This window comes from Pholis gunnellus (assembly GCF_910591455.1).
Source record: "Pholis gunnellus genome assembly, chromosome: 16".
Classification (NCBI taxonomy): domain Eukaryota; kingdom Metazoa; phylum Chordata; class Actinopteri; order Perciformes; family Pholidae; genus Pholis; species Pholis gunnellus.
The window spans coordinates 11,110,836-11,214,891 of NC_136543.1; the positions used below are offsets into that span (position 1 = coordinate 11,110,836).

General features: G+C 42.4%; 3 protein-coding genes across 3 annotated transcripts; 1 reads left to right on the forward strand and 2 right to left on the reverse strand.

Annotated features, from left to right (window-relative positions):
* Positions 1-17,561: 17,561 nt before the first annotated feature.
* Positions 17,562-71,661, forward strand: runx1t1 (RUNX1 partner transcriptional co-repressor 1; the record flags this gene model as incomplete). Its single annotated transcript, XM_079176559.1, has 11 exons — positions 17,562-17,589; positions 51,833-51,970; positions 54,101-54,342; positions 56,709-56,798; positions 60,603-60,784; positions 64,160-64,422; positions 65,188-65,276; positions 65,993-66,188; positions 67,641-67,709; positions 70,138-70,328; positions 71,338-71,661. The coding sequence occupies 11 exons, from the start codon at positions 17,562-17,564 to the stop codon at positions 71,659-71,661; spliced, it is 1,812 nt and encodes a 603-aa protein (XP_079032685.1).
* A 25,051-nt stretch (positions 71,662-96,712) lies between these two features.
* Positions 96,713-97,554, reverse strand: lrrc69 (leucine rich repeat containing 69; the record flags this gene model as incomplete). Its single annotated transcript, XM_079176267.1, is given in 5 exon segments — positions 96,713-96,760; positions 96,764-96,863; positions 96,981-97,122; positions 97,230-97,347; positions 97,435-97,554. Coding segments are annotated over 5 exon segments (528 nt in total).
* A 2,147-nt stretch (positions 97,555-99,701) lies between these two features.
* Positions 99,702-102,997, reverse strand: otud6b (OTU deubiquitinase 6B). The gene is made up of 8 exons (XM_079176563.1): positions 102,765-102,997; positions 102,132-102,280; positions 101,829-101,927; positions 101,350-101,550; positions 101,026-101,146; positions 100,840-100,901; positions 100,641-100,747; positions 99,702-100,334 (listed from the first exon to the last, which is right to left on the reverse strand). Exons 1-8 carry the CDS (start codon positions 102,835-102,837, stop codon positions 100,250-100,252), a joined length of 897 nt encoding a protein of 298 aa, XP_079032689.1. The 5' UTR covers positions 102,838-102,997; the 3' UTR covers positions 99,702-100,249.
* Between the last annotated feature and the right edge of the window lie 1,059 nt (positions 102,998-104,056).

Genomic DNA, 104,056 nt, shown 5'->3' on the forward strand with positions numbered 1-104,056 from the left:
TGTGTGTGTGTGTGTGTGTGTGTGTGTGTGTGTGTGTGTGTGTGTGTGTGTGTGTGTGTGTGTGTGTGTGTGTGTGTGTGTGTGTGTGTGTGTGTGTGTGTGTGTGTGTGTGTGTCTGTGTGTGTCTGTGTGTGTCTCTGTCTGTCCCCTGGGCCTGTTGCTCATTATTCTTCTTTGTGTCCTCCCGGCCAATGCTTATTGATCGGGCCATGTTAAGTATGGAGAGGGCACCTTATGGTGACAGCTTGACTGGTGCTGCAGTGCCTTGATCTTCTCTGAAGGGAGACAGAGGAATGAAGGGAGAGATACGTTGTGGTGTGAAGCTGCATGTGAACTAGGAGGAAGAGGTTAGAAGTGCAAAGAGCTGCTTCTACATGAGGAGGTTATACGGAGCGGAATCCTTTTAACCCACACATACGTTCTGTAGGTTTCCCAAGTGGATTTATTTAGGTATAGACATTTACCGATTCATTCATATAATTACATATCTTATCTTGAATTGTCTTTGGTTTCACTATTATTATTATTATTATCATTGTTGTTGTTACATGTGCAGCAGTTACCAGTCTTGCTCTTTGTCCCAAGCTGGGGCCCTTTGAAAGGACCCCATCTCTGGAGTCCAATGACACATTTAGATTTAAAGCAGAAGCATGCAACTACTTATAGCTGTAACGGAAACGCTGCAATTTCTTTCTTTTTTCCTGTAAATGTCTTTTCCACGTAATCATTGCTGCTTGCAAACCTATGAGTCAGATCTCCGTTGAATTGTTTTGTTTTTAAGAAATAGCTGAATCTTACATCTATTGAATCCATTTATTTCTCTCATTGTTGTTGGACTGCCACAGATAACACGCCACTATTCATTCTGTTGGTGCTGGATTTGGAGTGCCGTCTGTTGGCTTGCATCAGTGCCCTGTTGTTTGTTTTCTCTACAAGAGTAGATGAGTCAACTGATTGGCAGTCAAGACTGTTTGCTAGACGATAGCGCTAAACCTTGGCCCGGGCTGGCTGTTCAATTATTCACAAAAAGAGCAAGAAAGAGAAAGAATGAAAAGGGGGAGTGTGGTCGTCTGTGTGTGTGGGGGAGAGAAGAAGGAGGAAGAGAGAGCGAGAGAGAAATACAGGAAGATGAAAGAGGCTAATTCAAATGCTAAACATCACCTAATATTACCAATTAGAAAAGATCTGCTTCTTATTATGACCCACCTTCATTGGTGCAAGCACCTTCATCTTGCTGCTGGCCACTGCCACCCACCACAGTGTGAGACACAATAAAGCAGCACACAGCCCTGCCTACACTACACACACACACATGCACCGACACACACTCCAAGCACTCCAGCATATGGGTCAGATCTAATCGCAATAATTTCATTTCCCCCCTCATCAGCTCCTAGCCAGATAGACTAAGTCCCATTTGTAACCACTGCAGCGCTACTGGAAGGAAATATGACAGATAAGAGGACTCTTGTAATAAGCCGGCTGTGTGGATCTGATAAATGAAGAGCGCTTTTGCCAGTTATAGCTGGAGAAATATATTGTGCAACAGCAGAAACCCAAGTGTGGTAGCTTGAGGATCCATAAAAAATAAACGGGGAAACAAATTAACTTTGTTGATTACCGGTAAGATGGAGGAAGGCGCTTGGAAATGACTTGACACCGCTTGGGAAATCTTGGGAGCGCGAGGCGGCGTTGTGATATCAAGGAGAAAGAAAGAAAAAAAACAGAGATGTGTAAGATACAGTAAATCCTTGCAGGCATCTTTTCATCGACAGAGTCACTCCTCTCTCTTTCAATAACTAATCTCTTTATCTCTCTCTCTCTCTCTCACACACACACATATGCACAAACACACTTTCTGCTCAAAAAAATCCACCCTTTTCAGCTGTTGCTAGTTAAAAGACAGATGTGCAGCGCTGCTCGTGACGCAAAGTGTAATATCTGTTTAGAGCCTGGGCCTGCATCATGCCCATATGGTTTTCAGTGGGAGAGGTGGAGTTGCTCAAGCGGAATTTGAAGCGTAAATAGAAGAAAGGGTTGTGGGAGGTGGTTAATTTCAGCTGTTTCCATGGCAGGTAAGCTCCGTTGGCAAGGCTGTGATGTTTATTTGTGTGTCGTTAATTCTCTACGCAGCATGTCAAATTATGTTTGACATGCTTTGCACAGTTAAAAAATATGCATGAAAAGGGTTTTAAATAAATAAATAGAGGCAAAGTTGCGCTGTGAGAAAATTACAGTTTCACAGCGAGATTTTTATAGCAGGACTGTTTAAAGGGAAAGAGTACGGTTGAAACGTTGCGCTGTTTGAATATTATTTTACAGTTCTGAACACGCTGACTGGGAGTTCCGAGATATTTTCTTCTAAGCATATTCCAATGAAAACAGGTCAAAGGGAAAGTCGAGGAAGTTTTCCCCGTGCCGCGCTCTCTCTAGAGGAAACGCTTCAGTGCATCTCAGAGAATCAACCATGTGAGACCCAACACATAAACAGTCACCTTGTCAGTCACCTTGTCAATCAGCAAGCCAGTCCAGTGAGCGGGTAGAACAGTCCACCATCCAGCCTACGACCTTGTCGTACCGATACAGCTGATCGTTCTCTTCCCTTCTCATGCACTCCCATCTCCAAACTCTCCCTCACTTACTGATGCTGCAGAGCTGCAAGCCAGGACCTACTTCCCTCCCCCTACACATCCAGACATGGTGCTCTGCATTGTTTGGTGAAATTACATATGTTATGTTATTTCTCTTTGTGGAATCATTTTTTTGTTCTGATGTAGTGCCAGTAATCTTTTTCTTCTCCAACCTGTACACTCGGATTAAAATAGGAAATAGCAAGGTGTTGCTATTTACGATAAGATATTTACGAACCACGACAGCGATGCTGGTATTGTTTTTCACCTTGTGAGTCTGTGTGTGTGTGTGTGTGTGTGTGTGTGGGTGGGTGTGTGCCATCATGATACACCTACTGTTGCGGGAACTACCACAGAGGCGGTTCTGAGTACTTTTTCAGATGTTTGTATTTCTATCTGTTTGTGGATAGATTTTGTGGCTTTGATTACCATGCAAGATGAAGCTTTACAGCTGTGTGGTTGAGATTAAAATGAAAGTTGAGTTCAAAGGTGGGTGTGGTCCGAGCAAGAACATTTGAAGCCCTGATTTAGCTTGATGTGAACATTTAACTTGGAAATTATAAAATGGCTCTTAAAATAATTATGTTATCCAACTTAATGATTCAAAGGCTTTCCCGTTCAAAGACATTATTTATTCCATGGCTGACATTGGCATATTGTCACACTTGTCAACGGCACATGCATAATTCCTGTTACTTAAAGCACCTTATTCAATAGAAAAGCTATATTCACTCACAGTACCCTATCAGCATCAGTGTAACAGCAGACACGTTCATATTTTTTGTACAATAAAATACACATGGTTTTTGCATTGTTTAAGCCACTTCCTCTAACTGCATATCGATTCAGAATCAAATAAAGAAAAAAGAGAAATTGTTTCTGTCTCTTTTTTGTGTTTTGAAAAAAAATGAGTGTGCTAGCGAGGCCACTGGATTGGCATAATTACATGGGTTTAAATGCAAATTTACAATGTGCTTATTAATTCTATTCTGCACATTTCAAATGACTGACTGCACTTAATTAAATCAGATTGATTAGACCTTTTCTAGACTTTCCCTTTACAACCACATAATTATGACAAATAGAGCCACTTGACACCAAATCTGCAGCAGAGGACTGAGCTTTCTTTTCTCTGCCATTCAGGTTCTTTCAAGTCCTGCATGGGGATCAGGCGGGTCACAATACTGTCCAAACGGACCGCCACATTATCCTGAAGGAATACTGTTTATTTCTAGAGGGCTTTTAGGCCTGACCTGTTGTTCATATTTACCTAACCATACATGAAAACATTACATCAGCCACCTCCTCCACCCACACAAAGTATTTTCACTCAAAGACGCCCATTAGAGATTCAAACCTCTGGACAGATTGTGCTTGTTCCATTTCATGATGTTCCTCATCAGCGCACCCACGTGTTCTGGAGAAATTGGTGAGCACACAGGTTAATGTGTATCAGTTATATGATGTTGAGTCTTGCTGAGCTCCTAAATTGGAGCTAAGATGTGTAAAATGATATAGATAGTGGCCCAGTATCAGAAACTAAGCAGTTTCTTTAAAGGTTCAAGATCAGAGAGTGGCAGCATTTCCATTACCTTAACGGCTCTTAACTTGTCGACAACGAGCCTGTGGCCCACCGGTGCTAACAGTGCTAACAGTGCAAACTCCGGGCTAAAGTGCTAACAGAGCTAACAGTGTTCACATGACGAGGAACCATAGGGTGGGTGCTGTGCTGTCTGTCGGGACAATGTTATCAGCTGTAACCACCATATGAGAGCAGTGCCATCAGCTAACCTGTCGGGCACGCTCACATGCGCTCACATTCACTAAATGCCTGCGCGGCTGGCACACACAGAGGGAGAGTGACTTCATTCTCTGCTCAGGTACATTACTCCACTATATCTTTACATTGATAATAGTGGTTTGCTGCTAATGCTCATAATGTTGAATACATCTCCTTTAATTGGATATGATCTCTTGCTGTCGCATGCCACAGTGGTGACTCTTTAAGGTGTGTCCTTAATGACAATGGTTGTCTGTGCTGTTTGTGCTTGGTCCCATTAGTATTTCCTACATTCTAAAGATATACATCGTTTGTTGGTAACCAGATGAAGACGACCAAACCAGCAGCTTTCTTGTGAATGCGGTCCTTTGTCTGATGCCGTAGCGAGGTCATGCAAGTATATCAGTGCAAAGGGTTTGAAGAAAAAAAGAGTGATTAAGTGCATAAACTTATTAATATTCTTTTGTCAATGCAGTTACTTAGCTTGAATATTAATAAATCCCAAACGGTGCTAATGGTGAGTTGAAGACAAAGAGAAATAGGAAAAATAATTAAGAGAAAAAAAAAAAAACAATATGCAGAAAACACATTCAAAGAAATGTAATATTTAAAAAAGCAGCACCCCAGGACCTGGCGAGTTAATGGCTGAAAGGGCTCCTGCTTTTCAAGTGTTTTTCTGAGCTTTGATTGCAATTTGGAGAAGGAATTATCTCATCGGGGTGCGTGGGTGGAGGGAGGTCGGCTCTGACTGTGAAGTGCTTGTCATTACCAAGATCTCTCTCCTTCTCTTTCCCCCCGTTCCCTTTGTCTTACTCTTTCCCCCTCTCCCCTTTGTCTGACTGCTAGTTGTGGTTGTTCTGTGACTGCAGCTTGACAGTGTCAAAATATAAGTGAGAGCCATAACCCCACAATATACGGCCCTTTGTGTTTATGCATTATATGGCATGCTAGAATACGTATTCCGAACCAAACTTCTGATGTAATCTATGCAGTGTCTGATTATTGGATTAAAAATGGTATGAAAAATACAAGTAAGAACACAAATCCACGTATACCTGCAGTCCATTAACTGTCACGTTCACACACATACACGCATGTACGCGCATACTTAATCTGTCTCTTCCATCACGATGCACCCCATCAAGACAGGTTCATTTTCCACATTCCTTCCCCCTCCCTCTCCTCCATTGAATTGACAACCAGTGTGGAATCTCGGACTTAAATGACTCTTTCTTCAAAATGCCGTGGGCACTAGGGTCATGATATTTCCCCTTAATTACTGTGCCACATTATCACCATAAAGCACTTTCCACCTCTCCCGCACTTCTAATTACATTGTTCCGATTGCCCTGACACATCCTTTCATTCGCTGATGCACTCTGCAAGCAAATGTGTGCGTGAGCAAGAAAGGAGAGAAGGAGCAGAAGAGAGAAAGAGGGGAGAAGGCAGCACCACAACGCAAGCAACATGTCTTCATTAATGAAATGCTCTAAAAATCATGTCCACACTCAGTGAACACTTGTGATTTGTACAGCCGTCACGGTTGCAACAAAATAGAGGATATTTAACTGAATCATCTGAGCTGAACACAGTTGAGGAATGTGTGTGCTGTAAAGATGCTTTTGTTACGATACATTTTTGGTATCAGGTGCCAAAAACTATAGTTCCTCAAATGGCCACTTGAGGCTGTTTACAAAAGTGAGTCAATCTCCATAGAGTCCCACTTTAAAATACGCAACAGCGATCGTCCTCTTTGGCCATTTGCCGGGAGAGTGACGTCATGGAGACTATTATTTTATACAGTCTAAAGGTTTGGGTTAAAATAAGTACGCAAGTTACTTAATAAAATGCACGGTAAACCCACAAACTATTTGTCCCATTCATCGCCCCAAGTTCCAACACTAGTTTATACCACTTAAAATAACAGATGCTGGATCATTCATTACTTTTAGCGATCCACTTTGACTTCACTTGCTAACTAGTTTTTGCTTGCTCTCAATCACAGCATGTGGTGTTCAGGTGTTACAGCTGGGAGGCATGTCCTGTGCAATGAACTTTTCATACTTGGTAATTAAGTGATCATTGTGATGACAGATATACTAAAGAGCATCTTCACACTCATTTTTAAGCCCATGTGTGTGTTCATTTTCCTTCTAACCACAAATATGTGGATATTTTTTTTTAATTAGAAGAGCTACTTTACAATCTTTCCTGGCACCCCCTGCCAACAGTAGGAGTACAGCCCCCTCGGGTTGCATGTACCCCATGGGAATCACTGATTTAAACTGTATCCGCCATGTGCAAGGTATAGTTCTCTTAATTTTTGTCATAACAATAAAAATCATGTTTTAGTTACTAGCAACAAATATTGTAGAAATAAGCTAATTAAAAGACAAAAAAAGTGGCTTTATCAAATGAAATTAGTTGTATCTAAATAGCATTCAATCATTGAAAGAAGCTTCAGGGTTTGCCTCTTGATGACATGACTACACTCTGCCTATAGCTTAAGGTGAGATGTACAAATTCATAAAATGACACTGAGCTTTACATACAATAGAAATAACTACATGGATTGAATGTTGGGCTACAGGCTTTCCCATTTTAAACACCCCAACTGCCAACACCACCTCGCTTTACTTGTCACAGTGTTAACAAACCATTAGGAGGTCTTTCCACTGGTTTCAGTGTGGGATGGAGGGAAGGGCTCGGGGGCCGCGGTTCAACCAGGTGAGCTCTTACGCTAAATGGCCATTGCTCGCTTAATGTGGCCATTAAGGGCAGTAAAGTGTTGAAAACCTGTTCCTGTGTGAACACTGTATGCATTTCCATTGGTGGTCTACATCTCTTTAACTCTCTGTAGCCATGTTTCCATTCTCATATTTGTATGCGCACTTTGAAGTATTGCATTAGAAAAGCTGAACGGAAACGACAAAATACCGACATCCGAGAAGGCCACGTTTTTTTATTTCCAGTTCACAACCTCCACTTCTTCTACTGTTTATTGGCAGATTACAGCTTTGCATCGCCTATAGCTCCAGCTTCTGACCAAACTACGCAAACCGGTTGATGAAAAGGCGCCTTTTTTTCGCATATCCTTTTTTGCGACATTTCAAAAGTTTGTTTAAAATTTGCTTTTTGAATTGAATTGAATCACACCTTCTGTCTGTCTGTCTACGTCCCTCTTTAAACCAAAGCTTTTACACACAGTGAGAGTGGTGTTATGTGGTACATAACTCTTCAACACTTTACATTTCCCCTGTGTGTCTGAAGGCCAGTACAGGGCAACATGTGTTTGGTTTATCTAGATGGGGGCAGAGGAGATGGAAACATTTAAGATCTAGATAATGTAACATATACTACAGTACATACATATGGTGGAGAAAAAACTTAAATAGAGGTTTGAGTGTGAAATCAGGAGGAACAGAAAATCATTTGTGTCAGTATATCAGTATTTTGCATGTGTAAAACCGAAGGTCAATGCCTCCATTTAATATGTAAGCTTAATGCAAAATAATGCATCTCATGTAAAAGTAATACTCTGTTGCATGAAACAAAACTTGTCTCTATGAGGTCCTACTTCTATTTCAACAAGTAAATAGTCAAAATACAGTAGCCTGTTATGCTTTATGTCTCCTCAGTGAAAGATGGTCTAGGACTAGTTATTAGTTTTCCAATCGTTTATCTAAAGTATTTGCATGTGCATGTTTAGGATTTCATTAAAAACATCCAATGTCTTTAAATCTCACAATTTTGAATGGAAATCCTCCCCTTCACAGAAATAACGCTTTCAAATTGCACATTGTATGCTCATTAGGTTTTGTGAGTGAACATATGGGCTAATATATAGTTATATAGCTGGTATGACACTGGATCTATACTAGGTATTTCATCTGTAGCAAGAGGCCCTATGTGGGACGATGCAGCTTTAGGACTGGTATTGCCTGTAATATACGTCCATGCCACATGAAAGTAAAATGAGACAGTCATCTGTTTTGGTTAATGTACCTCAGGTCAAGTATCATTAACCTAAATATGAAGTCACTGTAGTGCGTAATTTGGTCAATCATTCTTGACCCCAAAATAAACAGATGAAATACTTCAGAAATAGTTAATTATCTCTGCTTTTACAACCATTAAACAGTTTAATTAGATTAATAAAAAAAAATATATCAACATCTTCCAACATTTAAAAAAAAAAAAAACTATTTGTACTCACCCTACTGCTCCCGTAGTGTGTGTCAAGCGGTAAGAACAAGCATTTAGATATACAACAGATAGCCTTTACTCATAGATCTGAGTGCAGTGTATCCTACATCCTCAGCATGCTGGATCAACATTCATGCATTGCCATTACTGACATGCTTTTGCCATATGCTATTGTTCCCCTTTGACATACAAAATATAGGTATATGGCTCTTCCATGTGTTACTATAGCTACCATATTGCAGCTAACCATCAGAACTAACATGATGTATGCATCAGTATGCCATAGGTCTCATCCAAGGTCACATATGTGAACAATACGCTCCTAATACAAGACGTCACTTATCATGATGACTTTTCAATGCCTGCGACGGTGTGGAGGGAGATGGATTGCCTGAAAGGGATGAGAAATAGATGGGTGTGGGGTGAGGTGTCAGGGTGTGTCCATTTGTCAGTGTGTGATTGCATCAGTATGTGTGAATACGGCCCATTGGAAGCAGCAAAGAGAGGTGAAAATGAACAGAGGTGTGTGTTTCTGCGCCCACCTATGAATGTGACTTGGTCGTGCGTCGCTCTCAGCCTTCGATGACCTTTTGCGTGTTGCTGCTGTGAGCAGAGTGACCCGGCTGTACTCATTAAAACCAATGGAACGGATCATTCCCCGCTAATTGTTTTCCACTGACAAATGGCCCCACTGACTCCCAAAGACTGCTGCAGGGGCCCTGCCTGCCTAGAGCACACGACTTCACTAATGAGAACTGCTAGTCTGTGAGTGTGTGTGTGTGTGTGTGTGTGTGTCTGTGAGAAACAGTGTAAATGTATGTCTGTGAATGTGTTAGAGTGTGTATTTGTGTATTTGTGCTGCCAGCCTCCCTCGCTGTGCACTGGCATGTGTAAGTCGGAAACACTGCTACATTAGGCTCAACATAAGTCATTAAGGCATTTTCATCTTGTCAATCACCCTAACACCGAGATATTGTTAACACTTAAAGTATTGTATCTAACTGCTTAAAATCTCATTATTTACAGCCGAGCACATTTCATGCGATGTGGTGACGGCAATCATTTTAGTCGGCTGAATGTAATTTTTTCCCTCTTTTGCACTGTAGCTATAATATTTCTACTGCGTCAGCCATAACGTGGTTGTCATCGTTAGTAATTTAGATGAAAAAAAAATCGGTGACACCAGCTTCTCCTAAAGCACCCGTCTTCTCTGTCCTCCCATTGTGTCTGCTTTCACTGGCAATCGTTTTGTTTCAGTCACGCAAACATGTACAGGGAAATCTTTTTGTCCAACATATCCTCCAAGCATACAAGCATCTCCCTGTCGGATGCCCCTATTGACAGGACTACATAGTTTGTGAGAGCCCTTAAAAAAACAACTATAAATCTACTGTTGTAGAAATAAAACCAGTTGCTGTCTTGACAGCACTACAGTCAAAGTGTGGTTTGGTTAAGGCTAGGGAACAATCATTATCATGATTAGAAGAAAAACAGCATGGACAGTCTCCCATGTCAAAGTGATATGGTGACAACACCGTGCATGGTCAAGGTTTGGTTAGAAGTTGGCACAAATGTCATTGTTCTCGAGTGGATAGTTTCCTTCTGTCTAGTTTGTTCTCTTCTGTCCACAGCTTTTGGTGTATTTCAATGGTCCTTCCACCCATTTTCTCCTCTTTACATTGCTACAGCCTCTCCATCTCTTTCTCTCACACACACCTCTTTTTCTCCCCGTTGTCCCTCTCTCTCCTTCCACCTGTTCCATGGTCCACTGGATGACTGTGAATCCTATTAGGGGACACCCCTCAGCACCGCCACCCCCTCCCCAGCCACACTACCTGGCACTAATCCATCAGAGGGGCAGTCAGGCTGTGCACCACCCCGCCATCACCCAATCCCCAATACCCGCCAGTGCCCAGTGCTGCAGCAGAGGCCCCAGCTGGGGGACCGCCAAAGCTTGGTCGTTATCAGATGACGGATAGCTTCATATCAGGTGTATAAAGCGGGCGAGCGTTGGCGAGGGCCATCTGGCCAATGATTTGGGGGAAGTTGGAAAGTCGGGTCCGCAAGCGAGGTGTAGCAAGGTGGGTGATGATGATGGATGGGGCCAGGAGCATTGCTGCCAATCACAGCAACCTTCGGCAGCCATTATGCATACATTTGTGGTTGAACTGTTTCACATAAGTATGCAGGCATGGTTAGACACGAGCTGCTCACACAATCTCTCTAACTTCCCCTTTCTCTCAATCTGTCATCGCTCTCTTTTTTCTCCTCAAAGATCCTTGCTCTTTCTACATTATATCTTTCCGATTGCATCACCCTCCTTGTACTGTCTATATACAGTTCCCAAATTTCTTCCTAACATGCGGTAATGTCATTGTAAATTCAGTACCTGAGGCGTGAGTATTCCCTCTGTACCTTTACCTGAAGGATTTGATTAGACTGTGTGGTGATAGCAACAATCAGGACACACTGCCTTTTTAGCCATTAGCCGATAAAGAAGACTCCTCAACAAAGTGAGTCACTGTCATTTTAATTTGACCATATTCAATTCAATATGTTCAAACTTTTGGAGCTGTGGTAGTATCTCAATCTGCTATAATCTATAGTAGAATCATATAATGGAGTTATCATTGTATCACCAAACACAAATAGGTAAAATGAATCCACCATGAAAGGAAACATTTTGGCGACATTGCTACGACGATTTTGTGAAATGTTAATGAATGCGACGTTTTCCTTTATATTTCTCATTCATCTAAATGTGTCCTTGTGAGAATAAACAGTGGAAGTGTGATCTTGAGTCGGTGGAAACAGTGAGCACACACACTTTCTGTTTCTCAAGACAAAAGCATAATGTTAGGTGGTTAATTACTTTCTGAGCTGACGAGTACTTTCATCAATTGAATTCCATTATACATGTGTTTCACCAACATCAAGAGGCTCAGAAGATGATTCATCCATCGAGTGACATTATAACAAAGGTGTTACCACGGCTGTCGAAACAGAAGCTTTGAGGGTAGGAATCACAAAGGGCAAAACAGAACACAGTAAAGGAAATGCCTATATAGTGTGTTTAAAATCTCCAGGATATGTAAAGTATACCAGGTTTCCAAATTGTCCCGAGATGCGTTTTAAAGGTCTCATTGATTAAGTACAATTCCAGTTGTTAAAACGTGGTCCTGTCTTGGCAAAGGAATTCACTCCATCATCCCCGGTGTAAAATCTGGTGTCAACTTTCAGAGGCTCTGCTGACTTTGAGTTAAACATTTCTCAAATCTTGTCTGTCAAGTTTTTTTTCTTTTCACAACCAGAAGGAACATGCTAGTGACGGCGGCAAACCGGCAGGGAGTTTCTCACGTGTTCACATCAAATGCTCATGGAAAACTACAGCCCCTCAAAGCATTGTGGGATACCCTCCAAGCCCCATGAGAAAAGCAAAGGCAGACACAGGCCTATATACTGTATCTGCCATTTGGGGATTTGATATACGCAAAGACAATACAGTGGGGATATCCCTGTTTTTGTCTTTATTCTCTACTTTCACAAAGGAAACATCCCCTGCATCACATTTAAATGTGACATATTCGTTAAGATGACAACTCATCTGTTTGCTCATTAGACATGGATTTTGTCCTGTGATATACTATGACATAACAAGACAGCATTGTCAATGGTGGGATTTGAAAGTTATTGTCTTACATGTTTGCATGCTGTCAAGACATTTAGCCAGTCTTCTCTGAAAGTTGGAAAGATAATTTACATTCTCATGGAAGACAGCAAGGTTGTCAGTTTTCGCCCACTTAGTTCTTCTCCTCTGCTACGAGCCAGACGGTGGGTTGAATTCCATAATACCCCAGTGTGTGAGTAAGATCCCTCTCCAGACACTGTACCTGCATAAGATGCTGCACTGCAGCTGCTATCCCATCATGCAGCTCTTTCTCTATTCCTCCCTCCCACAATCCCTTTCCATCTCTATCAAAGGAGGGTTAGAGATTGTGTTTGAGCTGTTCATTTTAACGTATTGCTTTTCATACTTTCTCCATGAGTTGTCGAATAATCTGTGTGGCATGTCATATTTAAATATCTAGTTATTTAGTGAAAAAATGATTGCGTTTGACTCAATTCAGTGACTCAATTCAGTATTGCATGTGTGTGTTTAATTGGCATGTTGATGATGGAATGTCATGTGGCAGAAATACCTCCAGTTAAAGCAATAACCCCGAAATATTTCCTCAAATATCAACTGTGAGCCAGTTAACACGAAATTCATGACTCTTTCTAGTATATGCACTTTTTAATCAGTTAAACTTGGGAAGCTAATTATTAAAAGTCCCTTGACAGACTGGCACTCCCTGTCTCCATCAATGCTACTTATTCTTTTTCCATAGAAGATCAATCAGTTATTCAATCTTTGCTGAATTACATGAGCGCAACTTCAAGTTACTGTTACCTTGGACAAGCTTCTTTATTGGCCCCTGTTAGTGTTTTACAATTCAATCACCGGATTATCATCACTTGTACATTGATATGTAAGCAGCATTTTACTTTTGTAATTGGTGAAAATATGTCTAATTTCAACTATTTTGTATACAGTTGGTTTGCTCCCACTGTTCCTGTAATACTCACATATGTACTCTTGCAAAAACATCTCTGCCCATTTTGGAGACCAAAGCGCGAGAGATACTTTAAAACAAAAGAGATCATTACAGTATATCTACACACCGATGACCCAAAAATAGAACTATGACGACTAACTATTAGGACACAAACGCTCGACAAAAGCGAATGAGCCAGAGTAGATCAGCAAAATTTAACAAATGCTCTTGTCACAGTGAAAGCACATATATGGCTGTATTATTATTATGCTTTAATACCTTTAAAGCACCCCACTTTACAGCCCCACTGACGTGTTGTCACCAAAACAACTAACAAAAATCGCAATTTTCTTTTGTACTCGTCAAATGACCACGGAAAACAGTTCAATGCCCGTCCCTATTCTATTTTGCTGTGTGCCAAGCGTGTGGAAGAACTACGGTGAGAAAACGTGAAAGCGCCAATGGCGTCATGTAGAGCCAGTGTTTGGTTCGTCCATTCTGGGCCACTGTAAAGAGCTGTCTCGGTAAAGAGGACCCATAGATATAAAGGGCTCATTCTAAGGTAACAAAAAGACAATGATTGCTATTTCCAGGTGATGAAACACTAAAGGAAACATACTTCTTGATTTTAGATTAAATGCTAAAATGCTACACACTGTTCCTGCAATGAAAATCCAGCCCGAAGTAAGCTCCTTTACATTAGTTGTCTCTCTGCTTATCCTGTTGCTGGTGATGTGGGTGATGTTGATGTAAGGCTGTTTGCCCTCAGGCTATGTTGACCCAATGCCAGATAATAACGGGTGTTCGAATGGCACTTGTTTACTGTCAACTCCCAACTTATATTGGTCTTTTCTTGCTTTGTCTCCACAAATGTAGTGTGTGTGCGTGTGTGTGTGTGTGTGTGTGTGTGTAGGTGTGCGTGCGCATGTGTGTGTTACAGGTGGCCGCCCAGTAGGTGGGAAAATGCAGGAAGTCTGCTTGTCTGTATCCACATGTATCAGACGCAGCATGTTTTTCCCTTTCAGAGGCGAGGTATCCTGTGTGTGTATATGTGTGTGCGTCCTCACATGTGCGTGTGTGTGTGTGTGTGTGTGTGTGTGTGTGTGCTTGTCGCCGATCACACTGGGCGGCTGACTTCCAGGAACCCTTGCAGCAAAAACAGGCACTGTGTGTTTCCTGCTCTCACGCACCGTTATCACAGGACACACCACACACACACACACACACACAGATCACTGCCCTATTCTCTTTTCCCTTGCAGGTTTCCTCAACGCCTATCCTTGTGCCTCCGGCCGTCAAGATGTTTCGCTGTGATTGCCATGAGAGAACTTGCTCTCCGGGAACAAACCAGAGGACACAAATAGGCGAGGAGTGACGGCATCCTCACAGCCCCGCTGTTTCTTTCTGACCCCGTTAGGTTGCTCAGTTTGTGCGGGCACGTTACCTCTGCACCTTTTCTCATGCCAGACTCGGGGGCCACTTCTTTTCTCGAAGATGTATTCACCGCAGCCTTCCCTTCGCCCTTCGTTTCATTATGAACCACGTCTCATTTTCGTTTCCTCTCCTCTTATCGTTCAATATTCCCTCCCTCCCTTTCCATGCCTCACCTTCACCCCCATATCTATTCACACATCCTGCATAGCCCACTGCCATTGTCAGAAATTGACAAAAGGACCCAGACTGGAAAATGGAAGCAGAGCAAAGAGTCCTTGCTCTGTGCTGGTGAGAGTGCTAGAGACAGTATCTATCTATATTCCCTTTGAGAACACAATAAAACTCATTGCGGGAGCAGTGAGACAAGGGAGAGATGAGAGAGAGAGAGAGAGAAAGATGAAGTGAAAAAAAGAGAAATGCACAATGGCACTGTTGCAAACAATTGCCATTAATGGCATCATCTTTTCCCCACAGAGATTGCGTTGAGGGAACATAAACTCTGTGTCGATGGTGTGCTAATAATCCACTGACTGTTTTACATCTTACAAAAGTGGAAGAAGTTACTTTTGTGATCACGATGCTCTATACACGGGACGAAGTGCATGACAGTTAAATATGTTGGTATGGTAAATACACACACAATTAGTTTTTTTTCAAGAGTATCCTTTGTATTTCCCAGGAATAGAGACCATGTAACCAGAAGTAGAAGTCTGACAACAGACCAGAGGAAAATGAATATTTATTAAGAATGTCTCGCAATTAAGCCAACTTCAGTCGTTGTTGCTAACGCCACCTTACTGTTTATTTGTTTCAGGCCAAAAATACCTACAAACATATGAGCATTGCGAAATAGAATACAGTAGAATCTTTTAATTTATGAGACGATATGAACGGGCTTCGGTGCATGACTTGTTCAACCATGCAGTTCAAGTGGACCGGTTGTTATCACCGAGTTGTAAACGTAGCTTCTGCTCTGTGCTTTCACTGGCTCTGCGGGCGAGATGACTTCCAGATGGTCTGGGGAAAGTGTTTGCCTTAGGTTACTGCAGGCCAGCCTGCCTGTGCCTTTTTTCAGCTGAGGGAAAGTTAGAGATATATATGTGTGTGTGAGTGCAGACATGCATCACACAGTGCTCGTTTCCTTTGCACACACACACACAACAACCAACCAGCTCTAGCACTGAGCTGGCTGGTTCTTATCCATCACACTACACGGCTATGCATGTGGTTCTCAAAGCGGGGTCCAAGGATCGCTAGGGGCCCCTGAGGACAACCTGAGGGTCCCAAGCAAAACTAAATAAATAACCTAGTTCATACTATTTTTGAGAATTAACGTGTGCTGATCTAATAACTACTCCCCACCTAAAGCAAAGGCTTAAAGGATAGGTTCCCTTTGTTTCCATGTCTTAAAACAATGTGTGCATTGAAAGAGTTATTGGTCGCTGTATGTGTGGCTCCTGTCCGTAGGACCCCTCAAAAAGTCATTTCATTGATTAGGCACAGATATTACATTTCTGTGCTAGAATGTCCCATTGTGTGCTCAGGAATGAGGAGCAAATACAACTTCATGAAGAGAATCTAAAGTCCTTAAAAAACATTTGTTTAGCTAAATCGAATATGAGGCTTCATTTGTCCGAGTTAGATTACTCCAGTGGCTATCTTCCAAAGTTGCAGTCTTTTTTATACAAAATTCCCTCTTCAGACAGTAGACAAGTTTATACCCCCAATTTAGTGCAAATTCTAACTAGATTTCCAAGAAATTTCCAGAAAATTCTAATTCATGCACTTTCCAACCACTGCATGCACTGTCTGATCCGTATGCTAGGCTGAGATTTATTTGGAGATGACAGTCTGACGCTGCTATTACATTACTGTTTTTCTCTCCACACATGTCTTTCCCAAGAAGGGAGCGATGCTTTAGTGATGACACAATGTCGGTCTAATGTATTGCATATTTTTGTTTTTTAGTCAAGTGTAAAAACTTTTTTTGTGTTTTTGAGTTTTTTTCCATTTTTGGACAGAATGAGAAATGATGTCCACCAACTCTTACATTGGAATTTCTTTGGGAAGGGATTTGATTTCATCACAGCCGGTATGGACAGAGGAGACAATTACCAGGCATGCAGACAGATATGAAAAAAAAAACTGTGAACCTGTCCTTTAGTTCTCGACTAACTTCCTGCGTCCTTGTGTAAAAACCTTAGGGGTGATCTCCCTGGGTGCCCTTGACGTGAAGAAGCTTCGGTAGCCGCTGGTACAGTAGAAAACACTTCGACTTGACCTGACCCCGCTTTTTCCAACCTGTTTTAGGACACACAGATGCTGCTGCCCAGTCGCCGCCTCCCCCTCCTAGGCAGTGTTTCGGTACCGCCCACCGCCACCTGGCTCTGCTGCGCACCGCCGACTGGAGGCAGAGTGCCGCTACTCCTCTTCCCCACGCCAACGAAGAAGCAGAAAAACAAGAAGCCCTTTGACCGAGGGTGTGTGCATGCATTTTTCTCATACGTAAACACCGATTTCTACGATCTAGACCGACTCGACGTTTAAAGGATTTTGAAAGGAAAGTGCGAAAGACGGATAGGAAGCCAGACGGGTGCCCTGCGCACTACTGCATCCTCCCTCTCCATCTCTGTTTCATCTCTCCTCCATCTCTGCGCTTTTACAAGACTCCCGGCTTCTTCCATCCTGAAATATCCCCAGTGACTGATCACTTATTGCAAAGCCGTGAGCTGCCCTTCTTCTTTTGTCGGAGTTTGAACCACATTCGGAGCTGCTGGAAGTCTACCGGCTGAGCCCCTGAGAGCTGGCTGGACTCTGTAGCTTTCGTCTTCCCCGATACAAGCGGATCATCGAGGGGAGCTTGCGCGGAGTCAAAAGGACTGGAAATAATTTAGCCCTCTCACATCAACGTACCGCATGGTGGGAATTTCTGCCTCTTTTCAGTGTAAGTGGCCTCTCTCTTGCTATTGTGATTTTTATTTTTTTTTAATTACGCATGTTGAGCCCTCATTTAGACGCGTGTGCACCAAATTAAGAACATTAAAACACGAAATAGCTGCTGACCCACTAAAGAATTTGACATTGATGATTTGTTTCAATTTTAAATAGGCACAAGCTGTTGTGCTCCAGGATGATAGACGTGGACTGATTTGTTTAAAAACACAAAACACGCAGGCCTGTAAAGCCAACAATTACATTATAGCTTTTTGTATTTATTTGTATTTTGTGTTCGTTGTCTGAGGTGAACTGCTATAACAAATACATTGCAGGAGCGAACAAAGCGTGTCTGTGCTGTGGGAGAAATAGGCTTAGCACTGATTTTTATTTTGTTGATAAATTGAAGTTTAAGATCGCATCATCCTAACGTTACACAAGTATGACCTCCCATTTAAATATATACTTTATGAAACCAGTTCATTTTTGTGTTTCTTAGAAGAACAACTATAGCTTTCCTGTATCTGAATTATTGCCTCAGTTTGTTGAAATTGTGACACCAACTCACAGTTGCCCCTGCATGTCTCCATACAAATCTGTTATCAATGCATGAGCTTGGACATATGGCGAGTTGTTCGGGCATCAGGCAACTTAAATTCACAGATCACGTTTGGTGACTCCCTTTCGATCAGTCAAGACGCATGTCTCGAAGTGAATACCAGTTGATAATGCTCAGAAAGCATGGGCACCGAGACGCATGTTTTATAGCGAGGCGTGCATCGCCACTCCTCAGTACGGGATAGACAATAATGTACCAGTGTGCTGAGAGCATGCAGGGTTTTGAATAAAAAAATAACTAAAACACAAGTTGAAATTCACAGATTTGATTGACTAAATAGAATATTCCTCGCTATTATTCCGAATAAGACGAATTGACATTATGACATGATTCTGTTCAAAGACATTGTGGAAACTTGGATGCAGCGACTTTGCTAATCTCAGTGAGGAGCCTCCTCTCCCTCTGCTCTCAGAGGGAGACTTTGCATTTCAGAGTTTTGCATTTGAAAAACATCCTCCGGAGCTCCGTCACAACTGTCAAACGCATCTTCTCAAATCCATATGAAGTTTCCATCTCCACCCGCTGCGACTTTGTCATCACCACATAATCGAAAAGCGCAAAGAAAAATAAAGGTTCTTTTTTTTTTTTTTTATGGAGTGGCGCAGGGTTGGAATTAAAGGGTTTGAGTTATATTTTACCCCAGTGGGAATGTTTCCCCCGACTGGGACGAGAGCAGACATGCGGGTTGGGGAAGGAGACGGCTGGGGCTCAACCTGCTGTCGATGCCCGCCTGTTCTCACGGCTCGGATTAGAGAGGGAGGAAAATATCTCCTGGAAACCCACAGGGCTTTGGACATTTCTTTACGCATCCCGAACAGTCCCATGCAAAACTTTGCAGGCATCCGACAGAGTGATTGTTAACTCCTCTTAAAAGCGTGACCCACTGATGTAGTCTTCGCCTAGTTAAATATAATGAAAAAAGGAGAAGTGTTTATGAGCAGTTGCATTGAGGTAGTCAGACAATTTTCTCATGTCTTTTGTGAATCCAACACACTATAATTATATTGGGTTGTCATGCTGATGTAGTCTTAGTGTTGGTAGCCTATTTAAGTGATCCAACTGGAGATTCAATATTAGGATTTCTTTTTTATTATCAGTCGAGTTATCATTGTTATTTACTGCAGTGCTCTTTCTATTTGAATTGGTTACCCATGGCCGTCATTTATTGTGTCATCCGTTGTTGTTGTTTTTTATTCTGGGACCACTGGGGACTTCCATTAAAGTGGTGACTTGACTGAAAAGACCATTACCTGGAGTGTGTGTGTTTACAGAGATAAAGAGAGAGGGAGACAGAGGGACAGAAGGAGTAAATGAAAGGTAAACAGAGCTGGTGATGAGGGGAGAGTAAATGATAAGTGCTGTTTGCAGGTTATCACTGTGTTTGTGTGTGCATTTGGTTGCACACGTGTGTGTGTGTGTTGCTGCATCGTCCGTGCTAGCTGTATAAACAGACTGGTATTAACGTTAGCTGCTAACTCTCAGTGGTCCAGGCTCTGCAGCATCAGCTAGCACTTCCAGGGGCCATCTGTCCAGCCACCAGCCTGCCTCACACCTGTTCCCCCCCCCCCCCCCCCCCCCCCCCCTCTTCCTCCCAGCTCTCAGGCTGTAGGGTCAAATGCATCAGGCCGCCGCTCACAGACACAGACGTGGCCTTGCAAAAATGATGGCAGCCATTTTATTATCGCCTTCATACACACACTCACACGCGCATTCAAGCACAGAAACACGTATCTAACCCTGGTTGGCAAGTTGAAAAAACAATGTTGTCTTTTTTTTTCCTTCAGTGCATTTTGATGCAAAGAGCTAATAGCTTGTACTATATGATGCATTCAATCACAGCTTTTTAGATCACAGCCTCAAACAATAAATGACTATTATTTTTGAGGGAAAACACTGATTTCTCCTTTGGCACAGAGTCACATCGAGGCTCCAGCGCTGTGATGTGATTACAAAGCACTTCTTTTAAGTGTGACACACAGACGTTTGGATGCGGTCCAGGTTTGTGGTGAATAAGTGATGATGACTCAACATAGTTAATATGCCGGCTACATCATGAAGCCCCCTCGTGTTTTTTCTGCATCAGCAGTAGGGCTCAATTTTCTCAAAGCTGCACGTTGATGCAAATAATCAACCACCAAAAGGCAAAGGCTCGGTATTGGACGATGCCCAGAAAACTTGCATCACCTGTATAGTTCAAGGTGGTTGAGTCGCAAAATAATCAGCTGAGCACATCTCTTGGCACGTTGATTTGGTCTAGCATGCACAGAAGCAAGCACAAGCTTGGAACAAGTGAGCTTTTCTGGTGCTTCAGTTGGCTAATAGGAATCTCATGTCACTGCAATGTCCTGGAGTTCAATCTGGAAGGTGTGTTTGACATGTCACTCAAGGGAAAACTTACAACATTCATCTTTCCTTCCTTCTATTATTGCACGGTGTATAAAGATGAAGATGGTTGAGCTTTTTTGAAATAGGCACATGGTTGCATTTGAAGCAGCCATGCAGTCAGGGGACAAATGTCAGCAGTCGAATTGGATACTAAAACCACTGTTCCACGCACTCCTTCAAGATGTATAGATCTGCTCTGATTATTCAGAGCCATCTCTTACCAAGTCCCAGAGTGAATTATGGAGGGACTTGGTGTGTATGTGCATGCCCCTGCTCACACGCCCTTGTAGATCAATAGGCCCATTGATGGTTATCAGCGAGAGGGCAGTTCTCTTCACTGCTTATTGAATTTCATCACCCATGAAAGAGCAGCAGTGGTATAAACTGACCCGCATATGTGTGTGGGTCTGTGTATGGATTTGTGTAAAGGTGTGTTGTATGTGTGGTGTGTGTGTGTGTGTGTGTGTGTGTGTGTGTGTGTGTGTGTGTGTGTGCGTGCTCGCTCTCTGGCATTCACAAAAGCAAGAGGTCTTTGTTTTATTGTAGTTGTGAGTTGGCCTTTACAGCGGCTTATTTAATGTCAAAGTCAACAGTGAGCACTACAAACTGATTTTATTGGCCTTGTTCGTGTTTTTACTCCAGATAACGCAAGACTTATAGAGCAACTGAAGAAGACGCCAATAGGGCAGAGTCTGACGGTCCATCAAGTTTCATGGACGCAGTTAATTCTTCATTGGTTTTTACACTTCAAGCCATTGAGGAAAGAACGGGAAATCATATTTATAATACATCAGTTCCTGAATGTGACCAAATGAAACTTCTTCCTTTCCTTAACCGTCGTGAAAACAGTAAGATACAGTTGCTGCACTAGCAGTGTTTTTCAATAAGACGGCTGGCAGGATCTAAATTATAGTTCAGGGTTCTTGGACTGAAACACACTGATAGACATGTGCAGGACAACACAAACACACACATACTGCTCTCTCAGTCCTCTCTATATAGACCGGGATTGAGTTGCTAATTAACTTCACTTTCTCAAACTGTATCGCACACAGGCAGACTGCCGCACACACACACACACACACACACACACACACACACACACACACGCACAGAATCTCTCTCTTAGGCTCCTTCTCATGATGTCTTTCCCCTCACGCTCTCTCTCTCTCCCACTGTTTATTTTCCTGCCTCCATCTGGAGTCGGCTGATATTGTAATCGCCCTAATGCACATTGCCTTCCCCTCACACACACACACACACACGCACACACACACATACACACACGCACACACACAGACGCACACATACATACAATGTGCCATCCTGACAAGCCCCCTTTTCTTATTCCAAAAGATAAGCCACTGGTTGGGATTCTGTGACTGTGTGTGTGAGCGTAAGTGCACATGCAGGTGTCTATGTGCGTCTAATGAATACAAAGGGACACACAAAAGTGCGTTTCTCTCTGCACTCTGGCAAAGGTAACGATATTGAATGGGCACTTCTCAGTGATGCGAAGTGGCGATAATGTGGCTGAGTGAAGATGTTACCCATTACCGCTCACCTCTTCAATACTCACCTGTCACACAATTTACATTTAAAATTTAGACAGTGGAAGGGAAATCAGAGGTGGTAGTGGAAGTGTGTGTGTCTGTGTGGTTGTGTATGTTTGTGTGTTCTTGCATGTCTTTTGTGACCGTTGTATGAAAAGGCATAGTGTGTACGTGTGTGGGCACATGTGGAAAGAGATTACCGCGCCGCCATCTCTAATAGCTTTTGTTTTGTGATTCAGGAGAGGTTTGGGATGTCGGGTGGTGGGAGCGTGCACGCACACACTCGCTCACACAAATGCCGAGGACACACAGACAGGTTTGATTGATGGCGAGTATGAGCTGTGAAACTGTGCGATTAGGAGCCTTTTTTTTTTCTCCCTAGTTCATGAGAGGACAATTGTTGAAGAATGGACCGGCTTGCTTTGCCGTCAGTCCATAAAACCTGACCATAAAAGTCGTTTCTGTCCTTGTGTGTGTGTGTGTGTGTGTGTGTGTGTGTGTGTGTGTGTGTGTGTGTGTGTGTGTGTGTGTGTGTGTGTGTGTGTGTGTGTGTGTGTGTGTGAATGTGTGCGCGTGTTAGGGAGAGAGAGCGAGAGGGGTGGGCGCAGACAGACGGCTCTTAAAACAAACAAAAAACAGGCAGGCAGAAAATCTGACAAATTGACAAAGAAAGAGACAAAGAACGAGGAAAAGGACGAGAAAGAGGGAGAGTGAGGGCGGGGAGCAGCCTCACCGCAGCCCCGTCACGCTTTAGCGCTTTTAATCACCTAAACCGAGGTTGCTTCCTCCATAAAAAATGCTACATTGTTACCGTTGACCTCCATGAGCATGTGAAAATAATTCTCTTTCTACCCCTCTGTTACTGTTTTAAAAGGACATAATTTATGATCGCCCATCCCTGCTTATCAGCTCGGATGCCCCTCATATTTGATTTACAGCTCGGTTCTCTCTCATTAATTTTGATGTATGGATCTGGACGATACACTTTATGAAAAGGGCAGCCGCCGGAGTGGAGGCCCGACTAGCCTGGTAAAAAGAAGTGTAATTAAGATCAGCAGACAGGGAGAGAGAGAAAGAGAGAAGCGCAGATCAATAGATGCAGACATTGGACCCTCTGTTTTTTCCTTCTGAGTATTGACGTGTTCAGTCAATTACAGCCAGAGAGAGAAGAAGAGAAGACGGAGAGATGGGGAGGAACTGTGTGTGTGTGTGTGTGTGTGTGTGTGTTCAACTATGTGTGTATGTTTGCGTCAGGAGATGGGCGCATGCGTCTGCTTACATATTGTGAACGGCTAAACCCATATGTGTGGCAGTACATGGGTGTATGTGTGAGTAGGAGCAAACAGCCAATGCACATCTGCGTTTAAGATGTGTTTCTTTAATAACCATAATAAAATACAGTCGACAACTGAAGAGCAGACAGAACCATGTTGTTTTTGGACTTCCAGTTGCTCCAAGCCTTTTATCCACCATCAGCAGACAGACACAAACCATTGTTTCCTCTACTTGCTGGTTAAAATCACACCACTGCAGCCAAATAATGAGGCTCTTTTCTTTTTGTGGTTGAATTTGACTTGCATGATGGGTATTGTAGGAAGAGAGGGCTTCCAGCTGTTGTCAGTTAGTGTCACAGACAAACAGGGAGATGGGACAATGGGACAAAGGCCACTCGCTCCGTCTGATTGTCTTGTTGTCAAACCGACAGCAGGTGCTTCAAATGATAAACGCAGAGTGTCAATTATTTCGAGGAAGGGCCATTTTGGAAATTGGTTCAAAGAGAGAGAGGCACAGGAGACTGTGGGGGTTACATAAAGAAATGAAAGGCGCTGGTCCATTTTCCCAAAATGGGGCCAAGAAAAAGCCCCATTTTGTTTAACTTCTAGTGCATCCTGTCCCCAGTATTCCCCCCCCCACACACACACACACATGCCCCCACCCCATCCGCATCCAACCTTCAATAGCCTGAATTGTTGCTCGCCACCCCACTAAGTGTTTGCATGCTCACAGTCGATAAAGTCTTCGCCTGGAACAAAATTACAGTCCATTTTATCTCAACAAAAAATTACATTTGATGGCATTTCTACCTCCAAAAAAGAAGATTATTTTGAGGATAATCACACTCGCTGTTATTTTTTTTTCCGAGGGGATAAAGAAAAAGCACTGGTTTTCTGGCTGAAGATGGTGGTTAAGTAAAGAAAGGGGGAGTTTTAGGAGGATTAGGTGTGAGGCTGAAGCTGCATCGATGAATTGATGTCTGTCTGTCCATCTATATCTATATCTATCTATCTATCTATCTATCTATCTATCTATCTATCTATCTATCTATGTATCTATCTATCTATCTATCTATCCAACACATCTATATGTCTTGATTGTGTCATCTGATATACATTCGTGACCCCAGCTGCTCTTATGGATTTGCGATTGACAGCCCTTTCATCAAAGCATCTGTTCCTCCCCTCTGTCGTACTCTCACCATATGGACATGTCATCCTCAGTTGCGCGTTTCGTAGTAGCGTAGATGATGTGTCGCCATGGTAACCAAACTCTGCTCTTTAGAAAATATGATATGAATTACGTTTTTTTTGGGCCCCACATGTGCAGGATGTCTGCACACACATGCCGGCGTCTGTAATGCAATGTACCTTGACATTTATTGCGTTTCATATCGAGTTAGTCGGCGTGATACTGGACTCGTGCAGATTTGGGCCGATAACCGCGGCGCTCTCTGAAGTTTTATGGCTCCTGCGGTGTGCGGACATGTTTGTCTTCTCTACGCGATAAAGCCATTTGTGGAATCTGAGCTTTTTTTCCAGGAAATAACCAGCTCCAGATTGAGGCGAAACATTGAGTCCTGGTAACACTGAGAGAACGCTCAGAGCAGAGGAGGGAGAAGGGCTCTCACGGAGCAATAAAAATCCAGGAGAGAGCATAAATCCATCTCCCCTTGTAAGGTCCGACATTTTTTTGCAGATGTTTCAAGATGTTTGGCCCAAGTGACGGTAATTTCTTGCCCATCTGTCTTCTCTCCTCCCCCTATGTCTTTTTTTTTTATCAACATCTGGTTTTCGGTGAGGCAGAGAAACAAGTATCCTTTATAAGCCAAGGGTTCCCAGTTCCCCCTCGGCTTGTGCTATAAACTTAGCCTCAACTACTGCTCTCTCTCTGTGCACACATACTCACATATGCTAACTATTAGAAAGTCATACCATTCAGAAAATGTAATAACTTTCAGTGAGAGAGGGGAGATAAAGTATTTTGGCTTTTGTTTTGGTTCTTTTTCCATGACTGCAAAGAATTTGGGGTTCTGGTTTATATGCTTCCCTTTTGAAAGGACAAATTATTGCTTAGTTGTTAGTTTGGGGATGCTTTAGTGAGAGGAAAACCCCTTCACCTTAAGCATTCGAGTGGGACCCTTGGGTCTCTGTCTGCACCTCTACGACCCATTTAGGAGTTAAGAGAACAGAATCAGAGACACATCCAATAACTTAACAAGAAGACGTGTTTATTTAGAAATGAATGAGCACAAACATGTTGCTGCACACATAAGCAGTACAGCAAAATTAACATCTCAATTTGCTATTTCCTCTTTGGCAATATTAAATTGTCCACATAATATTTCACAGCTGCGCCTATTGTTTCACAGCTGCAACTTTATGTTTCGGAATCAAACCACCTCACACACAGAGCTCAACTGCACATCATACAGTATGCGCACGCACGCACGCGCGCACACACACATCTACAAACAGACACACAGGTGTGCACTCCACCAGATCGCTCTCTCACATGCTCGCAGACAGTAAGAAGTCGAATATGTTGACAAAGACGAGCAGCTCAGCACCATATGGTAAGGTTGTCAATCTAAAAAGCATGCAGAGCGCGCTTTGAGCGTGCCATGTAAGGTGGTGTACAGTGTTCCTGGTGTGTTTTTGATAAGGTGAAGAGTGTCATGTTAACAGCCCTGTACACACACACACACACACACCAGTTAAAAAAAAATAGTAATTTTTGCTTCTTGAATGCACAAACATGCACACACTCTCATTCCACCACATACCCATGCGTTTGTCATTTACCCGCTTAACAAAGGCACGCTGAGCTCATTGTTACCGCCAATTATGTTCTATTAAATCAGTGTCGGTACTGTAACGCAACACAGTCTCACAGATTTCATCACATGAACATTGAGACTAAAATGCAGCGTCTTTGGAGACAAACCGCTTAAGTCGTATCACACGAGCAGGCTCTGCATTCAGATATAACAAGTCTTTGGCTTTGCTGCTTTGCCTGAGGCTACGAGACAAGAAAAACATGCAGCCACACGCGACAGATGCCCCTAACTGCCAAAGACGTAAATGCATTAGTCGTGCAACGCCCCCGGCTTTTGCCTGATAGGACAATAACAAGACCAAGTCACCAGCTGATCAAGGGTGGACGGCACACACACACACACACACACACACACAAGTTCAAGCACTTGTGTGTTTATCCTCATCCCATGTTTGTTTACCATTACCATATAAAAGGGATTACACTTAATTCAACGAAATTAGTTTATTATTAGATAGCCGGTGTCTACTATAGATTTGACGTAATGCTTATTGATTAACGCCTCTATCTTATGATGGCAGAGCCTGTCAGACTTTAGGTACCAGTGCTCAGTGAGACCAGTGTGGGAACAATCCAAAATGGGACTCTTGTGTTTTGGAATAAAAGCCAGTTTATTAAGATGGGTGCGTGAGGTTTATGTGTTTGTGGCTCTGATATAAGCCTGCTTGCCTTTGCCAGTTGGAGAACAAGATCCTGGAAATAGGGAAAGTGGGAAACGGAGAAAATCAAGTGGGGCACATTTGTGAGTGACTCTAAACCGCTGGAGACTGCTGCCAGAAGCCACAGAGTCCAGCGAAGGGAGAGAGATGGAGGCATTGACAGAGAGAGAAATACCCCATACAAGATGTTCAAGAACATTCACAAGTTTCCAAATAGCTGAGCTCAGATACAAGCTTCAGCTTTCAGACCTCTAATGTGCTTTTGAGATTCTCTGTCTCTCTTTTAGACAGCCGCTAATGCCAAACTGCCTCTACGCTGGAAGCATTTCAGCATTTGAGGAAAAATAACCGACGAAATCAGCCAACCTATATTTAACTAGTCCAATGCGAAGGAGTTCACACAGCCAGTCTTAACCACAGCTACATGCGAGCCACAGTGTACACTTTATATAGCCGCTCTACTGTAATAGAAAATTATAGTGCAACTGGGGACTAAGAGGTTGGGGAAAAGTGCTGTATTTATGGTATGTGGAAGAAAGTTAGTAAAATGTGACACAGCCTGCAGCTAAAAGAGCGTCTTGCTTTTCAGATAATGTGAGGCGGCCTCATTGTGTGCGATGGATGGAGACATACAGTTGTTCTTTTCTTTTTTTTATAAATGAGGAAAGACAAAACAGCTTCTGCATGCACACCGCGAGGGGAGTCGTCTTTAAATATAATGCTTCTTCTCATTTTCAACGTGCCCGTGTTTTCATTCACACCCTGCAAATTAAATCAGGATGTGGATTTGAATGTCGAGGAAGAATGCATCATCATGAAGAAAACAAATTCACAGATCCTAATGTAATCGTTCATTTACACAAGGAACATTTATTTTATGAATTTCCCTGAGAAATAGCAACAACAGAAGCGACAATATTCAAAATCTCTAAATAATACGCAAGTAATGCCTCCAACACATACACATTTACAAACACAGATTGATGTAGAACCCCAAACACCCACACACAGTCACACACACACTCTGACATCCCTCTAGCCCCCGAAAACCATCAATTGTGATACTGCTGAGTTAGGAAAGGTTGTACAGTCTCTCTCTCTCTGTCTAGCGTCTAAGAAGCAAGGACATAGTGTTTTATTTTATCAGCCAGACACATGGCCAGTCTGGTTCAGGGCGAGACAGGAGGAGAGCACAAGAAAAAGAGATACTTACTGCAGATTTGTTCAAGTCCATCGTAATACGGGAGTCACAGATGTACGTTGATAGAGTTATTGGTCACTTTATTCTTTACTGGCACTAAAACAGTCCCTTCCTGGCACGACCACACTGTAAGAAATATATGTGCAAAAATATAGTTATAAGTTCACCTTCCTGCTTTATTGGGCTTTTTCTTTCCTTTCTGCTGTCTTCCGCTGTCTCTCTTTCTCTCTCTGTCATTCCAGCAGTGACAGCAGTAACAACTGCAGGAAGTGCTTCAAAAGTGTTGCGTTTGCGCTCACCTGTCTTGTATATTTGCATGTGTGCACATATGTGTGTGCATGTGAGTAAGTAAGCGAAGCTTTATTTAGCCCTTTTTAAAATACACAGTTACAAAGTCCTTTGACAGTTGGGATAGCATATGTGCTCCTCTTTGTTGTCATGGAAACAGAGGGGGGCGATCGTGCGCGTGCGTGTGTGTGCGTGTGTGTGTGTGTTTCACCCCCAAGACCCTCAAACTAGAGCACGGAGTAGATCTGGTCAGGAGAATCAGCACCACTTTCAGACTTCCATCTCGTTCTCACTTCATTCCCGTCTTCCGCTTTTTAATGTTTGTCTCGATGACTAACTGCCGTCAGGAAGTTCAGAGTCCACGGCTGCTCTAGTTTGACTCACTGTTTGATGCCCCAGACCATGACTGAAGAAGCCAGATAGGGCAGTCTGCTTACCCAGGGAAGCAGCCAGGACAGTGGGGGTCAGGCCCAAGGCCATCGCTCCCACCACCGCCCTCCTCCTCCATTAACTATCCTCCATCCGCCTTCAATCCCACAACTACTGTTCCAACTTTTATTACCTGAAAACAAGCAAAAACATCCTGGCTCAACCTGGCTGAGTATAATGTGTGTGCTTCCAAGTTTTTTTTTTTCTTCATGGGAACAAGACATTCGTCTGAACACTGCAATACTGGCTTTCACATGAACACACACACACACACACACACACACACACACACACACACACACACACACACACACGTCCCTCTCACACACATCCTGACCCCGACCAGTCAACCATCCCCACCCCTCTCCTCTCCTTCGCTCTCTGGGCTTCCATCCCCCCCCCCCCGCCTCTTCCAGATTGCCCTTCTGGTTCCCTTTCTGGTTCCTGACCACCGGGGCTATCTCTGGATGGCCGGCGGTTCCTCTCATTCTGCCGGCCCATTGTGTGGTGAGTTGGGCTGGGCCCGGGGCCCCGGGGGCCGGGAGGGGAGCCAGGAATGACCTGGTTCCTGTTGCTGTAGTTAAAGGAACTGTAGCACCATTTCCATTAGACCATCATAACTGCTGTGAAACTGATTTTTTTTGGGCTATTTTTTGAGGAAACAGTTACATCCCTGTAAGTTGTCTCCCTCTCTTTTGGAGAAGTGTGGCTTTGATAATGAGAATCGGGTAGTTTATTTGGATGCCTTGGGTGTTAAAAGAACTTGATAACAATTTGTTCCACAGCTGGACGGGACAATTTTATTTTTTATGTAGAAGATGCAGCTCAAAAATAAATGGCTTTCCTCTGGAACTCAGAGGCATATATTTCCATAAAAAAGAAAGATATTCTTAATGATATTGACCATATAATGCGACTGTCAAAGTATTATTATTTTTACTTTTTCCAAAAGTGAAGGCACCGGTGGGCTGCTGGTGTAATGCTGTTTTAACAACTTTTAAAAACGACCCTCTTCATTCAACACTAACAAAGATGGACAGCATTATTTTTTGGTATTTCATAGCACAACACTGACTTCATCAGCAGTCAAGCAGCAATACCCCCCCCCCCCTCAATGAAGACAGCGATACTCTAATGAGTAGGCTGTAAAAGTCCTTTTCTCCCCCCCCCCCTAAGAATAATGGAAGTGAGCCAAACGTACCCCTCATTATCTAATACCTTTGATGAACGCACACAATTTAGTGCATGCGTGTTGTTCTTTAAATGTCTGTATCCACACATTTAATTCATCACCCTCTCATAGCCATGACCGTCGTACCTTGTGGCCGTTCTAACTATAAGCTCCGTCCACTCTGTGCTTTATGAGTTTCTCCCTTTGGAGACTTGCTCTCCGTGGTGTGTTGCTACACTAGCTCGTGCACTCGGTTAATTATGACCGCCAAGCCAGGCTGTCATAGTGATTCACTATGGAAAGAGAGAGGGAGAGGAAGAGGGGAAGGAGAGAGAGTTGGCAGGTGTACAGATGTATCGTTAGCGCCACCCAGTGATGCAGAGAGAAGAGAATAGCAACGCCTACTCAAGGAAGACTTGGAGGGGAGTTGATTTTGACAAACTGTATTGCCACACATTTTTCTTTTCCCCCTCTATCTATTCTATTCCGTATTCTCCCTTCCGCTATCTTCTCTTCTCCATCTCAATCTTTCATCACCCTGGCACTCCATTTTCTTTCCTGCTTTTTTTTTTTTTCTTTTTTCTTTTTTTTTTTACTTTCTCCCTTTCGCCACTCCTCTTGCCAATGTCAGTTGTGCCGTCTTGTGTACTGTTGTGACAAATCAAGCACTCCATTCATCTGTTGTCAACTGTGTTACAGAGAACTGGAAATATGCGCTCTCTTCTCTCCTCTGTCTCCACTGACAGCCACCTCTCCACTTTATCATCCCTGAGCAGATCAGATCGGAACTGGGCCAAGTAACTCAGTGCTGGATAAATGGAAGGAGGCCGGGTGTGAGGATTTATAGGACTGGTTGAGGCTGCCCAAGCTGAAATGAAATGGGGTAGTTCCCCATTGTGATCATATGGTTTATTTGCCATAGATCCTTGAGGCCCAGCGGGAAGTGCATTCAAATTACAGTTCCCTATAGACTCCATGTAAAAAGGTTTTTTTTTTATATATTGGAGAGATTTCTGTTTTCAGCGCTCTAGAAATCAAACATCTGTGCGCGAAGACGTCAGATCATGTGTCAGTAATCTGCAGCTATTTTGTGCCTCCAGGTGAGGAAGCGAAAATGATTTCTGCATAACCATTAAGAACTCTTGCGGCAGTTAAGCGAGCGGTTTTCTGGCGAGCAGCTGAGATTGGAAGAATTCAGCAACCCATCCGCCCACTCACACACACACCCAGGCCCGCACACATGCATGCACCCGCAGCAGAAAAAAGTCATTTGTTCTACCTCATTAGCATGTATTGTGGCGGGCGGGCGTAACACACTGAAAGGTGAAATGGGTCCGCCATGAATAGCACACCAGTCGGCAGAGGAGAGGCGAGGAAAAGGAGGGGGGAGGAGAGTAGGGGGGGAGAGAGAGGGGGGGGTGGGGGGGGGGGGTGGGGGGGGGGGGGGGGGTGGGGGGTGGGGGGGAGTGTCCAGATGGCTGGGGACCTGCCGCACACACAGGGAGTCTCTCGCTCGCTTTTTTACTCCGCTGATTGCACCGTTTCGACTAAACTCGCTTTCACTTGCTCTCTTCTGCAGCTCCCCCTTTTTTCTCACTTCCATCAACACACACACACACACACACACACACACACAAAGGCCAACCCCATGTGTAACCTCACTTCCTCCAGAGTTGTTGTTCACATGCAGCCGTCGTGCTCGTGCACACACACGCACACACATACACATATACTCTTATTAGTGACCGGGAGGCAGAGTGCAGTTGAGTGCAGCACAGTGAAGGGCCTGTTGTGATCCATTACAAACCCGTCTCCTTCTGTCTCCTCTCCTCCTTCACGACTCTTCCATTCACCTTCACCACCTTTCTCTTCGTCCGTCCTCCTACCTTTTTCCTTTTGTCGTTTGACCTTCCTTTTTCTGTAAGTGTCTCCTTTATGTCTTCTCCTCTCCTCTCCTCTCCTCTCCTCCCCTCCATTCTCTTCTCTTTTCTAAATGATCAATTAAGGACTTACATGGACCGGAGTTTGTCCACCTTACAGTCGGACACATTTTGGACAGATTTCACATAGCCGCCCCTCTTCAGGTTTGATGACTGGGGGATGACTGGGTTTGATATGCAGTACTGAGACTCTGTTTCTGGCGAGTTACATCAGATTGCACTAAAGCTGAGGCCATCTTTGGTCGATCCTTTGACTAGGAAAGAGGAGAGAGAGAGAGAGAAAGTCACAGGGAGGAAAAGTACTGACATTTGCCCTGATGTTCCCTTTCCTTTTCTCTCAGTATTGTGTTGCGCTGCCAGAATATATGTTCATTTATCTTCCCATCTGTGTGCGTCTGTATATCAGTCTGCCAGTCACTTGACTCGTTCTTTCTCTCATCCTTCTTTTCTTGATTCTGTCTCCCCCTCCCTCTCTGCTACACTTTTGCCTCTTTTCCTGTGTCTCTCTCAGACTGTCTTCCCTGTGTGTCTGGTCGAGAATCCCTAATGCTCTCTACTGGGGTGTAAACTGTGTGGGGTTCTGTGTATTCTGTAGGCTGCACACACACACACGCGCAAAGACACACACACACACATCAATTTTAGACAGCACGGAAACAGGGGTTAGTGGGCAAAGAAGACAGGAAAGGGAATAGAGGGAAGGAGGCAGGCATGTCTGGGTGTTTGCTGATGTGGTGTACTGTCTGTCCAAACACAAGCCTGTATTTTCATCCTTTTGCATCCCTGCTCTTTTTGCATACGTCTACCTCTCCTGCCTCCCTTGCTCTTCTCTCTCACACACATCCCTCTGTGACATTAAACGTACACATGCTGAGCGGCGAGAGGCTGTCTCAACGGACCTCAGTGTGTGTGTGTGTGTGCGTGTGTTCATGTGTGTGTGTGTGAGAGAGAGAGAGAAAGAGAGCATTTTGTGTGTCTCACTCCATCACCCCCACTATTCAAGTCCACCTCATTGACTCATCATTGAGTGGGCCCTCCAAAGCTCTATTGAGTTTATCAAGTCTTCCACAAAAAAGTCACTCCCATTCTTTCTCATTGAAGCCATTAACCCTCCTTACACACACACACACACACACACACACATTGGCTGATGCACACAGGATGGCTCCGTCCCACACAAAACAGCCTCGGCGCTCCATTGAAATCCCCTTAGCAAAACGTTTTCTCCTCATCAGCATTGTGCGACTATTCAGTTTGTTAATGCGCCTGTATGCAGAAAGCCTTTTATTTGCCTGTTTTGAATTTAAGCACATATATTAACCCATATGTTGAGAATGACTCTTTGATAGCCTGAATAGGAGGTGACGGGTGTGTTTTTGTGTGTGTGGGGGGGGGGGTTAGGAGGCAGGAGAGGGGGGGGGGGGGGGATCGGGGATCTTTATTTTGGATGCGGCAAGCTTTCTTAAAGCCACAGCTTCTTGACAAGTTTACTTGTTTAATTTTTGAATCAAGCCCTGGAGGCTTGTTCACAGACAGACAGACACACACACACACACACAGTCATTTAACACAGCACGACTCATATCCCAAACAATTGCAAAAGTGGTATTTGCAACGTTAGTGTCTCAAATGTATTCGTCCCCTTTTTAACAAAATGTTTCAAATGGCAGCAAATGCCATTACAACAAACAGGTGAAATGACGTGCATTATCAAACGTAGACTCATGCAAACAACCATCTCTATTTGGCCGCCGAGTTTTGCTGAGCTTTTGTTGCTGTCAGTTGGAGTATGTGTTTTGGCAAGCCTCTCGCTAAAGTATTTGTTCGGCTGCCATACGTCTGTTGCTGCTATTACATGTTTTTGTTGCGGATGAGATGGTGAAAGGGGGACTGATTCCAGGCAATCTGGGACAGAGGAGTGAGAACAAATGACTTGAAAAGAGGCTTCAGCATCCTGCAACGCCGCGCTTCCGCACACATGGAATGATTTCATCGTTCACCGTTGTATAAAACGGGCTTTCCCCACACTGACTGACCACAAAGGTTGACTGGCATCAGCTGGTGCTGGTGAGCTTGGCCTTCCTGGCACCAGCGTTGGAAAAAAATCAATAGCAGAGCTCTAATTACAATAACTGGAAGGTGGGATATGAAGTTAAGCTTACAACTGCTGTTTATTGAATAAAATAAATCCATTGTATCAATGTCTGCTTATGAAAGGAAATATGAGCTTAAAGAGAGAGACTACGTGAATGTGAGTAATTTTCACCACCGCAAGTCTCAAGGGAGCTGGTGGAGCTATTGCTGTTGTCTACCGGCGCACACACACACACACGCACACACACGTTTTCACTCTCATCCGTCTCTACCTCTTCTCTCCGTGTGTCTTATTATGTTTCTTTATCTGTTTCTCTCTCTCCTCCATTACTGGCATTTTAAGCAGCTCACTAGGGAGCATGAGGCTTGTTGGCTTGCAATAATGTTAAGATGCTTTGTCTCTCATCCTCACAGTTGTGGGCACACACACACACACACACACACAAATACACACACACACAAATGGAGGTAAATGCAGTTAAAAGGAGGATCAGTGGAATTTCTGTGCCTTTTTTTTTGTCTTCTACTTTCCTGAACCTGAGACATGAGGCATGAGATTGTGTGAATGTGTGTGCTTGCATGTGTGCAGATGCCTGCAAGCTGACAGGGAGTGAAAGCCCAGACATATGTTAATCAGATGTTGTGATGATGGCAGAGCAGAAGGGGAGAGCGAGAGAGGGAGAGAGAGCACTGGAGGGAAGAATGATGGGTGAAAAGAAACAGGAGCTTTTAAAAGATGAGAGAGGAAAAGGAGGCTTGGTGGAAGAAAATGACAGGAAGTGGTGGAGTGATTCATTTTCTAACTGCAAAAACCACTGCTGAGAATCGATCCGAACCATTACTTTAACTGAATGGACCTACACAAGTTTGAAGTCACTGAACAAAAATGACAAATGTTGCCTGTTGGGACTGGATACAATATCCATACTCTGATTTTAGTCCGATAGTGCTTGCTCACACATTTTAGCTGAACATCTGATATCTGTATCATATAGATGAAACTATAACCTAATATTAAAGCGACAGTGACCATTATTTGTACTTTTGTAAAATGAAATGAAATGAAATTACGACATGTAATGTGAGAGGGCTCGCTAAGAATGATGAACCCACGGAGAAGTATCACCAACTGTCCATTTCCCTTCAGCAGCACAGTTTCCCTTCAGCTTTAACTGGAGCATCTTTCCACCAGTTGCTTTGGTTTCATGGTTCACTCTCATCAATGTTGTTTCCAGCTGCAGGAGGCAGCTGTTTTTAGTGAAAACACTATAATACACTATCAGCCCAGCCCCACATGTCAGACGGTCCAAGTTCTTACTGGTGAACATAGTGGACAATTTAGCTGGTATATTCAAATATTTCCCTTAAACGTTAGTGGAGAACAAGCGCTAAATAAGGAGTAAATAGTGGACCTACATTTATGAGGTGGGCACAAACACGACTCTTAACAAACGCTGATGTTGGCTTGCATTTGCTGGATGTGTAGATAAGCAAGTGTGTTATATCATCTTTATAATAATGCCTGAAAAGGGTTTCGTCTGTAATGCAAAACAGTGGGCCACATGTCATTAAATTCAAATTGAAGTATTATTCTCCATAATAATTTAGCATGATAACACTTTATCATCCATATATTTTTGCCATATCAAAATACATATTGACAATCAAATTCTGAGCTCTAACCCTGATGTGTATCCGTACAGTGAGCAAATCTGAAGGTAGTACGAAGGCATGGAGAGTTAGTGTCTCATGAAACAGATAAAATAGAGAAAAAGAGAAATGCAGAGAAATAATTACAGTATAAAGAAGGGAAATCCAAGAGGGAGAGAAAAGAGGGAGAGGGCTGGAAAGAGGAGAGATGTGGGGCATTTCTCCTCAGGAGAGTTCAGAGGGGGCCAGAGAAGCAGCAGGCTGCTCCAAATGGATTTTCCTTGTTTGTAATGAGGCTACTTCTTCTGCCGCTGCCAGAGCATGTGGTGCTTTTTTTTGGGGGGGGTGGGGGCTGGATGGAGAGAGGGGTGGAGAGGCGTACAGACATAGCAGAGGATGAGTAGTGAAAAGTGGTAGAAGTGGTAAAGAGAAAGCAGGGGGAGGCGGGCGAATGGATGAGAATGGAGGGTGAGACAGAGAAAGAATAATAGGAGTGGGAAAGTGTTCAATCGTAGATCTCTCTGACGGTGTTATGCAGTTGACAGAGGGATGGGGGGGGGGGAGAATGGGGAGGAGGAGAGGATAGATGGTGGGAGAATCAATCCGTTATTGCAGGTAGTGGTGGCCAGTGAGAGGGAAAGAAATAAACGGAGCGAGGAATAGAAAGAGAGGGGAGATTTGTGATTGAAAATATTACAGCTGTTGTGTTGTGGAGGAGAAAAGTGATGGCTTGGCGCCATTCCAAAAGCCAAGCTGTTAAACTGTGATGTAGGGATAAAGATATAAAGATAAATGGAACAGCATCTGGACAAAGTAAAAAAAAAAAAAGAATTCAGTTCAGCAAATGAGCTAAATCGTACGTGAACATACTCTCCAGCTGAAGAAAAACAAAAGGGCTATACCCGTGTAGTACTTGCGTCTCTCCTTGGCCTTCATTTGCAAACGGTGGTTCAGAGGGTTTAAATGAGAAACATATGACAGGGAGCTTCACCCAAGGCATAACTCTGGTAAAGACAGTGACCCGTTTTAGCTTTTCTTTGATGTGAATTCCACGGTTCTGAACTCATATTACCTTCCCACTTCTCTTCTCCTCCTCCTTTGTGTTCGCCCTCTCCTCTCCACTCTCTCTCCGCCACTCTGTTTCTCTCTCCACATTGTGTTTTTGCTCTTTTGTTCTCATCTTCACTCACTCTTCTCTGAGATGGAGGGATATTCCACAGTACATCCTTTTGTTAAATGTCTGTACATCTTCCAGGTTTTATATGCCTGCATGCACACATGTGTTTCAGTGTATGCGAAACCACCTCGGGACACCTCTCATGGTCTCTCATCTCATCTGTACATCTGATAAGAAAGGAAAGGAGGTTTAGAGGAGAGCCTCTGTGGACGCTTCCTGTCTTGTTCAATTCTTATTAACCTGAAACGGGCCGGTCAAATAATGACACATCCTAATCTTGTATGCCCTTGATATAAAAAAAATACATGTAAAGTGTCAATACACAGGTGGTCATGATGACGTAACGCAGGAATCTGTAGGCTTGGGAATTCATCCGATAAGATGAGACACGATGGAAGAATGCGAGGAAGGGAGCGAGAGTTTATGAAAGCGAAAACAAGGGCAGAGAACGAAGCAGAGGGAGAAGTCGGAGGCAGCGCAGATGGTGAGCTGTCAGCGGCCCGGCTGTGCGTGTGTGCGCGCGCCTTTCCCCGTGTGTTTATGCCATGCATATGTGTGTGCATGCTGCATGTATGCGGAGTGCATTTCTGCCCTTGTGTGCATCCATGCATGTGTGTGTGTGTGTGTGTCTGTGCCCTCTGAGCTGAGCTGAGGTGCTGTGTGTGCGCAGAGCTGCTCTTCCCAGATGGCACTGGCAAACAGACACTGCAAGGCTGGCAGAGTTGGCACGGCTACCCAGTGCACAGTTGGCACCGCCAGCCACCATGCTCTCCCCTATGTACCGAGGCGAGGGTACCTGCTGCCAGCCGCCTGAGCTCATTGACTGACTGGCAGGCTGTCTACCAAGTGACTTATTCTGTTGTTAAAGTTTCTCTGCCTTTGTTTGATCCTAAGAGAGCATCCTTTCGCCTCAAATGAATATGAAGAATTTGTGGTTCAGAGGCAGCGGGGTTTTTTTTTTTTTTTTTGTAATCGGTTACCGCACAGCTGCATCTAATGAAAAAACACAGTCAAAGCATGAAGCAACATCAGATTGCCTGTCACAAGGATTCACATCACACCTTGAGCATTAAAGCGGCTTTAACTGTACACAGCTGCATTGTAATTACATTCTGTTGATTCTATTGTTCCAGCAAGAGCTTTCATGTCTTAATTTCATTGTCAAATCATTAAACAGTGAAGTGTCTTAACACACTCCTATGATCATGCTGATCTATAGGCCTCCGCTGGCAGGTTGCCAGCACTGGAGGCTTTCCAAGTGAATGCCTTGATGTTTCCACTCTGTGCGTTGAGCAAAACAAGCGGATACGTACAAGGTTGAATAGCTACTGAGGATAAAGCACCGTATTAGTGTGTGTTTTGTGTGTGCGTGTGGCAGATGCAAAGGCATGCATATGCCTGCCTGTGTGTGGGCTCTAGTGGGGGTGTCAGTGTGCGTGTGTTTGTGTTTGTGTTTGTGTTTGTGTGTGTGTGGGTTGTGAGTGTGGACTTCATACTTCCCATGCCTTAAACAGGAAGTATAAACTAAGCACAGATGCATGTGTGTGTGTGTGTGTGTGTGTGTGTGTGTGTGTGTGTGTGTGTGTGTGTGTGTGTGTAACTGCAATCCTCCGCTGTGTGTGCGCTGTGTGTGAGTGAGTCTATAAGTGTGTGTGCCTCTGAGGAAGCAGCTGTGCAAGCGGCAGCGTGTGCCAGGTCGGGAACACTTAAGCACAACCAAGACACTGTGTGTCTGTCTGCATGTGTGTTGTCTCTATTCTGGAGCATATGTGTGTGCATGTGCGTGTGTGTCTATTTTTTTTTTTTTGTGTGTGTGTGTGGTAATGTGGGTGTGGGGGGGGGTATTTTGGCCACCCATCTGTGCTGGGCTATTTCGCTACTGTTTCTGCAGGCACACACATAGACACACGCCGAGCACTGTGCCAGGCAAGCTGTTCACTAGCTGGCGCTGGCAACGCTCCAGAGAGAGTGGTGGCATCCATCTGTAGCACTGGAGAGCGGTTAGACTGTGTGTCTGAGTCCGTGTGTGTGTGTGTGTGTGTGTGTGAGTGTGTTTATGCTGCAGAAAAACAAAACAATGGGATTGTCGTGATGATGCTATTAGTAGTGTCGGTGGTGGGTGTGGTGGCAGAGTTCAGAGTTGTGCTGGTTAAGAAGCTGCTGTTGTTTGATGGACAGTGGGAGGTGGATGTGGGAAGGACAGCGATGCGAAGTGCCTCCTGCATGAACAAAGACTGCAACATGTGTGCCTGAGCAAAGTTTTACTGTTTTGTAAGATTCTGGCAACTTTGGATTGCCAGTAGACAAGAAAAATAACTGATACCACCCACGCAATCCAGATAAATGATGGCATTGTACCTGATGGAGTAGCTATGTTTGTTATCAAAATGAAGGTAAAAATGATTTTATACTTGATCAGGTGTGTTCATGAAATATGACATTTACATATGGCATATGTAGTATGTATCATACTGTAAATTTAAGGCTAATCAATTTCCGTTTACACCAAATTCCATAAAAAAAGTACCTGTATTAAAAATGAGCCGATCATTTTAAGGTTTACTTTGTTGCTTTTATGTTTTAATACTTGGCTTGTTTTGTGGAAAAGAGAAGATACTGTTCATTGCATTTTACAGCGATGTACTGTTGCAGTGAGGACGGCACTCAAAGTGCTTCAGCGAAGAGAAGAATTAAGAGAAATCTTGAATGAGCTGCTGATTGTGAGTGCCTCAAAGCAGTAGAAAGACACAATAAGTGGTTAAATTACTGCATTTGAGCAGCAAATCCTCATTTTAGTTTTTTTTTTAAATATTTAAATCAAATACAGATCATTTGGGGATTTTGTTTTAGAAACTAAAATTCCAAAATATTGAGTTCAACGTCCAGCACATATCGCACACATTTATTGTATAAAGCGCACAGAACATTTTGAATCCAGGCAGCAACTCTACGGTTAACTGTCACCGATGTTCCAGAGGTCAGTGTGTGTCAAAGCTTTTATTGTGAACTGGTATTCTTGCCCATTTTGGGATCCTCTCTTCTTGTTTGTCAGCGGCGTCAGACGGCTGAGGCTTGACAGGGAGGTGAGACAGTGACAGGCGAAACGATGAGGAGGAACGAGCCGAGAAAAAAGTGTGTAATGGTTAGATCAAGGAGACAAAGACACATCGCTGACCTGGAATGGTCATGGTGGTACTGTGTGTATGTATGTGTGTGTGTGTTTAGGTGTGTGTGTGTGTGTGTGTGTGTGTGTGCGCATGTAGAGCTCTCTGCTGCCTCCCCCTCCAGACATACTCTACTCTCAGCCACTCAGAGCCATTAGCAAATCATGGTCGCCATATCACACACAAACACACAGCGACAACCACACACACAAAGACACACGATGTAAGCCTGGAAATGCCCTGATGCGAGGTCACACCAACCACCACTCTGGCTCCCTGCTCACCAGATGTGACTCAAACCCCTTTTTTTAAACATCTCCTCCTGCAGGGGAAAGGAGGGAGGGGTGGAGGAGAGGGAGAGGGGGGAGGGAGAGGGAGAGGGAGAGGGAGCGTAAAGAGAAAAGCGAGTGGCGGCTCTCAGAGAAGGGGCGTTGAGGGGTAAAGGTTTTTTTTTTTTTTTTTTTATCTTTTGCAAATCTGGTTCTACTTAGCAGAGCCCTGGAACACATTTCATAAATTGCAGACATATTTTTTCGGAGCGCTTTTGGGGAAGATAGTTAACCGGCAGTAATTTCCAACACATGGCAGCCGTCATGTGATATTTTGAAAACACCAGGCAGACAGGCTGCCCCCCCCCCCCCCCCCCCCCCCCCCCCCCTTCACTGTTAGCCTCTGCCGTCTTTTCTGTGCTCGTCCTCTGCCTCTCGCGTTTGATTTCCCCATCTGTCTCTCATAGGCGCTTCATGTTATCTCTAGTTTTCGGGTCCCTGTCTTCACCATCGTCACCTCCCCTTTGCTGTATCTCTTCCTTCTCTCTTTCTCCGTTTTCCACATCTGCTTCACCCCTTCGTCCCTGTCTGTTTTCCTACACAGTGACTGCGCTCTCACTTAGCCCGCATTGTATATCACTCCATCCATCCACGCCTTCATCCGTCCTTCCTCTCCCTCTGTGCCTCTGTGTCTCTCCACATAGTAAAAGATAACTGTCATGTAAAACAGGAGGGCCTTTACTGTCTGTTGAAAATTGATTTTGCCCCTGAAGTCTGGGACATGACTCCTTTTAGCGTCGGCACACGTGCACAGATTCAAATTGGCTGCAGAGAGAGGGTTCCATGTAGCGTGAGGAGATATAACAGCGGAAAAGATACAAATTGCTACTTGGGCATGTGTGTTTGTATCAGTGCGTATCAATGCGTTTGTGTTTAGAGATGGAGTGGATGCATCAGTGATTCTAAATTGTGCTTGTGTCATAGAGGGTTTGTGCATGTGTGTTCTTGTACGTTTTCCTCAGCACAAACAGCAGAAAAGGCTTTGTGTGTACAGACCCACAAATGCAAAAGTACACGGCCTACAATGAGATTCCCATAGTGAGGTTTTGGTTGGGTACTATAAATAGTGTTATCTTATATATGCTGCAACAATATTAATCCTCACCCTCACAACAGACGTATTCACTGTTTCACAAAGGAACGAAAGGTAACCCACTTCATGTGCGTGAAGCTTAGGAAAATAAAGCCATGTGTTGTCAGCATTAGGATGTGTGTTGAGTGTTTTGTGTGAGTCCTTCTCTGCTGGCGTAGAGTCTTGCCTGGGAAAACACCCAGATCCATTTGGGTTCACTTGGCCGTGTGTCAGCATGGCATCAGAAATGAACCAAACTGTACACAGAAAGCAGTATCCAATAGGCTGGCTTCCATCAAATGGCCAAAGTAAGCTCCCCAAGGCTTACATCTGATTTATATTGCTCTATTTTCCCCCAAAAAGCAACATTTTTATCATTATTTTTGACATCATGTTATTAAGCGCAGTGACGGACCGGCTTTATATAAATAAACAATGCTTTTGATAGTCTTCTAAATAGGTTGAGCCCCGCTTGTGGAAACATGTCTGATGTTTCTAGTTTAGTCATTTCTATTATAAACATAAGCTCTCCCTCTCTTTCCAACTATTTTCTTTACCTTTACCTCTCCCGGACCCAATTCTTTCCCTCCTCCACCCTCTCTCTGTATTTTTTTTCCGCCACCCATTCCCACTGCCTGTTTTTTTTGGGGCTTTTTTTTTTTACAAGACCCCGTAGTTCAATTTTGCCTGGCAACAAGATGTGGCAGGAATCGGTTCGATTTGTGAGGACGCGTTACAGGCACTGTGAATCATTTTTATTGTTCCTTAACACTTGCTTCGCCTCCCTTTCTCTGTCTCTGCAAGAGAGACTTTATTTCAACAGATGGGTAAAACAGACAAGACTATAAATCTATATTTTGAAAAGGAGCGAAGGACTTCTAATGTTATGCGCCACATATGTTTTATTGTCCAGTTTTGTGTGAGTGTATGTGTGTGTGTGTAGTCGGAGGTGTTTATCAGGATTTGTGTGTTTAGTTTGTGTAATTTTGTGCATATGTGTGATGTGTTGATGTTTGTGTGATGAAACAGATGGTGTTCAGACCTTTGTGTGCGATTGAGAAATCTCCTTATGTCTTTTCTGGCTGGACAAAGTGTAAACACACGATGTTACGCTGAGAGAAAAATACAGATATGGTGGGAGACGCTAAGGACTGTCAACACTGATCAGGAGCAGATCTGTTTGCAAAACTTTAGTGCTGTATTGTACCATCACCTTTTCACTCTATACTGTACATACAGTCTCTACAATCTCCTTCATTCTTGTGAGTTGTATTCATATACTCTCAATTGTTATTGAAAATACATCATTTTTTTCTATTAATAAGCAGTGTGACAAATTACGTTGTCTATATCAGTACTATCATGGCTACATAAATATTACTGAAGCATCTTCAGTTAATTTGAAACAGCCATGAGAGCTAAATGGGTTTAAAAGGAAAGAGAAGGCCCAGCATTATGTGTTTGAGGTGTGATAGAGATGAACTTTACCTGATATCTGATTGCGCAAAGTGTTGATCCCATAGAGTAATGTGTAAAAGACGGCAGTTAGTATTAGATGGCGACTGATAGTTGATTTTTAGAGGCCAATATAGTAACGGTCGTTTGGACCAGGATAAGGCTGATAGCTGATTGATAGGCCGTATCAGAGAGTTAATGGACACTTTTATGTTTTAGCAATGATGGCCCTCAAATGATCAGATAAGGCCAATAGTTGTGCTGCACTTGCATTTACAGTGAGGCAAATTATAACAACCATGCTTGCTAGCTACATAGAGACATGTTTTTAGCAGAACAGCAGTTATCTTCACTCTAATACATTGATAATGCCATAGTATAACCTCATCATGCTAATTATTTCGTTAATAGTCGTCTTATATGAAGTTAACTTTCATTAACATATATTTTAGGTACACATCAAGTTCATGTTTCATGCGTCCATTCAAAACAGTGATGTACATCCCGATCCCGATATCGGAGCACAGTTCTGTCGATAAAACTATGGTCTGTAAAACGTCCCATTAATCGTCCGATGTCGACCTCTAATTAGCATTGAATGCGTGATGAGCAACAGCTATTATGCTGGTTTCTTGAATAATAACAGGCTATTACTGGCAAGGGGAAACTATGTCACACTGTGCCCAAAGTCTTTGCACCACTTAATGTTGATGGGAGACGAGGTGAAGCCACTCGTCACCGGGAGCCTTCAGGAGGAATGTGTGTTCATCAGTAAGGAGTTCGCAGTGGGAACGAGTGAAGTCGGGACCAACATGGAGAAAATGAGAGAGAGAGAGAGAGAGCGATGGAGGCAAAAGAGAGAAGGAAAGAGGAAAAAAAAAAAAGAAATCCAAAGGGACACACTGATGGCGGTACTGCTCCCCTCTGTATCCCTCATTTGCTGGGGAGGGAAATAAATGAAATCCGATCTGTGTGTATGCGAGGGAGTGAGAGAGTTGTGTTGTTTTTGCATGCAATTTGTGCACGCGTCCTTGCAGCTGTGTGTCAGTGTATGTATTTGTGTGTTTGTGGGCTTGTGGTAGGGCGTTGCAACCATACATCTTCTTGACAAGCGGGTGGAGTTTGATGGGACATGCTCTGCATACTGCTCCATCTGGCTCCCGATGACTCTGTTTGTGTGCGTGTGTGTGTGTGTGTGCACGTGTGCATGGTCTAGAGGAGAGGGATGATGGAAAGAGAAGAGAGGTAACTACACTTACATACCGATAGATTACTCTTGTTTCTCTGCATACTCAGTCTGAATCTCAATCGCCCCACCTGTCCCTCAGCTGTGTTCTTTTAACACATCCGTCGTCTCGTTCCCTCTACCTTTTATTTCTCTCTTGTGTGTGTCCCCTGCTCCCTCTCTCCACATCTGTACACCCAGCACACAGAGCAATCACCACAAGCCACTATCAAACCATCTCTGTATCGCTTCATCTATTCCATTACCTATCTGTCCCACTCCCTTTCTTCACACATTATTGTGTGCTGTGTATGTGTGTGTGTGTGTGTGTGTGTGTGTGTGTGTGTGTGGGCATAACACACCCGGAGGCACCATTTTGCACAGACATTGGCACGTCGTGGACATTAGTGCTCAATTCACAGGCTTCCTGCGGCTTCATTGCCTCACGGTTTTCACTTCAACACCTACATATCAGTGTGTGCGCTGAAGGTATTATGTCTGTCTAGATCATATGTTTGCCTGTGTTTGTGTAGGGCATAAGTGGGTCAGTCTTGCATTTTTCAATTTAAGTCTATAATGATGATATCTGTGTCTGACTTCTCCAATCTTGTGCTCACACAGGCACCAGTGCACCGTAAATTGTTTATGTCACAGCCGCCAACTCTCGAAAATTCACCCAGCGTGATTGAAACCCATTGTCGTTTTGAAGAAAGGGATTTGCCTGTGTGAAGTGCTCTCGAGTGGCATATTACTGCCACTGTTATCGCATCATTTTCAGCCTCCAACTGTACGATCACAGCGCTTACATACAGTCACGTAAAAACCCGCACACACAGCTCATGAAGTGTATAATGGAGATTGTTTGCCTCCTGATGATTGACTTTGAAGTCGTTGTAGCCTCTGTGTAATCAAAAAAATCAAGGTTAGGAGATGTTGTTCCCACTTCACAAGGCGATTTGAATACGAAATGACCTCACAGCTTTGTGTGCGATGATGAAATGTATAAGGTCTGGATTTAATGTTGTATTTTTTTTTCTCTTGAGTTGTGGATTGCAAAGTCCTCTCTGTAGTTTATTGAACTGTTTCTCAGGGACCGCATTCCTTCTAGATATACTTCATTGCAACAACCTTGTTTTAGGCGAGTGATGTAACTTGCATGTAACCTTAGTAAAGGCGTGTATCGCAAGTCAGCGGGGCGATAAAATCTCCTTTCTTTGAGCTTGGCTGAAAGATGGTACGAGTGAGAGGGAGAACAGCGGAGAAAGAAAGAGATATTTTTGCAAACATTGAGGATCACGTAATCACGGACGATGCAAACGGGTGATGTAAGTGTGAAGACATCCTTGTGAGTGGCAGGTGGTTGTCCAGGGTTCTTCCTCATTTCTAGGACCGGTCTGCGAATCAGAGGGCTGGATTGTAAAGAGATTAAAGAAGTTACAAGAATAATTCAACTTTTGCTTTGCTATTTCAACTTTGAGAGCTTGTTCAGAGAGATGTGAGGGTGGTTAGTGTGTTTCATTCTCAAATTATAATTAAGATTACAGTAACGCTTAAAAAAAGTAGTTACCAACCATGCGGCTGAGGGATCGCGAGATGATTAATAAAATAAAAAACACCTATTTCAGTTCCAACATTTTGTTTTATTTTTTGTGACTTTTCTCAAATCTTTGATTTTTTTTTTCTCCTGAATTACAGATAACTTTTACCTCAGTCGTCTATAAGCTGTTAAACTGAAACAATCTGAGAAAGAAACGTCATTCTTCGATTGAACCGCTCACAGCTCAAAGACATCCGTGACAATGCAAGTAGGCAACAGGGGTTCACACCAAAAGATGTCTTACTACACCGCATTGTAGCGGCACTTCTGCCATCAGTGTAATTCCGACATAATGTAGACAAAGCAAATACAACCTCATCCCTCCTGGGAGCTCATAATTCAGTCAGATATCAGTGTAATTACCTCGGACACATACAAGATGATAGCTGGGTAACAATATACCAAATACATTTAATGAGGCATCACTAAAGCCTTGATATTCTCATGGGCTCGAGTCTCATTCAGGCCACCCATGCTGCAAATATTTGCGCTAAGAGCTCTTTTATGATTCTCTAGATAAAACCACGCAGCAAGTGGCTGTTGTGGGACATTAATCACTGTCACCCATAAGCATGATCATCAATAGGTTTGGCACCTCTGCCTTCAGAGAGTGCACGAGTGAATCAACACACATTTGAGAGGGCTCTTCTGTTCTTTTATAGCTAATTGCTGCCTCTTCCACAACCGTCCTCATCCTCTTCAATCCATTAATTCCTGGACAACAGCACTTCTGAGAAGTCGTAAAGTGAGTTAGGCAAAGTCAAAGCACTCATCGCCCCTTTCCATTAATGCTCAGCACATCAATACCTGTCCAGTCTTGGGATACCATCCATCGGCCGGCCACAGATCTGCTGCTTCGCCCTGCAATATGCAACTGGCTAATAAATGAACAATAGATGTGCATTAAGTTCAGCCATTAACTTTTAACAGATGTATTAGGCTGAAGGAGACTTTGTTTTCAAGGTTGTTTAAGGTTGCGTGTTCAGGTGGTGCTTTTTAAATTTAATTATGTATGAGTTAGCGAGCACTTGCAATTGTTCAGCCTTGCTCTATTGCTGTAATAAAACGAGAGCTTGTCTGACGGTTGTCTGCGCAGGTATTTTGTATTCTAAAGTATACATGCCATGTTTGCTCATGAAAATGAACGGCGCACAGTTGTGTGGGGTGAGCTGTTTTCAATAACATGCCTCGGCTGTAAGATTTATTTTTATTTTTCCCAGAGACTGGGTAAATTACCTTGTGGAGGGAGTATTGCTATTGATTCAAGTAGCATAGTAAGTGCAGAGTGAATGGTTGGGTGCAGCCCTTGTTGGTTAGTATGAAGACATTGATTTTGCTCTGCTCGTATGCTTTGCAGTGCTCTCAATCAAATCAGAAACAGAGAAGACGCTGTTTGTAAATGACGTGTGTGTAAGTGTAAGTGTGTGTGCATGTGTGCGTGTGTGTGTTGGGGGGCAGGTGGACTGTATGCATGTGAGAGAGAGAGAGAGACCGTTATGGCCTGGATGCATGCATGCGTTTGCTGTGTACACGAATTTCACACTAATTCATTCTGCATCTTTCATCTTCTTCCCTGAGGGACTGCAGAGTTTCAAATGCGTTCACGGTTTATGTTTCTCTCATCTCCTGCCATCCAATCAAAACGCTGACCGAGGTGCTAATCCCCAATTACAAACCTGTAACTAAACTCATCTTTTCATACTGCCGGAGGCCCGCAGGGCCATGCAGGAGTTCAGGTGGATCTGGAGTCCAGACTGTTGTGCATTTTACATTGTGCCTCCTGTTGAAGTTTTTACTGTGAACACATTTTTAATGTTAAGAAAAGTGCTTTTCTGTTCCTTCTATATGAGTATATTACCCCAAAAATAATAATGCTCCAGTCCTCTCTTAAAAGACCCCACATTAATGTAAGTTAACCAAAAGATTTATATGGTGTGCTTTGCACTGGAGGTCAAGCTGCTTTCAAATTCCATTGTGACGATATCAGTCATTTACATTATCCATCCCCCTATCTACTCACAAAGATTACGGTTATTATAAGATGATGGACCCTAATTGGACGTCCCACTATCTAACAATAGATCAATGCGAACTTGGCCAGAAAATTACCACACAATTAGAAAAGCCAATACACCGAACTATGGAAAGCATGAGCTCAAAGATTCAGTGTAGCAGGATAAGCACAACCATGTGTGATATGGTAACTTCTTTCTTTTTCACGTGGGCTCATTATACATCTTAGGTCTTTGTGTTTGACTGGAAAATGATGAATTACCTTGGGTCCTGTCACCCGGCCGTCTTTTTTTAAAGACCTTGTATTTTCATAGATCATATTTTAGGCAGGCATACAGGATATGATAGCTGGCAGCCAAAGGTAAGACTATATGTTTCCACTAGCTACACTACTATATCCTGAGTTTATAAAATAAATAGTCAGGTCCAGACTTTTTTACTTTGGTGAAATTAGAGAAGTAAACCTTTTTTCAGTCTGGCCAGGTCGGTAGAATGGAGAGACGGGTTGTGTGTGTGTGTGTGTGTGTGTGTGTGTGTGTGAGAGAGAGAGAGAGTGAGAGACAGTTAGCAGAACTGCAGCGCAGTGACTAGACAGTTAAAGGTTTGTCTTCACATTGACTCTTTGTTCACCTCCAGTCCTCTTATTCTCTGCTTTCCTAATCAGTCAGCTTTTTTCCACTAATCTCTACTCTGCTTCTATTCATGCTGCTCTCTGCAATGCGTCCTATGTTAGCTGCATTTTAATCAAATCCTCCTTTATTCAAGGTTCAATTTATTGCCATTGTACAACACAGGCTGGTAGGTAGTCCCATTATGCTTCATAAGTACGTTTTTTGTTTTACTTGCTCTACCGCACTGCATTGAGAAGCAGAGCAAAAACCAGTTTTATAGTCTGAGTCAATGATGAATGTTTGCAGTATAATTAAATAACGTTTTGAGTCAACATTTTAAAATGTGTAAGATTCAGCCCAAACTGAAATCTATCCCAGTAAGTAACACTAAAAGGTTTTAGGATTGATGTCTGTTATGCTCTGGTTTTCAGTCTGCACCTAAAAGTCTCTGTGTGCTGGGAAAAATCCAACCTTCCCAGTGACTTTATCAGTTGTCCCCTAGGACAGCATGGAGTGTGCATGGTTACTGAGGGACAGTCATCTGGGGTTATAGGTATAGATGTGTGACCTGTCTGGGGATGTGAGGACGCTTTACTCTTCCTCTCCTGTCTGCTGACAGTGGTCTGACTGCATGGGTTGAGATCAGTTTGCCTTGAGGATCTTTGGAAGCTTAGAGAACGTTTAAAAACAAGAAATAATCTTGATAACAGCATTTTTCTGGCATAAAAGCCAGTGTACCAGCTAGGCGTCAGTCAGTAAGTTAGTTCAAATAATTTCAGTGCGACTGGAAATGACGAGCAGCATAACCTTTGGGAGCTAGCGTGGATTCAAGGCTCTTGCTTGATTGTCACATGTCACTGGTCATAAAGCTTTCACTACATATTTATAAGTTGTATATCATTGTGATTGTTTCATTCATTTACATCACTTCCCCTCTACTTATTTGAATTGGAGCCATGGAGCACTCTCTATTTACAATTTCAGTGACGTCTCCATCTCTCACTTGCCTGCCTGCCAAAGCTGAGCTAGCGTGACTAAAATACTTAGTCACTGTGCACCTCGGCAGCAGTGAGCCACAGTGTAACTGAGGCTTGGCACGAGCTAACAGGCTTTGGCTATCCTGTCTCTCTCACATCAGTATTTCTCTTTCATTTCACCTAAACTTAACACTGTGGCTCCAAACAGTCGGTGCAGAGGAACACTAACATTTATATGGTCTGTACTGTTTTAACACATAAACACTGAGGGGAAAATATGCAAAGTTACATGTAAGATATAAGATTAACCTCCTGACCCCTAGCCCCATTCCTCGGAAAAAAACCTCCTAAAAATACAAACCCAAAATGAATTAGAAATAGCTCCCCCACCATCGGGCTTATATGCATGTATCTGGTCTCCTTTGAAAGGTAGGAAGCTAAGAAATATGAATCCATTATAAAAAAAAACTGAACTACATTTCCATTCCAAAGAAAATGGAGAAGCAATGAAGGAAAATTATAAGATTTTTTACCTTGCCTAGTATAAAATCTTAATTTCAGATCCAAGAGACAATGATGCAACTGAATGTCTTCTCCCCTTTGATTTCATTTGCAACTGATGAAACTACACTTAATATACCCAGGGGGCCTCAGTGTTCTGGCCATATCTACGGTTTACCTGCTTACTTACTTTACCGTGAGTTTTACTTCAAAAGACGATGCGATGTTACCAATATAGCATAAATATCCCCAAAACATTGAAATAGTTATAAACACTATTAATATGATCAATATTCATATGACAGTAGAGCTCCATGCTATACAGGCAGTTAAATGGAGAATGAAAACGCCCACAGTGCTTTACGAAGAATCTATATATTCCTATGGATGAGACGAGGACAATGGTGTATAGTTTGTTTGTGTGTGTTGCCATCTGTATCGAGTACTAAGGGGCCAGCGATCGTCTAAAAGCGAAAATATTGTTTCAGTTTCAGCCAACATGGCGCCTGAATCCAATCGGTGTGGCTTTCTGGTGGATTATAATTGCAGCAGACAAATCAATCAATAAAATCTGCTGTTTTGGACAAAACTAGCATAGTCCTTAGGTCAAATACTTTGACTAGAACATAGATTTAAGCGCTGTGCGTTTTTTCGGGGGCATTAGAAAGCTCGGAATTTCTAGTTTCCAACGATACGAAGCACGATATTGTAGACTAGAGTGAGTGACGAGAAAATGATCCGGTATCTTTTGATAACAACCTGTTCTTATATTTACAAAGTTTATATCTGTACAACATTTGGACAACGTACATTGAGTATAACATTAATATTTTCTATGAATAGACAATCCTGAAATAGCTATATTTCTCAACTTCATGGGTTGCACTCGGTACCGTGGGCGCTCATCCTCAGGGGTTTCAAGTAATAGTCGGCATATTTATCATGCAAAAACACACTCTAGGGTCTGGAGACAACTGTGTGACAGGGACCACCCTGTTTCCTGAACATGCACCCTTACCACCCTGATTACAGACTGTGTGTCTGCCTTTACCGTGCCTGTGTGTGTGTGTGTGTCTTTGAGTCAAAGCACATGCATCCACTTCATGATTACAGCTCTATATTCCCAATGTCACAGATAGTACTTTTGTTTCTTTTGCTGCCCCTCCCTTCCCTCAACCCTCCCTCTCTCTTCTCTTCTCTCCCTCCACCCTCCTCCCTCTCTCTCATTTTACAATCTCACCTTCACAATGTGCCTCAGAGACAGTTGATGACAGTCTGTTGACTCTGTGTTAATGCTATTGCTGAGGGAAGGTGTGTAGTTTATCCTGCACAATATGGGCTAAGCCCTCACAGCTACAGTGCAAGACATTGATAATCTCTTGCTGTCACTCTCATACATTAGACATGGTCAGTTATCTGCTGAGCACAAAGCAACATGTATTAGGTGAAAATAGGCATGTCATCAAAGACAATGTTTTGTTTTTGAATAGAGTTTTCACAGAAGATCAAATGTAAAAAAACAAGTGAAGAACCGTTAGTTTGTGTTGTGTATTTGTAATCTTAAATGAGTTCATTGTTCCAGTCCTGAACAGATGTGAATATAGTATCCAGAGGTGCAAGCTTTAGGGCTGTGTGTGTGTGTCTGTGTGTGTGTGTGTAATGAGCACTGCAGTCGTTAGCAGCGGAGGAAGGTACTGTGTCACCGTTCTGTACAGCGGGCATGCAGGACGGCACAGATGGTGGTGGAATGAGACCCGTACCCGCGGCAGATTTACGCTCCTCTCTCGGTTGTCTGTCTGTGAGTCTCTCCTTCCTCACCCCTATCATTCCTCATCTGACAGTCTGAGCATCTGCAACATGTCAACGTGGCCAGACATATGATGTGGTGAGCCATCTAATACCAGAACTAGTCTTGTCTGGCCCACCTCGCAGGCCCTTTCTTACCAAATATCATTTATTTTCTGTGTCAAGCCATCAGGCATGTTATTTTTAAGTATGTCATGACAAGCTTTCCCTTTGTCCTCCCTCAGATCGCACTGGGAAGCGCTCCACCATGCCCGACTCACCTGCGGACGTCAAGACACAGTCCCGGTTGACCCCCCCTACCATGCCTCCCCCACCCAGCACGCAAGGAGCACCCCGTAACAGCTCCTACACCCCCACCACATGTGAGTAAAGCCAGCTTGTTGTGGGTTAAGGGGTCACGGTGTAGCAACAGAGGTGTCTACCGTCTATGACAGAGGTCATCTATTGCAATTGGCTCTTCAATGGTCGAAAACCAGTTATGTTGTTACATATTTAACATTTTAACCTTTTTTTCAATGTACCGTATCAGTGCTGATACTGACTTTATTAACTGATCCTAATTAAATACAGTTTCTTTGTAAATGTCATCATGAAGTTAATTTGGTCCAGTATCAGTTACATTGTACTCACAGCAGACTGCAGACTTTACCTCATGTTGGAAGTTCCATGCAGTGTGGTATCCATGTTTTAATTTTGGAAAAGAGAGCACTATGATAGTATTAGATCAATACTTGGCATCAGCAAATACACTGAGTTGTGGTATAGTGGCATCGGTATTGGCAGAGTTGGAAGAGTTGGGTTAGTGCATCCCTACATAATACATTGGTGGTTGTAGTGATGCTGAACCTGAATATATTCCAGACTGATGGCTGTACATCAGAGGCATAAGTATAATTCCACCTTAAAGGTGTACAGCGTGTAGCATTTCGGGGTATATTTGAGCAGAAATGGAATATGATATTCACAACGTATTAGTGTATAATCACCTGAAACTAAGAATTGTTGTGTTTTCTTAGTAGCCCAAAACGGACAAACCAATCGCTGGCTCTAGCGAGAGCCTTACACATTTTCACGTTACCTAAAGCTGCCGTATTACTCCGACACGCTTGTGAAACTGCGTTAACTTGAACTACAGAGTGCAAAACTATAGTACTGCCAGGTGTACTGCATGTACATGGTTTTGCACTCTGCGGCTCAAGTTACTGCAGTCTTGCAGATGCTAGATGCCGCCAAATCCTTCACACTGTACCTTTAAGTCACCCATGGAGAATATACACGGCAACACTTTGAAACAGAGCAGACATGCATGCGCTCATACATGGAAAAACAGTCGCAATATGCATGGCTAAAACCCCCCAAATCCAAAACTTTAAAAGCCATCAGCATCGTAAGACCTCCCAAATTGCACTCATTCCAAACAACTCCCCTAACAAGTTCATTAACACCCAAGCTTACGAAACCCTTGGAGCTTTGCCACGGCGTTCACATAGCCTGTGACGAGCAAATTACACCCTAGTATTTACTTAGAAGTACACACTTAACCACTTGCATGAAGAGCACTAGAATCAAAGAATCAAAGGCCTTGCAGTTCAAAATGCTCAGAGTGCTCAAGTCGGCGTTAGTAGCGCTGGTTCTCTGCTCCAGAGGCATTATGTTGTTCTCTTTCAATCACTTATCCTCCCTTTCTTTATCTTTAGCATTTACTTTCTCCCTCTCTCTTTCTATCTGTCTGTCTCTCTCTCTCTCTCTCTCTCTCTCTCTCTCTCTCTCTCTCTCTCTCTCTGTTGCATACGCTCTCACTCCGCAATTAACATCGGGGCTTCCGTGCAATGAGGGAGGAAAGGCCCAGCTCTCTCATTACGCATGCCGAAGGTTTTAACAAAGCAGTATGCTTTGATTTCCACCCGACGTAATTGTTACCAGATGCAGTTTGAGTATCTCGTCTCTCCTCTCTTTACAGTGGCGGCTTTGGACGGCAGCCAGAGGGGGAGTGAGTGGATTGCTAGTCAAAACCTAATCTCATTAGTGAGAAAGCTTTATGCCGCCTTGTATCTCTTTGTACACCAACTCCCCCAACACATGCGCACACACAAACACACGCTGCTCCCATGCTCTGCCGCGACGGGGGGGGGGGTCACACTGTCCCTGCTTGTTTAGACTGCTGGGAGGCAGGGAAAGGGAGAAGGAGGTGCGGAGAGGCAACATGTCTCCAAATGCAGAAATATGTTTTTTTATGAGATGCCGCAAAGTATCAAACGTGCCGCGATGATTGGAAACAAATGTTGAGGATTGTGAATGTTTTGAAGGGGAATGTGAATCATTCCAAATCACTGGTTTGGTCTCAGTGAAGCTGACGTATGTTGTTTCCTTTGTTGTTGTTTGTTCAAGTTAAAGTCAGGGATTTTAGGTGATTTTTGGTGATTTGCAAATAGAAAGAGTGAATTCAGGGCTATACTTTGCCCAATATTAATGCTTCTTTTTGTCTCAAACAGTAACCAATGGCAGCAGCCACTCTCCTACGGCGCTCAACGGCGCTCCATCTCCTCCAAACGGCTACAGCAATGGTCCTAGCTCCTCCTCCTCATCCTCGCTGGCCAACCAGCAGCTGCCGCCGGCCTGCGGCGCCCGGCAGCTCAGCAAGCTCAAGCGCTTCCTCACAACTCTACAGCAGTTTGGCAACGACATCTCACCTGAAATCGGCGAGCGGGTCCGCACATTAGTGCTCGGACTAGTGGTGAGTGGCTTCTGTGTATGAGCTTCAGTTCAAAGGGCTCATGGAGTGGAAATTGACACCGGGGCCTATAGTTCACAGGAATGAGTGAATCCATTCGGATATTTGAGAATAATTCCTCGCATTTGTTCAGCATGCCTGAAATAGCAGATGGAATGAGTTTACTGAATCAAACATTTGAAATAGTGTCAGGTTTGTTGTCTTACTTAAAATACTTTAGAAAGACTTATCACTGATTATAAAAACCTCAGGGGTATTTCTTCAAGGTTTGCTTTTATTCTCTTATGTCAGAAACGTCACCCATCTGGTCCTTCAGGCGTAAGTATAAAATAAACACAGAGATTTGTGAACCTCTGCCTCCAGGCTTGACACAATACCTCACGAAACAATGGCCGTATGTCGTCCTCTGAGAACAAGAATAACATCAGACCAGGAGGCTGCTTTCTTTATGTACCTGAGCCAATTTGGATTTGAATTTCCATTGTACTTATTTCAATTCAAATACAGCACACAAAAACATGGAAAACCAGAGGCAACATTAGAGTTGTTACTTAAACATCATTATCACCTATCACTAAGGTTGTGCAGGTGTGTTGCAATTAGAATTTGTCTGAATTTGCAAACATCAAACTACATTTATCCAACAGAGACTTCATAAGACAGATGTGTTTCTCCAGCTTTAGCTGACATCATTATATGAATGTATTATGAAATACATGTGCAAATCTAAAGATTTACTGCACTTCTTTGTGATCTGAGAAGATTTGACTTAACGAGCAGGGGAATACAGAAATAGTGATTGTATGTTGTGCAGAAAGGAGGAGGCGGAGTAGATGGAGGGAAGGATTTTTTTTTTTAATTAGCCTCAGAGAGCATAGCCTCCTTTTGGCTTCACTCTGTTTATTATTCTCACCGTCTGCATATGCACATGCCTCTCCTGTGTCGTTTTAGCTCACATCCCCCCCCCCCCCCCCCCCCCCCCCCCCCTCCCCTCTATATATATCTCTCTCCTTCTCTTCCCCTCTCGCTCACTGTCTCTCTGTCCCTCCCCTTGCCTTATTGAAAAGAGTGACACCGTTAATTAGCTAGTTGTGTGCTGGGGAGAGGGGGAGAGGGAGACTCAGGAGGTTTCACTAGCTGTCAAGAACAGCCCCTACGCAATCTGGGTGAACAGATGTAAGGCTGAATGTAACAAAATCCAGGTCTGGGAAATAACACAGAGAGTGTGGGGAGGAAAAATAGTATCTGCTGCTTTTTTTAATGTTTTTTTCTTCGTCTCGCTTGATTCTTTTGCTTTTTTTCCCCCCTTTGTTTGTATTTATGCTTGTTATGGAGCAGATACTTCTCCCATGTGCACGCTCTCCTCTTTCCCCTCTCTTTTCTCTCTGTTCTGCATCGTGGGAATAGTTCATGTTGAAAATTTCAAATAGTGTCACGGCTGTCTTGACAGTCATTAATGTGAGTTACAGGCGAGACTTTGTTTTGGTGTTGACAAACTGAAACGTATAACCCACCGGACCCCCCCCCCACTGCTCCAAACATACACTCCTCCTGGTTCCAACCACACAGAAACGACAGAAATACCCTCTCCCTCTAAATATATTTCACCCTCTCTGTCCTCATCTTCCTGCATGGTCCATAATGTATTTTGGTCACCTTGGTCTTATCTGGTCTGTGAAAGGAGCCAGGCAGTTATTTGGTTGGCACTGATGGAGGGAGGGCACAGGAGTGGAGCATTATGGCACAAGTGTGTCAGGCTCATGTACTGTGTCGATAAGGACGAGGGTGTCATCCATGTACACGTATACCACAGAAAATATGTGTACAAAAACATCCAAATGAATGTCTTAAGTAATGGAAACAAAAAAAAGCAATGAAGAAGGGAAAACAATCACGCCCCCTGTGAGGATACAAGGAGGCTCAACTCAAAGCTTCTTTAATCAAAGAAGTGAGATTCACAATATCCTGTTCAAAACTAAAATAACTATTTTAATGGACATATATTACGGAATGCGCTCCAAAAAATGTGCACATCTTCCTTCATGTCACAGTTGTCTTTAGAATATTAAATTGTTCTATTCATAGTAAAACAACAAGCAGTTTAAAAATGAGGCACAATTCTTCCTCATGCAGCATATTTGTTGATGATGTGACTCCTACATGTGTATTTGTTGTGTTAATTGAAGGAGATGTGTGTCTTTGTTTCCTGTGGGTCTTTTCACTGCGGCCTACCCATATGCTTCCTATTACAAAACCCGAAACATTCACTCCAGGCCAGGATATAGCTTAGCTTCCAATAAGTCATATTTTCACTTAATGCCTTCCACATGGATTCATGTGTTTTCTCTCTGTTTCTCTCTCTCCTCCAGAATTCCACACTGACCATCGAAGAATTCCACTCCAAGCTCCAAGAAGCCACCAACTTCCCTCTCCGACCTTTTGTCATACCCTTTCTGAAGGTAGATATTTAAATATGCATTTACTACGGGAGGTTTGCCTGCCTCCCTGACTGATCGACCTAATCTGGAAAACTTTTAGCCAGCCCAGATCCAGATGTGCATACTTGTGTTTCTCCCTCTCTTTATCTCTCTCTTTTCTTCATTTCTTCTTCCTCAGTTAGTACAGTCTCTCTCATTCTGTGTCTCACGTCATCTTTTTTTTCCTCGTCTGTCAATATCTTGTCCATACTGAGGCTGATCTCACTCTTTTAGGTTCACTCTGTTTGAACTCTATCTGAACTTTGTTCAGGCTGTAATTTTCCTGTAATTTTCCTGTACAAAATTTTTTTTAAGAAACTTGCTTAACTTAACGTGTACAGAGCACAATGACTGTGCATGTGACCTGAGATCAACGTCCCCTTTCATGCCCTCCACCAATTTCTCTGAGGCTGTCTTTGTCATCGATTCCTCATCCCACTAAGCCACACTTTTAGCAAGTATTTCCCATTTCCAGCCATTAGCATGGCATATTACCAGAGAAAGGAGCCCTCTTTTAAGCATCCAGTTGTGCCTTTTTTCTTCAGCCCATTTGTCACGGGTCACCTCTTTTCAATCCCAACGGCACAGCTCTCATCTCTTTATTCCAGTCTGGGAGATGAAAATGAAGAGGGATGGTTGGATTGTCTGTTTGTATCTACAGGTGAAATAGTGTCCATTTCTGTACACTTGGGCTGTTTGTGTCAGATAGGTCCATATTGTAAGTGTTGTAAGACTGGTGGTGTCGGCGGTATGATTTGTTTTGGTAGTCAAAGATGAAAAATGGGTCTGGGGGTTTATATTGAGGGATGTACTGTGCAGCAGCAGTTTAGATCATGTTATGGGGTCTAGGTGAAGCCGAGATCAATATCAGTGTGCAACTGAGAGATGGAGAACAGAGACAGGCATGACATTCAACACAAAGCTCATTTGTTTCTATTACAGGCTCTGTTTTCTTTTCTCACTTTGTTTTTTCTTATTCCTTTCTCTTTCCCCCTCCATCCTATTCTGGATTCATCTGCCTACTTCTTCCTCTTTATCTATTCCCCATCCCTTATTTATCCCACCCTCCCTCTGCTCTACCTGCTTGTGTCTGAGTGACAGGCATGAGGTAAATGTTATTTGTGAATAACAAGACAGTCCATTCATACTTTATCCTGTGTGTATGCGCGTGCATGGGTGCATTTGCAGATGTGTGCATGTGTGAGTTGACATTCACAAGCCTATATTATCCACTATGGTCCTGAGTGGATGTGGAATTGGTCCCTCTAGAATCGCTGTTACTGGCTGTTAACAACACTAACAGGGACCTGGTGTCCTCCCTGTGTCCTTTTTCACATCACTCCCTTATTGAAGTTGCGTTCATATTTTTCTGCTTTGCCTCACCTTCTCATTTGTTCTCCCTCCATATCTTTCTGTCTTTATCCCTATGCTGTTTCTGTTTACTGTTCCCCATCTATCCATCCTCCAGTCCCTCCTTCCCTTTCCTTCTCCTCGCCAGATGGTTAGTGTATCACTGGGATGGCTGTGGAATCAAAGATGCAACTCTTTTTTTTCCTCCCTCCGCCGCTCCTTCTCTGCCTCTCTCTATCCCCAGTCTAATTTTAGTGTCTTGCCACTGCAGAGCCTTTAATGCCAGCTACCATATGGTAGCAGAGAGCAGTTGGAGGTGTAGGGAAGCTTTTATAGGTGCGTCGAAGCACAGCTGCAACAATGCGCGTCAGGGCTCAGAGTTTTTCATTACGTTAATGTTAGACCAAGCCGACCCCTCCAATTCCCCCACCTCCACCCAAACCCACTCAATTCCTTTCCCCTTCTCTTAATACTAAACCGCAAATTGGTTGGGACTCTTTACTGGAAGGAGGCAATCATAAACCACACAGCGCCAGTGACGTGATGAGTTGGCGGGACGCCCGCAACACAAGACAACAGGCTTACAGAGTAACAGTGTTTCTCTAGTTTCAAGTTAAAGTTGAGCTTTTTTGTTTTTTTTTTGTTTTTCCTGTGTCGTGATGAAGTGAGAGGAGCGCTCTGAGACAGAGGAGTAAACACATTTACCTAAAAAGAGAGAGAGAGAGAGAGAAAGTCATGACAGGAAATCATTTAAATAGGACAATAAAGACGTCTCCCAGATTCTCCTTCAACTGCAAATTACACAGAAACACAAAGTTGATGAAGTGCAGCATATCCTGAATGTGGCGTATTCTGAATAGTTTTTTGGCATCGTTTGACAAAATGACAAATCCAGTATTTTCACAATAAATCATCCTGGGCGGATTTTAGCTGTGGCTGCTGAACACTACTTGAAATGTTCCTTTTATGCAAGTGCAGATGTTGGTTACCATAACTGCACAGAAGCAAATCGCCTTACTTTGTCATGTGAAAAATGATCCGGTCTCTTCAATGGTCTGCATTTCTTGACTCAGACTTTTTGTTAATGCATCCCCCATCTCTGGCAATTAGGATGACCTCTAATTAATGAAAGATGGGTTCACCAGGGTCAAAGCAATCTATTTTATGCTCTTTTTTTCAGAGGGTAATTACGATCATAAACTATTAACGGACCATTAACTCGGGCAGGTAAAGTGAAGGCCAGCGCTTGGCATTTCTTTTACTGCAGCCAATTACTGGAGAGGGATTTTGTATGATTATGAAACATAAATCCGACTAAACAAATCATGGTTGTGTTTTGCAAGTATTATTTCTGTATGCAGTTGGCAAGGACAAGATTGAATGGTCAAAGAAAAGGAAGCGAATGCGTGAGCTAATGTAGGACAGGAGGAATGAAAGAGCGAATGAAAGCCTTTAGATTATGAAACTGGGAAAAATAGGGAAAGGAAACAACAAAGCATGAGACTTGGAGAGAGATTATGTTATTGAGGACAAAACAAAGATTAACAGACATAAAACTTAAAAAGATGTGATGTACCTCACCAAAATAGTCCCCACTCTCATTCTGAACCAGCCTGACGAAACACTTTCATCTTCTTGCTTCAAAAACGCACCCCATCAGATGTCTTTGAAGTCTGCGCGCACATACCTGCATGACCCACACGAGAAAGCATACCCCCTTGTTATGTCAAAGAGATTGAAAATAGCTGCTGTTTCTTTATATCTATTTGAAGAGAAAAAATGTATATGCCACGGAGAACCTTTCTGGGTGTTAATGCACTCTGAGTCACAGGAAGTGGTGGTGGTTCAGTGGTAACGAGCAAACAGGGGTCAGATGACGTGGAAGAAATGAGCTTCTTGTTATTTCAAATTGGTGCTTTTGGTATGAAAAGACGAGGAAAAAGCTTTTATTACAACATCATATTTTTATGTGCTTTATGAGCTTTACATTTTGTTTCAGATCTAAGAGATTCATCAATCTGTTTGAATGTATCTTTGTTGTAATTTAATGATCAACAACTTAAAATATTATATTTTGCACATGAGTAGAACTTGAATATTCCAGCTGCATATTTTCTCTTTTGGGAGCCGAAGTTGACTTTGATTACCCATAAAGTGATTTTATTGTTTTATGCAGTTCTGAATCTTCATTAGTATGTTTTTCCTACACAGACAATGTAGTAAAAACAGCTCAGCTCAGAATCTGACATATTATGTAGTTGTTTCCCAAATTCGCCAAAAAAACTAACAGAGAGCATCTCAGAAAGAAGAGTGAGTGTCTGAGCGAGTCATTTTTTACAGGCCAAAAAAGCAGATGTGACATTTACATTCTTGTCTAAAACATCCAGCACAAATGTTACATTTCCTCTGGTAATACAGTGACGTTTCCTTCTGTAGGCCAACCTGCCGCTCCTTCAGAGGGAGCTGCTGCACTGTGCCAGGCTGGCCAAGCAGAACCCAGCTCAGTACCTGGCCCAGCATGAGCAGCTGCTCCTGGACACCAGCACCACCTCCCCAGTGGACTCCTCTGAACTCCTGCTGGACGTCAACGAGAACGGCAAGAGAAGGACGCCAGACAGGTGGGTGAATTAGAAAGTCAGAACACCAGTTTGACGGTATGGGACTGATTTGGTTTATGCATTTACCAGCTCCAAACATTAAAGCAGCTGAGGTTTTTTTTTTACTCTGTTATTTGATCTCATACATGAATCCCTTTGAGACTGCCTGCTTATCCATGAACCCATACAACGCTCCACAGAAACAAGCTGAGCCAACGCAGGGCAATAGTGTGATGTGTTCATTTCTGTATGGGAAGTGTCTGTCAGTGTGCCACCGGGCCTCATGACGTGCTCCGTTGGACATCTCAGCTCCCGGCTCCTGCTCTTAATGGGCCAGAACTGACGAGAGGAAGAGATGGGAAAAGTAGAGCTCGCGACCCCCCTCCCCCCACACACACACACACACACACACAAATGGAAGGAAGGCAGTTGCGAATGTGTGTGAATGTGTATGAATATGTATTCTGTGTAAGTTATCATTGACTTCCATGCTTGATTGGGTGTGTGAGTACACAGAGTGTGCCTTTGTGTGTGTGTCTCTCTCTCTCTCTCTCTGCATCAGTTCAGCCCCCCACCCCAGCCAAATCATTACATCCGTTTGTTGTCACAGACTTTGGTAATGACTCAATGTTCCCTGCTCTAATGGACAAGCACTAAGACGTGCCGTCCAGGAACACACAGCACTAAAAACCTATAGTCCTCTCTCCAACAGTCTTCCCCAGAGCAGCAGAAAAAGAAACAAACACAAAGCCCGCAAGCGCAACGCCAAAGCATGTCCGCATGTTCAAGACTGTGGCTCATCCCCAGCCCAATAACGTACACTTTTTTCTGGTAGAGCTGCAATACAACAAAAAAAAATACCAGCAGAATCTATCTATCTCCATCAGTATATAGCTTTGCATGCATGTTCGGCCAAAATTGGCTTTACAAAGGCATTACACGAATCACACCCGTACACATATTCTTCCAGTCAACATTAATAAGCATTTTTAACTTCTTGAACAGAAGTTTGCGAACATTTGTGTGTGTGTGCACTGTGGTGAGTTTGTGCTTTGAGGACAATGTGTGCATGGTCTTTTGAAATAAAGAGTAATTCTCCTGTGGTCTAAAATTTTTAATACAGGCAGGGGAGAGGAAAATGTACTTTTTATATTTGCTGAGGGACAAAAATGCCAAAAGCAATATTAATAATTTTCACCTCTCTTTTCCCCTAACAGTCGGATAGGCAGACTTTTTCTGTAATACCTGCATATTTGCAGGCCGTCTGGTGCTTAGGGGAGTGAGCTTAGGGGAAAAGGTGTGTGTGTGTGTAAATGTGTGTGTGTGTGTAAATGTGTGTGTGTGTGTGTGTGTGTGTGTGTGTGTGTGTGTGTGTGTGTGTGAGAGAGAGAGAGAGAGAGAAAATACATGGAGAGAGAGAAAAAGTAAGTAGGCATCTGTATTCAGTGAAAAAGAAATGTGGTCTGTTTGTGTGAATGTTTGTGTGCATGATTCTCTATTCAGTGTGAAGGGGTGAGTAAGGTTCATGTATGCACACCTCTGTGCGTGTTTGTGAGTGTGTGTGTGTGTGTGGGTGTATGTGGGTGTGTGCCCTGGGAGATGGGCTGATAACACTTACAGATGAGGCTTCAGCACCAATACGGCTGGCTAAGCACCTCTGGATTCTGCTTACCTCTGCTCTGCGTTCCTGCTTATTAGAGCCCTGCACCAGAATATTGGAATTTGAATGGGAATCCTTAATTACGGACAACAATGCACCATCAATGCATCCTGATTAATACCATGGTCTGCGGGAACCTGACCAGGAATATCGCAGTACAATATGAATATGACAGAAAAAGCATCATGTGTACTTCAATTATCTAACAAAGCCGATACTAAAATAATAGCTGGGAGTGCAAAATGACTGGTACTGTATTGGCTTGCATGGTAAATTAGAATTCAGTATATATTTTCAACATTAATTTCATTAGCCACATGCAGGAAAATTAAGCTCAACACTCTATTTCAGAATTTCTCTTTCGAAGAGAAATGGTGTTCTCGTTCACTAATTGATGAAGTCTAATCCATTCTGCTTTTGTCAGTGGAACACTTATTGCAGATGTTTCACAATAACAGTCTCCCATTTAAGAGAAGGAAATACACCCCCTGAAATGTTTTCAGTGTGAAGAAGGGGAACTTTTGGATTTGTATAAAAACAAAGGGGAACAGATAAACAGGCTTTACTAAAATATAATTAAAATATACTTTATATTTAGACATGAAAAGCCTGTTTGTGAAGTGAAGGCATGGGTCCCTCTTCAGTAGAGGTAAAAGAAAAAATGTCATTCACTGTTTGAGAATTTCTAGTATTTGTAAATGATTGTCGCTCATTATGAGATGCCGTTTAATCATTTTACCTTAGATACAATGTGAACCCAATCTTGACATGTTCACTTTTTACATCGATAAATACAAGTATTAAAATGTCAGGACATTGGCATGTGCATGTGGATTGGGCCCATGTATGTATCTTCAGTAGGTAGGTGATGGGTACACACGTCAATGCATTCATTGTATAGGTAACGGTGAAAGTGTGTGTATGTGTGCACTGCACTGCCTGTAGATATAAACATTGTTGCAGCAGGAAGGCTGGGGAGATAAGAGTGTGGGTTGGGGGGGGGAGAGAAGAATGGATGGATGAGTCGAGGGAGGCAGCGAGAGACGGACGGATGGAGGGAAAGAGCATATGGAGAGCTGTGGATGAGCATTAGGAGCCCATAAAAACAGCTCATTAAGAAGTTCAATCTGTTCGTCGGAGAGAGAGATGGGGAGGGAGAGGAGAGAGGGAGAGAGGAAAGTGGAGGAGTGCAGATAGTGGGGGGGAGGTTGGCAAGATTTTAACTGTGGACTGACAAAGCTGAGAACAGACACACATGTGCAAGAATGCGCACACACAAACACACCTGGCCACATTAATCTTCGGCTGCAGCCTTACAAAATTTCACCTGATCCCTTGGAAACTACTTTAGTGAGTACGTATGCTTGCGCGCGAGTACACACTGCAGTTGTGTATTTGTACGTATGTATGAATGAATCTTTTCCATGAAAGAATTCCAGTATGATTCCTGCAGTTATGTTGTCTGTTAGCGCGTCAACTCAAGCATTTAGTGCAGCACAAAGGAGCGAAAGAGATTGTGATATTACCATACCACAGATTTGTCTTGTGTCCTCTCCTCTTTCGCGCATTTTCCCCTTTGCTACTCATTCATTTTGTCTATTGTCCAATGTTACGGATTCTACCAAAAGAGTCAAATATGAACACCCACTGGAAGACGAACCTATTTACATAAAGTGCTACACGCAGTGACTATGTAACACTCAAAATGTGTCTCATTTCTTTCTTTCTTCACCCAGAACCAAAGAGAACGGCTTCGAGCGAGATGGCGCCCTCCACCCGGATGTTCACCCGAGCAAGCGGCCCTGCACCATAAGCCCCGCCCAGCGCTTCAGCCCGTCTAACGGGCTCTCCTACCAACCCAACGGCCTGCCCCATCCCGGCCCGCTCCCTCCGCAGCACTACCGGCTGGATGACATGGCCATCGCCCACCACTACCGTGACACTTACAGACACCCCGCCTCCAATCATCGGGAGATCCGGGACAGAGCCAGGCCTGTTGGTGAGGACATGGGGGAGGATGGGGGGGGACACACACACAAACCAACTCCATTACATGGCGCACTGTCAAACCTTTTGCTTTGTAGCACTACCAAGAGAAATATAAAGAGGATTTTTATAAACAAAAGTAAACTATTACAACAGTTACATCATTTTTACATCATTTCTCAGTTCTTTAACTATATACCACTGAGATCTGTATCCATTTTAATAATACTGATAATCCAGTCAGTGTCCACTTCCACTTCAGCCTGGTGGATGCGTGTTGGTACAACAGACTGACAAACAGTCCCTCTGACCACATGGCCATCCTGCTGCCTCAGAGACGCTGAGGCCACTCTGATCTGATGGCTGACTGAAGCACTGCACCGTGAGATGTATGAGCGCACTACAGAAGCACATTTAGGCACGGCGCGGTTGAATTAGAGACATTTCTCTGCGTAGACCGAGCCTTGATGAAGCTGTAATGACGACGTTGGCTCTGCTCTAAAAATAGGAGAGACATTTACCATGTCTTGCCCTGTGATGGATGTTTATTGGACCAGAAGCTCAGTCATTTGAGTCCGGCCCTCAGGCTGGGAGAGAGATATGGAGACAGCAACGAAAAGGGGGAGGGAGGGAGGAGGAGAAGAAAGAAATGGATGGAAAGAGAGTTTCAACCAGGGAGCAAATGAAGGATGGGAGTGATGGAGTGATGTTGCATTGTTCCTCTGTGTCATACTGAGTTGCCCTTTGTTTATCTTTCTATCTGTCATATTGTTTACAGGCATGCATACAGGGACCAGACAGGAGGAAGTGATTGACCACAGGCTGACAGACAGAGAATGGGCTGAGGAGTGGAAACACCTTGACCATGTAAGAAAAGTAATAACATTTTTTATTACTATACCTTGAAAACCAGACATTATCCAAATCCTTATTTCAGTCCAATTCAATTGTTATATTTCTTGTTGTATTTTAAGACAGAGTTAAGAGAAACAAAATAAGAGTGACCTTAAAGTGCTATTAAAAAATGAGTTATGTGAGATCATCTCAACAAAGGTTTGACATTACCTGCATATCAAAACTAATAGCAATTTTTTTTTTTTATTCTTTATATAATTATATTGTGTATGTGTATGCTTGGATGTAAATACGTTTGCCTGCAGTGCAACAAACATACAATATAAACATTGCTAAATTGTTGCTTGTGTGCTCACCGTCAGGGTTGTTAATCCAGTCCCATGTTCACGACGTGAAATATATCTCGTGTCACATTTGTGATGCTGTTTCACCTCACAGTTGCGGTGAAAATTGAGTCACTAAATGACATAATGGGAACACAAAGATATTCTTGACTGAAGTGATAAAGTCATGTGGAGAGGTGTGACCTTTGAAGGGTGAGAGTGTGTCTAGTGTTTCACCGCCGAACTCCATGAAACATATGAATGTAATAATGACACACGAACTAAAACAACATCACAGATGTCGGCTTTAATTAAGAACCGCTCCCGCTGCCTTGCTGAATTGAAATCAATCTTTCCACGTCTATCTGTAAACTCAGCGCCTTGTCCGCTCCCTGTCACCCCCAGCTGCTGAACTGTATCATGGACATGGTGGAGAAGACAAGGCGCTCACTGACGGTACTGCGCCGGTGCCAGGAGGCCGACCGCGAGGAGCTCAACTATTGGATCCGACGATACAGCGATGCTGAAGAGCTGAAGAAGGGCGCCGCTAGTGGGCAGTCAAGGCAGCAGAGCCCGGCCGCACAGGAAAATGCAACACCAGGTAGGGAATCACACAAACTGCAGATGTATTAGAGAGCTATTTAAAGGATATAGTAGCGAAGCAATTAGTATGTTTACAGGACTGCTTAAAGCCATGTTCCAGTGAGTTTAAGGATTTATGGTAATGTTTCCATTACATTGTAAGAACACGTCTCTGCTGGTGCTTCCACTTTCATTCGTCTTTCTTTATGAGTTTATATATTCCACTTCCTCTATCAATCCACTTCCCCCCCCCCACACCTTTGAGGTGGAACTAATGTACCTAAACACTTTCTTGCAATCTGTCCTTTTTTCTTTCTTTTTTTTAGCTCTCTTAAAGGGATAGGTGGGATGTTTTGAAGTGGGGTTTGTATGAAGTGCTTATCATACTGAGTCGTGTTGCTTTGAAGACTGCATAGATCAGTTTCACTTTCAGTTCAGTTCCACATCTGAAAAGGCTGTCCAACGGCAAGATAAAGCTGTTAAAATATTCTAAATATAACACACACTTGAACTGATATTGATTTTTTTTCGGTGAGCCTTTCTTTCAGGTGGCTAAAATTATTTTTGCTGCTGGCCCTGTCCACAGCAGTACATTGATTTACTCCCTTGTCAGTACTCCCGCCTGTTTCCTAAACTGGGGGCGTGCCGACCGTCGACCTCTGTAGGTAATACACTGACTATGGTTAAGTCCCGCCTACAACTCGACATCAAAACACCCAAACTATCCCTTTAGGTCTGCAGTTTCCACACCACTATTAAAGCTGGGGTTAGCAACTTTGGAGAAACCAGCAAGAGCAAGCTAGATTTTGAAATCCAACCGAAAAACCCATCGCAGTGTTGCCAACTCTATTGCACTTTTGGCCAAAGGAAATTATCGGCCGGGCTTACATTCCTGCGACAGCCACGGATACCGGATTTTTTCTCTGTTTTTGTCAGAGCATTTGCTTTATTTATTGCTGTTGGGATGTAATAAGAATTTAAACAAATATAAGTGTCCAAAAAGACATGACCTACCCTAGCTTTAAAGAAGCCCTACAATAACTTATTATTAGCTGATCTAAAATGTCCCATTGTTACTTAGCTGGTTTGTGTCCTACATGAAAGTGATATTATCTATTTTTTTATTTTCTCCAGCTGTTTTTTACGGTTGATAGTTAATGTGGAGATCCCCAGGGGTGGATTCTAGGTCCTCTACTGTTAAGTTTGTACATACTGCCACTAGGCCATATCATCTATGTTATCATGATTTTACAGATGACAGTCAGTTGGAGTCATTTTACATCTCACTAGTTTATGGCATCAATGAAAAATGAACTGGATGATTTGTTTCGTTCCTTAAACCGTGACTGAAATATCAGGGTAACCAACAGGTTCTACAACACGCTGATTTGTTCTACAATCTTTTGTGCTGTGTCATGCAAAACATTGGTTGATCTCTAATTACCATGGCCGTGTGTTTGCGTCTCCCCAGAAATTCACAGGGAGCTGCTGCACCGGCCTGTGTCTGGATACGTGCCTGAAGAGATCTGGAAGAAAGCTGGTGAGCAACATTTCCATGCCTGCCATTACCACACACACACACACACACACACACACACACTTTCTCTCTCTTTCTCTTTATCGCTCTGCAGTTTTTAAGAAATTTTGCTTTGTAGAAATCAAGAGAGGACAAGAGGCACTCCTTCAACCCCATTCTCCCCTCTCATTCCTGTGTAGTCTACTGGCTGCAATCTCCACCCCTGGTAGACGTATATTAATGTGTCAGGCTGCTCTTACAAAATGATTTATATTTGATATAGTAGAGAAGATAAAAAAAAATAAGAGTTCCACCACCACACTCTGCACGCTTCAAATATGATGTCAGGTTGTAAAACGATTTTATTGCACCAGTCAAATAAGGGACATGAGCAGCTTTAACAGCTGGTCCGGCGGTTCTGCTGTTAAAACAAAACTACTTAGCAAGACTTGTACTGTATCGTCTTGCGTTTGGCACCTCTGTAATCTCCTTAGCGATAGACATCGCAGCTATTCTATTTAACAAAAGTGTCTTAAAATTGTAAAAGGGGAAATTTGTAGAGCCAGTTAAGATCAAGTATTGAAACTAATTTGTTGCTTTTACAGCTTTCATTAGCAGCCACTACATGTTTAGTGTACACAAACAGCATTCTTTAAACTCATGAGCGCAGCTGCAATCACCATTATCGCTGTCCTGAAAAACTGAAAGAATTTTCTGTTAAGGGCTCACTGCTCGAGGAATCCACTTTGTATTCACCGTCAGTGATACAGTATATCTGCTTTTTAAACCCCTCGGAGAAAAGAAATTGTCCCCTTGCTTGACCGAGCATGATGTGTGAGATACTCAGAACAAGTAATATGCATTTAAATTGAATTGAGTATCACCATTGGGACTCTGCCTGCTCTCCAGTCCTCTCCTCCCCTCACCAGCTTTGATCGATCTTCCATCTAAGGCATTTGGTGTGTAATCACAATTCCATGCACAAGGCATATATCACACGGCACCGGGGCAATTTCCATGACTTCAGGCAGCACAGTAGGTTAAAGACAAAACCACCCTGGTTTGAAAATGTAGCTCGATTACGACGGAAAGAAAATGTCTGTCTTTAGAAAAGCGCACATTCTGTCTGATATTGAATACAGATTGTACATTTGTAATACAAGTGTAACGTCAACAAAGGAAATTAAGTAAAGTGAAGCATATTTGTCAGACATAAAGCTGTATTTATCTTTTGTCTGCGGGACAAATGGTGCCTGCTATTTTTCATTCTCTGCATTCTTCTCCGTGTTTCTTTTTCACTTCAGTCGCATATATTCTGGCTGAGGAGAGACTGATTTAAATGTGACCTAGGGAGGATTGCAAAATAGGATTTTTAACACAATGGAGTATGGCGGTGAATACATCTGTTTGAAATGGGCAAAATGTTTACAGTTGGTGATAAATATTCAAGCACCTTGCACGGTGTCCTACCGGCTTCCCACTTCCCTCACCACATGGGCCTCTGGGATCACAATAGAAATGCATAATTTAAATATAAATTGCCTGATTTGCATACACAATTAGTCAAGTTACAGGCTTGATGGGAGCAAACAAAAAAGCCCTCCTTTTGCTTTGACGTTCGGTTGGAATTCCACTGCTTAACACCCGCGCAGCAAGGTTATTCATTACACAAAACAAGAATAAAATAACACATTGCTACATATCAAAAGTATGTTTTCTGACTGATTACCTGGAATTAATTGGCCCATGCTGGTGTCTCGAGGATATTATAAGAAAAAATATAGTTTTGGTTTGCTCATTGTCAAATATGATCCTTTTAACGTTTTAAATGAAAATAAAAACGTCATCATTGACCCATTGGAACTGATTAAACATGCCACATTCACCGTCACTTCCTAAATGCCTTAATGATTAAACGAAAGCATTCAAGTTTTCATATTTGAATGTACCCACTATCGTATATTTACCACGTTTAAAAATGGATGTCTGGTTAAATGTTGGCGTATCCCAGGGGGTACTACCTGCAGATGATCTTGGAATAACAAAAACTAAAAAGGTTTTCTATGTGAATTAATTCTCATCATTTAACTACAAGGCGTGTCTTTTCTCAGATTTTGTCCGAACATAAAAGTGAGTGAAAGCATTAGTTTTATGGTTATGGTTTCTGTCCTCCAGATGTGTTACAGATTTAGCACATGAAACTGCTATTACCATTAATCTTTCAGAAGGCACACTCTTAGATACCACTTCTGTCGAATGAAACTTTTCAATTGTTTCAGAAAAACTGTTGTTAAATGTTTATATTCAGAAATAGTAACTGTTGTATCCTAGACCAAACTAAAAACATCAGTGTGCTCATTGAAAATCAACTTCCAACAACAGGATGATACAATGCCCCACTACATTACAGGTGCGGGAGGCTTGACTTCCTCTGTGTCCACACTCTTTCCAGAAGAGGCTGTGAATGAGGTGAAGCGACAGGCTGTGTCAGAGTTGCAGAAGGCCGTCTCAGAGGCCGAGCGTAAGGCTCACGAGATGATCAGCACCGAGCGGGCCAAGATGGAGCGTACGGTAGCAGAGGCCAAGCGACAGGCTTCCGAGGATGCGCTCTCCGTCATCAACCAACAAGAAGACTCCAGCGAGGTAGGAATATACGCGAGCACTTCGAGACATCAAAAGGTCTACCCTCAATCTTTCAAAGACATCATGAAATCTGTCATCGCCGTCCTCTTGTTTGGTAGCTGCGGTAGTTCTTTGTTGTCACTTTGACAACACTTTAGATGCCAGCTGTTAACTCCCAAATGATACAAATGATCGGATCTTCTCTTACAAAGACGTTTCTGTTGTATTTTATTGTTGTATTAATGGAAGCCCATCATTGTCTACTAAACCTTTCAAATATCAAAGAGGTTTCTGATTATTCGCAGCTTTAAAGGTGTTCCTGCAAATAGAAGTTATTTTATTGTCAGAAGGGAAAGCAAAGCAACGCAAAACAAGGTCAATCCAGCATCTATTAGCCTCGCTTTCCTCCTTCCTCTATTTGTTTCCGACAGAGTAGCTAGCATGTTTAGAGAGGTGTTACCAATTCAGCTGAGAGGAAATAAGGGAAGGAGCTTTCATTTGCTAATCACCATTAGAGACCTTGGCATTTAATCAGTTAAGTGAGAGGGAAATATGGCTCACATCTGTCATTAATTGCAGGAGTGATGTTTATGAGAGAGAAGCGCCCCAGAGGTAAACTCTCAGAAGCTGTTTGTAACCTTGTTCTCCTGTTTCCTGTGGATATTCAGCCGCCCTGGCATGCTCTCCCTGCGGTTTCTAAGACTTATAAGAGGCCATAAGTGTTATTAGAGATGGGTTTTTCATCTGTCTGTGGTTTGTTTTAAGCTTAAGTGTTGTAAAAGGAGAGACAACTTCTGTTAATGTGCAGACTGTTGCACTGATATCTGTTGCTAGTTCTCCGTTTGAGGCATTTTGATACCACTAACACATGATAGTGTGTCATGCATAGAATAAAACAAACAAGGGGTCCTACTTACAGTTTTATCAATAACCAGAAATTCATCAGCTCAACTGGCCAAATGTCTGGATTGTAAATTCGTCTGCTGTATTATTTTCGTGTTAGGTAACTGTGTGTCTTTCTGTCTGTCAGAGCTGCTGGAACTGTGGCCGCAAAGCCAGTGAGACGTGCAGTGGTTGCAACACAGCGCGCTACTGCGGCTCCTTCTGCCAGCATAAGGATTGGGAGAAGCACCACCATGTCTGTGGTCAGACCCTCCAGGCCCAGCAGCAGCAGCAGGCCAGCCAGCAGCAGGGAGGCGTGCCGGGGTCAGAGACCCCTGCGCCCATCAGCTCCTCCGCCTGCACCCCGAGCAGCGGGACCGGGAGTCCGGCTGCTACCCCGCCTGCTGCTACCCCTCGCTCCTCCACCCCCAGCACCCCGTCCTCCTCTGCCCTGGATGGCACACCGCGCTAAGAGACTCACGCGAAGGATGGAGGCAAAGGCCCCCCGGGGCTTAACAGCCAGCCCTCAACCCCACAAACAGCATGACTGTCTACATTGCCTTGCAAAGATACTAAGCTAACGCGGCTAACAGAAAGAGATGACAATGCTTCTGTCGATCTTGCAGCGTAGTCATAGAAGTAGGAGGAGGAGGTCCATAATCGGGTCATATTGACTTGCCATGACTTTAAAGAAACACAAAGATATTCTTTGTTTTGAATGAATGAATTTAAATATTGACATCCTTTTATCGTTACACATGCTATTCTTGTTGTCCGTTTGTCGTCGTGCCTGTTGTTGTTAATGTTGTTGTCATTGTAGTTTATCTTATTTTTTCCTGTAAATATTAAGAGACCGAGAAGAGATACCCGTGAACTCAAGACAAGTATATCTGACCTCCCCTTTTTTGAAATGTTTTTATTTTCCATCCTTGAATTAATGTTTATTTCCTTCCTGAACCGGGGACATGAGACTAATCAACCTCATTTTTACCAAACAGCATACCAAGGGAACATAACTAGCTAGCAGAATGAGTGAAGTCATCAATACTCTTTGTAAAGAAGGATATTAGATACCCTGAAAGACAAACCAACGGAAGGACGGATAAACAAGTTTGCTGCCTGGAGAGAGGAGAGGGAACGGACTGAATCTCTGGCCCACAGACAGCCATGAAACGGGCAGATGTGCAGCAGATTGCAAGCAGAGCCAGCTGTTCAACCAATGTTATTTCCCTCTCACTTGTAATAATATCCAGGTCAGTGGGCTGGGAAATACAAATCCGTCTCCCTGAAGGACATAAAAGGAAGAATTCTTGGACAAGATACAAAACTTTGCCCACTGCACATGTGGAGGATGTACTGACTACAATTCGCACGTGCATGCTTGGTGGGTCACAGAAGCTCTCAAACAGGAAGTGAAGTCATCGTCCCACCGGCGAGACTGTCAAATCACCACAACAGCAAGCCGCTGGGCCCCTCAGAGCTGGAAACCTACAGTGTGGAGAACTTGGTAGGAAGCTCATTCTGCACTCCAGACACTCCCCTCCTGTCTCAACTCTTACAAACATTTTCATCTTTCTTCATGTTTTCTTATTCTTTTTCTGTAGATGTCATGGTGTTTAAGACTTCTGTCCTGTGGTGTCACCAATGGTTATTTATTGTATATGTGTTGGACAATTGTGACAATACATAGTACTTCAACCAGTCACAACTCTAAATCCTTCATAACTCTCGCTCTCTCTAGCAAAAAGAGATAAAAAAAGAAGTGTTATCTTTTTTTTCCAAGCTGCTTTTCTATTCTGTGTGTACGTGGTAGATCCCTCGTAGTTCTTTAAGTTTGACTTCCCTTCGTCCTCAAGAAAAGACACAAGCTATATCTCAGAGCTGCTACTTGAGTCCGACCCAGATCTTTTCTGAGAACTAGCATGTTGCGCGGAATGCTAACCTAAATGTTTTGTACAAGGGACATACATAAATGTATTTGCACTGTCACAGAGGTTATTTCGGCATGCTTATTTTTTAGCATACTTGTGTTGTCGCTATAGAGCCATAACTCATCAACCATTTTGTATGTAGTGATAGCATTATCTGTTTTCACATTTTTTGGGATGGGGCTTGATGGAAAAATGTAAAATCACCAAACCCACTTTTTTTCTCCTTCTCAACATGTTAACGAAAGCGGCCATAACGTTTTTTTTGGAAATAGTTACAGACAGTGCATGCACATTACTGAACGTTTGTTAAATATTTGTTATTTTTTAGAAAAAAATGAAAAACAACCAAAAAAAGTAAAAAAAATGACAAAAAATATTCTAACAAATTAACTTTCCAAATGCAGAGGTGTAGACTCCGATTGACAGCTTTAACACTGCAAAGCACCAGGTAACACAGTATTAATACAAAAGATAAACAAACAAAAAAACAGCCAAAGACTGACACCAAGGACCAAAATCCTGATTTAAACGATTTTCAAAAGAGGTTTGTTCACACATATATTTGGGTTATTTATTTCTTCACGTTTTGTTCACACATTCATGGAACAAAACCAACTTCAATATCATAAAAGTAATTTCTTTTAATCCTTTCTGGAAACCAACGGCACTCATCTTACATTGTGAAATGAGAAGGTGTGAATTAAACATAATGGACATTTTCACAGCAGTGTTACATTTCAACTGGAGCAATAATAACTAATGAACACTGATGACTTCTGTGACCACTTTTGAAGAAACGTCTTGAGATATTTTTTGATCTTGTTTGTGCATTTTCTCCTTACACAAATGTCAGATTAAGTGCCCATTTCAGCTTTAAGCAGTAACGTTCTTTATTCTTAAAGGAGGTGAATGTGAGACTGGGCATTCACACCGATGCCGTTTGTTTTGTATTTATTTATATCAGAGTATGTCATTTTTTTGCTGTTGGGATAGATAATCAGTCACAGCTTTGTTGTAAACCTTCAATGTAAATCAAACAGACCTCTCATTCGCAGTGAGAGAGCACTTATCCTGACGCACACAAAGGCTCTTCACCCCAAACACCCTGGTGCTACACAGAAGCGCGTTACAAATTCTGACCTCAAGAAACAAGTGGAGGCCCACAAAGGTTCTGGGCTGTTTGCTCCCTCTGTACTTCCTCATCCCTCCCTTCTTGTCTAAAATAAATACACACCTGCATTATCGACTCTAAAGGGTTAAACAATCCAAAAAGGTGTCTGACACCCTACTCAAGACTCCTCAGAAGCTGTGAAGAAACAGCCAAGCTGTTTTAACACTAGTGTATTTGAAAGTATACAACAAATAATGTGTGTGTTCATCACTTATCAGGGCAAAACCTGGGTTTGAAAAAAAAAAAAAAAAATGGAAAAAAACGAAGACTAAAATGATTGCTCGATAATTCTTTGAGAAGCTCTATTTTTTTCTTTCTTCCCTCCTCTATGTGTGTTTTGCCACAAATTCCTCGGTGGCAAACAAGTCTCACTCTACCTCTTACAGCACGATAAGAGCATCAGTCGCGGCGCTGATACTGGTCTAGTCTAAACCAAATGGGCACAAGAGAACAGGAAAATAAAAAACCCAAAGTCGAAGCTCATACAGCTGCAAAACCATATCACTACTTGGTAACAATGCAGACCTCATAAATAAATGAAACATAAATGAATAGAAATGAGAAAAAAAAAATGAAAAAAAACTTTTGTTATGTTCCTTTATGCCTGTGGCGTTTTTAGAATACATCAAGAGTGATTTGTTTGAACAGAATTTAAAAATTGTGCTAATTTTAAAGAAAAGTGTTGTCGATTCCTATTTCGATGATACGAGCTACTGTAGGGTCACAGATAAGAAATGTTGTTTGTCTCTCGCTCTTTTTTCTCTCCTGTTTCCCCCTCCACCTTTTTCTCCTTTTCTCTGTTGTGAAGACACGCTAAAGCGCTTGTCGACTTGTCAGCGGGGGGGTAAAATTCAAAAGAGGGGATTTACAAAAGGCAAACGCTTGTAAAAAACTAAAATGAAAAAAATGAGGCTAAAGTTTAGACATGCCTGTTTTTCACAATGGGAGGAAATATTGTATACATCTCCTACTTATCAAGAAATATTTAGGAAATGTGTGGGGCCGACAGTGAACAGTGAAGGCCGTAGCATTAATCTGGGTGTGCGAGTTGAATTTAAAGGGTGGGAGTTCTTTTTTTTATTTTTGGGGGGTGGGATGGGTTCTCTTGAGAAGATTTATTGTGAAAAAAAAAGAGCTCAAATGATTTGAAGTTGTTGTGCAATACTTATTTGAGACATGAAAACCACAGGTTAGTGGTAGGCTGACACTGGGCGGTTTCTCCATCGCCTAGAGTCAGTGTCCTTAGAGAGCTTTCCAGTCTACTATGTCAGAACTGTGGTTTCTTGTTGTTTTTTTTGGTTTCTTTTTTTAATTCTTTTTTTTGGGGCTGTAAACTATGGTCTGTCAGTCTGTGAAACTTTGCAGTATAATTCTGGTATTGTTGTTCTCTTAACGGTGTAATAAATATGTTAATACCTGCCTCTGAGACTTGAGACTTGAGTTATTTCATTACATCAGCAGTATCCAAGATTAGCACAACACCATCCAGACAAACACCAGCATTTCCCAAATTAAAGGGACACTCCGCTGATTTTACAGTTGACGTTCAGTTCACGTCACAAGTTGCCATATCCTAAGCATACCCTGCTTTATCATCTATTTTACTTTAAATGGGACCGTCATTTACTGAATGAACATCCTGCTGTATTCAAGAAGACTTGAAAGCTATTGAGATCCAGAAACTCATGTTCCCAATGTTTACTGATGTAATCTGTGAGAGGGTAATTTTCTCATAAACTTCCATACGATCAGACTTGTTTTTGCAACCAGAGGAGTCCCCTCAGTGCGGAAGTAACGAATTAGGCTACTGCGCTTTACTTCTAGTTATAGACTAGGCCTTTTTTTTTTTTAAATAATTAATTTTACAATTACTTAATAGCCTATCTTAACCTGAAGTATTGCACTTAACTACATTTATACTCGCTTCCCCTACAGAATTAAAATAAAAATAACATGAAAAAGTTTTGATAAACTTTGTGAGAAAGGGACAAAAGAAAGGAGATAAATCCGGAGAAGAGCACTGTCTGCACTCAGCTGACAATCCGCAAGAAATATAGTTATGGCCGAGCGTCGGCGCGAGAGGAGCGGTCTCATCTGGGCTAGCACGTGAAAAGTAGGCCTACATCAAATGCACACGAGTAAAAATCAAATTTAGGATTTCCTTAATGTCCTTGTGTGCTATGGTTTGTATTATTGTACCTCGGCAAAGTTGCATCCATCTTAATGAATCACAGATGTAATACTCTACCTGGCCACGATGTTACGTGTACAGGTGCACGTTGTGGCTATAGGATAGCTGATATGCTAATATGCTCACAGTGGATTCTCAACGGTGACTTTTGCTTCACTGAGGAGCTCCAACCTTCACTGTGAGAAGACTTTCTCCTGTCTGTGACAATAATCCCCGATGTGACCGCAGCGCGTCATTCGGCTCAACTCACTTTTATTGAAGTACATATTTACACAATCAGTTTAACTTTCCTTGAGTAGAATTTCTGTAACAGTACTTTAATTCTACAGTACTCTTTCCATCCCTGGTTGTAGGCTGTATATGTTTTTAGCTAAAATAACTGGTAAGGGCTGGGATTATGAAGTGAATAAGTCGCTCCTGTGCACACACATGCCGGGTGAAATTTCAGATCAGTAGCATATGAAGAGATCTAAATGTGACGTAACGGTTCTCTGTCCTGTATCGGACTCGTGCCTGCATACAGTCAATCTGTTTGAGGAGAATAAGTAGGGGAACATCTGTTGGCGGACATGAAGGCTGTATAGCTGAAACCCTGCTAAGTACATACACAGCTTCTTCATTTTTCCACACTGCCGGCTATTTTTCCTGATTCCTGACCTTGGACCTCACTGTCTTTATTAAGGGGCTCTACTATTGCAGTATTTCCTATAATTTTCCAATGGTTTGTTTATCCTTCAGCAATAGAGACACAGACACAGTTTTGAATCTACACACCTTTTATTTTAATGGTTGGAATTATGATTTTACACCACTCAAACCTAAAGCAGCATTAAAAAATGGGAACTATACTTTATATGAATTGTGCTGAATTTCTATTTACAAGTTCAGCCTTCACAAAGTTGATTCCGAAGACATCCAGACTTTACTGAATAGCTTTTAAACAGATGAATTGTGGTCTTGAAATGTACTTCTTCTCTCTCTTTCCCATGGCTTCTTAATGTCCTGTGACTGACTGCCTGTTTGTCTTTCATTGCAACCGAAAACCACAAAGGCATTACAGTGATGCACCATAATGTGGGAGATATGGTCTAGTTTGGAAAATGTAAGTAATATTGGCAAACTTATGTAAAAAGAGCAAATTCATTTTAAATTAGTATCTGATATATCTCTATTTGCTTTTTATAAATACATAAGCCAGTTGTAATGCTTTCTTGACGTAATGTGGGATGGAAGGCAGCTTGGAGAAAAGACTTCTAAGATTTTAGAGTTCAAGTCATCAAACAAGATTGTTGTTTGATTGCAGATAAGTGTAGATTGAGAATAAAAATACTGTGCACTGACAGCATCCTATATCCATGAAATGTGGGTTTATTTAGCGTAAACATTGGACTTTAACTGTTTGGCTGTTTGTTTTTGCATTTTAAGCAAATATGTAGGATGAAATTGCCTTTTCAGCATTTCTGAATCATCAGTGACCACTTGGATTTATTGGGGCTGTCAGAAAAATTAGATTTTCCTTGTTGACTTGGAAGTTGACGCGAACTAATCTCAGGTACAGTAATTGAATATGCAATAAGACAGTGTCACATGTCAGGATGTCTTCAAACTTTAATGATCCTGTCTGACTCGCTGTAAATGATTTAATTGCCAATTTTAAGTTCTGTGTATTAGTCAGAAAATATCATCTCTTGAGAGAACAAAGATCAGCCGTCATAATTGACAAGTGAGTCCAGAGGGGAAACTGAATGCTTGAGTCTGAGGGTGCATGGCAGTCTAAGGTAGCCAAGTGTTGGGGCTTGCTGAGCTCATGTTCTTTGAAAGACTAAATCATCAAACAGCCAGCTAGAGCCTATGTGTGACCTTTTGAGTAGTTATACTCTTTTCATGATATGTTTTCTGGAGATATATGACTATACTTACTAATACTAGAGAGGCGTGTCCCTTTTTCCAGTTGCATCTTAGACACTTGAAAGACTGATTATACAACCAGTGCAACAATCTTACCCTCTGCCTTAAGCATAGTATCAGGGCTTAAGGAACTGTTCAAATTAAGCCGATTGATATTCATTATAACAAAGCTGTTAAGATAGGAGCCTTTGATAGAGCTGTTTATATGCTGCTCTGTCACCAGTACAATTAACCTCTTAACTAACTCAGGTTTCTCGCGTGACAAGACTGTGCCGGACCTCAAAGAGCGTGAATCAGCTGCGCTCTTCCAAAACGAATGTCACAAAGCAGCCTGTGAGCTCTGGAAGCTCTGCCTTTTTATGCCCCCCCCCCCCCCCCCCCCCCCCCCCCCCCCCACACACATTTTTATCTCTGTGTTGAACCACTTTGGAGTTGATAAAGCTCAGGGATGAGTTGGACTGCTGTGATATTCCTGCCACATTCTTCCACATAAAGTTCATTGTGACCAGAACTCTTTTCTTCTCCCGCTCATCTCCCCTCCTGTCTTCTCTCACTCTCTCTTATCAAGCCCGGCAGAAGCAGACAGTGACTTGAATTAAGCGCTGGTCGCGGGGAGCTGCTCGGAGCCGATAACAATACAAAATGGATTTTCTCAAACAGAGAAAAACAGCTGTCTCCATTATTTGAATGCTTCACCTTTCCCCGCTCCATTAATTGGCTCTTTGATCAGAGGCAGAGGTGCACGGTGACTGATAAGGAATAGGTTATTAGTAAAGTAGCCTGGAGGACCGAGAGGCGGCCGGCCGCGCCGGGCTGCAGGAGATGAGATAAAGGCGTGGTAATGCCGGCATGAGAGAGTGCCGGTGAGTGATAGGACCGTGCCGGCTGGCCCTCGCGCTCCCGGTTTGGCTCACGGGCGACGGGAAAAAGAGCAGCAGCAGGACAAAGTGTGATATAGCAGCTAAATGCAGGATTGTGATTCAGCTTGTGGGGGGATAAAGCGTGGGATTTGATTCCATAACGGCTTGCTCCTTTAACTGGTAGATCTCTCTCTCTCTCTCTCTCTCTCTCTCTCTCTCTCTCTCTCTCTCTCTCTCTCTCTCTCTCTCTCTCTCACCCACTATTACAAAATCAAACTGTGTGACAGGAAATTTCCTCTGTGCTTTTCATATTGGCCTGATAAGTGGTAAATGTTAGGGCTATGATAGCCCCGAGGAGAAGAACTAGAAGGAGGGGGGAAAATGACAGTACCCCATAGGGCCTTTAAAAAGATGGGCGGCTCCTTTGATGTTGCGCTGAGCTAAATTCCCTGCATTAAATCAGATGGAATTTTCACTATAAGCCTGTTTATGTATTTTCTCACATCCATGGACAAGGGACGATTTGCCACACTTCTCAGTGGAGGAAAGGCATCTTCAAGAAGTCACTATCTTGTAATCCTCTCTCTCTCGCTCACTCTCTCTCTCTCTCACTCTCTCTCTCTCACAAAATAGGACCGGAGGGGACAAGCAGGGTATTTGTGTGTTGTAAAGCGTGGTAAGAAAAGAGGGGAAGTGTTGATATTAAATTACCGAACACAAGGTTATCTAGTTCCTGCACATGGTTAGGCTGCCCTGGGCCAAGGGTAATCTGCTAATAGCGTTCACACCGAATGACATTATTAAGGAACTGGGCCCATGTGTCAGGCCTCTCTCCATCTCTCTCTCTCTCTCTCTCTCTCTCTCTCTCTCTCTCTCTCTCTCTCTCTCTCTCTCTCTCTCTCTCTCTCTCTCTCTCTCTCTCTCTCTCTCTGTCACTCTCAGATACACATAGGTAACAGTAGAGAGGGAAAGAAAAAAAGATAGCGAAAGAGACTGCGAGGCAGAGATGGATGAGGAGAGCTGGAGGAAGCGATAGGAGTGGAGGAACCAGACTGAGAGAGAAATGGAGAGAATGAGGTGAAGCGCGAGGAAGTCAGTGGTAAAGGATATGAGGCCAAAGAGCTTTCTTTTTATCAGTGGCATTTGTTTAAAAGTGCCCCGCAAATATCAAAGTTCAAAATGATTTATGACTCTGTGAAATCATATGACAAAACACTTGTATGTAGGGAATTGTGACCCACTAAACCACTTTGAGGAAGGTCACGCGTCAGAGTTGCATTAGGGGTAATTGGTTAGTCCAACAGAACGGGACGAGGGCCATGCAATAGCAGACGAAAGTCAGACTCAAACTTTGCAATTACACCGCTAAAACACACAGCTTGCTGTGCGAGGAACGCCCTAACCTTAAATGAAGTCTCCTCAGCAGCACGGTACAGTGGATTCAGCTGTGGCATATACAGGCCAAGGACAAAATCCAATGCAGCTGTCAATGTCAAGTAATGGCCTCCATACACTGCCCAGCAGGTGAGTGGAGAGAAAAATACACTACGCTTCCTTATGCCCCAGGGGAATAGTGAGAACTCACCGAGAGGATTCAACAGGGGACAAAAAAAAACATTCTCTTTTTCTTTACACTCCCTCCCTCCCTCCTTCAATCTCACCCTAAGCAATCGCAGCATCCTATAATCCGTCATGCAGTTGTTCTAGTTGAAACAGCCACAGTTGTTTCACACAAACGGAAACGCACATTCAAGTGTACGCAGCCACAGACATACATGCTTGTTCAATTTGGAGGGGAAAAAAAGCCAGGAAATTATGATCATGTTATCATGTTGAAAGCAGTACCACCCATGCTTTTATAACTTCTAACATTTTCAATGGAAACGTTCTGTTTTGTAGCATCAGAGAATCCTCTACACGACGCAATCTTGCACCTGTATAGTACATGGATTTCGTCAATGAAATCAGCTTTTAAATCATTTAAAAACAGATAATGCGGCCCTTTTGCGGTGCTGATAGCGGGGCTGTAATGTCTCCTTTTGACATTCCTAAATTCTCATCAAACTGTTCAGGACAAACAAGCTATTTAACTTAGAGAACTGGCAGAACATCACATCACCAATACCCAGCACTGCATCCTCGCAGCGACTGACCTCTCAATATTTGACATTGACTTCATGGACCAAGCAATATGCTTTCACTCGTGTGTGTGTGTGTGTGTGTGTGTGTGTGTGTGTGTGTGTGTGTGTGTGTGTGTGTGTGTGTGTGTGTCGGGGGGGGTGGGGGGAGGTTAAGTGCCAAAGTGAACATCTTGCTTGGATGTGAAGTCAGGAGGTCTCTTCCCGTGCAGGCAGCCAGTAAAGAGGAGGTGATTGATGGCTAATGAGGGCTGAATGAGGAGCTGAGGCCAAACACACTGTAGACTGCCTACTGCGGCTTTACCGCATGATGGATGGCACGCTGAGATACAGAACCCACGCAAACACATGATACTGCTCAGAGTGCGTGTGGACGTGCTTCTATGTGTGGTCTCTATGGAAGTATGGCTGTAAGACGTGCATATAGATATGGAAAGATGTATTTACATTTGAGGTATTTCTGTGATTGCTTTAACACTTAAAGGTAATACACTTTGCTCAGACTGTGCAAACCACTTACCACATTGGCTGATTTCCATTCATCACTACGTTCAATAAAGTAACTTTAAATCACATCTTAAAACCGTTTGCCACGACACACAGTGGGACATCGCACTCCATCAGTCATCTAGAGCCCCATTGTTTCCTGCTCAGTGGATCCATCCCATACCATTCAAATACCATGCAGACTGCCCCTATAGACGCTGCATGAAGCCTCGTATAAACCTCGCAACATATGGATAGTTGGGGAATCGTATTTCATCTTCCAGGTTAGTTTGATCGGTGATAAATCGGTCTGCATGTCGGAGCTTAACCTTGACTGCGATGTTGTTGCATGTAGGAAAACAGACAGAGACCTAAAACATACAAGTCATTAGGAAATGCAACTACCGATTGTTTTCATCATTGCTTTTTGATTAATCATTTAACAGTTTTATCTATCAAAGGTCAGAAAATAGTGAGCAATTTCTCATCTCCAGATGTCTTATTTTGTCTGATCGACAGTCCTGAACACAAAGATTCAGTTTATGATGATATAGAGAAAATCAACACGTTTTTAAACTGACTATTTCAATAATTAGTCATGGACCAATCTGTTATTTGACTAATTTGTTTCAGCTCTTACTTAATAATGTTTGTGTAGTTTATTTCATGTGATTATGACACAGTATAATGACCAAATTAAATTAGACAAAATACACAAACATTGCATAAACAATTCGTAAATTGGGATTCAAATTATTTTTGTCTCAAGGGATAACAAAAAACAGTTAGTTCAACTGTCCATGCCATAGATTTAAATGGATTACATTACTGGCTGCTAGAAAATCATCAATAACCCCAAACAATAAACTTCAGTCATGGGTTATTTTTTCTGTCTGTGACCTCAAGCAGTATTTTCTTGAACTCTAAAGACATTATTCATCATATTAAATCGTTCTGTGTCCAGAGCAGTTATAAATACAGCTGTCCATTACAGTAATATAATGCAGAAAAAACGGTAATGTGTTTCCCTGAAATAACTCATTTTGGAGGCACAGAGAGTTCACTGTTAAACATTAGTTGGGCTAAATACACTTGAGCCATATATCAGGAAGTGAAAGTGACTGTTGGCCTCATTGAACATTTAGAGCATATGGGATGTCCTGTGATGTACAGTATCTCTCACAATCCTGAATGAAGCACCAAAGCAGGGGTTGTAAATCAGCGGATACCTTTTTTCTTTACTCAACACTCTTCTCTCAATCTCCTCCTTCATTTGGATTCTTTGCCCAGTTTAGTGCCACCCTCCTTTCCCTCTACATATATAGATCTATTCCTGTTGATCAAGGGAGAGTAGAGAGCACAGATTAAAGTTAATGCCTAATATAACTGGGCTCGCCACCACAGCAGGACCATAGATGACTGCTCTCCCAGACAGAAAAGGAGACGCCAGGAAATTTATAGCTTATTCCTGAGCATCCTTTAAACCCCTGGCCCAACTTCCATCCACCCATCCCTGGTCCTCTGTCTCCCCCATCCCCCTCCCCCCCTTACCCAGCACCCTCCCCCTGGTTTCCCCAGCTGTTGTGCACCTGGATGCCGGCCTAAGAGAGGGATGGGAATGCATGCCATCCATCTCTCTGAGGAGGCATGGGAGGTATGTGTGCATGTGTGTGCGTTGGGTTGGCTGGAGTTCAGGCAGCAAAGAGACCTGGGGGGTTGAGTTGTGTATAAAACTAAAGCATTGGTTTGGTGCCGCTACATAGGCCCTGCATGTAATGGTGGTCTTTAATTCTAAAATTGGGGATGTCATGACTATCAAGGGTGTGCTAAGATTGAATATGCTTATGCTTTCAAAGAAGTCAGTATTCACATCCAGTGTGGGAGGGATGTGTTTACCCAAATCCATGAGATGGTCGCGTGAGGTTTGGTCCAAGACCCCAAGAGTCTGACCAAAAAGTTAGGAAAAGTCAGGAAACATGTCATTTTCAATGTGTAATGCTGTAATTGTTCGGGTTTATGATTGAATTTGTGTTACTTATTGTTACTATGAACATCTCAGATACCACCGATAACAATACGATGTTCATGTTGTGTTTGTTGATGTAAAACACATAGATCGAACAGATTTAGTCCAAAATATGTGCTCAGCCCTCAAGAGTCCTATTGCCTATAGATATATATGTATAGATACAAGCACTGTTCAAACCGACAGAACCTTATTTCAAATTCTCTATAAAAGTTCTGTGATTTCTTAAAAGTTTGCCTCATTGGTTTCCTGCTGTCCTCATTAAAAATGCACAAACAGTCACATACATTACTGAGTTCTAAATATTTCTCCAGTGTGCTATTTTACTTGCTATGTTTGTCCTGGTTGTCAGAAATAATGTTTTTTGTATTAATGAATTGACGAAAGTTGAAGAAAGCGTGACAGGGCCAATGGAATATTTATCACTTCATGAGGTCGTCCCTGTGGACAATATGAAATTAATTTATCCCAATGCTGTGTCTTAATAAAAATGTTAAAATTTAATAGAAGCACCACAGGCACGTCAAAGCCATCATCTTGATTAAAAGCCATTTTACTGGTGAAAGGTTTGTTAGTGGAATGAATTTTTCATTCTAAATGTCACATTTCTGTGAGTTTTGCAATGCAGACTGGCTGAGATATTTCGCTGAAATATACATGGGACTTCTTTGCTGTCCCATGACACACAAACTTGATTGGTGTGAGAGGGAAGGAAGATGGATGAAGACTGTCTGGGGCTGGTAGTCTGGAGACCTGGGGGAGGTTGCAACATTGTTCTATATCTGCGTGAAATGTCTCAGATCAGAAATGCCTGCTCCCTTATGGATTCAAATCCAGACACAATCCGCATACTAATGAGCAAAGTGCACACTGACAGAGACGCACAGAGAAGATGTGTGCATGCCGCATTTACACTTTAGGGCTCAACACTAACTCTCAAAAGTTAGGCATCAGCTTTTGATTGCTGAAACTGAATATATATATATATGCAATTTTAGGCATGCGAGTAAATGCACCTGAAGCGTTGGTCGGTTCTGATTCTAACAGGAATATCTAAATGTCACTAATGCAACAGATATTAAGAATTCATCTATTTTGGGTGCATGTTTGCCACGTTGTGCTGTATGCTGTACCTACTTTTTTTATGTATTTATTATGTTAAAAAGTGGTTTCCACTGATGGAAGCCATTGGGCCAATAATTGAAGAATTCCTCAATATGGTTGGCAATGGCAACCTGGCAACCATTACTGTCAAGCCCGGCACTTACAGAAACAAACGGGGGTTACGTGTACTTCAATCGGCCTAAACACAGCTCTGAAACAGTAATGGTAGTCATGTGTTTGCAACTTAAGATAGTAAGTGCTTAAGTGTTTTTATACAGAGTTCTGCGGCTTCATGGGGAACCAGGTCACGGCGAGCTACAGTTTAAGTACATTAGATGATTTCTACAGGGGATATGAACTGTGTGGAATGAAATGACAGCACTCTTAAAGGTCCAAGACAAATTTGCCTGTGGAGACTAATAAATTATTGGATCATTCAATGTCTTCGTCATACATAAAAGTCTTCTTTGTCAAAATGTGCTTAATGCAGCATTTGTTTCATGAAGTAGTGTGTCAACATACAGAGTTTTCAAGCATTGGTCATCCCCTAACTCTACAGTCTATTGACTGAACCTGTGAGTCCTAGTCACTCTGTCATGTTATATAAGTATAAGTGACCTACATTTGTTTTTGTGTCCTGTTGTATTGAGTGACTTAGTTTAACTTACAAAGAGGGCTCGCTCTGACATGATATTAGGACCAATGGGAAGTTCTATTTTCTCTTTTGTAAGAGAGCTACGTACTGTAGGGAACTACCTACTGTAAGGGACCTCCATCTCATTACCAACCAAAGACACAGACATCTGAAAGGGGTTAATGTGAAGTCTAAGTACAACTAGAACTCCAGAGCTTCTCCAGACGCTCAGTTACTCTTTGCATCACTCGTCCAGCTAAGAATCGCTGAACTTTATTAGCCTGCAAGTTCCTTTGAATCAGTCTTAAAGACCCTTTTTTCTATTTTGCCTCCTGTTCTCGTGGTTTTCTCATCAGTTAAGATCAGTAGACAACTTTAACCCTCTTTCAAATCATCATCCGAAATACTTTATTGATCCCCGGCAGGAAATTAGGTTATGTTAGAGTTGTTCTACCTTAAAATGTAAATATATAAAAACATAAGAGTTATAAGAAAATAGAAATATAAAATAAGTAAGTAAAATTGTATGGAAAAATAAGGAATTTGGAAAAAAAATATGTATACTACTATACTTTATATAATCTATGATTAAGTGCCTGAAATGCAGGAATAGTAAATAAAAATATTACTTGAAACATACAATATAAATACAATACTAATGCTAGATAAAGCTGAGTATTGCACCGTGGAATTTTTGCACAAGTTATTGTAAAGTTAAATCGGTGGTAATATCAAGAGAATGAGGCCGATTTGATCCCAGTGAATCCTGCTTTCAATTCTCTTCTCCTTCATGGAGAGGCAGGACGGGGCTATATTAGTTCAAATAGCCTCTAACAGACCATGGTGAAACTATTTCCTCGGATCAGACCGTCCCGCTCTGTCTCTCTCTCTTTCTTTCCTCTGACATCTTGGATTCATCTTTCCTTGCTGCTCATCCTTCTCAGTCGTTCTGTCTCCTGCATCCCCTTGTATTTATCATTTAATCTGTTGATTTCCTCTCCGCGATCGCTCTTTGTCAAATGACATCTTGCATTTAGAAGTCCATCCTTTACTCTTCTAACATGTTGGACTAATCTACTCTCTCTCTGTCTATCTCTGTCTCGCTGTCTCTCTCAGATCTACAACAAATGTTTGACCAAGCTGTTCCACACTGTATTATTCAGCGCTGTGTGTGAGCTGCCGTCATCAGACATGTATGCCTGACATGATGCATTGGCTCTGTTTAATTATAGAGATGCTGAATAAATATTTACAGATGGCCAATCCGTCTTCTCTTGGCCAGGCCCACAAGTGTGATTTATGAACCGTCAGTTGATGCGAAAGAAACGTCTGTCACTGTTTCTGTATGGAAGCTGGATATTATGCACTGCATGAATGTATCACAACCAGCTTTACGGTGTTTAAGTTCTCAGACGCTGCTGCGTTATTGTAATTGGCTGCTACTGTGAATCTAGATGGAATTTGTTTGGAACAGGTTATTGAGACTGAAAGCTGTAAGGTCTTGTGAGATATGATGCCGGCAAGGGCAAAGAGTAAATAGACTCTATTAAAGTTGTAAAACTCTGGCCTAAGATAACCCTACTTGAGCGAGAGTGGATTCTGTTTTACCTTCCCCAAAGTGAACTTCATACTATGATCTCCAATGGGTCACTTTATCCTTGACCTGCTTTTTAAATCATAAAAGTAAATTCTAAATATAATTTGATAGTGATGTAAGAGACATTTGTCAACTGTAGATGATCCTCAATTGGCTGATTGCAGACAAGAGTTGGGTATTAATAACAAATTGTAATGTAAAGAACATTAACATCAGATGAAGAATGCAATAATAACAATACATTTTATTTGTATAGCGCTTTAAAAGGTACTCAAAGACGCTTTACATGGTAAAAACAGAAACAAAAGAAGTTATTATAATATAAACAAAATAGATGACATAACAGTAAGGAACAGCAGAAAAAAAACAAAAAAACATACATAGCTGCAATACATTCATTTAAAATGAATGAAATCAAACTTGACCTAATTCGAGTCAGAGGGAATTAGACCCTGAATCGAGCCAAACCCAGAGTCGAGCTCATCGGGTTTGGGCTGAGATTCAAAGCTCTGGATTGGCAACCCCTGAATCCAAATCAGTCTATTACCAGCATGGGCGGCCGTTTGGAAACAGAGGAGCTGCAAGGCCGAACTACTGATATGCAAATACTACACTTTATATACAGTATGCTTGGAGAACTTGTAGAAGTTGTAGCTCAACTCATTTTTCATTCAGTGACTTTTCAGAAGCAGGTGTGTGAATGTATGCTCAAGCCGCTTGGAAAGACTCAATTTGCATAGTAGTCAAAAATTAACAAAAACCTCCGATCTCCATTAGATTGTATTTCACACCGTAATAGTATAGTTAATACACTGACAGCTCAATTATTAACAGATAATAAGAAAAATAAGTAAAAAAAATAAAATAAGTTTTCATTAGTAGCTTAACTCGCATGTCAAAAGTATTTATTTAAGCACCAAAACCGAAGTCCCATAAACTCTCAAAAATTCATCCTGATCTAGTTGAGCTTTAGACTTTATGAGTGACATTTATGTGAGCTCCGAGGTGGAGGGAGTTGTATATCGCTGTGTTGTGCATGACTTCTACCTCAGCCGGCGGGGAAAGAGGTACAGTAAAAACACATTAAGCATTTCACTTCGAAACTCACTGGAGGGCTGCAATGTTTCTGAATGTTCTCCTTTTTATGGCACACAACAGAGTGTCTTCGTGTGTGCTTGTGTATATAAAGTATGTGTGAGATGGTCCACTTGCAAGAGTGTGTGTGCTCGTGTGTGTGTGTGTGTGTGTGTGTGTGTGTGTGTGCTGGTGTACTTGCCTGCCTGTTTGTGCTCCACAGCCATCTGGTATCTGGTCAGTCTAGTGAGCCTCTGGAGGGCACCTGGCCAGCAGCTTGCTCACCTGGCTCTGCTAGCCCCTGCCAACCACCACACCTGGCCTGGCCAACACACAGGGAAAGGGGAACAGATTGCAGAGTGCAGCCAAAAGCACTCCTACATTGCACCATGAAATTATGCAGTGATACAGGATATAGATGCTGCTTGCACTTGTTATTGATGCAAAGAATTATGTTTTTTAAGGCACTATGTTGGACAACGCTGCACAAGATTCATGCTTTTGGAAACAACGCTTCACACATAATTTGTTGGTAAACTAGACTCTCAACATACTCGTATAAGATTCCATAATGAGAAATGTTGACTGCATCTGTCCCAGCCGTTTGTGCCAATCCGTGCCAACCCATCCATTTAGCATATGATGGCGCTTCCTTCCTGCAGGTTGTCCTCTGCTATCAATTACACTCACCTCTCCCTGCAAGAAAGATGCACTTTGTCCCCTGTCGCGGGCACACACACACACACACACACTCACACACACAAACGTGTACACACACACTGCGGACACAGAGGGACAGACACCTGCAGAGTGTTTGTCACCTCTTCTGTTGGCATCTGCGACCGCACGGCATTGTGGGAGAGGCGGCCATCTGGTGTCGGCAAGGCTGGATTGGAAGGGGGCAAGCGGGCACAATGCATCATGCTGCTCTTTTCTGTTGGTCTGAGCTGTGTGAAGTATTGAGCTGTTATGATTGTGTTGTTTTCACTCCGATTGGTGTTACTCAGCTTAGATAAGAGAGCAACAGGAAAAATGTAAACTTAATTTTGCATTTAATCAGCTACGGATGCGACTGCGCCACAGTGTTTAAAGTCATTGTAACTTCTCTTTAGGGCAGTAACATCTTTTTTTCAAGAAATTCAAGATGTGCTAATTACACAAAGGCAACGTCCTGTACAGAATGTTTTGGATTCATTAAAACCACATGCAAAAGGTTGGCTTTCGTCAAACTGAACTCTCTCCTAATTATCTTGGAATTGTTTACTCCTCTTCATAGGGAGACAACCCATGAATGCTTGATTGACATGACGGTGGCTGCAAAGTTTCTTCAATTATCCTGGCAAGGTTACGATTGCTGCCTCTTTATTCACAGCAGGTCCTTGTCATTCTGAACACAGAAATGATAAACTCTTTTCTCTGCCTGCGTCGCTCTAACTTATGAATTTTAAGTCTGTTGGGATTGTATATTTAAAAAAAAGAAACGGACAGGGAGTTGGAACCATTAGAATGATGAGTGGTATTTAAACTGTGTGGAGTGAGCAGAGGGCAGCTATCACTTTGTTTTTGTCAGTCTGTCGGTTAGTCAACCACTTTGGTCCAGACTGAAATATCTCAACAACTATCGGGTAAACTGCCATGAAATATTTAGTTCAGCCATTCATGTTCCCCAGAGGAGGAATCCTGACTATTACTACAGCACCACCTTGAGGTCAACTATTTTGTTATTTAGTCAAATATCTCCACAACTATTGTCATGTTTCCCTCAGGATCAATTGTAATGACTTTAGTGGCCCCTTTATTTTTCATCTGGTGCCATTTTTATTGGTTCAATACTTAATATATGATGAAATTATTACAAAACTATCCACATTTTGATTAGCTGTACATTGTGTTAAGTCCTAATTAGGAAATGTTTGCATGATAATACATGATATTTAGGTGGTCAATATTATACCTGCTGAACTCAGCATGTTGTCATTGCAAACATGTTGGCTTGTTCATGTTAGCATTTAGCTCAACGCAGTGCCGTGCCAGAGTAGCCTACAGCCTCGCAAAGCTGAGAGCGTAGCTGCAGACTCTTGTTTAATTTTATACAAAGAAAAGTTACAGTGTACATCCTCAGGTATGGATAACAGCAGAGTGCCTGTATTCACATTCAGTGTGGTGAGGAAATTCATCATTGTCATGTCTCTGTTTACAAAAGCAAGTGTGCTGGAAATAGCAAACATATTGGCTAGAGGGTGTGAAAATGCAGTTGAGCAACAACAGCACCTTTCTTATTTTTGGCATTGATTGTCACAACTTAAGCATACACACAGCCTCTTACTGTTACAACAAATACGTTGTTGAAATGTGCACGACATATCTTTCTCGTTGCAGCTTTGTCACTGGAGGCCACGGCGGCTTTGTGAGTTGTTTGATGTTGGAGGGAAACATTTGCTTCACAAGAAATGAAGCATTGAGAAACGTGGAACTTCAGAGGATACGATCTTCATCTGGAGGAATGGCTTCAGAATGAAGGAAAAACAATGACAGCAGCTGAGTAGAGTGAGTAGAGTCCGATTGAGATAACAGAGATATTAACCCACATATTCCTGAAGGACGTTTACTTGGGCAGGACGTTCAATTGGCTGGTTGGTTGGGTTGTGGGTCTGCTCATCCAGCCGGCCTGCACATCGCAGACAGATGTTGGGCCAGCCAAGCCTGCAGCGCCACAGGCAGTGTGTGTTCTAGAAAAACCCGGAGACCAGATGCTGCTACCTGGTGTCCCACCCGCCTGCTGCTCCGCTATACTGGGCATGCTCCAGCGGCCATCACTTGACCTCAAACTGGGTTTTGAGATTGTGTGCCGTCAATCAAACTGATGATAGAGTAGAGCGGAGCTGGAACTGAAACACTTCGTGGGGTCGACTCAGCAGGTTCGCCACTGTGTGTCTGACAGGCTGGATTCATATGCCCGGGTTGTTTTGAATAATGAGTCAAATAAGAAAGTGTGAAAAACTTGCACGCATGCGAGTTCAGAGGATTTGCATTTTTTAACTGAAAAGTCAACTACGGTGTAAGTAGTAATAACACAACCTGAGAATAATAGAAATGAATACCACACAATAAAGAATTATTTTGGAAAAATGAAAGCATTTAAACATGCATCGTAAAATACCACACGGCATCCTACTGAGTGAACTATCAGAGGTAACATCAAGGGATGGAATGCAGCATCTATCTCTATCAGCCCGACTCATTCAGTTTTGTTCCCCTGATAAATAAACAGTCACTTTCTCCCGAACAAACAGAAACACGGATTCTTTATCCTTCTCTACGGTCTCCGTCATTATCAAACCCGTAGAAACTTTCGAAGCGATTCAAAGACATTCAGGATTAAAGATTTATTTTCCCTTTGAAGTTCCCAGCACTGTTTTTTTGTCTTATTTCTTCACCAAATGCGGCGTGCTGCTTTGGCAGTGAGGTCGGTGCTGACCCAGAACTGCCAGAGAGAGGTTGCTGGCCTGACGGCCGGGCTCTTGTCTCAAAACTCCCCTAATGAGGAAAGGCTCAGTAATGGCGTCGCTTCTTCGTAACCTCAAAGGACAGACAGTTTACTCGCTTGTATTCCAACTGTTATTTATATATTATATCGTGCTGTGAAAAAGAATAACAAGACTAGAAGGAAGCTGGGTTATTAGACTGGCACATCTGGGTGGCTTTGTTTTGTAGCATCTTTTTTTAGTCCGGCGCGCTTCAGATCCTTCTTTTGTAGATTTCCTCACTTTTTAATCTATATCAAGGATGCTCTTTTGTTCAATTGTGTTGATTTTGATGAATGCTGGTACAGTTATTGTCTTATACATCTGGTGTCTTTGTCATCTATTTTCCTGTTGATTAACGAGCGCAGGCAAATTTCCACCTTTTCTCACATTTGGTTGCACTTTTTTAGATTTAACGGTCACACATGAGTTACGATGCCCTGATCTGATGCTGAGACTTCAATTAAGCTTTCCAATTCCAATAACCGCTCATTGTTCTTGCTTTTTATTAGCTGCTCTATCTCTTTGACTCATCAGGCATACCTCAGTTTGCTGTGCTTCAGTGCATCTCTCTGCTTATCTGCAGGAGAGCAAGCAGAGAATCATAGTGCCCCCTAGTGCCCACAGGCATTTGTAACACAACAGTATTGATTGTGCAGCCATCAGCCAGACAATACCCTGGTACTCTGCCAGTGGCTCGATACCGAGATCTGTCATGGGCAGCGATGCACGACAATAGATTCTACTGATTGGAGTGGTGTGCTCTCCTGGCTATGACACTGGCCTACCGCTCGCTATCGAATGGCTGTTTTTCTCTCTCTTCAGTCACAAGCCCCCTAATTCAGCAATCAATGCTACTCATTTTAATAGCACCTCTGCCATTGCCCCGAGGACAGAAGAGGAGAAATCAGGGTGAGCCGGTGTCAAATAATTTTCTTTCTGAGGGAAAGAGCGCATTCATGGCTTTGATGGATCTCTGGAAACGACCAAACACGCTCGCAGTGCCGGAGTGGGAACGTCATGCTGGGCTGTGTTTGTTACTGGAACCAGTTGCACAAACTTGTTTAAGTGTATTACTGTAAAAGTAATTCACACATGATAACCGTGCAAATGATATATTAAGCCGTAACACGTAGTACTGAGCCTTGATGATGCAGAGTAGAATATTAAACTCAAAGTCACAGTCATAAGTGCAGAGCCGAGGCTGCGTATGACCTTCAGCAGCAAACATTTTCATCATATCCATTACAATAAAAGCTTCCATCCAGCATCCTATGATCTTGCAGCATCCTATGTTTTGTTCTGAGCTAAAATATCACATGCCTTTCTCGCTCGAAGAAGCAATTTGAGCTCAAACAGCCATAGGCTCCTCTGAAGACATCCTAAGTAAGTGGTCTAAATGACAAGGCAGACTAAATACCCTCTAACAAACGATACAAGACTGCAGAAAGCGCTTTAACAAAGGAGGTATGTAATGAACCCAAGGTGTCTTCTCCCCAATACATCATCCTGAGTGAATTTGCCAACATCACTCTCTTTACCTCCAAGCATGGTAAATGAGAATTTATGCACCCACTACTTTGTCATTCTTTACTTTTTTTTCACCCCCATGAGGTAGCCATGCCATGCGAGACAGATATTTCCACCAAAGGCAATATCCCCTCGCAGTAATTATATCAGAGCGAGAGAATGGCTCATTAACATATGCTCGGCATGTCAGGAATTTACAAGCGCCTTTTGTAGATGCCTCTCGTCAATGTGCTGCTCCCATCCGTATGGTGTCTCCTTTGAGGACGCAACCTCCTCATTTCCATAGACGTCAATCAAGCTGCGTGCGTGGTTTTCTCGAAATGTTTCCGTACAAAAACACAGGGCACTCTGAATATGGCAATCATAAGGGACAGCTCAGTGATATGGAAAAAAAAAGTGTGCCTGCGCACATGTGGGGGTGCGACTATGTGTTTTGTGAAGCGACAAGATGAAAACAAAGCGATGGGGGCAGAATTATCTTGATGACGTGCCATCAATGCGGAGCGGGTGGAGTGACTCGTATTTGATTTATTTTTTTCTGCAGTGGGTTAAAGAGGCCTGTGTGTATGTGTAAATACATGCATAAAGCTCGACACCAGACACCAGACCGACTTAACAGACTAAGTCCCAAGGCCACCGAGCCACCTCCGCTGCTTTAGGCTCCAACATCTGCTGCCTTCAAGAAGGCACGTGATGTTGGCCTTTCACCCATTAGTATGGTTCCAGCGGAACGGAGTGACCTATTTATCGGGCATGTTCATATACACCCCTGAAAACATTTTGAATTTGTGAGGTCATTATGTAAATCCGGTGAATATTTATATCTCGTCAAATTATATTTAATTTATTGTCAAATTTTCCCCCAGAACAAAGCGGTGTCTGTGTAGTCTTAGTCTCGGTAATTAAGTCTTTAAAAAAAAAGTTTGAATGTAGATGTGCGAACAAACAGCTCTCTTCCAGTGCCGGAGGCAGGGGAGCAAAGTCGGTAGTGATGTAACCATGCAGGCGAAATGTCCCTGTGAAGTGCAAACCAGAGTTAGACTTAATTGGCAATATGATGGCACCCAGTGTGATTATTCAGGGGAAATGTAATAGAAGAATGTTGAATGCAAGTTTCATCAAATTAATAAAATAACATTTTATAGATTTACACATTTACACCTCGCAGCACCTCTAAAGTTCACTAATAGACACATGTCTTGTTTCTGCAATCTGTAGAAAAGCTGCAGCAGCATTAGGGCGCTAGTAGCAACTCTAAAGCAGCTCAATCCTTACTGTACATACATGAGCAATCAATCTTCTTATCCAATTGTAAACCAAGTTCCATACTATCTAGGGCAAGTGCATTCGGTCAGTGGCTCTGACTGCTTCTCTTTGTCTGCCCGACTGACCTCAACGCTTTGTCCACTCTACGCCATCAAGGCCAAGACAAACTGGTGTGGTGTTTAGCTCCAACACACTGGCTGACTTGGCCCGATGCCCTCATACTCGTATTGACAGTAAACTAACTAAGCTGACTGGAAATTCAATTCAGGCTTTTCTGAGAACACAAATACATCCACTTAAACAGAATCCAGCCTCACTTTAGTTTCTCTGTGCCTTAAATGGAAACTAGCGTTGAAATTGACTTTTTCTTTTAAATGAATAAGGTAAGTGGAAAAATGAACAAAAGAGATGATTTTAAAAGGATATGGATTAATTGTCTGGCAGTGGAAAAAGTGATATAACAGTGGCATAACAGGAGTTTGACAAAAAGCCTGCAAAGTGAGATGGAGACGGAGAGAAAAGTAATTTTGTTTTTGAATGAGTCTGGTCTTTTGCCCCAGAAAATGTCACTGTAATGACTGAAGACCTAATGTCCATTTCCATCTCCAACTGCTCTCTCTATCTCTCTCTTTCTTTCCTCGTTGTCATTGACTTTTCCCTTTTAAGTGCACTTTCGCCCACACCACTTGGAAATTGATTGAAACAAAATGTCACAATTATGCCCTGTAGCTCGCCGCTTCAATTATTCATCAATTAGGGACTAGGCTTCTTTTTTTCTCTCCTCTGAGCTGATTTTTCATTCAGTTTGCTCGAGATGTATGGCTCCCCTGCTGTTAACCAGTCCAAAGTCATTAGTTTCTGGGTTTGCAATTAAACCTGATGCCTTATGCATGAGGCTCCGACTCAGTAGACACACGCAGCAGCGGCCGCAGCAGCGATTGAACGAGCTAGCAAGCTCTGGAGGCGTGGATGGGAAATTAATTTGCTAGAAATGAAGTTCTCTCTCTTTCTCTCTCTCTCTCTCTCTCTCTCTCTCTCCCTCCCTCCCTATCTATCTCTCTCTCTTGTCTGGCAGGTTGGAACAGATGCCACTGGCTGGAGATGGAGATAGAGATGGGACAGCTATGGAGTCTCAGTACAGCTTGATCAACCCTCACAAGGGAATAGGATCTCACTAGATTTACATAGACAAAATATGTGTCGTGATATATGCTGTGAAATCTGGATCCAGGTATTACTAGAATTTTGTCACCAAAATGTCTTTTACTGTCTTTACTGGTTTTAAACTCTCACACTAATGCAGTCTAATACAAACAGTCCCGCAATAAATCCTCTGTAGTTTATAGTGTTTAGTTGTTGTTAAAACATTTTTGAGAGAGGAAGTTGATTCAACTTTATGATCATTTTGGAGGATGAATTTTATGGGGCTGTAAAAGCTGTATTGCATTACACAAAGAGGTGTTTCCATAATTTAGCCTCCCCTCATTGATATAAATAAGGTGGACAAAATAATACAAACACCTGTCGGTAAAACGCAATATTTTAATATGAAATTTAATTTGAATGTTTGAGCCTCCATGTAGGCTGCATGTTGAACAAATGTGTTGTAGATTTGTATATCCAGGTATTCACGTACAAAGGTTTCAATCTAAGTATAGTATGCATTAGTAAACGCAGTCACCGTGTACAGAACTGGTCTGCAGCTGTTGCAGTGTTAATTCTATTATTGGGATTGTATGAATGCTATGGTTGGCACACAGTAAAGATATATATTCTACCTGCTGTCAATTGAAGCCTATATGAAGTATTAAAGCAGGATTCGACCAGTTTTCAATGTTCATTGGATGCCACCTAGTGACTGCAGAGTCAAATGGCATCTGTGAGAGGAGAAAAACCTCATATACTGGAAATCATAGCACCATATTAACATACCTGAACACATCTAACTGCTGCCAGGTGTTATTAAACATGCTGTTGTTAAATATGTGTATTAATAGATCTGTGTCTACAGTTTTAATTTAAAAAAAAGTGAGATAGGATAGTGATTGAGATCATGAACAGTAACTTTTGAATTAACTTGTATTTATCTTGTAGCACCATAATAGGAGTGTCCATCCATATTTAGGCACTTTTATGAACAAAGACGAGCAAGCACTGGAATAATCTGCAAACTCCTAATTTTCGTGTCATGTAACAAAAGTAAAAAAAAGACAATGCACATGTAATGACATGAGCTACTATATTCTTCCTATATCAAGGGGCCAGAGAATCATATTTTGATGAAAATCATTTTACACAATCCCCGACAGCACATATTCAACCAACCTTCTTCAGGCTGATAAAAAGCACACATGCACTCCAGCCAGGTGGGGAGGAAGGGGTCCAGACAGAGTGCACAACAGCTGCCATTGGCCAACAGGGCGGTCAGGGTCGGGTAGTGGGGAAGCATCATGTGGACCAGAGAGGACCGGTACCTGTCCTCCCACAAAGACCAGAGGTGAAGCAATTACACCAATACAATGTTACTGAATACACACAAAGACATATTGGGAGGTATCTTACACAGTGGGTGATAAATATTCTGAGTGTTCTGTCTGTACTTCTGTGACACTTTACCTTTAACGTAAGCACTTCCGCATCCTGCACTGATGACAACGGCTCACAGCGCACAACCCGGATGCCTTCATAGTAAAGCTCCCTCAGGGGCAGCAGGTGAAGCTACACAGAGTAATTCTCCTGTGTCATACAGTAAAGCTGTATACAGCATTGTGCTGCTGAACTAGCTATAGGCTGTATATACTGTACCTCAACAGGGAACATGGACAACTTGTTTCCAGCCACGTCCAGGACTTGGAGTTTTGCCATTGCCCCAATTCCCTGGGTGAAATGTATGAGGTAAGTGTGTTGGTTATGTAGGTGACACATTGTACCGTAAAAAAGTAAACATCCATTTTTAATTTGAGTTATATTGAAGTTTTAATAAAATAAAAGTTTGAATCAGTGTTGAGTGCTGTTGTGAGGTTTACACTCACTGTTTTCATTTAGTTTTTCATTTATTGCCCATTTTAAGACATTACTTTAGAAAAGTAATCAAAGAGTCATCAAATGTAATCAGTACTTTGATGAAGTAATTAAAAATAGTCACATTACATTTTTTTAACAGAGTAACTGTTAACGTATTACATTTCTAAAGTAGGCTAATCTTCACAACAGTGTATGCATAGGTTCCAGTTATTAAAGCGGTAGTGGTCTTCAGAACCAACTATTGCAGGATGTAGTTCTTGGATAGCATGGTGCCATAAACGTGGCCGACCTTTTAACCTCTGGTGGAAGTCTTTGAATCTGGTTGTGGTTCAGATTGAGCACAACAAGGTTTCGTAAACCATCTGTAAAATATAAATATGACAATACTTAAGCTTTGTCCTTTTAAACAAACCTTCCGAGGTGCTAATCATTCAGAACAGAGAGAACCTACCTACCACATCAGGTGGCATGGCTGTAATATGGTTGCTGAACAGATACAGTTTCTTCAGTGATTCCAGATGGCCCAAAACAGCAGGAACCTCATTCAAGGCATTATTTCCAAAATTCAGCTCAGCTATGCTTGCAGGCATTGCAAAAAGAAAAGCATTTAATCACAAATCTGCGCGGTGTGTAAAACACTTAAAGAGTTTTTTTTGGAACATTTCCAGCAAAACAGATGAGCTCGGAGCAAACAAACGGGGAAGACTCGCGTGCTGTAGAGAGAGCAGCTCCGCAGGCAGGGTGCTGATAGAGTTGTTGTTCAACAGGAGAACTTTCAGGTTTGTTATTCTGGAAACACACGTGGAGACGACCTTTATTTTTTGGGAACTCAAAGTTAAAGAAGTTGCTATATATTGCTATATATATAGTCCATATAAAGCTCTCATCATGGCGAGAAGACGCTTCTTGACACGTCGATGAAGATAGATTTTGAGGAAGTAGCGGCCTCTAGTGGCGACCGCGGAGCATAGCAGGGTGTTGCCACGTGCTTCAGTTTGTTGATAATACTAATGTACAATTCTCACTGCACAGCATTTTCCAGTACAAGGAACTACTTAGACTCTTTACTTAAGTAGATGTAGAAATAACTCAATATAAAACTGCATTACAAATACAAGCACTGTAAGCTAGTGTAAGCTAATATTTACTGTTAAATTATTATTTGAGAGTTTGGTATTTATTAGATTTTTTTTAGACTTTTGTTTTTCCTCTTGTTTGTAAGAATTGAGAAGCACTACAGGCACTTCAGGGTTATGGGCAGGTATAGGTCCAGCATGCACCTCAGAGGGTCTACGTTTGTTTACGTGTTGCAGAAGGAGCCACGCTATCTTTTCTTGATTTGTTAAGGATACATAAACCACATGACTTCATCAAACACTTCGTCAAACTAGATTTATTTTTTCTGCATACAGTAAATTACGGCAGTACGGTGCATCGGTGTTTCATCTATTATAATAAGTTTTTAAATGTAACATGTTTTGATGTGAAACTTTAAACTAAATGGTAACTAGCAAATATATTTGTCAAACAAATAATTTTTATTTAAATAGATATAATTATAATAATAATAAATATTAGAAATACTTGTAGTACAGTACTAAAGTAAATGTATTTAGTTACTTTCCACCACTGGTATTTTCCAACACTATCCAATGATGAAATACAAGGTCACGAGTGTTTCATTGTAGATATTTTCTGTTGGTTTTGAGTGTACGTGTCGTTTTACCGTAGGCAGACATGACATGTTTTAACTATTTTATTAAACTGACAACTTGAATTTCCCTGAGAGAGACCATTTGTGGTCAAAACGTCAAATCCATGTAGAATAAAAGAATTGATACAGTAGTGTAGGCAAGTCTTTATCTTTTTGTACAGATAATTGTTGTTAAGAATGAATAGATGCATATGCCTCCATGCCGTATGATCACCTTAAGTTAAAGGAACAGAATAGCCAGCTTTCACAGTCTAATACTGAAAACGGTATTCTTTTCAAATCTGGTTGTACCACGCCCCCAAAAATACAGCAGTGACATACCTTATTAGTATTGTATATGTTTATGTAACATTGATATGATTTACAAGTTCCACAATTCAGTTCATTCCGAAAACATTGCAGAAGTTCAACAACCCCTCCGTGACTCTGTTGACATTTGGAGTGACATGAATGATCGACATTTGTTCAGCAACTAAATTAAAGTAGTGCCACCTGATGCGATAGGTAGGCTGTACACCATTGCTTCCCAAAATTGACTGAAGTGAACTCCGGGGGTCATTAGGACCAAGGCCGTCCAGTGTAAAATCAATAACACGTTACTTATGCTACATTTTATTAGCACAATGATACTGTTTTCCGAACTAGATTTTACACTCCCCACTGATATCTTTTGACTTCTAAACAGAGACATACCATTGTGTGTTGAAAACACCCTGAAAACAGCAATATTCTCTGTTAACCTCAGCTTGTCTTCAATGGTGGGGAGGGAGGGGGGGGGGGGTCCCCCTCCAAATACGTTTGTATTTAGGGGCCCTTAGTGGTGTGTGAACACACTCTGCATTACACACATTGGTTTATATCACACCAAGACTGAGCTGTCTCTCAGCTGTCCTCTGCATTGGCTGGGTCCTTCAGCACCTCCACAGAATTGTAGTGCTCTCCTAGTCCATAGGCGTGACGCATATAGCTGCAAACAGTGAGAAAATATATTCTGTGAGTCAAGAGGTCTGAGATAAACCTTTCAAAATTCTGAAAGGCTTTATATTTAATAAAGTTAATGCATATATTAAAGTTATAAAGTTTGTCTGTCTACAGCTGCTTGATCGCCATGACTGTCACGTTAACATCCTACGTGAACAAGTACAGTCAGTACATGTTTTCAGCTTCATATATTATACATGTTCCTACTAATTTAACTGTATATATTTTTTAACAATTATGCTAAAGCTAAAGCTGAGTCCCTGACAAACATAACAACATATATACAACGTACACAAGGGTGATGGGTTCACTATCGAATTCCTCCCCGATTTTTATAGTTACGGAGTCGGCCTGGATCACTGCCACTGGCAAGTGAAGAACTTGGGTCAAAGCTCGCAGCTGTTGGAGGGGAAAAGACATGTAAAAAAAAAAATGATTGAAAAGCACAAAGTAACCGCACAGTGCATCTGTGACAAACTCCAACAACTCACTTCCAGTTGTCCACCCCAAGCTGCTGTGTGCTCCACGTCACTGCAGTATTTCTCAAACTCATCTGGAAACCAAAACACACACACTAGCAAGATTACTGTGCGTACGTATTAAAACGTACGGTTTCATATCATGGAATTTCTATGACAGATTATTTCTGAAAACCAAAACCGAGATCAAAGTGTTACCTGTTGTGTACATGTCACCAGTGTTGGGGTTGGTGAGGAAAGGGAGGAAGTCGTCAGCATGGCCCCTCATGTGCTCAGCGGTGCTCGACCGCAGTTCTTTCACACTCGTGATTGACCCAGGCTGGAATAAAACAGAAGACAATATGTACTCAGTGTATGGACTTTGCTAATAACATATGTATGACAGAGCAACATTGTGCTATTTGCAATTGAAGCAACAACAGACAGTGCCGAGGCAACAAATGTAGACAGCACTTTTGCTTTTCACATTGAGATTAGGTATTCAAGCTACAGCTACAATATTCCTCGAACAAGATGACGTACCTTTGAATGCTGTGCCAGCTGATCTTCAATGGCACGATACATGCAGTGGCCATCAGAGGAGATCTCCTTGATCTGAAGCTGTTGCTGTGCGAGTTTCTGAGCCAGCTTTAAACCCTCCTGGTGCCTCACACCCTGCAGGTTGTGTACCTCGGCCTCTGCTATCCGGCTCTCTCGCTCCTTCTCCTGGGCAGCCTTCTTGTCCTGGAGAACATCATGTAAATACAACACATGATTTATTAGTACTTAAAACCATGACAAACAAAACTGAAAAGGAAAGCAAACAGATGGGTGATATACCTACTAAGTATAAATGAAATGTTATGGAATAACCTGCTATAAAAGTACTGATATTTGTTAATGTGAATTCTAGTAAATAAGGGTGATGGGTTATTAGCCTGAAGTGTGCTTCTTCATGACAGTTATAAAGCTGTGGGCAACAACAAAGAACAGTCTTATTTGAGTTGGGAACTGTATCTCACCCTTCTTTTCTGGGCCTTGGTTACACGTGATTGTTTCCCCTCCTCTTCTTCTCCATCGTCCACCTTCATGGTCTCCACTCCATTTAACACCTCTTCCACCTTTTAACATGGAGTGATGAGAGCTTTGGTTATGTTGCACATTGACGCACTTTCAATATAGACATGTATCTAGTTTAGAACAATACACGGGTTTCTATAAATACTTGTTGTGCAATCATTTATATAGGGACCACATTAAAAAGGGTAAATCTTTTTAAGGCAGCCATGTTTCTTATTGCATAGCCAAGAGATTTGAATATTTACCTCTGTGCCGGTTGTCGATTGGAGTTGCCTCAATTCTTCCTCGTGTTTCTGGCTGAGGTCAGCCTCAATTTTTGCAATCTCCTCTGTCAACTGTTTCCTCCTTTTCTTGTCATTTTTGGGGATTGCATTTTTCATGCTCTGGATTTTAGCTGAAAATGAAGCACAAGTGCAGTCATGACAAAACAATACTTAAATAATGCCTCGATACTAAATACAGGATAGAGCTCTCATATGGGGCTGGCTGTTGGTTAGAAAAGTTAAAAATAAATTAGATTGCCAGGATGATCAACAAGAAGAAGAATGCACTCACAGATGGTATTGATGTACCTAAATATTAGCTTATTGGTTACAAGAAATAAAAAAGCATCTGCTGCTGCACCTCTCTCCATGAATTAAAATAATGTAACATAGCACGACACACACAGCCCATAGATCTGTGTGCATCAGCTATTTTCTTTTCATTCAATGAAAGAATGACAACACTGTCCTCGTAGGTTTGCTATTTGAAATGACATTTTCCAAACTACTACTTGGATTGCTGGTGGCTGGATTGTGCTAAATACCAATAAATAAAACAACACATGAGATGCAAACAAGCTGCCAGTGAACGTGAAAGCAGTCGAGGTTAGCTACCTTGCATATCTTTCTTTTCCTTGCGGTGCTGCTTTGCCAGCTGCTCCTCTGGTGTCTCCACTATCTCCTCCATGACTGCACGCTGCTCAGTTTGTTCAGTCTTTGCGAGCTCTATGAAACTGACCGTGAGATAAACAACGCGTTATTATGTCCCTGTCATAAAAGAGGCCACAACACTGACGAGGGATAAATATATGAATATATATATTCCACAATAAATAAAACGTGCTGATATGGCCTTAACCGGAAGAGGAGAAGAATCAGGGCGGAGCTTTCTTCGCCTGGTTAAACTCTGAGATTAATTTCTCTATACCGCCACCTGTTGGCTATGTCACTGTACTACAGGTCTCCGGTCACAGCAGCCAGCTGTGAAGTGCTGCAGACCTTCATTCAAATACTTACAATTTGCATACATATGTATTCACCCCAAGTGATAGATTTCAGGCAGGAGCTTATCTATTGATCACATGTGTTTCTAGATAAAGATTCTAGATGGTTGTTCACGTAATTACATTTTTTTTAGAATATGTCACAAAAGGCTTGTTTCACTTCCACTTTTCTCTGTGTCTTGCTCAAACATCACATCACTCTTCCCTCCAATGTTCTTGTGTATGTGTATACATACATCATACATACACGCATATATATGCATATATTCATGTATGATATACTGTATACTTTACTATTACATTTGTAAATGTGCCCCTTAGTATCAGAATTACACAGCACATTTAGGCTTTACAAATATGACTGCCTGGGAACCTTTTGGGGGATGTTACCTTGGTTCTCCTTAGATTTTATAAAATAACCTTTAGAGAAACTCCTGCCGACTTGTTTGTTTTTCAAGAATAACCGTCTGGGAATCATAAGGTTGCATTCAACAGATGTTCTGTAAATGACAAAAAATAACCTTCAGGGCACATTTGTCGAACCATTACACCTGATGCAAACCTTTAGAATGGTCTTTAAAGGTTGCATACAATATATAGCAAAGCCGGAGCTTTAAGGTAATGTTCCAGGAAGGTTGCCTTTTTGCCTGGATATTTCTGTTAAACAAAATTATGTTTATTTTCTGCCATCAGTCATTTTTGCTTTTGTCTTGTGAAGTACTGGTTACCTCTTCAGGCCTCTACAAATTGATCCAAATGAAACGGTAAAATGTTCGCAACTTTGTGTGATGGGGGTCAAAAAAAGAATGGGTCACAAGCCAAGATGGTTGTGAACTACAGCTTTATTAAACAACACATTAGCTTGTTTATTTTGACCTGCCTTATCTAGACATAAATATTTAT

Coding starts and splice junctions, on each gene's coding strand:
- otud6b (XM_079176563.1), bottom strand. CDS start 102,837: ATGGAGGAGATAGTGGAGACACCAGAGGAGCAGCTGGCAAAGCAGCAC. Junction 101,551..101,828: donor CCAAGGCCCAGAAAAGAAGG/GTGAGATACAGT, acceptor GATGTTCTCCAG/GACAAGAAGGCTGCCCAGGA. Junction 100,748..100,839: donor CTTGGGGTGGACAACTGGAA/GTGAGTTGTTGG, acceptor CCCCTCCAACAG/CTGCGAGCTTTGACCCAAGT.